This window comes from Carassius auratus, unplaced genomic scaffold (genome assembly GCF_003368295.1).
Source record: "Carassius auratus strain Wakin unplaced genomic scaffold, ASM336829v1 scaf_tig00001597, whole genome shotgun sequence".
NCBI classification, from domain to species: Eukaryota; Metazoa; Chordata; class Actinopteri; order Cypriniformes; family Cyprinidae; genus Carassius; species Carassius auratus.
Genome location: NW_020523373.1, coordinates 22,501 through 165,000, shown reverse-complemented (window position 1 = coordinate 165,000; position 142,500 = coordinate 22,501). Strand labels below are relative to the sequence as shown.

At 36.3% G+C, this 142,500-nt stretch overlaps 3 protein-coding genes, 2 long non-coding RNA genes and 2 pseudogenes across 8 annotated transcripts in view; 6 read left to right on the top strand and 1 right to left on the bottom strand.

Annotated features, from left to right (window-relative positions):
• The window catches only part of LOC113069453 (uncharacterized), an 8,950-nt gene extending 6,044 nt beyond the window's left edge, over positions 1-2,906 (top strand). Inside the window, exon 3 of the long non-coding RNA XR_003279727.1 lies at positions 2,602-2,906. This is a non-coding gene — a long non-coding RNA (uncharacterized LOC113069453). The remainder of the gene's footprint in view (positions 1-2,601) is intronic.
• A 5,002-nt stretch (positions 2,907-7,908) lies between these two features.
• Positions 7,909-25,578, top strand: LOC113069458 (transcription factor Sp4-like). Of its 2 annotated transcripts, none has more exons than XM_026242547.1 (6): positions 7,909-8,497; positions 8,769-8,854; positions 10,402-11,794; positions 20,427-20,631; positions 23,580-23,779; positions 24,760-25,578. In XM_026242547.1, the coding sequence occupies exons 1-6, from the start codon at positions 8,491-8,493 to the stop codon at positions 25,008-25,010; spliced, it is 2,142 nt and encodes a 713-aa protein (XP_026098332.1). In that variant the 5' UTR covers positions 7,909-8,490; the 3' UTR covers positions 25,011-25,578. The 2 variants fall into 2 exon arrangements, with proteins under 2 accessions (XP_026098332.1, XP_026098333.1); XM_026242548.1 differs by lacking the exon at positions 7,909-8,497 and adding an exon at positions 8,532-8,646.
• Positions 25,579-33,906: 8,328 nt separating this feature from the next.
• Positions 33,907-37,872, top strand: LOC113069452 (uncharacterized). 2 transcript variants are annotated; one of them, XM_026242542.1, is made up of 4 exons: positions 33,907-33,967; positions 34,997-35,069; positions 35,609-35,821; positions 37,236-37,872. In XM_026242542.1, the coding sequence occupies exons 1-4, from the start codon at positions 33,929-33,931 to the stop codon at positions 37,604-37,606; spliced, it is 696 nt and encodes a 231-aa protein (XP_026098327.1). In that variant the 5' UTR covers positions 33,907-33,928; the 3' UTR covers positions 37,607-37,872. The 2 variants fall into 2 exon arrangements, with proteins under 2 accessions (XP_026098327.1, XP_026098328.1); XM_026242543.1 differs by having other exon boundaries at positions 33,914-33,967; positions 35,612-35,821.
• Positions 37,873-65,562: 27,690 nt separating this feature from the next.
• On the top strand, positions 65,563-97,431 carry LOC113069457 (hyccin-like; annotated as a pseudogene).
• A 609-nt stretch (positions 97,432-98,040) lies between these two features.
• On the top strand, positions 98,041-103,156 carry LOC113069456 (uncharacterized). The gene is made up of 3 exons (XR_003279728.1): positions 98,041-98,301; positions 102,884-102,932; positions 103,018-103,156. It is a non-coding gene; the product is annotated as an uncharacterized LOC113069456 (long non-coding RNA).
• Positions 103,157-103,446: 290 nt separating this feature from the next.
• On the bottom strand, positions 103,447-108,614 carry LOC113069455 (uncharacterized). Of its 2 annotated transcripts, XM_026242546.1 has the most exons (5): positions 108,184-108,612; positions 107,879-108,087; positions 107,687-107,797; positions 106,333-106,476; positions 103,447-103,686 (listed from the first exon to the last, which is right to left on the bottom strand). In XM_026242546.1, exons 1-5 carry the CDS (start codon positions 108,197-108,199, stop codon positions 103,468-103,470), a joined length of 699 nt encoding a protein of 232 aa, XP_026098331.1. In that variant the 5' UTR covers positions 108,200-108,612; the 3' UTR covers positions 103,447-103,467. The 2 variants fall into 2 exon arrangements, with proteins under 2 accessions (XP_026098331.1, XP_026098330.1); XM_026242545.1 differs by having other exon boundaries at positions 107,879-108,614.
• Positions 108,615-124,040: 15,426 nt separating this feature from the next.
• LOC113069454 (rap guanine nucleotide exchange factor 5-like) overlaps positions 124,041-142,500 on the top strand; it is a 39,348-nt pseudogene continuing 20,888 nt past the window's right edge.

Genomic DNA, 142,500 nt, shown 5'->3' with positions numbered 1-142,500 from the left:
CCATTTATTCACTGACAGCTCGTCCATATTGCGAGAAGTTGGGAGTGAGAAGCTTATTAATTTCGCTTTTGGTGTGCAAGGGCCTTTACAGGTGCAAAACAAAACTTTTTTGTTATTAAAAATAAATAAGGTGACCAAAAGTAACATAATGCATTACTTTCCATACAAAAAAGTCATGCAATTAGATATTGTAATGCATTAATAACTTTCCCCAAAGCCTAGACTTATTTCTAAAACTTTAAAGCAGGTGTGTTTTCTTCAGGAAGTGTGAATGCAGTGAAATGTGCACCTGCATGCTCTCCTCCGCTCGTCCTGCTGAGGACACGGACCGTTCAGGTGTGTTTCGTTCCCGGAGCAATTGACCAATCATGTCTTCACCTGGGGCTAAAAGGAGTCCCGGGGTAAAGCTGTGGTAATGGGTGGGGGAAGCTTTTACCTCCTTGTTGGACTGCCTTACAGAGGTCTGTTGTTTGATCTTAAAATACCAGCGCTGATGAGGTGGCCATGGCGTAATTTGTGTGCTCAGATTGGCCTGGCGGGAGTAATGGATCAAGATTGAGGCCAGTTTTCCCGCGCGAGTGCTCTTTCACCCTCCAGACGTCAGGGTGTGATTATGAACTCATTTTGCTGATCAGATTGAATCCGGCTGTGGTTTATCAGCTTTGTTTCTTTGCATGAAGATGAACGCTGAAGTGGAAGAGTGAGTTTATTTTGCAGATATAGTATCAGGTATCTGAAAACAACATCCATGTGTCTTTAAATGTGTGTAAACTTAAAATGAATCGTTCCAACTCTAAAATCTGATTGGATGAGCCACATTCAAAACATCGACAATACCCTAAAAAGTGGTGAAATCATGTAAATAATTTGTAGTATTTTTAAATAATTTTTTTAAATATTGTTTTAAAAGGTTTATACACACACACACATATATATATATAATTAAATTGTCATTATACATTATGCATATTAGATTTTTATATTTTTTTATAATAACTAATTGCTCAAATGAAACAAGAAATACTAGCAATATACATACTTTAAACAAAATCCTTTTTTTTTTTTTTTATATATATATATTTATTTTAATGAAACAATTTAAAAAGTTTTTTTTTGTATTATGACATTCTTTTTATGACAAAATGTTATTAGACCTTATTTTCAATGGTGATTCTCATTATATGTGTGTGTGTGTGTGTGTGTCTATGAATATATATATGTGTGTGTGTGTGTGTGTGTGTGTGTGTGTGATATATGTTATAAAGGTCATTCTCAGTTGTTATATGTATTTCTTTTAGAAAAGTATTTCTCTTTCCAAACATGTTTTGTTCAGCATTCATCAGTGTTGCGGCTTTGAAGAGTGACGGTCAGTGCAAAAATGATTAATAATATCAAATATCATGGCACTAGTTGACAGTATTATCAAATATTCTTCACAATATTTTACAGTATAATTATCACTGTCATTGTTTTCCCATAAAGGGAAACTTCAGAAGTTTGGGGTCAGAAAGATTTCATATTATATTTTAAAATTATTAATTTTATTATTACATGTAAATATAAATAAAAACTAAAAAAGACTGAAAGAGAAACTTCATGTGCAGAATTTGCAGTTTAAAAATTAAACCATTAAAAATTTAAAAAATAAAGTTATGTAAAATATGTAATGTAATATATAAAAATAAAAAAAATGTTATTATAATAGGATGAAAATTATAAAATGTTCAAACAGGAAATTAAATGACAAAGACAAATTCTGAAAATTATTATTAAATAAAATTATTTAATTTAATTTAACTGCTTTAAAAACAAAATGTAAGCAGTTTAAAATAAGATTAAATATATAAAATACAGTTATAATAGAATTAAAATTATAGTGTTATAAAAACCAGCAAGTACAATGACGAAGACAAATCCTAGAAAAATATTAAATAAATTATTTAATTTCAGTAAAATGTAAACAGTTTAAAAACAATTAAAATTAAAAAAAATAAAATTAAAATAGGTTAGAACAGAAACTTTAGATTTGAACATAAAGTATGAAAAGGGCAAAAATATTCTGGAAAATTTTTAAAGTAAATATATAAATAAATAAAAACTGAAAAATAACTACAACTAAAAAATAAATATTCTTTAAAATGATTTAATTTCAGTAAATACTTAGGATGTAATGCAATTATAATATTATTTTAGGTGCCTAAGTGAGTCTTCCCAGCCGTGAGACAATATTCCTCTGAACTAAAAACAACATGCACACAAAAAAATAATAATAATAAAGACATGAAGCATCAGTAAACTGACAAGCGCACTCGTAACATAAAAACATTCCAGGCAATCATCCTGAACCACACCTGTTGGCCCAGAATCACAACTCCAGACAGACAGCACTAAACATTTATGTTCGGCTGTTTTTACGTCATTCAACAAGCAAACATTACTCAGCTCAGACAGATCGGAGACACACACACACACACACACACACACGCACGCTCTTCATGACTGTATACGCTGCAAATCCCAATAAATCAAGATGCTGTTTCGTGTGGTTCACGTCCAGAAGACTCGTCTTTTAACACCTGTATTCTCTCCATGTCTTTTCAGTTCTTCGTGTCAGATATGAGCTTTCTGGAGCCCTGAGGGTCATTACAGGCGTCTTACATCAACATTTACTGCTAGAGTGTGATGAAAACAGGACAGACGCTACAGAATCCATTCATGCACCTGTTGACAAGATCAGCTGCTCTTTCCAGCACATGAAGGGTTAAAAGATGCATGTTTTGGCCCGTCAACACCTTCCTGAGTGAGTAAACACTCACTTTAGGATCAAGAGTGTGGCGTGCCAAAAATCTCATTCACTAGAGAGGCAGTAAATCTGTCTTACCTTCAGCCGCGGGACACAGAGACAGCAAGACGCCTGTCACACACACACACACACACACACACACCTTACTGTGCTTGAAGAGCGTGTCAACACAATGGAGAACTTATGTGGAAATAGCTGAAACTGAAATCTTGATTGACTGGAATCCTTCCAGTGTTTCTCAGAGAGAGAGCAGTCCAATCAAATCAAACGGAGAGCACATTTGTTTTTTAGTTTTTCTGTTTTTCACACTTTGCTCTCAGATTTGCTGAAGATGTCAAAAGTCAAGACATCTCAATATAGAGAGTTCTTATCAAATTCCTCAAAAAAACAAACAAACACTAGTTTTGTTTACATCTGAGATACACTTGAGATGAGGCAGAATTCATAAGCTATGAAATTCATAAACGATATACATATATAAACTAACACAACATTAAATATACATTACAAATAATGGACCCACTGTGGAATAAATATGTGAAAAAGATGATAGTATTATTTTAACATATAATGTTTTATAATATAATATTGTCATAAATATTAACGATAATATACTTAAATATTATATTAAATATAATTTTTATAACACATTAGATACATTGTATAATATTATATATAATGGATAAATTATTTAAAAAAGTATTATCATATAATATTCTTTAATATATATATATATATATATATATATATATATATATATATATATATATATATATATATATATATATATATATATATATATATATATATATATCATAGATTGATAATATAAACATTTATAATATATAAAAATCAGATTATATTATATATTGTATACAATTAAATATTTACACAATGCAACACATCTCACAACACAAGTGACATTTCTCAAGTGTGTGTGTGTGTGTGTGTGTGTGTGCATTAATCATAAAAATGTAAAAAAAAATAATAGCATTTTTCAAAATGCAACACATCTCACAATTGTCATTTGTCAAGTGGTTCTGGTTGTTCTTGAGAATTTCTGGAGTTGCACAACTTCATCCTGAGAGACTGTAATGAAACTGTAAGACTGTTGTTGAACTGAAATCCATGTGAATGTAGTCACAGATCAACATTTCATTCATGAACACCTGGCGCTGTTTTTGCTTCAAGACACTGAAGAACTCAAAGTTGGTTAACAGTTTGCTGTTTAGTTCATCTACCGCCCCCTACTGGACATCACTGGAGATCTGCCATCGTATATTCATATGCAAGAAGTAAAATATAAGGATATTAGGTCATTTTTCCCTGATTGCATTTAGATTAAAACTTTGGGATAATTTCTGCACAAAATTTCAGAATTTAACTTTTATGTGCGCTGTTTTTTATATTTTACGTTGTCATTAATTTAGTCATTTTACAGACATGAAAAGTGCATAAAGTGTTTTAGCTTCTCATGAGACTGACATTAAGAACATTAACTGGTTCTTCCTTTACTAATGCAAACAATTACAAAATACTCCTAATGCAAGTGATCGTGTACAAATATAGTATAAAGCATATAAACTAATGAATGGAAGTAAAATAATGCCATATGTCTTGCAGGGGCGGATCTACCCCTGCTGCCACCCCAGTTGGTAGAAATTTGAAAATTTTAGAGCTCGAATCTTTCGTGATTCGTTATCCCGCTCCGAACTCCCGAACTGACTCAAATGATTCAGAACCCGGTACGAACTACCGAACTGATTCGCGATCCCGCTCCACTGACTCAAATGATTCGCGAACCCGCTCCGAACTCTCGAACTGACTCAAATGATTCGCGATCCCCATAACTGACTCAAATGATTCGCGATCCCGCTCCGAACTCTCGAATTGATTCAAATGATTCGCGAACGCGCTCCGAACTCCCGAACTGACTCAAATGATTTGCGATCCCCATAACTGACTCAAATGATTCACGATCCCGCTCCGAACTCCCGAACTGACTCAAATGATTCGCGATCCCCATAACTGACTCAAATGTTTCGCGATCCCGCTACGAACTCCCGAACTGATTCAAATGATTCGCGATCCCTAAACTGACTCAAATGATTCGCGATCCCGCTCCGAACTCCCGAACTGACACAATCTGGGGCACCAACTCCCAGAGGGGGCACCATCCCAGTTGCTCCAAAAAAAAAAAAAAAAACTTCCTCCATTCTCCCATCCGCGCTCGCGACCGCTCGCACCATGTTTGCGGCTGAATGTTCATACTTGATGGATCAATCCAATCCAGCAAAGAGAAAAGAAAACTAAAAGTAAAAAAAAAAAAAAAAAAACATGCTCTTAATGACATGTTGATGCATACTGTATGCATTAGTGAGTGTGGAGGTGCTTATGGGGTATGGTCACTTATTCCTTATATGAACTGTTTCAAATGAAAGACATGATTGCATGAGATTAAGTTTGTAAATGATAGCCTGTGTCCTTTTGTAGTGTGCACATATATTTATCATCAAACTGTGATAACTGTGACTAAATTCAGTATATATACGTCTGCCATATGTTGCCACCCCTCAAAAATTCCTGCCCCCTTCTCGCCACCCCATCAAGATTTTTCTAGATCCGCCCCTGCTTTGAAACAATCAAAAAAAGCATGCTGAAAAAATGATGCATTGCATTAACAAGGCTTGCATTTTAATGTTTTGTTTTCCGTGCATTTTTAGGTGCATTTAATTTTTTTTTAAGTAAATAAATCATATTCACCTTCCAGAATTCAGTGCCTCGCCCAATCTGCAGGAATAGAATTTGAAAGGGAATTCTGGAAAGTGAATGTGAATTATTAGAATTTTTTATTATGAAAATGTGTGCGAAATATTGTGCATTAAAATATTCACAGCTTAAATAAACAACTATGTTAGATTTCAAGACCTACAAATGCAAGCCCTGAAATAAGCACTGTTAATGTAATGCATTCTTTTTTCTGCATGCTTTTTTTTGTTTCAAAGAAAAATGGCGTATTTTACTTCAATACTAATGTAGATTTAGATTTTCTGGTTGTATGCATAGTGTTTTTTTTCAATTTAAATTTTTATTTCATGTCAATTCATTTTGCTAAAAAATAATACCACTTCAAAACACTTGACTTTGTCCAGAGTGTAACTTCCCACGGCCAGCAGAGGGCAGCAGTGACCAACACTGACCCTCAGAAAATCAGCTGCAGAAGAAGAAGAACAGAATTTGAATGCAGATTGTCAGTGTGAGTGTGTGAACCACACAAACACACACACATGAACAGAAATGGAGGTTTTCTCACTGCTGTGGGACATTAGGTCAGTTACTGAAATACTGAAATTTAAACTCAGCTGTACATTTAACAAATAGAGTTGTTAATGCCAGCCCAAATTAACTACAATAAAACAATGAGTCCTACAGTTGTTTTATCATGGTTAATGCATGTTTTTATTTTTATTTTATCTTAGTTAATGCATGCTGTTATGCAAAGTACAAAAATATGATAAAAGACACCAGTGTTCAATAAGTAATTAAACATATTAAACAAACTAAACAGAAGATGATCTAAAATAAGACCAAAAACAATTGTGAACTGTGTTAGATAATACTTTTAATCTTTTTCAGAACTGGAACAAAAATTTAATTAAAACTGATTTTGCACCAATATGTCCAGAAGTGTTATATATATATATATACATTTTTTTGCTGATGTTATTATTGTTGTGTAATGACACTGGCACTAAGCTGACATAATTATAAGAAAACATAATTATCTTTGTAAATATATAATTCTTATTTAGATTTAAGTGATTATGAGAGAAAAAAGAAAAAGAAAAAACATATGTGTGAAAAAAGAAAAACATGTGAATTTGTGCATTTTAATGTGAAGAAAAAAAGTCTTCTGAAGACATAACAAACCATGATTAAATGACCTACAGAGTGATATTTCAGATAAGTAGTAGTTTAATGTTGAAACACTTCTTAATCCTGAAATGATGTTTGTTAAATGCATTGATCAAATGCTGTCTAGACTGATTTCTGTGTGACTGTCCACAAACCTGGAAGACTTTCTGACTGTATATAAAAGCGCTAGACTATTTTCTAAAGGAAATAGGAAATGGGAATAAAAAATAATCAATATTTGTGTCCCTGGAGCACAAAAGCAGTATTACGTCTCTGGGGCATATTTGTAGCAATAGTCAAAAATACATTGTATGGCTAAAAATTATAGATTTTTCTTTTATGCATAAAAATCATTAGTATATTAAGTAAAGATCATGTTCCATGAAGATATTTAGTAAACGGTAAATATATAAAAACTTAATTTTTGATTAGTAATATGCATTGCTAAGAATTCATTTGGACAACTTTAAAGATGTTAATTTTGTTTATTTTTTTGTATTTTTTTTTGCACCCTCAGATTCAAATAGTTGTATCTCATCTAAATATTTTCCTCCAAACAAATCAATGGAAAGATTAGTTATTCAGCTTTCAGATGATGTATAAATTTTAATTTTGGAAAATTGACACGTTTGACTTGCCTTAAGTGCTCCAGGGTCACAAATTATTAATAATTTATTGCCACTTGTGTAATATGAAATCATATAATCAATAAAAAAAATCTAACTGTAGCCTGATTATGAGTATTGCACTTCAGTAATCCATAGGCTACATGTGCACCGTAAGTCAGTTTTCCTCAGGTTCACACAGGTGTTTGTTTTAATATTTTTTTGTTAAAGAATTTGCTTAAAAGGTGTTCTTGCTATATTTGTTTAAAATAAACGGCACATGGTTATGCAATGCAATGACATTCACACATTCTTAAGCGTCCGAGCGCTTTCAGCTGCTGCCATTGCAAAGAAGTGTGAAGCTTTGGCAGTTTTAGTCACAAAGCGTTTATTTATTTCATATTTTAGAGTCGTGATAACGTGCAGGGCGTGTGTTTCACAGAACCGGGCCGGTGGTTCGTGTTTCTCCACCCGTTTCCATTCGCCCAACCCCCACTTACCACAAAAGCCCGCCCTTCTTCGGCCGGAACACCCGAACGTGTTCACGGGACTTGTAGTCCGCGGCGTATTGAATCCCAACACACGCAGCGCGCTTTAAAACTACAAGCCCCAAACGTCACCACGCCCATCCAATCTGAATATGTGGGAGGGAATCGCGTCCGCCCACAAAAGCCACAGAATTTTTTTTACTGTGCCTCAAACGCAATTGTGCATCAAAAAAAGTGAATCCGGGAGTGAATTCCTCCGAATAATCTCACAAAAATACATCCGGGATAGAAAAAAAGCGGAGGGGAATACCAAGGGCGTGATGGTTCGGAATACATCGATATTTAAATAGAAGTGGGTGGGCCTTCGCGCAGACGGAGCTCTCTGACAGATCCGCGCAGGAATATTATTTAACAAGGCCCGTTTTGAGATCTCCGCCGTTCGAGCCGACCCGCTCGGACTCGCCTGACAGTTTGTGCTCCGTTATTGACGGGTGTTTTTGCATTGGCACCGCCCTTCCTGACGGGGTGGGTCCGCGCGTCAGAGCTGCGCCACGGTCTGCGGCCGCTGGAGAAAATAGGCCGTCCTTCTGCTGGGCTGCTGCCTGCCTTCCGCCTGCCTTCCACGGCGTCCGGCCTTTTTTCTCTTAAACAACTCCTCTCCGGGTTTCATTAATGCGGAATGAGTGGTACGTACCCTCCCCTCCTTATGCGTCTCCACCCCTTCATTCTCCATGCGTGCATCTGTGCCATCCATCCATCTCTGTCCCCTTACTTTCATAAGGGATCTGCTGTTTATCTGTGCCCATTGATCAGTTTGGGCTCTTGTGCAATGCTTGTAAGGCACTGGAGAGTTTGCTTTGATGTCTCTAGGAGGTTTTGCATGATAAACCCTGATCTTTTAATCATGCATTTGATTTCCAAACTCAAACTTTTGCTTTGGGTTTTGACTTTTTACAGATCAAAAGAAGGAAGCCATGGCCACAGATGGGGGGAAAGCCGGTGGAGCTGATGTTGGGACGAAAGGGAAAAGTTCTGGATCACAGGTAGCACAAATGTCACGTTTGACGTCCCTTAAGTGCCCACTTGTTTGTGCACCAAAAGCACTTCCTGATTATTTGCAGGGCGCTTCGGTGCACAGTTACACACACTCACACTGTTCCTGTCTTAACCTGTTGTGCTCTGTAATGCTTCGATTAAACATTTGTGGACTGTGTTAGGTAACACTTTTAATCTTTAGCATTTCAGAACTGGGACAAACTTTCATTATAATGATTTTGCACAAAAATGCAATTGTGTCCAAAAGTCTAAAACTGCATTTGAAATCTAGTTTTAACCTGAAAATAAACTGAAAGAAAGATAAAGGCATCAGATAAAAGATAAACATTTAAGAATCTGCTCTGTTTATTGTTTACCGATTTAAATATAACCAAATTTGTGACAACAGTAAATGATTATCATGCATTGTGTATGTCAGTTCCATTAAAGCAAAAATAAGTAAATTATTTTACATTTTTCACTAAAATATATTAATTTGTAAATATAAATAATATATAATTATAATATGTATAATAATATAATTGCAAAAAGAAACAAGAAATATTTGTTAATGTCAGATTTAGTTTAGCTGTCATTAAAGATTAAAAAAACAAGTAAAATTAAATACATAATAAATTAATTCTCCCCAAATTATTGTACATTTTTCACATAAAGGTATTTAATTTGTAAATATAAAAATGAATAATTAATTTTTGTGACAACAAAGATAACAATCATGTTTTGTTCATGTCAGCTCCAGTGCTGTTGTCATTTAAAAAACAACAGCATAATAATGAAAATAATATAAGGAGAAGATATCTGCATAATCTTGTATATGTTCACTCAGATATATTCATTATAATATAAAATGCATAAATAATTTTTATGTGAACAAAGAGGATATTAAGCCTCTTTTTCAAGTCAGCCTAAATGCTGCTGCTACTAAATAATAAAAATAATATGAGCAAAATATATTTTCAAATGCCTTATTTCACTTAAATATTTAATTTGTAAACGTGTATATATATATATATATATATATATATATATATATATATATATATATATATATATATATATATATAATTATTTATTTGTTTGTTTAAATTAAAAATAATTATAAATAATATAATATTTATATTGTACAAATAAGAATAAAGCATAAATTGTTATAAAAACAATCGTTTTAAAACAAATAATAGAATGCAAATTATAATGTAAATGTTAATATATTTGTAAAATTAATGTAAATATATATTTGTCATGAAAAACATTTTAGAATCAGTTTCACTAGTGATTTCAGACTTTTGCAACCCACTGTACTAGAAATGTTTGTGTGTATAGTATTTATGAGTTAGTTTTAACAGAAAAGCCTTTGAATTAGTTTATTTTTATTTATTTTTAATTTTTTTGTGTTAGTTTGACTCTGGAGGCCTCGTTTGTGAAATGGAGAGACTGTGTTTCACACGCCCACTTACTCTTCCTGTGAACCCGCCCACATCTGCTGACACTGACATCTCACTGTGTGTGTGTGTGTGTGTGTGTGTGTGTGTAGGATGCACAGCCGTCTCCTCTCGCAATGCTTGCAGCGACGTGCAGTAAAATAGGCGGTGTTGGCGGCGAGGGTCAAGCGGCCACGCAACAGCAGATAATAATCGACCCCAACCAAGGTCTGCTTCAGCTCCAGAACCCCACGCAGCAGCTCGAGCTGGTTCCTGCACAGCTTACAGGAAACGGCTGGCAGATCATAGCCACTTCCCCTGCCACTGCAACCAAAGACAGTGTTCAGCAGCAGGCGGCCAATGACGGCGTGGCAGGACGAAAGGTCAAGTTGATGAGTTCAAATAATGCACCTGGTTCACAGCAGCAGCAGCAGTTTCAGATCATCCAGGTGCAGAATCTGCCGAACTCGTCCGGCGGGATTCAGTATCAAGTCATCCCACACCTTCAGACCGCCGACGGACAGCAGATCCAAATAAGCCCTAGTAACCCCACGGCCTTAAGCGTCCAGCCCGAACAGATCCAGCTCATTTCCACCGGAAACAACCAAGCCATTCTGGCCACGCCCCAAAGGGCGGGATCAACCGGCATCGTCGCACAAAACCAGACGATTCCGCTTCAAATAAGACCGTCGTTTCCTTTGCAGCTGCAAACTATTCAGGGTACGCAAGGGCCTATGATGACCACGCTACCTATTAATCTCGGTGGCATGACTTTTGCGCTGCCGGTTATCAATAACGTAGCAGGGGGCGGAGCTTCGGTTCAACTCGTCCAATCAGGCGACGGATGCATTTCAAACGGAAACCAAGCAAGCACAGCAGAATCCACAAGCGTTTCGACGTTCACCACGACTAGCGATACGATCGTCGCGACGTCTACCAATCCTACAGCGTCCAGCGGAACCGAGAGCCAGAAAGAGGGTCAGTCGGGCGAGTCGGACGCCCAGAATCTCGCTCAATCCAACGGCCTGCAATCCGTGTCCGAGCAGGCCGGCCAAATCCAGCAGTTCCAAATCGTGGGTCACCCAGTTCTCCAGCAGATCCAGATCCAGTCGCCCCAACAGCAAGTGGTCCAGGGCTCCATACAGATCCAGCCCGGCCAGACTTTACAGCCGATGCAGCAGAACCTGCAGCTGCAGGCCTTCCAGAACCCCACGCAGGTTCTGATCCGGACGCCCACGCTCACCCCGTCGGGTCAGATCAGCTGGCAGACCGTCCAGGTCCAGAATGCGGGCGTTCCCCAGCAGCTGACACTCGCCCCCATGGGGTCGAACACAAGCGGGGGGACGTACACGCAGATCGCCCCGCTGACGCTCGGTGGGTCGCCCATCACGCTCAGCGCCGCCCAGTTGTCCTCTGGGACCGGGGTGCAGACGGTGAACATCGCAGGTTTAGGGACGGCTGGGGTCCAGATGCAGGGCGTCCCGCTCACCATCACCGGCGTGCAAGGTAAGCCCCTCCCACCAGTCACCTATGTGCATAAATAATTAAACCATTTATTTGGAATTAATGCACAGTGTTCCGCTGAAATCATTTAAACGTTTGGACTGAGTTTATGGTGAGTCTCATAAATAATCATGTTCATGTTCATCACAAAATCATTTTGTGCCAGCAAATTAAGCCTGTGTTTAAAAACGATGAAATTTTTGTTGCATTGTGACAATTAAGCACATTTTTTGACATTGCATTTTTGTGTATTAGTGTCAGTCTTTATGGTGATGTTTACTAGATCTTTTCATTCTTTAAATAATTTCACCTTTCTGTAATACAGTGATGAGTTTGTTTACATCTGTGTTTATACGAAAAAGCAGTACAGAAATGTGTATAAAACACATATTTTAATATTTTTAAAATTACAGTAGTGAGTATGAAGCAGGGTTATTAGTTAACTAAAACTAGTAAAAACTTAAAAACTTAAGTATTTAACTTACTTGAAATAAAATGAACTTTAAATGAAATGAAGTAAAATAAAAAAAATAAAAAATAAACATATCAGCTAGTATATTATACTAATATTTCAACATTTCTCAGTTTCTTTTAGTTTAACTTTGTGTACTAAAATAACTAATACTGAAACCACAATAAAATTTGTTAATCTAAATGTAACCAGGTGATGGTTGAGGTGATTTAAATACTTAAATTTGCGAAGTATATATTTGCGGAGAATGTAATGAGAGTTTCCTTTAAGAAATGTCAGGTGACGTCATTGCGCATCTGGATGAGCGTGTGAGCATGCGCGCAGTGAGGAAGTCACAGAGTTATGCTGTGCGTGTCTGCGATTGCTGTTCGTGTGTGATTTAAATAGCATCCAGGGAGTTGGGTGTTAACGCAGGATTGCGTGGATGTGTGAGGGTGGCTGAGCTACCGCACCGCATGTATAGACGAAGCCTGTTCACGTTGAAGAAGTGTAATATTACTGCGTAATATCAGAAACACAAGGAAAAGTGAGTAATATATGCACTTTGTCATTTCAGGTGTATTTAGTGAGTGTTATTGTAGTCTAAATGTCTGTGGAGTTTTAAGATGTTATGTTTTCTTTATAGAGTGCCACTACCGTATTATTGTTGCTGGTGTTTTATTTTGACATTGTTGTTTATTATTGCACCCAAGAAGAGATGACAAGTTGTTATATTATCTTTATTTTGGGGTGAACAATTTTATTTGTAATCCAAGGATATTTTTGACATTGTATTTTGATTTGTTCTGGGTTTTCTGTCCCAAATACTTAAGTGAAACTAAATAGAAACTCCTAACCAATTATAAGGAATAAAAATACGAACCTCACCCATATTTGTTGGTCCTGTGTATCATTTTCCTGTGGCCACAATTTTGGTACCAGGAGTGGGGTATTCCAAGAGAGTTGGGAGAGTAAAGTTTTTTTATTGGTGTGTGCAATATAAGGAAATGTTGTAAAATAATACGGTAGTGGTGAAGAGAAGACTGAAGATTCCTGCAGGCGAGGAGAGATTCTGGTGGTGAGGAGAGTGACGGATCGTCGTGGAGCATCGCAGGCCCAGCGCGATCTCATTGGCCAGGGGCTAAAAGATTATTTGACAGCTGTTGCATCAGATCAGAAGGACTTCAAGCACTTATCCTTTTCAGAGCTTTGCATAAAGACTTTTAAGGACTTGATATTTCACAATGTCAGATCCAGATGATGACCATAGCGGAGCAAATTTAGCAGAACAAATCAGAGATGATGATCATGGTAGACCTAATTTAACAGATCAAATTAGAGAGTTGCAAAGTAAACATGACCAAGCAATGGCTGCGATTTCCTCCCTTAATCAGCGGTCTTATGTGTATGTTCCTAGAGAAAGGCACATATTACCATATTGTGGTGATATGGAGAAAGACGGCAGGTCAGTTGATGATTTTATAGAGGAAGTCGAGCGGGTTCTGCGTGCTAGGCATCAGTCTGACCAAGATCAGTATGATTTTGTTATGTCTCTGTTAAGGGGCACGGCATTAGAAGAGGTGCGTCTTCGCAGTGTTACTGACGATGGGGTTGACGATTTGTTTGGGTACCTCAGGGAGGCGTTTAGGGACAGACGCAGTACACCTCAGCTCTTGCACAGTTTTTACAGTCGAAGACAGCTAGAGGGGGAAAACATAAGAGACTTCTCTCATGCACTGTCACAAGCCCTCAGCTTGGTTTTGAAATGTTCCCCCGATGCTATTGCGAACGAAAGGGTGACATTAAGAGATCAATTCGTTGAGGGGGTTCGCGACCCATCTCTGCAAAGAGAGCTTCGCAAATTTGTGAGAGACCATCCTCGGTGCACGATGATAGAGGTGCGAGATGAAGCACAGCTGTGGTTCGTGGAAGAGCCCCCTGCAAGTTCAAGAACTACTAAGTCTCGATGTAGTAGTAACCTGACCCAATGTTCAATTCTCAAGGTGCAAGAGAAAAAAAGTGTCACCTTAGAAGATGTTCTTGAAGTGGTTGCTGAACAGAGCAAAGCCATTAGTGAACTGACTCAAGCTGTAAAAAATCTGGCTGTAAGAGGTGGTATTACAAGGGTGGAAACCTTTAGGCCTAGGTCTCAGCCAAAATTCACTGAGGATGGACAACCAATATGTTTCAGATGCCAAGTCGCTGGACATGTGGCAAAGAATTGCCCACAGAAGCAGAGCTCTAGAGCTGTGAGACCTGCACCCTCTGGCCCGCAGGGAAACGAGAACCCCCAGTTGTTGTGAGTCGGGCAATTTGGGGGGGCCAGACAGACTCAAAAGATGCACCTCCAACCTGTGACCAGTTGTTGCAACGTGCTGTGGGTACATGTCCTGTGGTGGAGCTTTCAATTTGTGGTGTCACCACTAAAGGTTTATTGGACACAGGCAGTCAGGTGAGCACAATAACAGAGCAGTTCTTCAGAGACCATTTGTGTGGTAAAGATGTTGACATCCTCTCCATGGCAGGTTGGCTCAAGCTCACAGCGGCCAACGGGCTTGACATACCCTACCTGGGTTACTTAGAGCTTGAGGTGGAGGCCATGGGAATTAAGATGCCGGATTGTGGTTTCCTAGTAGTCAAAGGCATTTCTAGTCCTGAAAACACAGTGCCATGCATCCTAGGAATGAATATAATTAGCCGATGTAGACAGCTAGTCCAGGCAGAATTTGATACCACCTTAGGAGGAAAATTAGATTCTGATTGGAGGCATGTTTTCCAAAAAGTACAGACATGTACTGTGAACAAAAAATCCATGGTGCGTCTAGCTGGAAAATGGACAGAGCATATACCTGCGGAATCAGTTGTGACAATTACAGCGACAGGCTTCAATAGGGGTGTCGGGGAAGGAAGTCCTATGCTGTTAGAACCTCTTAGTACTCCGTTGCCAGGAGGTTTGGTAGTTATCCCCACCATCGTTGACTCCCATTGTCCCTGCATACCTGTTAAAATTCTAAATTTTTCTCAGGAGGATGTGTGGTTGTCACCCAGGACCCGGCTGGGTATCCTGTCAAAGGTGGAATGTGTGGACAGCTCACAGCAGTGTGAAGTAAGGTTTCAGCGGATTTCTGCAGACCTTGAACAGGTGACTTTAAATATGAAGGATGGGCAAAGCAGAGACAGTGTGCAGGAAATCTTGGATAAGATTGATGTAGGAGGAAGCGAGTATGAGCAAGCTCAGCTTAGGTCATTGTTGAAGAAGTACATTGATGTTTTTGCGCTAGAGGATGAGGACCTAGGCTACACAGACAAAATCACACATGAAATTCACTTAACTGATGATGAGCCTATCACACTGCCTTATCGTCGAGTTCCTCCTAACCAGTATAGAGAAGTGAAGGATCACATCTCACGATTGGTAAGGAAAGGAGTCATACAGGAAAGTAATAGTGCCTACGCATCCCCAATTGTGCTGGTACGTAAAGCAGATGGCAGTATCAGGCTATGTGTAGATTACCGCAAACTTAATCAGAAGACCAAAAAAGATGCCTTTCCCTTACCTCGAATAGATGAGAGCTTTGATGCTCTACAGGGTGCGTGTTACTTCTCGACAATTGATTTAGCAAGCGGCTATCATCAGGTGGCAATGGCGGAAGGAGACCGACATAAGACCGCTTTCTCGACCCCTTTTGGCCTCTATGAATTCTTGCGGATGCCGTTTGGGGTCTGCAATGGACCTGCAACCTTCCAAAGACTGATGCAGGCCACTATGAATGATCTTGTTTTCCAGATTTTGTTAGTATACCTGGATGATATCTTGGTGTATTCCTCGACATTCCAGGAACACTTAGTTAGGCTGGAAACAGTACTGAGGAGGCTGCAGGACACTGGTCTCAAGATAAAGTTAGAAAAATGCCACCTTCTTCAGTCAGAGGTTGTGTTTCTGGGACATCAGATATCAGCCGATGGTATTGGCACAGACCCTCAGAAAGTGGAAGTTATAAGACAGTGGCCAGTTCCGTCTACAGTAAAGGAATTGAGGTCCTTCCTTGGACTCTGTAGTTACTACAGACGGTTTATACAGGGATTCTCAAAGATAGCTGGCCCACTTCATGACCTGGTGAATTCATGCCTGACCCCTGAAAGCTCCAGCAGAACTAATGTCCTTTTAGGGAGTCTGTGGACTGAAAAATGTCAAACCGCTTTTGACACACTCAAAGATAAGCTTACTAGTGCGCCTGTCTTAGGGGTGGCAGACTATTCAAAACCCTTTATTGTGGAGACAGATGCAAGCAGTCAGGGACTGGGCGCTGTTTTATATCAGCAACAGGGAAATGTAAAACGTGCCATTGCCTTTGCAAGTAGACGGCTAAGAGATGCGGAGAGAAATGATAGAAACTACAGCAGCATGAAACTTGAGCTCCTTGCTCTAAAGTGGGCAGTTGTAGAGAAGTTTCGAGGGTATTTGTTGGGGTCCAAATTTACTGTGATAACTGACAATAATCCTCTGTGCCACTTGAAAACAGCAAAGTTTGGAGCAATTGAACAAAGGTGGCTTTCGCAGTTGTCCGTCTTTGATTTTGATGTGCAGTATCGTCCGGGGTATCGAAACACAGTAGCTGACACACTATCTAGACAGCCGTTCGCAGGGGAGCCTGAACTGGTTTCGGAGGATGCGGAGTATGATGGATGTGTGGCCGTCTGTGGTTGGATTCACCGTGGTACAGACCTTGACCCTGCACTTGTAGCTGCTGGGACATACAGCTGTAAAGTGAGGCATATGCGAGCTGTAGTGTCAAACTCCCTGGATGCTGGCAATGGATGGGGACAGGGAAATACTCCAACCTTTCCAGGCTATACAGCTGATGAATTAATTGGCTTCCAGCAGCAAGATTTTGTAATTAGTGGGTTCAAAAAGTTTTGGGATCAAAAGAGAAGGCCCCATGGGAAGGAGCTAAAAGCTCTGTCAAAACCTGTTCGGTCAATGTTGAAGCACTGGAACAGCATCAGGGAGCGCCAAGGTCTACTGTACCGTGTCTTTGAGGATGTCAGATATGGGGAATCTTATCAGCTATTGTTACCTCTCAGCTTGAAGAAGCCTGTCTTGGAGTATGTGCACAACTCTATGGGGCACCAAGGTGTCGAGCGTACCCTCCACTTGTTGAGGCGCAGGTGCTTTTGGATCGGGATGCACAATGATGTGGAAGAGTGGATAAAAGATTGTCAGCGATGTGTGATGGCTAAGCTGCCGCAGCCAAAGGTCCACCCTCCTATGAAATCATTCCTGGCTTCTAGACCTCTTGAGGTAATCGCTGTGGACTTCACTGTCCTGGAACCCGCATCTGACGGTCGGGAAAATGTTCTTGTAATCACCGATATCTTTACAAAGTTCACTCAGGCCTTCCCGACTCGAGATCAAAAAGCAGACACCACTGCCAAGGTGTTGCTTAGGGAGTGGTTCATGAAGTATGGTGTTCCAACACGTCTGCATTCCGATCAGGGTCGTAATTTCGAGAGTGAGGTGGTGGCTGAACTTTGTAAGCTTTATGGAGTGAAAAAGAGCCGCACAACGCCATACCACCCCACTGGCAATGCTCAGTGTGAGCGGTTCAACAGGACGCTACATGACCTGTTGAAAACGCTGCCACCTGAAAAGAAGCGCAGATGGCCCGAATACCTACCGGAGCTGGTTTACGCATATAATGCGACACCCCATGCGACTACTGGCTATTCTCCATATTATTTGTTGTTTGGAGTTGATCCTTATCTGCCAGTGGATTCCCTGCTTGGTCAAGAGCAAGTTGTAAACCATAAACACAACTGGCTGTTGGTCCACCAAAGGCGTCTGAATGATGCACATGCCAGGGCAAGGGAATATTCTGAACAAAAGGCTGCTGAGCGAATTTCATTAGACAAGGATCGAGTATATTGCCCGAAGATTGAGATCGGGGCACTGGTGTACCTGAGGAACAGACCAGTAGGTCGTCACAAAATACAGGATGCCTGGGGGCCAATCATATACAAGGTAGTAGGGATCTTGGACAACACATACACAGTGGAGCCGTTGGAAGGAGGGCCTGCAAAGAGAGTTAACAGAGTTGACATCAGGCCTTGTGTGAATCATCCTACTCCTGCCCCTAGGAGAGTGCGGAAAGCACAAGAGGAGAAGTCCGAGCCCCTTAGTGAAGAGGAGTCTGAGGATTCAGAAGAGGGTGTGGTTTTAAGGGAGGAGAGACCTCATGCACCCGTAGTAAAAGATCTTAGTACCCAGTCTTTTGGCCAACAGGGTGGAGAGCATGAACCCAAGGTAGTACTCAGCAGAGAATTGGTTGATTCTGCCCATGCCAATGTTTTAGCAGACCCTGCCGAAGCCTTGGAGACTGAGGAAAGGCTGGATGCAGCTACTAGTGTGTTTACTCATCCTGTTGCTGCACCACGCAGTCGTAGTAGGAGGCCAAATGCTGGACAGCATTCAAATTTGCACCATGAGCCAAGGTCGGTCCTGGACTTTGCCTCTACAAGTCCAGCAGCAGTTTCACAGATATTAGCTGACTTAAGTTCTGTTCTGTTTAGGGAAGCAGTGAAAATGAGTTGTAAATGAGTAATCGAGGACGCTTACCCTGACGCAGGGGAGAATGTAACCAGGTGATGGTTGAGGTGATTTAAATACTTAAATTTGCGAAGTATATATTTGCGGAGAATGTAATGAGAGTTTCCTTTAAGAAATGTCAGGTGACGTCATTGCGCATCTGGATGAGCGTGTGAGCATGCGCGCAGTGAGGAAGTCACAGAGTTATGCTGTGCGTGTCTGCGATTGCTGTTCGTGTGTGATTTAAATAGCATCCAGGGAGTTGGGTGTTAACGCAGGATTGCGTGGATGTGTGAGGGTGGCTGAGCTACCGCACCGCATGTATAGACGAAGCCTGTTCACGTTGAAGAAGTGTAATATTACTGCGTAATATCAGAAACACAAGGAAAAGTGAGTAATATATGCACTTTGTCATTTCAGGTGTATTTAGTGAGTGTTATTGTAGTCTAAATGTCTGTGGAGTTTTAAGATGTTATGTTTTCTTTATAGAGTGCCACTACCGTATTATTGTTGCTGGTGTTTTATTTTGACATTGTTGTTTATTATTGCACCCAAGAAGAGATGACAAGTTGTTATATTATCTTTATTTTGGGGTGAACAATTTTATTTGTAATCCAAGGATATTTTTGACATTGTATTTTGATTTGTTCTGGGTTTTCTGTCCCAAATACTTAAGTGAAACTAAATAGAAACTCCTAACCAATTATAAGGAATAAAAATACGAACCTCACCCATATTTGTTGGTCCTGTGTATCATTTTCCTGTGGCCACATAAATAAAAATAAATCTAAACAAATAAAAAACACATAAGCAAAATTACAAAAACTAAAAAATCTAAATAGGTATATTTAAAATAGAAATAATACAAATAATAAAACACAAGCAAAATATATATTTTTAAATATTTATTTATTCATTTATTTATTTATTTATTTTGAAGTATTTAGTTATTAACAAAAATAAAATATATAAAAAACACTCAACTTTATTTGAGTAACATTTCTAATTTTCATTTGCACTTAACTAAAATTACTAAAATATAAAAATAGAAAGTAATGCAAAATATTAATAAAAACTAACAGTACTGTATCTCAATGATACTAAAAGAAAACGTCTTTATTTATTTGTTTATGTATTTATTTATTACAATAATGAAATTTTTGCCAGGAAAATAATGGCTCTAAAATTAGGCATCATTTCAACTGGAAAATTATAACTGTAATTATATTATATTCTTTTGTAAAATATGTAACAGTAGAATAAAATGTAGTTGTGTGTGTTTCCATATACTCTTTATTACTCATGAATTAAAATGACAAATTAAGGCATTTATATTTTATGAGTCAGACTCTGAATGGTGTTTCCAAATGCTTTGCAAGGTGTCAGATTTCAGAAACTCTTTGTTATTGGCCTTTGTACGTCTGGATCCATTGTTGACTAGCTGTACTCTGTGTAAAAAGTTCAACTGGAACTACAGGGACTCACAAACATTTGTTCGGTTCAAAACATCTTGGACAATTGCTTTTTGGGGTCTAAATGATATTTTCCAAAATCCATTGACGTTTGAACTTAACTGTGCTGTTTGTAAATTCCCACAGGTCAGCAGCAGGGTCAAGAGGGGGTCAAAGTTCAGACAGCCCCGATGACGGTCACTGTTGGCAACATCAGCAGCACGACCCTAAACGCAGTGAGTCCAGACCAGATGGGGCAGGTCCAGAGCCCGTCGGATCAGGAGGGTCAGCCCGGCAAGAGGCTGCGCAGGGTGGCCTGTTCCTGCCCCAACTGCAGGGACGGAGAGGGGAGGTACGCCGAAAAATGTACTATGAGAGAAGCTGGGCTTAGAGAATAAACCGGGGGGATTCAAAGACATGCACACATTCTGTTTATGATGTTTTTTTTAGCAGTTAAGTATGGAAGCTTGTTTCTGCCAGAGGATAAAAAAACATTTTATTGAAACTTTTTATCTCACATTTCTGACTTGTTTTCTCACAGATGCATTTATATCTCATCTCTCTCGTTTATAAATCAGTGTTATGAGGGGAAAAAAAGACAAAATTGTGAGTTATAAAAAAAGTCAAAACTAAGAGATGTAAACTCAGAATTCATAGAAAAAGTCAAAATTGTGAGATATAAACTAAGGATTATGATGAAAAAGCCAGAATTGTGATATATATCCTCAGAAGTATGATATAAAAACTCTGAATTATCAGGAAAAGTCAAAATTGTGAGATATAAACTCGGAATTATGAGGAAAAAAGCCAGATTTGAGATATATAAACTCAGAATTATGTGATAGAACCTCAGTATTATGAGCAGTGTTGGGAGTAACGGCGTTTAAGTATAACGGCGTTACTAACAGAGTTACATTTTCAGTACATTTCACAAGACGGCGTCAGCGATAATGGCGTTCTCAAACTGGAAGTTCCGGGATTTAAAAGCAAGAATGTTTCTGTAACATGCACGGTATGCCCAGGAAAAAAGACTTTATCCAAGTCTGCCTCAAGCAACTCAAATCTTATGAACCACCTCACATCAGCACATGCTAACATGTTACTGTACTGAATATTTAATGCTGTATTCACACCAGACGCGACTTGCGCGAATAAATATAGTTTTGAAAGTATTTCATGCGAGAATGTAGTTGTTTTAAACTCAAATATGTGGTTTATTTATAAAGACAGCGTCTATTTAAAAATCTGTTTTGCCGATTTTTGGAGGTTGTCTATTAGCGTCTTTGCATTGACTTAACATTGAAATCACTCGCGACAGATGCTCTATTTGCGTCTGGTGTGAACGCACCATAAGAGTTGGATAGTGTTCTTGTGCAGTAACTTTAGGCTTAATATACAGTTACAGAGATATGCACTAATGGCCAGGTTACCCTTTGTTTCTTTTTACCCAAGTTTAAATTTGTTTGTCTTAATTTTGCACTTGAATTTAATTTTCAATATTTATTTTTTATGTTTTATTTCTATGCATTTCATATGGCAGGCTGCAATCTACTGAGTTCAAATAAATACAACATTTTCTAAAATACTAAAATACTTCTATTAAAGATGTTATAGAACGTAATAGCATTATAGAACATAAAAGTAACTAATTACTTTTACAATGTGGTAACTGAGTTACATTTTAGGAGTTTTTTAAAGTAAGATGACCAACACTGGAAATCCTTGTGATATACAATATTCAGTTTGTGCTGTTCTGACTTAATCAAAATAGTGTTTAAAAATTACTTTCGGTTTTACTTTGTGTTTGTATAGAATGCATAAAAGCGCATTAATGGGAACATTAAAGAAAGTTCTTTAAAAAAGTAACTAAAAAGTTACTTTTAACAGTAATGCATTACTTTTTGGTGTAAGTACTCAACAAAGTAATTGAGTTACTCTTTGAATAATGTAACTAGTAACTGTTAACTAGTTAAACTAGTACTATTTCCTAGTAACTAGAACAACACTGGTGTTGTCATAACGTTCACCTTGGAGATAGAAAATGTTTTATTTTTTATTTTTGAGACCCCAGGAGCCCAAATTCAGACCCAGAACAATAAAACCCACAGAAAAGGTGGGAGTTCAAAGGAGGAATCTTTATATTACCAAACTACATGGAAGAGGAAGAGTGTGAGCGTGATTCATTTGAGTCAGTTTGGGAGTTCGGAGCAGCTTCGCAGATCATTTAAATCAGTTTGGGGATCGCGAATCATTTGAGTCAGTTCGGGAGTTCGGAGTGGGTTCGTGAATCATTTGAGTCAGTTTGGGCATTGAGAATCATTTGAGTCAGTTCGGGAGTTCAGAGCGTGAATCATTTTAATCAGTTTGGGAGTTCGTAGTGGTTCGCGAATCATTTGAGTCAGTTTTGGAATCGTGAATCATTTGAGTCAGTTCGGGAGTTCAGAGCAGGTTCGCGAATTATTTGATTCAGTTCGGGAGTTCGTTGTGGGTTCGCGAAACATTTGAGTCAATTCGGGAGTTCGTAGCGGGTTCGCGAATCATTTTAATCAGTTTGGGAGTTCGGAGCAGGTTCGCGAATTATTTGATTCAGTTCGGGAGTTCGTTGTGGGTTCGTGAATCATTTGAGTCTGTTCGGGAGTTCGTAGCGGGCTCGCGGATCATTTGAATCAGTTCGAGAGTTCGAATCGAGTTCGCGAATCATTTGAGTCAGTTTGAAAGTTCGGAGTAGGTTCGCGAATCATTTGAGTCAGTTTGGGAGTTCAAAGCGGGTTCGCGAATCATTTGAGTCATTTCGGGAGTTCAGAGCTGGTAAGCGAATCATTTGAGTCAGTTTGCAAGTTTGAATTGCTAGATTTAACCTCAGAAATATGAGATATAAACTCAGAATTACACAATATAAACTTATAATATGATGTAAACTCATAATTATGAGATATAACTACAATTATGAGATATGAACTCTGAATTATGAGATATAACCTCACAATTGTGAGATATAATCCCAGAATTAGGAGATAAAAACCCTGAATTATGAGATATAATCTCAGAGTTGTGAGATATTAACTAAAAATTAAGAAAAAATTCAGAATTGTGAGAGAAAAAGTTGCAATTATTATTATTATTTTCTTATCCTGTCCCTAAAACTTATACAGTTAAGTACAACTCATAGCAAATGTAAAATATATTTTAAGTAAATCAGACTGTATATACACAGGTACTACAAATGTTAAAAACCTCTTTAGTGTGTTATAATTTGTGTTTTGAACAGCTAAAGCTAATAATTTCACTGTAATCTGACAGAAATAACAGCGACCCGTCAAAGAAGAAGCAGCACGTGTGTCACATGGAGGGCTGCGGGAAGGTTTACGGCAAAACGTCTCACCTGAGAGCTCACCTGCGCTGGCACACGGGAGAGAGACCGTTCGTCTGCAACTGGATCTTCTGCGGGAAACGCTTCACCAGGAGCGACGAGCTTCAGCGGCATCGCAGGACACATACAGGTGCGCAGACGATCACACAACAGGACGATAAACATGCACAGGAGGAAGAAAATCAGCTTGAGTGTGTTTATATCCACCAGGCTGATTAACCAATCAAACGTCCTGTTAGCTGTCAATATAGCATAGACAAATATAGGTTAAAAGTGCGGTTTTAACAAGACATAACTATTGTTTAATTTATATCATACATTTCAATTAGTAAGCATCATTCTTTAGCAAGTTTAAACTTTAGACCTCCTCAAGAGTTTTATAGGTAATTTCAAGGCATATTTCATACCATAAGGTGTATATAACGTCATATTTCAGGTAATTTTTCACACATTATATTCCACACCCCATAATTATTTATAATCATTATTATTAAATTATTGATTGCTACATTTCATTATGGTTTCAGCTACATTTCATTATGGTTTCGGTTATTTTGTGATGTATATTGATTTGTTATAAATTGTGTTTTATTTCAAGGTGTATTCGTTTTTTTTTTATGTTAAATACATTTTCACTCTCTAATTATAAAATTTTTATTTTAATTCTTTTGCATTTTTTATTTAATTTTATTAATTGCAATATTCTTTAATGTTTTTTTTATTATTTTAATTATATATATATATATATATATATATATATATATATATATATATATATATATATATATATGTATATGTATGTATATTTATACAGTATACAAAATTTCATACATTATAAAATGTATATTATATGTACTTACACAAATGTTAAAGTGCATTAAATTGGAAAATGTATTATAAATTTTATGAATAATAATTCACAATTTTACTGTTTGATCAAATTAATGCAGTCTTGAAAAAAAAAAAAAAACATGTCACTGATCCTAAACTTTTGGTGTATGTGAATATACAGTATACATATATTATATACAAATAAAATATACACAGAACAAGTGTCTTTTTCTTGTTCTGATCTGAATAAATGAATGATTTTCTCTTTTTCTCGATCAGGTGAGAAGAGGTTCGAGTGTCCAGAATGCTCCAAGAGGTTCATGCGGAGCGACCACCTGTCAAAGCACATCAAAACCCACCAGAACAAAAAAGGTGGAGCGTCACTCACCATCATCACCACAGATGAGATGGAGGAGGAGATGGAGGAAGCGCTGGGCTCGCCGAGGATCGTCACTGTGTCCACGATCTCGCAGGATTCGAACCCGGCCACGCCCACCACTTCAAACAATTTAGAGGAGGAGTTTGAGTAGTTTTCCCGCCAAAAACGATCGGCTGAAAGCACCACAATATTGTTTGTTTATAAGTTGATTTGTTTATGTTCTTCATTCTTTTTCTATCGACGATGGACAGCTGTTTGAGCGCACTTGATTTTTTTTCTTATGGAAATTTAATACTATCAAATATTATGACAGAATAATCTAATGGAAATAGTATGAGTTGTTAAGAGACGCGCATTTCTAAGAGATGGCATTTGTTTTGTTACGAGTAGCACAAGAAGTACTGAAGTTACTGAAGTATTGAAGTTCCCAGATGCTCCTGAAGATGTCGCTATGCACAAAAATAATATATATCAGTTTCGAAGTGGTTTGTGTGGAAACTTGTTTACGCCACAAGAAAAAAATAAATATGGATTATCTTTTTTTTTCATCTCACAATTCTGACTTTTTTCTCATAATTCTGAGTTTATATCTCGCAATTCTACCTTTTTCTTTGAATTTAGTTTATATTCCACAATTCAGCTTTTTCTCATAATTCGCATTTTATATCTCGCAATTGAGATATTTCACTGAATTCTGATTTTATATCTCGTAATTCTAACTTTTTTCGTAATTCTAGGTTTATATCTCGTAATTCTAGGTTATATCTTGTAATTCTAACTTTTTTCTCATAATTCTGAGTTTATATTTCGTAAATTTTCCTTTTCCTTTGAATTCTGAGTTTTATATCTTGCAATTCTTTGAATTAAGTTTATATTTCACAATTCCGATTTTTCTTTAATTATGGACTTTATACCTTGCAATTCCGATTTTTCTTTAAATTATGAGTTTTTATTTTTTGTAATTTTGACTTTTTAATCATAATTAATTATAAGTTTACATTTCGGTGTTCTGTTTTTTTTTTTTTTTTTTTTTTTTTTTTTTTTGGGGGTGCGGAGGGTTGTTTCTGCCATAAAATAAAAATAAATTAAAGGAATTTTCGACTTATCTCGCTTCTCACACATTTTTTTTCACAATTTTTATCTTTAAATTCTGATTTTTTTTTCACGTGGAAGAAAAAAGTCAGAATTATGAGATGAAATGTTAGAATTGGGAGAATTTTTTTTCGAATTGTGATATAAAATCAGAATTGCGGGAAAAATGTCAGAATTATGAGATACAAATGTAGAATTGCAAAAAAGTCTAAATTGTCATATAAACTTGAAATTGCGAAGAAAAGTAGTCCGAATAGTTATGATTAAAAAGTCGCAAATACCTTTTTTCCTTTATTTTTACCCTGTAGTGGAAACAAGCTTCCGTAGGTTTCAGATGGAAATTCAGATGGATTCTCGGGGGTTGAGAATCGCAAAATTTCACGCGACATCTGTGGGTTTCCATACGATCAGGCTAAAAAGATAAGTACCCTGAAGGATCTTTAGTGCACGATTAGAGCCGCAGCACAAGCTAGAAAGTGAGGCTGTCTGTGATTGGAGCATGTCGCGAAGCGTCAGCCAATCACGGCCTCAGGTTCAGAGCGCTTTAGAATTCAGGCATATATATATATATATATATATATATATATATATATATATATATATAAAACCGATGATTCAGTCAAACTTTTATGTAAGGAGAAACGAGATTATAGAAACGGGCTATTTAAAGAAAAGCACAGTAGATTTACAAATAATGCATTCCAGTTACGATTTCTTTAGAAAAATTTATAATAATAATAAACGAAAAAGAAAACAATCTAGCTTTCTGAGACATTCGATGTTAAACGAAAGCAATACTTTAAAGACAATCTTTACCATGTTTACATTACCGAGGGGTAGAATAGGTTTAAGAAGTTCTCTCTGATCTCAAGTCATATAAACTGTACTCTGATGCCTTAACAAACACTGCAGTACCACTACGTTACGGTTGGGCAGGGGGACTGTGTTTTCAGACATATTCGTGTGCAGGAGACCGCGTTTAGCTTTTTATACACGATGGCGAACACTGTGTCCACTTCAGCCCTTGTGAAGATCCCCGACCCGCGTGCATGTGTCCTCCTGTCGCCCATTGACTTTCTTGCGCTCTCCAAAGAGATTTGACCCTGTTATGTGCACCGAAGCCCTCAAAAACGTTCCCTCTGCCTCCACAGGTCACGAATGGGTGGGAAACGCACCCTGAAGCCACTTAGATGAGTTTGATAGTGAGAAATCTGTGGCTTGGCGTTCTTAACCATGAGTTTCGTTTCATTTCAAGCCCAGTTTGTGTTCCCACACAGCACGAGTAGGGTAACAAGCCGCCCGTGCGTTTGCGTGTGCGCGTCTAATTTATTATTTATCCTTCTATTATTAGTATATGCTAATGTGTATTGTGCGCTGTTAATGCAGAGATGACGTGCTGCATGGTTCATTTCCGCTAACAATTTCTACTTAGTACCGTTCAGTTATTTCTAAACGTGGTCCTTTTAGAAGTAAAACCATGGCTTTTCGTTTATTTGACGTTTCGCGACATGATGATGTGTTTCAAATGGAGAAAAAAAAAAGTTTAAAAAGAAGTGGTTGATACCAAACAATTATAAATAGATGTTTTTTTGGTAATATTTTCTGTGGCGAGCGATTTTCTTTAATATTTTCTAGTGACACCTCATTTGTAAATCATTTTTCTAAGATGTTCCTTAGTCCTCATGGCATTTGATAATGTTTTTTTTCCCAGGTTAGCCTGAAAGGCTGCAGTTTATTGATATTTTTAAAATAACTTTGTACAAACGTGTTATGTTAATGGGTAAAAAAAAAAAAAAGAGAAAAAACTTTGCCTGCATAACACTTGAAATTAAAGTGAGTAATTCTGTCTTAAATATTCCATGTCCATGTCTAATTATTTATTTCAGTCTGTGCTATTATTTGCAGCATGAGCTTTAATTTTTTCAACATTAGTCACCTACATTAGTAAACAATTACAAATACCTCTTAAAGGAGTTTTTCTCCCAAAAATGGTGAGAATTTACCCATCCTCAAGCCATTCAACATTAGGATGAGTTTGTTTCATCATCAGATTTGGAGAAATGTAGCATTGCATCACTTGCTCTGCAATGGATGCTCTGCAGTGAATGGGTGCCGTCAGAATGAGAGTCCAAATTGTTGATAAAAACATCACAGTAATCCACAGCACTCCAGTCCATCAGTTAATGTCTTGAGAAAAGAAAACCTAAGAAACAAATTATTAAGACGTTCCAGTTTGAAATGCCAATAAAATGTAAGAGCATTTTGCTAATGTTCCCATTAAGTAAAAAAAAAAAAAAAAACACACTTTCTAAACATTTAAGAAGAGTTTTTTTTTTCATTCTGTTCGGGGTCATTTTTCATAAATTCAACTATAATTTTTTCTTGTGGACTATATGTAAATGTACTTTATGTGAAATTATTCCGGTCGGTATGAAATAAAAAAAAATGACCTGCATTTTGTACGATCCCTCTTATTTAGGTAAAATAACAGTTTGCAGATTCTGCAAGTTATATGTAATCTTTTGACCTCAACTGTACATCATAAAAACATTAGATGCTTAAAAAGAGCAAGTTATAAGAGTCTGGTTAAAGAGATTTAAGAGTATACAGACTGTCACTTTTGCATATATTGTGATGGAGGGAGTTATTCCCATGGTGTTTAAGTGTATATGCAGCAACACAAGAAATAGAGAGTGATGATTTGGGAGTGTGTGAAGTAGTATAAAAGTTTGTGAAAGCTGTGAAATGCCTTAAATGTTAGAAGCAAATTTTTTTAGTCGATGCAATAGTTCACTGGGAGCCAGAGTAGACATTGGAGAACTGGAGAAATGTGCTGAATAGATTAAGTCTTAGAAAGAACACGGGCTGTGCATGTCCTGAGAGTGATGTTTTGGATTGGAAATTTGTAAATAAATAAATAATAATAATAATAATAATACAAAATAGTATATTTTTAAAAAATGCTTGACAGGTCATGTGACCAAACACTGCTGTCATTCCGATCACCGACTGCAGAAGTTGTTCCTCTCTGTGTGTGTGTGGAGTGTTGAGTTGGTGATGGAGGGCAGGAGTGAGGGATGACAGTGTGGAGGTGGAGATGGTTCAGGTGGGCGACTCTCTTTTGTTCTTTTCTCCATTTGATTGACAGCTCTGTACCTGCAGTGCGCCACCAAAGGTAAGCTTTATCCACTTTAACAGCTGCTCTGTGTGTGTGTGTGTGTGTGTGTGTGTGTGCGCGCGCCTAACACCCGCTCCATCTGCATGCAGACAGTAACGGAGCACCTGTCTTATTTGACACGTCTCAACAGTTTGCTGTTCATATTTAATAATGGAAGATAAACAGATTGTGAGATTCATAGTTCTATCTGTCTATCTGACTATCTATCTGTCTGTCTGTCTGTCTGTCTGTCTGTGTCTGTCTGTCTGTGTCTGTCTGTCTGTCTGTGTCTGTGTCTGTGTCTGTCTGTCTGTGTCTGTGTCTGTCTGTCTGTCTGTCTGTCTGTGTCTCTGTCTGTCTGTCTGTGTCTCTGTCTGTCTGTCTGTGTCTCTGTCTGTCTGTCTGTCTGTTTGTCTCTGTCTGTCTGTGTCTCTGTCTGTCTGTCTGTGTCTCTGTCTGTCTGTCTGTGTCTCTGTCTGTCTGTCTGTGTCTCTGTCTGTCTGTCTGTCTGTTTGTGTCTCTGTCTGTATGTCTGTATGTATGTCTTTATGTCTTTCTGTCTGTCTGTTTGTCTGTCTGTGTCTCTGTGTCTCTGTGTCTCTGTCTGTCTGTCTGTCTGTTTGTCTGTCTGTGTCTCTGTCTGTCTGTCTGTTTGTCTGTTTGTGTCTCTGTCTGTCTGTGTCTCTGTCTGTCTGTTTGTGTCTCTGTCTGTCTGTGTCTCTGTCTGTCTGTCTGTATGTCTTTCTGTCTATATGTATGTCTGTCTGTCTGTCTGTGACTGTCTGTCTGTCTGTCTGTCTGTCTGTCTATTTGTGTCTCTGTCTGTCTGTTTGTCTGTCTGTGTCTCTGTCTGTCTTTCTGTCTCTCTGTCTGTCTGTCTGTGTCTCTGTCTGTCTGTCTGCGTCTCTGTCTGTCTGTCTGTCTGCGTCTCTGTCTGTCTGTCGTCTGTCTGTCTGTCTGTCTGTTTGTGTCTCTGTCTGTCTGTGTCTCTGTCTGTCTGTCTGTATGTCTTTATGTCTTTCTGTCTGTCTGTTTGTCTGTCTGTGTCTCTGTCTGTCTGTTTGTGTCTCTGTCTGTCTGTCTGTGTCTCTGTCTGTCTGTGTCTCTGTCTGTGTCTCTGTCTGTCTGTCTGTATGTCTTTCTGTCTATATGTATGTCTGTCTGCCTGTGACTGTCTGTCTTTATGTCTTTCTGTCTGTCTGTTTGTCTGTCTGTGTCTCTGTCTGTCTTTCTGTCTCTCTGTCTCTCTGTCTGTCTGTCTGTCTGTCTGTGTCTCTGTCTGTCTGTCTGTCTGTGTCTCCCTCTGTCTGTCTGTCTGTCTTTCTGTCTGTCTGTTTGTATGTCTTTACGTCTGTCTGTCTGTCTGTCTGTATGTCTGTGTCTCTGTCTGTCTGTCTGTCTGTCTGTCTGTCTGTATGTATGTATGTATGTATGTATGTATGTATGTCTCTCTGTCTGTATTTCTGTCTGCCAAAGAATGACTTTGAAAATCTCTCTTCCCGGACAAAATAAGCAAAAATAAAAATAAAACAGTTTCAGTTTAATTAACTGATTTGTTTATTTATTTACTTGATAGTGCATCTGTAATATCTGTAATATGTTTTTTTTAATAATATTTAATAAAGAAAGAAAATAATTGTATTGTAAGATGTTCTGGATGCTGATGGTGTTTGAGGTTTTAACATCTATAATAGACTTCTCTCCATTCACATTCCCTCCAGAGTAACATCGAAGACAAAGAAAAACCATCTATAATTTGTGCTTGATTAATTAAATCTTTATCAGTACACATATGGTATGTAAAAAAAAAACTGTGCATGTAAAATGTGAAATAAAAGGACCTTTATTAAATCTACTTTCCAATAAAAAAAAATTGGAGAGAAAAACACAAATTGTGCAAATGAGAGAAAGCGCTCTGTAATCACAAACATCTGTTACAGGATCTCATGATGATATCTCTGCCTTTAATTAGCAAGAGAACAGTATGATTCATTGAAACAAATATAAAATCAGTACAAACACAGTGTAACATCATGAAGTAAGAAACAACTGATTTGCATATTAGTGCTGAACACTGCATGAATATATATGAAAAGCTTGCGAAAAGCTATAATTAATTATAGAAGAAATATAAAATGTATAAATATTTATTGTGAGGGTGGTTTGTGAGTTGATAAATATAATTAGTTATACCAGAATTTTTTTTTTAAATAATTAAATTAAAAATATCTACAAACGAATATATATAATAAAAAAGGTAGTTTTTAGGTTGATAATTCAAATAGTCATATTAGAAAATTTTTAAATATAGTTTTTTAAATGTAGTTACATTTGTTTCTGTGCATATTTGTAAATAAAATTGTTAGTAATAATCATAAAATAAAATTAACAAAAATATATATATTTTTCATTTTAAAATAATATTAGGACACAGACTGCAGTTACACACTCCTTGTCAGATGGGACACTCCCAGGCCTGCAGGAGCACAGCACAGACCTCACACACACCTCCAAAAACTACTCAACCACAGATCTGTATTCCACATGAACTGTCACTCAGAATATTAATTCCAAATATATGAAAAGTTCTAAAAAATATATATACATATTATTTTAAAACAAAATAAAACGTTAAATTACTATTATTATTATTTGTTATAATATATACCATAAATGCAGTTTTTATTTATATGTATTTTAAGTACAAATATTATTCAAACAAAATAAATGTTAAAATGTTGTATTTATTGTTTACAAATATATATGAAAAATGCTGTTTTGACTTCCATTTTCATAATAAAATTAAATAATTTTTTAAAAATTAAAGGAATTTTTTATATATATAAATATATATATATGACAAAATGCTGTTTTGAATTTCAATTTACAAAAATAGTACAAATATTATGTTAAAATGAAATATCCTTATTAATTTTTATTAAAAAATATATTCTTTACAAAAACACATGAAAAAACTAAACACACACACACACACATGAAAAGCATGTATAGGCAAAAACAATGTTTTATTTTTTCATTGCCAAACGTTGTACAAAGATGCTTCTCAACTATGATTAGTATAACAGAATGATACGATGTTCTCCTGTACTTTATGGAATATGCATACAATGTTCATAAATGGCATGGTATTCACTTTGTCTCTATACATTGCATCTAATTTGCATATCAATTTGTTCTTGGGGCAAACCATAATGCAGAAGGAAGTGCTATGATTGGAGTAATAACATTTTTAAACATTCTCATAAGAATAACTCATATTTCGTAGGGATATTGATCTATAATTTATTTCCCTATATTGATTTGTTGTGTCTCCTTAAAAATGCATGACGTTTGTCCAGTTCCCTAAAATAAAACCCCGCCCTCTGTTCAATATTCCGCTTCACTTGGAAATACATCACTATCCTGAAATAAAGTCAGAAGCAACTATATATATAGGCTACATAGCCTAATGATTTCTGTACATAATGCAATATTAAATCGCATTTCTAATCACTTCAGTAATGTGTAGGAGCGTGCAGAATGAGTTAAGTCATTGGAAGATAAGCCTCATCTGATCCTGAGTGCTATTGTTGTGTTTGACGCGTGATTGCACCGGTTGGATGCGCGTCTCTTCGCCCACAGACAAGTAATGCACGTCTCGATCCATGCCTTCTGCTCAATTAGTAGCTAGTGAAGCGCTTTTTCTCATTTGTCAGCACAAACACCTGCATCCGGAGACGTCCCCCATCAATTGGCTACTGCTTTATTCCGCAAACCTTCACTTATGCGCTCAACAAACAGCGCGCGGGTGACAGCGAAATGATACGGTGCCGACGCGCCCGCGCAGCGCGCCACCGCACAGCAGGTAGCCGCACATAAAGAGGACAAATTACCAACAGCTGCTTAAGCTTTGTTTAGCTGCCTGCTTTTGTGTTTTCAAGCACTTGGCACTCAAAGTCAAAGACAAACCAGTGGCTTTGTCACAATAGTTGCTGCGCATTTTTGGCAACATTAGACACCAAATGAGTTGCTTAATAGCCTACGCAGCATCTCTGACCATGTGTCTCAATCCAAACTGATGCCTACTTCGACATCATAACCAAATGAGCTTCCTGAAATGGTTACCTAAGGTGCTGTTAACTGTCAGCACTCAAATCAGCTGATTTCTCATTCGTGCAAACTTCACTTTCCATAGAATGACTTTTGTTTTCATGATTATACTTATTATCTACTTATACTATAATATATATATATATATATATATATATATATATATATATATGGCTGTGTATTAGGACCATGAAAATGTTTTCAAAAAGCATGCACAAAAATTTTATTCAATACAGACATAATAAAAATAAATCTATATAAAGAAAAAAAAATTATGGAAGTATGATGCAAAAGCTTAATAATATTAAAAGCAAAATAAAAAGGAAAACAGAGCGCATTAAACGTAAGTCAATGGTGACCTCTAGAGGCCATAATACAGAATTGCTATTTTCTTAATACCATAGATATATATGCTATGCTATCATTGGGAAGAATATTATCGTTGACGTATTATTATTTTTTATTATACTTTAATATAAATATAGCATAATGCTGTTATTTTATTGCACTTTTTATTTCCAACTTAAACTGATGCTTTAACTTAAAACGAAAGTAGTCTATCACATGCTCATATCACACATGAAATGAATGTAATGAATGTTTTACCTGTTTCACCTGTCCGTGACGTGCATCACATGACTGTACGTCATCGACACCCAACTTTCATTTCAAGTGTTGTATGGGAATGAAAACTCCGAAAACTCTGAAAAATGGGATGTTGTTGCTCCTCTCCCGATCGAGACGTTGAGGTAGAAGGCTATTTTATGGTTATTTGATTTTACAGGTGGATTAAAATTAAAAATATGAATTATTATGAAGTAGGACAGTTTATCAGGTGGATCTGTAGCAGACTAAAGTGTCGGCGTTCTTCCTTGTCACTGCTTTTAGACTTGGAAAAACACAGAAAATCTAGTAGGATATATGAAGTAGCCTAATTTTGTAGGCCAGTCTAGTAGTTTTATTGTTTTGAGCCTCAGTAGTTCAGGACACAAGTCTTTCTCTCACTGCATGTTTACATGCACACCTGTAAGCTGATAACTTACAAATAACCGCTTATTAAAATAACAAATTTCGCCATTTACACGCAAGTAAGCTGCGTTTACATGACTTTATTAATAAATCGGGTTATTTCCCTTTTGTGACGTCAAAGTATTGCTGTCTGATTCCGAGTAGCCTGTCCATACATTAGTTGTAGCCTAATGTTTAAGCTTGCAACATGTCATATATCATAAATGCAGCGTTTTGACTGAACCACTTCTTCTCCAGGAGATGAGAACACATTTTTTTAATTTTCTGAGACATGAAAGAGGTTGCTTTCGAGACATATTTCCTTCTTTCTTTACTGCAAAACGCTCTCTCCGTCTAGATGCGCTTAAATCTGCTCTGATGCGCTCCTGTCACGCTTCACGCATGCGCACTTCAATAGGAGGACAGAAAGAGGGATATTGTGTTAACATGCAGCTAAAAAATCGGAGTAAGATGCTAAAAACTGCCTGTGTCGACCGGTTTATGACTTTATACCCATAAAAGAAAACGTGCATGTAAACGCGCAGTAAAGCAGGTCATGTGTAGCTTGACAAGAAAGAAGAGTATCATTAAGCGAACGATAAGTGAGTGGAATTCTGTCTGAATGATTGAGAGATGATTCCTGTTTTGTCATTTGTGCGTGTGATTTGTTATTCTCTGTGCTGCAGTAGTTTATTCACTTAAAATGGCCTTTCTCTACTTTTAGCTGTGAATTTGTTCTTTAATATTATTTTGGTTTCCGTCATTTACAGAGAGAACCTTTGCTTCAGTCCAGCAATAGAACACAAACTGAATCTGCAAGACCACCACGACCAGCAGCTAAAGGTATCTGTCTGTCTACAATGGGCTTCAGGATCTCGTCATGGCATCTCTGTGCATTCAAAATGCCATCAATAAAATCCAGTGTTCGTTGTCAATAACATATGCTTGCCCATACCATAACCCCACCTCCATCCACTCTGGTGGATATTCCTGCAGTCAGCATACCAATTGCATGTTCTCTCAAAACTTGCAACATATTGTGCTGTGTGATAAAACTGCAGATTTTAGAGTGACCTTTTTTTGTGATCAGCCTAAGACACACCTGTGCAAGAATCATGCTGTCAGAATCTTGATATGCCACACCTGTGAGGTGGATGGATCATCTCAACGAAGGAGAAGTGCTCACGAACACAGATTTAGACAGATTTGTGAACAATATTTGAAAGAAATAGGCCTTTTGTGTACACAGAAAAAGTCTTAGATCTTTGAGTTCAGCTCCTGAAAAATGGGGGCAAAAACAAAAGGGTTGTGTTTATAGTTTTGTTCAGAGTATCTATCTATCTATCTATCTATCTATCTATCTATCTATGTTTATCCTCCAGCAGATGGAGTTCAGAAGAGCGGCAGATTTACAGCTCGTCATGTTGGCGTTCCGGGCCTCGATGAGCGTTTTACTGACGTTGCTGATACTTTCAACAAACAGCAGGACCATTATGAAACAATGAAGAACAATCTTCAGACTCTCGCAAGCCACTACCACTGCCAAAACGATGACAGTCTGTCTCAATGCCTGAAGAAAATCAAGGAGAAACATGGTAAGATCTTCACAGGGCCTGCAGGGGGCACAGCCTGCCAAAGCAAGGAGTGTACACAGCAAAACTCATTCATTTATAATGGACTAAGATAAATAGAATACACAATAGGGATAAAAGTTTTATGTTGTGCACAATGCATTTAATAATTCATTCAGAATCATGTTTTGGATGCATGCAGGTGCAGTGGTGATGTGTCCTGTGGTAATATTGTTTTGTACATATCTTCGTCTAGACATGCATCAAATTTGCTGAATGGAATCCTATACTGGTTTCTTACAAATTTTGGGTGCTGAATGCAAAAATAGCATCTTTTTTTTTTCTCCAGCAGAACACAGTACCTGACAAAATATTGCATTTCGTAGCTGTTATGCTTCTGACAACCGAAGGTGTAGAAGTCTTGTATAAGTCTCCTTTAATCAGCAAAGAAACTGACACAAACACATGATTCCTGCCAGAATCTGAGCCAGATTACTGCTGTTATTTCAATTCTCAGACCATTTTCATGACATTATTTTATGCATAATTATGATTTCAAGGTTAGAGTTATGGCCAGTGACAGAAGAAAATGAAAACATGAGCATGATGTTTTTCTTCATCCAAACAGCCACAGAAAATCACAGATTTTGTTAAAATAAAAAACCTTTTGACATTCAATGAAATATATTATAGGGTTATTATAGTTAACTAAAACCATTAATAAAACATTTTCATTAATTAAAATTAAATGAAATAAAATAAAAATCGAACTTTATTTTATTTCAGCTAGTTATAAAGGTAACATTTACCTTTTTTATTTAGTTTGTCTTGATGCACTAAAATAAAAACAAAATGGAAATAAAAATGAATCAATAAAAACAAATAAGTCAAAAACACACAAAATAAAAAAAAAATAAAACAGAAATTTACATAAAAGCAGAAAATATAAAAATAAAATAAAATTCAATATATGAACTTTAATAAAATGTACTAAAAAAACCACTGATTTGAAAATGGTCACTCCTTTATAGAATGTAAGTTAAATTTATACATTTAGAATACTTCTGTTTGTCATTAAAATAAAAAAATTTGAGTGCTTTTGTTATTTTGATTAATGCATTAAAACACACACACATATTATTTTTGTGGAGAAGAAAAAAAAAACAGTTTGTAAGGATCATCACGTTAGCTAATATTAGGTATTTTTTGCCCATCAGATTTTCTTTCTTCAAGATGCATGGCTGTGTAATTGTTTTGTTTGTTTGTGTTAGATGTTATTAGTACGATTATGCATTGAATTATTCATTGCAGTTAGTCATTCAGAAATGAATTCATCATCATACCGGATACTGAGTCTGTATACCCCTCATTTATAAGCCACATCCTGCACAATTATTTCATCTTTATTGAGAGCCCTCATCATTGTTTCCTCCATCAGAGCTGTGCCACATCAGTCTGGAGGTCAAAGGATACGACTTTATTCTGATGGTGAAATCAGACACTGAGATCCCCGGCGAACTGAAGCAGACGCAGGAGAACATCACCGAGATGAGCCGAGCCACCAAAGCCATCATCTCCGTCGGCACTAAACTCACCCAAATGATCGACTCTCTTCTGAGAGCCGAGGACGGCATGATCAGTCAGGTCGAAGCAGCTGAATCCAGACACCAGGAGCGAAGACGGCTGGTGGAAAACCTGCGGGAAAACCTCAGAGAGACTCGGAGAGTCAAAGAACTGAGTCCGAACTACAGGAAAGAGGCTGGGAATCTCCTCAATGAGGCCGCAAGGCTCTCTGGAATCACACCCTGAACTGACTATCAGCCAGTATAAAAGATTTGATAATGTTATACAGTGAAGAGAAGACTTTATCTCAAAAGTGAGAAGTTGCAAATGGAAATACAGTGGCAGTACAAATACAAAATATGCATATAACATAAAAACAGAACATGCATGTAATAAATAAAAGTGCATAGAAGTATCCTATAAATAATATGCCTCGGCTGATTTTAAACATCATTATAGATCTATACATTTGTTCAGTATCATCTTATTTAAAATATGCATGCATGGGCATAATACGAATTTTTTTTTTTTTTTACTCATTTTACTGTCTTGATCATTATTAAACTCCCCTGTTTGAGAACAAATAGTTTAATTTTGGAAAGCATAATCAAGGGATTTGTCATTTTCTATTATCTTGAGCACTTTTGTGTATTTACTTACATGTATTTTAGTTTCCGAAAGCACTTGTATTTCAGAATCAGTCCTCCTCATGTGAAAATGAGTTTATGCAAACACTGATCCTGAATCTTGAACACCTTGGCTTTGTAACATTTTCTACTTTTGTTTATTAATAATTGAATTAGGTTAGAATGATTGCACCTGTAAAGTAAACATCTGTTTAATTTTTTTATTATTTTTTTTCTAAATGTTCAAAGTTTATAGTTAAAAAAAAAATCAGCACATAATATATAAATAAAAGTTATATGTAAAAAGGTAAAAGTTGAAGTATATGATAGCCTATATATCGTATATCTGAATCAAAAGATTTGCGAAGATGCTCCTAATTTCCATTGTTAATTTCCTGATCTGATTCAAATGATTCGCTATATATTCGAATCGAAAGCATCGAATCATTTTGCGACGCACGACGTCAAACAGTTTCGTTATTATTATTTTTAATATTATTATTATTATTATTATTCGTTCCCTCGTTTAATTAAATGGTCCCGAACGTGGATACCCTCGTGGATACTTGGTTTCACAGTGATTTACTTTTTGTGTGCAATTTGTTTTTTGTTTTATATAAAAAAAATTAACCGTATTATAAATCTAATTTAGCAAACAAAACATGTCACGAATTACCCATGACATTATTGAACATTGTGTTTTTTTTTTTTCCTGCTGAACACTAAAGAAGATGTTTTTTTGAGAGCGAACAGTTGACGGCACCCATTGACTTCTATGCTACAGGAAGAAATACTATGGAAGTAAATGGGTTCCATCAACCGTTTGGTGTTTAAAGCATAATCTTTTTAGCATTCAGCAGAAAACAGAAACTCGTACAAAAGAATATATAATTTGTAGATTTTATTTAAAAAAATAAATATGTAAAAAAAGCACACACAGTTAAACTTTTATTCCTAACTAGTAATTCCCAAAAGCAACCAACTATGTGTCATTAACTAAGACTGAAACAGTTTTCTGTAATTGAAATAAAGCTAAAGTAAAATGATAAATCGTGTAAGCCACTACTAAATATTGTAGAAACTTAATTTTCTGTAAAGTTGTTTTGCAATGATTTGTAAAGTAAAAAGCACTATAAATTAAATGAAAACAGTACTAAAATTAAAGTAGTAACTTTTTACAAAAATGTTGGAATGCTAAAATTATTAGCTAAAACTGACATAAACATAAAGGCTAAAAAAATAAATAAATAAAAAACTAATTCCTAAACCTCAAACTGCAATGATGAGGCTAAAAGCTATGCTATGTGTCACTCTGAGTAAGTGCTGTAACAGTTTATAAAGACCTTGATGTTTTTTAGACACCAGAACCGTGTGCGTGTGTGTGTGTGTGTGTGTGTGTCGAAAGACCTGATCTCAAATGATTCTCGAAACGCGATTTGGAGTCCTGATCTGAATCAAATGTTTTGTGAACTCCGAAGCCCCGATCAAATGATTCGCGAAACGCGCTTCGGAGTCGGCAAAACGCGATTCGGAGTCCCGATCTGAATCAAATGTTTTGTGAACTCCGAAGCCCCGATCACATGATTCGCGAAACGTGCTTCGGAGTCCCGATCTGAATCAAATGATTCGCGAACTCCGAAGCCCCGATGATTCGCGAAACGCGCTTCGGAGTCCCGATCTGAATCAAATGATTCGCGAAAGGCGATTCGGAGTCCCGATCTGAACAAATGATTCGCGAAACGCGCTTCGGAGTCCCGATCTGAACAAATGATTCGCGAAAGGCGATTCGGAGTCCCGATCTGAACAAATGATTCGCGAAACGCGCTTCGGAGTCCCGATCTGAACAAATGATTCGCGAAAGGCGATTCGGAGTCCCGATCTGAACAAATGATTCGCGAAACGCGATTCGGAGTCCCGATCTGAATCAAATATTTTGCGAACTCCCTCCGAATCTCAAGTTATTGTCCAGTGAAAGCGCTATAGCCTTTGCTTGCCGAAAAATGGCGGAGACCAAAAGTAATCAAATGTGTTCAGTGTGCCTTTGATAAAAAAAAAAACAAACAAAAAAACAACCTTATTTATCATTTCATAGTTTTCCCACTGACGAAAATAAAAAAGCGTTGAAATTGGCCTATACAGCCTATACATATATTCACGGAGTGGTCCTTATCCAATCGGAGTTCGGTCGATCTCGCACCATGGGCTGTGCCTTCCAGGTTTGCGTGGAAAAGTTGCTGAGACGTTAAATCACGCGTCAAAACGGGATGTTTGTGGTGCAGAGCAGTAAATGTTGCGATGGTTTTACAACAGCCGTCCAGTCACAGGTGAGTGTAATATGCTAACTAAAACAATAACTTATATTAAAAGCTTATCGGCAACTATACAAATATAGTATGTTTTATTTGTATGTAACGTTATACATTTAATGTAGCACTTGGTAGCAGTTATGCTAACAGTCGAGCAGGTTAGTGAAGCGGTGTTTTAATTAGGGATGCACCGAATCCAGGATTCGAATTCGGCCGAATACTGGGCTTTTTGACGGGGTTCGGTTTCGGTCGAACCTTAGTTTTTTTTTTTTTTTTACCGAACCGAACCCTAGGCTTGCGTTACGCTGGTCGACGTCACGCGGCCGTTGATTGTGTGAAAGTGTTTATATGAAGAGGAACATGACCCGACAGTTCGCTATAAACTAAACCGTTCAGGAATCTTGAGCGGCTGGGGACGATTTGTAACGTAGCCAGCCAGTGTCATCGGGTGCTGGCGTGGAGATAAGCGTTTTTTTCGGTGAGCCTCTGATTCCTTTTAGAGAGGACCCTCTTCAGTGGTGGAAGACAAACCAGCAGCGATTTCCAATTCTGGCAAAAATCTACCTCTGTGCCCAGTGAAAGACTTTTCAGTACTGCTGGGGACACACCTGGATGTAAGGAAAGCAAAAAGGGACACATTTCTTGCTGCAGCGTAGTAAAATGATTCTCACACTCCCGTTTATGTTCTATTTTTTTATTCATATTTCAGTTGTTACTTTATTTTTGTCTTATGTTCGAGTTTTTGCAGTTTAATTTTTCCATTGCAGATTAGTGTAATCTGTCCATGCTGACGTCCAAACCCAGGGTATTATATTGCTGTTTCCATATAGAGCACCAGTACATTTGAACTAATATTTTATTTGATTAATCTGTTTACCTTCTTACTGATAACAGTGGAATATAGTTCCTCATATGTGTCCAACCTTTATGAGTAAATTCTAAATTACAAAATTCAAGGTGTTTATCCATTTGTCTTAAACAACAACAACAACAAAAAAGCAGAAATATTTCACCTGCAGATGTTCCTCCAGTTTCCAAGCTCATGGTAAGCAAAGTACTTTAAGTGATAATTTCTCTTCACTGACACGTTTAAAGTGAGGTATAGTGATACACCAAGTCTTGATAATAACAAAAAGTCAGTGCTTGTCAAGACACTATACTTAACTGACTTAAAGCAACTAGCACATTGACAATGACCTGTTTTCTAATTTCAGTTTAAATGGGTGTATTCCTTCAATTGGGCCTTTAGAACCTCATTGCAGGTTATTTGTTTAGATTTTAACAATAAAGCTATTTCAATGGATGGCAAACTTGATCACATCTCATCAGAAAACAATGTAAAGTTTAGAAGAAAAGTGGCTTTAGGACAAAAAGAGACCTGCCGATTTTTATTTTAGATTTAGAAAAAAAAGCAAGCTTGCCATTTCAGCTGGATTCTACTGTCCTGGAATGAAGGTGGACGTTGATAAATGGTTAAGGCTACTAAATATTTTCCTTTTCAACATTGCTGTGAGACATAATCTGATTATGTTAACAGCTAGGATGAATTTAGAGGGGAAAGACACAAGGACCAACAATGTAAATGAGTACTACATTTATTGACTATTACACAAAATGCTAATCTTACCAAATATGAAGCAGTTGTGTACTGCATTACTTTATTTCACAGGTTTGGGGCAACAAAGATCATTCTTTCAGACCAAGGCACAGAGTCTGTTATCCAGGTCTATATAGTTTATTGAATAAAGGGTAAAAAGATCACTATGAATTAAAATTTGCATGTGAGCATAGGGTTCTGATTTATACACAACATTTATAGTTCATTGTATACTTATTCTAATGTATGTTTTGCACACACAGAGATTTTTAAGTTTTCAGTGCATACATAAATACAACAACAGCATATGATTAAAAAAAGTAAACATAAATGAGCATAAATTAATAAGTATACGACAGTATAAAACAGAATAGCCAAAGCATCAAGCATCACATTGAAAGTTGAAAGACCTCTCGTCATAAAACTATTTTCAAGTTTAGTACTTAGGACGGTAATTTGAACTATTTGACTTGCCGTACATCCAGTCGCACTTCTTGCGCACGCTAGTTCTGATTGTACGTATAGTAACTCGGCAACTACGCAAGAATTGTAGTATGTTTGCGTAAAGTGGAACAGACATTCAGAGGGGAACAGAATTGACTGCTGCACCGGTCACCTTTTAATGCAGAGCGTTTTTTTTCTATTTAAACTCTCATTTCATGTGAAAGATTATTGGTTTTACGTTAATTTAATTATGATGCAGGAGATGTGTGTGATCTTTGGCCACTGTTCTAATCGTAGCCTATCCTACTGTTATAAACAAAAACTAAACAGCCTACTATCCTTGTTTATTGAGTTAATGTTCAATTACATTCATTTCAGTTAAGTCACCAAACATATTCTGATTTTAAAAAAGAAAAGAAAAACACTTTTCTTTGCATTGCTGCACTTTTATTGAAAGGTTTTGGTTGTTTACTTGGGTAAGCATAAGCTTGGTGATTGTCAAAAAAGTTTTTCTCACTTGTCACCCTGGCATAATGTTGCCTATTCTATTTTTTTTTCTTTTACATTTAAAATAAAATAAAATACATTGCTGTGGACGTTTTTTACTTCATCAATGTGTTTTACTGTGTTAATGGAATAAGGATGCGAGTAGGATTCGGATTCGGTCGAATCTTAAACAGTGGATTCGGTATTCGGCCGAACCCCAAAAATCTGGATTCGGTGCATCCCTAGTTTTTATACTTTTGCCATCACCCTTTAATACTGCTCTCTTTCTGGCTTAAGTCACACAAAATTAACAAAGACATTTAAAGTTATCAATAAAATCCACAACAATGTAGGAAGTACGAGCAGTTGATCAAACACCTGTTGTACCAGCAGAATTCAAATTATTTTATAATGGTTTGTAGGTTATTTAACTTTAAATTGATGTTCTAAGTAACTGGTATATTATTGCATAAATGTGGTAGTAACTTTCCAAATTAATGAGTTGTTTTTTTTAAAGTGTAATGTTTAACACAAAATAATACATGTATTGTTGTTTGCTTTGTTAATTAAGTGCTCTTGCTGAGGCATGGGAAAAATAAAGAAGCCGGAAAAAACACCTGCAAGTGACATCAGCATCATCTACTCACCTGCTAGTGACATCAGCATCATCTACACACCTGCTAGTGACATCATGCTCCTCCTCACCTGCTAGGTGACATCAGCATCATCTACACACCTGCTAGTGACATCATGCTCCTCCTCACCTGCTAGTGGCATCAGCATCATCTACTCACCTGCTAGTGACATCAGCATCATCTACACACCTGCTAGTGGCATCAGCATCATCTACTCACCTGCTAGTGACATCAGCATCATCTACACACCTGCTAGTGACATCAGCATCATCTACACACCTGCTAGTGGCATCAGCATCATCTACTCACCTGCTAGTGACATCAGCATCATCTACTCACCTGCTAGTGACATCAGCATCATCTACTCTCCTGCTAGTGAAATCAGCATCATCTACACACCTGCAAGTGACATCAGCATCATCTACACAGCTGCTAGTGACATCAGCATCATCTACTCACCTGCTAGTGGCATCAGCATCATCTACTCACCTGCTAGTGACATCATGCTCTTCCTCACCTGCTAGTGACATCAGCATCATCTACTCACCTGCTAGTGACATCATGCTCCTCCTCACCTGCTAGTGACATCAGCATCATCTACTCACCTGCTAGTGACATCATGCTCCTCCTCACCTGCTAGTGACATCAGCATCATCTACTCACCTGCTAGTGACATCATGCTCCTCCTCACCTGCTAGTGACATCAGCATCATCTACTCAGCTGCTAGTGACAACAGCATCATCTACACACCTGCTAGTGGCATCAGCATCATCTACTCACCTGCTAGTGACATCAGCATCATCTACTCACCTGCTAGTGACATCAGCATCATCTACACACCTGCTAGTGGCATCAGCATCATCTACACACCTGCTAGTGACATCAGCATCATCTACACACCTGCTAGTGGCATCAGCATCATCTACACACCTGCTAGTGACATCAGCATCATCTACTCACCTGCTAGTGACATCAGCATCATCTACACACCTGCTAGTGGCATCAGCATCATCTACACACCTGCTAGTGGCCTCAGCATCATCTACTCACCTGCTAGTGACATCAGCATCATCTACACACCTGCTAGTGGCATCAGCATCATCTACACACCTGCTAGTGGCATCAGCATCATCTACTCACCTGCTAGTGACATCAGCATCATCTACTCACCTGCTAGTGACATCAGCATCATCTACACACCTGCTAGTGGCATCAGCATCATCTACACACCTGCTAGTGGCATCAGCATCATCTACACACCTGCTAGTGACATCAGCATCATCTACACACCTGCTAGTGACATCAGCATCATCTACTCACTTGCTAGTGACATCATGCTCCTCCTCACCTGCTAGTGACATCAGCATCATCTACAGTGACATCAGCATCATCTACACACATGCTAGTGACATCAGCATCATCTACTCACTTTCTAGTGACATCATGCTCCTCCTCACCTGCTAGTGACATCAGCATCATCTACAGTGACATCAGCATCATCTACAGTGACATCAGCATCATCTACACACATGCTAGTGACATCAGCATCATCTACACACATGCTAGTGACATCAGCATCATCTACACACCTGCTAGTGACATCATGCTCCTCCTCACCTGCTAGTGACATCAGCATCATCTACAGTGACATCAGCATCATCTACACACATGCTAGTGACGTCAGCATCATCTACACACATGCTAGTGGCATCAGCATCATCTACTCACCTGCTAGTGACATCACGCTCCTCCTCACCTGCTAGTGGCATCAGCATCATCTACACACCTGCTAGTGACATCAGCATCATCTACACACCTGCTAGTGACATCAGCATCATCTACACACCTGCTAGTGACATCATGCTCCTCCTCACCTGCTAGTGACATCAGCATCATCTACACACCTGCTAGTGACATCAGCATCATCTACACACCTGCTAGTGACATCATGCTCCTCCTCACCTGCTAGTGGCATCAGCATCATCTACACACCTGCTAGTGACATCATGCTCCTCCTCACCTGCTAGTGGCATCAGCATCATCTACTCACCTGCTAGTGACATCAGCATCATCTACACACCTGCTAGTGACATCATGCTCCTCCTCACCTGCTAGTGACATCAGCATCATCTACACACATGCTAGTGACATCAGCATCATCTACACACCTGCTAGTGACATCATGCTCTTCCTCACCTGCTAGTGGCATCAGCATCATCTACACACCTGCTAGTGACATCATGCTCCTCCTCACCTGCTAGTGGCATCAGCATCATCTACACACCTGTTAGTGACATCATGCTCCTCCTCACCTGCTAGTGGCATCAGCATCATCTACACACCTGCTAGTGACATCATGCTCCTCCTCACCTGCTAGTGACATCAGCATCATCTACTCACTTGCTAGTGACATCATGCTCCTCCTCACCTGCTAGTGACGTCAGCATCATCTACACACATGCTAGTGACATCATGCTCCTCCACACCTGCTAGTGACATCAGCATCATCTACTCACTTGCTAGTGACATCATGCTCCTCCTCACCTGCTAGTGACATCAGCATCATCTACTCACTTGCTAGTGACATCATGCTCCTTCTCACCTGCTAGTGACATCATGCTCCTCCACACACCTGCTAGTGACATCATGCTCCTCCTCACCTGCTAGTGACATCAGCATCATCTACACACCTGCTAGTGACATCATGCTCCTCCTCACCTGCTAGTGACATCAGCATCATCTACACACCTGCTAGTGACATCATGCTCCTCCTCACCTGCTAGTGACATCAGCATCATCTACACACCTGCTAGTGACATCATGCTCCTCCTCACCTGCTAGTGACGTCAGCATCATCTACTCACCTGCTAGTGACATCAGCATCATCTACACACCTGCTAGTGACATCACCATCATCTACTCACTTGCTAGTGACATCATGCTCCTCCTCACCTGCTAGTGACGTCAGCATCATCTACTCACTTGCTAGTGACATCATGCTCCTCCTCACCTGCTAGTGACGTCAGCATCATCTACACACATGCTAGTGACATCATGCTCCTCCTCACCTGCTAGTGACATCAGCATCATCTACACACCTGCTAGTGACGTCAGCATCATCTACACACCTGCTAGTGATATCATGCTCCTCCTCACCTGCTAGTGACATCAGCATCATCTACTCACCTGCTAGTGGCATCAGCATCATCTACACACCTGCTAGTGACATCAGCATCATCTACTCACCTGCTAGTGGCATCAGCATCATCTACACACCTGCTAGTGACATCAGCATCATCTACACACCTGCTAGTGACATCAGCATCATCTACACACCTGCTAGTGACGTCAGCATCATCTACACACCTGCTAGTGATATCATGCTCCTCCTCACCTGCTAGTGACATCAGCATCATCTACACACCTGCTAGTGACATCAGCATCATCTACACACCTGCTAGTGACATCAGCATCATCTACTCACCTGCTAGTGACAACATGCTCCTCCTCACCTGCTAGTGGCATCAGCATCATCTACTCACCTGCTAGTGACATCAGCATCATCTACACACATGCTAGTGACATCAGCATCATCTACACACCTGCTAGTGACGTCAGCATCATCTACTCACCTGCTAGTGACGTCAGCATCATCTACTCACCTGCTAGTGACATCAGCATCATCTACTCACTTGCTAGTGACATCATGCTCCTCCTCACTTGCTAGTGACGTCAGCATCATCTACACACCTGCTAGTGACATCAGCATCATCTACACACCTGCTAGTGACATCAGCATCGTCTACACACATGCTAGTGGCATCAGCATCGTCTACACACATGCTAGTGGCATCAGCATCGTCTACACACCTGCTAGTGACATCAGCATCATCTACTCACTTGCTAGTGACATCATGCTCCTCCTCACTTGCTAGTGACGTCAGCATCATCTACACACCTGCTAGTGACATCAGCATCATCTACACACCTGCTAGTGACATCAGCATCATCTACACACCTGCTAGTGACATCAGCATCATCTACACACCTGCTAGTGACATCAGCATCGTCTACACACATGCTAGTGACATCAGCATCATCTACACAGCTGCTAGTGGCATCAGCATCATCTACTCACTGGCTAGTGACATCACGCTCCTCCTCACCTGCTAGTGACATCAACATCATCTACACACCTGCTAGTGACATCAGCATCATCTACTCACTGGCTAGTGACATCATGCTCCTCCTCACCTGCTAGTGACGTCAGCATCATCTACACACCTGCTAGTGGCATCATTATCATCTACACACATGCTAGTGGCATCAGCATAGTCTACACACCTGCTAGTGACATCAGCATCGTCTACACACATGCTAGTGACATCAGTATCATCTACTCAAGTGCTAGTGACATCAGCATCATCTACACACATGCTAGTGACACCATGCTTCTCTTCACCTGCTAGTAACTTGTCTGCTTTGTGATGAGCAAATTTTGCTATCTTCCAGTAAGTTTAAGCTTTTGTCACCTTCTCAGCCAGGGTTTTAACCAACATTTTCTCTTTTCTCTTTATTAAAACTTGATCTAGTAGCCTACATTATAGAATCAAATGTTTTGCGAACTCGCTCCGAAGCCCCGATCAAATGATTCGCGAAACGCGCTTCGGAGTCCCGATCTGAATCAAATGTTTTGCAAACACGCTCCGATGCCTCAGATTGTGGTTAATATTGCAGATCATGACTTATATCTACTCTTCCTCTCCCTGCAGTTTGGTAATATAAAGATTCCTCTTTTGAACTTCCACCTCTTATCTGGGTCTGAATTTGGGCTCCTGGGGTCTTAAAAAAGAAACATTTTCAATCTCCATAGTGAACGTTATGACAACACCAGTGTTGTGCTAGTTACTAAGAAATAATAACTAGTTACAGTTACTAGTTACTTAATTTAAAAAGTAACTCAATTACTTTGTTGATCACTTACACCAAAAAGTAATGCATTAGTGTTAAAAGTAACTTTTTAGTTACTTTTTTTAAATAACTTTCTTTAATGTTCCCATTTATGCGCTTTTATGCGTTATGGTCTATACAAACACATTACAAACATTATTTTGATTGAGGCAAACCAGCACAAACTGAATATTGTATAATCTAAATATTGGAAATTGGAAAAGTTGCTGCTAAAGTTTTATAATAGCAATTTGCATATATTCCAGAATGTTATGAAGAGTGATCAGATGAATTGCATAGTAAAATTAACTTAATCCCGGAAAAACCTTTCCACTGCATTTCATTGCTGTCATTAAAGGACCTGCTGAGATCATTTCAGTAATCGTCTTGTTAACTCAGGTGAGAATGTTGATGAGCACAAGGCTGGAGATCATTATGTCAGACTGACTGGACTATGCAATTCATCTGATCACATGTTAAAAGGAGGGTGATGCTTGTTGAAATCATTGTTCTTCCATTGTTAATTATGGTGACCTGCAAAGACATGCGTTTATGCGTTGCATAAAAAATGGCTTCACAGGCAAGGACATTGTGGCTACTAAGATTGCACCTAAATCAACAATTTATAGGATCATAAATAACTTCAAGGAAAGATGTTCAATTCTTGTAAAGAAGGCTTCAGGGCGTCCAAGAAAGTCCAGCAAGTGCCAGGATCGCTTCTCATCCAAGGGAGTGGGCTCACTCACAATTCTGCCCCAAAATACAGCCATGAATAAAGAATGGTAACAAAACACCCTCCAACAGCAACTTCTTCCAACAATCCAACAACAGTTTGGTGAAGAACAATGCATTTTCCAGCACGATGGAGCACCATCATTATGGCACATAAGGCAAAAGTGAAAACTAAGTGGCTTGGGGACCAGAATGTTGAAATTTTGGGTCCATGGCCTGGAAACACCCCAGACCTTAATCCCATTGAGAACTTGTGGTCAATCCTCAAGAGGCAGGTGGACAAACAAAAACCCACTATTTTTGACAAACTCCAAGAAGTGATTATAAATGAATGGGTTGCTATCAGTCAGGATTTGGCCCATAAGTTGATTGAGAGCATGCCCAGTCGAATTGCAGAGGTCCTGAAAAAGAAGGTTCAACACTGCAAATACTGACTCTTTGGATAAATGTCATGTAATTGTTGATAAAAGCCTTTGAAACGTATGAAGTGCTTGTAATTATATTTCAGTACCTCACAGAAACAACTGAAAGATCTAAAAGCAGTTTAGCTGCAAACTAAACTAATATTTATGTAATTCTCAAAACTTTTTGCCACGACTGTATATCACAAGGATTTCTGAAATAAATAACAAAACACCTGAATAATATATTCAGAATCAAAAACTAAAGTGGCTTCTGCATCATAAGAGCTGTTGTGTTGAGCCCTTAAAAAGTTCCTTTCACAGCTTAAGTATGAAAACTATCAACAATGGACAACATAACACAAAACATTTTGAAATAAATAAATGAAAGCAATCTGAATTATTCAGAATCAATTTCGAGAAACATACATATACATACATATACATATGTATATGTATGTATAAAGATGCTGTCTAAAAATATAATCTATGCTATCATGCTAAGGGGCTGACTGAAAGCCGGCGACTCCACAGTACAGAAAGGCTGCATGTTTTCAACAATATTTCACCTGTATGAGAAAAACATACAGAGAATCACTTAAGACACTTTGCTGTAGAACCATTCCACATAATAATATTCATTAAAACTGTATGTTAACACGTAGGAGCTTGCTGCATGAATACTTGAGGCTACAGTTTACAAATCCATGGGAACGGATTGCGAAAGTGTGCGCGCATAATATAAATTTGTGGGTACAGATTCAAAAACCGAGATTACAGATTACAAAATTTGAGTGCACAGATTGGAAATTTGTGGGCTAGGATAGGACATTCGAACCAGAAAGACACAGCTTACATTACATTAAACATAAAATGTTTTTGTCTTTATGCTCAACTAAAGTGAAATAATGAGCATATTTCCACTTTGAGAAACTCGTGTTGCTCTCGCCTTGACTCGCCATGACTGCCGCACCCACTTGAATAAACAGAAACACACCCACAGTGCGTCTTCGTGTTTACAGTGGTTGGCATCCACCAATCCTACAATGTGTCACTACTGCATACAGGTTAGGCTGCACTTCAGTCAAAATTAATTAAATTTTTTTTAAAGTAACAGAAAATGCACCATATGGTAACGGTAACAGAGTTAATTTATTTAAAAAGTAATGCGTTACAGTATTAGTTACTGTCAACAAGTTGTTACAGTAATAACGCATTACTGCCCAACACTGGACAACACTCTTAGAAAAAAGGAGTTGGAGTTCTATATAGAACCATAGGGTTCGCGAACCCGCTTTGAACTCCCGAACTGACTCAAATGATTCGCGAACCCACTATGAACTCCTGAACTCTTTCAAATGATTCGCGATCCAGCTCAAACTCCCGAACTGACTCAAATGATTCGCGAACCAGCTACGAACTGTCGAACTGATTCAAATGATTCGCGAACCCACTACGAACTCCCGAACTGATTCAAATGATTTGCGATCCCGCTCCAAACTCCCGAACTGATTCAAATGATTTGCGATCCCGCTTCGAACTCTCGAACTGATTCAAATGATTTGCGATCCCGCTTCGAACTCTCGAACTGATTCAAATGATTTGCGATCCCGCTTCGAACTCTCAAACTGATTCAAATGATTTGCGATCCCGCTCCAAACTCCTGAACTGATTCAAATGATCTGTGAAGCCGCTCCGAACTCCCAAATTGACTCAAATGATTCGCGATCCAAACTGACTCAAATGATTCACGAACCCCAAACTGACTTATGTTATGGTATTATTCATATTATACATATAATTTTATGCTATTATAACTCTATTATACCGGTATATCATTGTACCATTGTTCTCGCTTTTCATATTATTCACTTTAAATAAATCGCTATAGTAAAAGAGAAATAATAACAGGAGTGAAGTTTCCTACTGTTCTGCTGTGTTTGGTCCTCACGCGCGTCTGACGCTCCGCTGCGCGTCTCCGCCCCTCACACGTACGCACATTTACAGTGCTAAATTAATCATCTGTGCTAATTATTATACATTTACTTCATTGTCAGCTTCAGGTACTTCATTTATTATCAGTGGCGGTTCTACACGGAGGCCTAGGGAGGCCCATGCCTCTGTAGACATGTCCCTGGCCACCCCCGTGCTGAAAAAAAAAGTAATATGATTTTACACGCGAGCGCCAAAAGCGGAACTAATGTGACGCAATGTTCTACACGGGTAATTTAGTGCAGCGCACCCAAACACTTAGGAACCAGGGGGCAAGGAACTCGACCGGAAGTTGAAGTTGGGCGGGGGCTGCCATCTTTTAGCACAGTGGTTCCCAAACCTGTCCTGGCGTACCCCCAACACTGCACATTTTCTTTGTCTCCCTAATTAAACACATCTGATTCAACTCATCAGCTCATTAACCCATGTGATAATGAGCTGATGAGTTGAATCAGATGTGTTTAATTAGGGAGACAAAGAAAACGTGCAGTGTTGGGGGTACGCCAGGACAGGTTTGGGAACCACTGTTTTAGCAGAACTTCACTTGCGTTAGCATTCCCATTGACTCCCATTCATTTTGGCGTCACTTTGACAGCGAATAACTTTACATCTGAGGCGTTTAAAGACTCCGTTTGTCCATTATTTATTTCTAAAGATACACGACAATGTATAAAGGGCTCCATTACCTTCTATGTTACATTATGGCCCCATATAAACAGTTTTTGTAAAAAATAGGCTAAAGATTGCGTCATAACCACTCGGCTCTCTGTCGCATTACCGTACAGACAGGAGGAGAAGCTCGCAGGCAATTAACTTATTAATATATGCGTTACATTTTAAAATACTATACAAAATAATTAATCAGAATACTTACTCCTGCTCACTCACGACAAAGAACTCCCCGCTCAAGCTCGCCGTCTCTGCAAGATTAACGATGGCAGTTTGCACGCACAGCTACTAGAAGATTTACATCTGGCAGACAGGTTGCTGACGTTGTCAAGCTTCGTTTGAGTCTGCGTGTCAGAAACGGAAGTGCTAAAAAACGCTAAAACTGGGCTTCATTTGTTTCAATTGAGTTCCAATGGGGTCGCTGTGTCCATTTCTTTTACTGTCTATGTTAGGGACATTAATCATATTCAGGGAGGCAAACATCGCGCTTTTCGGCGCCTCCCGTTTTTTTCACATCAGTTTGGGTGACTTGGTCATCTGAAGCAATTCCATAGCTTAATGTTATGGACAGGAGACTATTTACATCATTAAAATAAAGTTTACGGAAACCTTATTTTCCCTCCTCTGCGGCTGTCAATCATTCTCCATTCAGTATTCAAATAGCGCGCACCTCGTCCATTTTCAGCAGGATGCATGGTAAAACTCTCTCCAATATTATATATTCATATTATAATGCTTGATCTGTAAATAAAAAGGCTGTGGAAATAAAATGACTTTCATTTTGTGTATTTGTATTAATGTTTGTTGCTGTTTTTAATAGACTCTCTTGTGCCTGTTAGATCACACAGACGTTTTGAATTACATTTATTCAATTAGCAGACGCTTTTATCCAAAGCGACTTACAAATCACTTTGTGAGCTCAGTTTTGAAGCGTTTCATATTATCATTGTTTTGCGCACTGAAATACTATTAAAAGCTTATTATATTTTTAGCCTGCACAATACATTTAAAATAAGCATAATTTAATTATATATTATTTCTGTGTAGTGTAGTGTAAGCATTATATATATATATATATACACTTCTGAATTTTTGACATTCATATATAAATATTAAATTGTGAAATGTATGATGGCCTTATTGAATTTTATAAGAGTACTAATAGTAATTTGTTTTTATTAACATGTTTAGATTGTGTAAAATTACTGTGTAGATTTTTTCAAGAATTAATTTTGTATTTATTTGCAATACATTTAAATAAAATATGTTGCATTTTTAAAGTGCCCCTCTGGTTAAATAGTGCCCCCTCCTTTGCCCCCCTAGTAACATTTGTCTATTGCCGCCACTGTTTATTATTGTTCAATGATCTGTTTGAAACAAAAAAGGTTGTATTTCAGTGTCTCTGCAGGGGATTATAGATCAACAGCGCCACCTGCTGTCGACACGCGGCTCTTGGTAGTGATGCTACAGTCAAAAATCAGTAATAATTCAAACTTATCAAAATAAAATAATGGTTTCTATTTTAATCATTCTGATCTCAAACTCTGTCTGGTGTGTGTGTGTGTGTGTGTGTAGCACTTACAAACTAATGCCCCACAATAATAAACATGTTAAATAGTCATCTGAGGAGGAATATAATTTATATAGGAGGATATAATTTTATATGCGATATTACCTTTTCTTTTCATCATCATCTTGAGTTCATGATCATTTCTGTACAACTTTATTTCTCAGTTGATAAATCCATCCACAATTCATAAAACACAATACCTGTATTCCTGTAATTGAAATCATTTAAAAATCAAATCGACAGGTTAGAAAAAAAAGCCTCAGGTCCAAATATTCAGTTATCTCTAATGAACTTTTTGACAAACACTTCCTGCTAAGATGTCCAGATCTGAATTTTAAAAAATCACAAACAGTCTCCGAAGTGCCGATCTGAATCAACCGAGTCGCGAACATGCTCCGAAGTGCCGATCTGAATCAACCGAGTCGCAAACAGGCTCCGAAGCGCCGATCTGAATCAACCGAGTCCCGAACAGGCTCCGAAGTGCCGATCTGAAAACTTCGACCAAAGAATGTAAAAAATAAATGCATTTTAAAATAGTAAAAAGAATTAAGAATGGTCTTTCTCTATATTATATTAACAGCCTAACTTTTAAGGAGCAATGCATCATAAGATCACCTTTAAACTATAAAAAAACACTATATTTCAGCCTATGTTAATAACCTCTATGTAAGGACAAATCGAATACAGTAGGCTACTTACCAAATTCATTAAACACGTTATTAAATCATAATAACTTCTCCGCATCCCTCACACGCGGGTATACAGCACTAAATTTATCATCTTTACTAATTATTATACATTTACTTCATTGTCAGCTTCAGGTACTTCATTTATTATTGTTCAAAGAACTATAATTCATGCCATCTTTTAACATATTTTTTATTATATTTCCCCAAAAATAGGCTGTTCAAATGGTATCTTACATCTAGTGCAATACTATTAAAAGTTATCTGAAGACCAGCTGACCACGTCGCTACAACGTCCCCAATGGGACCAACTAGCGACGTCTTTTGAGGACGTGCCCAAGACGTTTCTGGGAAGTTAGCAGTTAACGAAATGGCAACGTCCTCACAACGTTCCGTGTTTGCTGGGCGATCTGAAAACTGCGTTTATAAAACAACTCTATGAAAGACTCAGAAGTTGTACATATACTTTTTAATATAGAATATCACTTTACTATATTTCTACTGGGCACTGTATCAGTGCATATTTTCATTTTCACTGGATCCATAGCCTCATCAGTTACATGTTATTATTTGTTGTGGAGTTCATCTGTAGGCTATAGGGCAATCAAAATGAAAAGCAGACTACAAGTGTGTCACTTTTTGATTTATATTTACTTGTTTTATAAAATTTTCTAAACGATTTTTAGAAATTTAAAATTATTAGTGTTTAAAGATGTATTATTTCGATTTTATCCCAGTATTTCAAAGGGAATGAGTTCTGACCTGAGACACAAGAAAGAGAGAAACAAAATGAAAGAAAAATGTTGGGATTGAACACAGAGAAAGCAATAAAACAACAACATATCATGTAATGTACATTCAAATTACATTACGTATCGCGGCAACGTCTCAAAGCGGCCAATGAGGCGTCTAGGTATTTATATGGTTGTATATTATTTCTGTGTAGTGTAGAGTAAGCATTATAAATATATACACTTCTGAATTCTTGACATTCATATATAAATATTAAATTGTGAAATGTATGATTGCCTGATTGAATTTTATAAGAGTACTAATAGTAATTTGTTTTTATTAACATTTTTAGATTGTGTAAAATTACTGTGTAGATTTTTTCAAGAATTAATTTTTGTATTTATTTGCGTTACATTTAAATAAAATATGTTGCCATTTTTAATGTGCCCCTCTGGTTAAATAGTGGCCCCTCCTTTGCCCCCCTAGTAACATTTGTCTATTGCCGCCACTGTTTATTATTGTTCAATGATCTGTTTGAAACAAAAAAGGTTGTATTTCAGTGTCTCTGCAGGGGATTATAGATCAACAGCGCCACCTGCTGTCGACACGCGGCTATTGGTAGTGATGCTACAGTCAAAAATCAGTAATAATTCAAACTTATCAAAATAAAATAATGGTTTCTATTTTCATTTTCCTTTAAAATGTCATTTATTAATGTGGTAAAAAATCATTCTGATCTCAAACTCTGTCTGGTGTGTGTGTGTGTGTGTGTGTAGCACTTACACACTAATGCCCCACAATAATAAACATGTTAAATACTCATCTGAGGAGGAATATAATTTATATAGGAGGATATAATTTTATATGCGATATTAGCTTTTTTCTTTTCATCATCATCTTGAAGAGTTCATGATAATTTCTGTACAACTTTATTTCTCAGTTGATTAATCCATCCACAATTCATAAAACACAACACATGCTACTGAGGTACAAGAAGTATTGACATCCAAAAGTCATTGAAAAATCACATCGACAGGTTAAAAAAAAGCCTCAGGTCAAATATTCATTTATCACAAATTAACTGTTTGACAAACACTTCCTGCTCCGAAGTGCCGATCTGAATCAACCGAGTCGCAAACAGGCTCCGAAGTGCCGATCTGAATCAACCGAGTCGCAAACAGGCTCCGAAGTGCCGATCTTAATCAACCGAGTCGCAAACAGGCTCCGAAGTGCCGATCTGAATCAACCGAGTCGCAAACAGGCTCCGAAGTGCCGATCGGAATCAACCGAGTCGCAAACAGGCTCCGAAGTGCCTATCTGAATCAACCGAGTCGCAAACAGGCTCCGAAGTGCCGATCGGAATCAACAGATTCGCGAACATGCTCCGAAGTGCCTATCTGAATCAACCGAGTCGCAAACAGGCTCCGAAGTGCCGATCTGAATCAACCGAGTCGCAAACAGGCTCCGAAGTGCCGATCTGAATCAACCGAGTCGCAAACAGGCTCCGAAGTGCCGATCTGAATCAACCGAGTCGCAAACAGGCTCCGAAGCGCCGACCTTAATCAACCGAGTCGCAAACAGGCTCCGAAGCGCCGATCTGAATCAACCGAGTCGCGAACAGGCTCCGAAGTGCCGATCTTAATCAACCGAGTCGCGAACAGGCTCCGAAGTGCCGATCTGAATCAACCGAGTCGCAAACAGGCTCCGAAGTGCCGATCTGAATCAACCGAGTCGCAAACAGGCTCCGAAGCGCCGATCTTAATCAACCGAGTCGCAAACAGGCTCCGAAGTGCCGATCTGAATCAACCGAGTCGCGAACAGGCTCCGAAGCGCCGATCTTAATCAACCGAGTCGCAAACAGGCTCCGAAGTGCCGATCTTAATCAACCGAGTCGCGAACATGCTCCGAAGTGCCGATCTGAATCAACCGAGTCGCGAACAGGCTCCGAAGTCCCCGATCTGAATCAACCGAGTCGCAAACAGGCTCCGAAGTGCCGATCTGAATCAACCGAGTCCCGAACAGGCTCCGAAGTGCCGATCTGAATCAACCGAGTCGCGAACAGGCTCCGAAGTCCCCGATCTGAATCAACCGAGTCCCGAACAGGCTCCGAAGTGCCGATCTGAATCAACCGAGTCCCGAACAGGCTCCGAAGTGCCGATCTGAAAACTTCGACCAAAGAATGTAAAAAATAAATGCATTTTAAAATAGTAAAAAGAATTAAGAATGGTCTTTCTCTATATTATATTAACAGCCTAACTTTTAAGGAGCAATGCATCATAAGATCACCTTTAAACTATAAAAAAACACTATATTTCAGCCTATATTAATAACCTCTATGTAAGGACACATTAAATACCGTAGGCTACTTACCAAATTCATTAAACACGTTATTAAATCATAATTAGTTTTTAAACACTGACAGGAACTTTCAGGTTACTGCGTTTATAAAACAACTCTATGAAAGACTCAAAAATAAATCGCTATAGTAAAAGAGAAATAATAAGAGGAGTGAAGTTTCCTACCTTTCTGCTGTGTTTGGTCCTCACGCGCGTCTGACGCTCCGCGGTGCGTCTCCGCATCCCTCACACGCGGGTATACAGCACTAAATTTATCATCTTTACTAATTATTATACATTTACTTCATTGTCAGCTTCAGGTACTTCATTTATTATTGTTCAATGAACTATAATTCATGCCATCTTTTAACATATTTTTTATTATATTTCCCCAAAAATAGGCTGTTCAAATGGTATCTTACATCTAGTGCAATACTATTAAAAGTTATCTGAAGACCAGCTGACCACGTCGCTACAACGTCCCCAATGGGACCAACTAGCGACGTCTTTTGAGGACGTGCCCAAGACGTTTCTGGGAAGTTAGCAGTTAACGAAATGGCAACGTCCTCACAACGTTCTGTGTTTGCTGGGCGATCTGAAAACTGCGTTTATAAAACAACTCTATGAAAGACTCAGAAGTTGTACATATACTTTTTAATATAGAATATCACTTTACTATATTTCTACTGGGCACTGTATCAGTGCATATTTTCATTTTCACTGGATCCATAGCCTCATCAGTTACATGTTATTATTTGTTGTGGAGTTCATCTGTAGGCTATAGGGCAATCAAAATGAAAAGCAGACTACAAGTGTGTCACTTTTTGATTTATATTTACTTGTTTTATAAAATTTTCTAAACGATAGTAAATTATTAGTGTTTAAAGATGTATTATTTCGATTTTATCCCAGTATTTCAAAGGGAATGAGCTGTGTTCTGACCTGAGACACAAGAAAGAAAGAAAAATGTTGGGATTGAACACAGAGAAAGCAATAAAACAACAACATATCATGTAATGTACATTCAAATTACATTACGTATCGCGGCAACGTCTCAAAGCGGCCAATGAGGCGTCTAGGTATTTATATGGTTGTATATTATTTCTGTGTAGTGTAGAGTAAGCATTATAAATATATACACTTCTGAATTCTTGACATTCATGTATAAATATTAAATTGTGAAATGTATGATTGCCTGATTGAATTTTATAAGAGTACTAATAGTAATTTGTTTTTATTAACATGTTTAGATTGTGTAAAATTACTGTGTAGATTTTTTCAAGAATTAATTTTTGTATTTATTTGCGTTACATTTAAATAAAATATGTTGCCATTTTTAATGTGCCCCTCTGGTTAAATAGTGGCCCCTCCTTTGCCCCCCTAGTAACATTTGTCTATTGCCGCCACTGTTTATTATTGTTCAATGATCTGTTTGAAACAAAAAAGGTTGTATTTCAGTGTCTCTGCAGGGGATTATAGATCAACAGCGCCACCTGCTGTCGACACGCGGCTATTGGTAGTGATGCTACAGTCAAAAATCAGTAATAATTCAAACTTATCAAAATAAAATAATGGTTTCTATTTTCATTTTCCTTTAAAATGTCATTTATTAATGTGGTAAAAAATCATTCTGATCTCAAACTCTGTCTGGTGTGTGTGTGTGTGTGTGTGTAGCACTTACACACTAATGCCCCACAATAATAAACATGTTAAATACTCATCTGAGGAGGAATATAATTTATATAGGAGGATATAATTTTATATGAAATATTACCTTTTTTCTTTTCATCATCATCTTGAAGAGTTCATGATCATTTCTGTATAACTTTATTTCTCAGTTGATAAATCCATTCACAATTCATAAAACACAACACATGCAACTTCCTGTCATTGAAATCATTTAAAAATCAAATCGACAGGTTAGAAAAAAAAAAAAGCCTCAGGTCCAAATATTCAGTTATCTCTAATGAACTGTTTGACAAACACTTCCTGCTTCGATGTCCAGATCTGAATTTTTAAAAATCACAAACAGTCTCCGGAGTTTCGATCTGGATCAACCGAGTCGCGAACAGGCTCCGAAGTCCCGATCTGAATCAACCGAGTCGCGAACAGGCTCCGAAGTGCCGATCTGAATCAACCGAGTCGCGAACAGGCTCCGAAGTGCCGATCTGAATCAACCGAGTCCCGAACAGGCTCCGAAGTCCCGATCTGAATCAACCGAGTCCCGAACAGGCTCCGAAGTGCCGATCTGAAAACTTCTACCAAAGAATGTAAAAAATAAATGCATTTTAAAATAGTAAAAATAATTAAGAATGGTCTTTCTCTATATTATATTAACACCCTAACTTTTAAGGAGCAATGTATCATAAGATCACCTTTAAACTATAAAAATACAACCAGGGGCGATTCTAAGATTTTGATTTTAGGGGGGCTCAGCCCCCAATAAGGGTATGATTAAAAAATATTATTTGACTATTAGGGTAGGGTTGTATACTACTAACCTTATTGCAATCCACTATTCCATTGTATTCCCTGTATTTCATATATGGGAGTAGGAGTACTGACTGAGCCATATATAACACTGTAAAAAAAAAACTAATACAGTTTTTTAGATGTGACCAGTCACTGGAAAATTTTAATTGGGAATGTAGATTTTTTTTTTTTTTTTTTTTTTTTTTTACAATAAAGACTTCCTGATTCAGTATTAGGACATTCATGTTTATCCTTTGATGATACCACTGCTTTTTTTTATGAAATGTACGTGGAAATTGGCAGAATATTAAAACAACATAAGGGTTCAATGACTGCAATGAATCTTGGGAACACAGTGGTATTGTGTGTGTGTGTGTGTGTGTGTGAGGCTGTCTGTTCTATTCTCACCCGACTGTTGCTCATTTGCAGACCTATTCCCGCACAACAAAAAAAAATGTTGTATATCCATCTACAATGAAATATAAATTATTATTATATTATTATTATTATTATTATTATTATTATTATTATTATTATTATTATTATTATTATTATTATTATTAATTTTTAGCTTTTTAGCCTTTATAATCAACAATACGGTTGGTTATACATCAAGTCAGCCCCTGAACATTTATTTCATTTCAAATCATTTAACTAACCAGCTAATATTCATTAAGAATATAGACAAAACATGTATTAATGTAATTGTCTATTGGCAATATGTTTAATCTGTTCTATATTTATTTATATTTATTAAAAATAACATCATTATCAATTTGCCACTTCTATAAATCAATTACTTAAAAAAAAAAAAAAAATCACAGATCCCTTTACTCTTACTTTAATATATGTATCATGATACACTAATGATTAATTATTACTTAATACAAAATTATGTTTAATAATAGAAAACAAAATAACTCCACATGATGTTTCTCTCTCTGTGCCATTTTGTACTTTCAGACAATGATGTGTGTCGTTAATAATTTATTTTGCATGGCTGCATAATGTAATGCCGAAATACACTATAATATGTTTTCAATTTCAAAAAGTAAATTAAAATAAATCATGATCGTTTTCTAAAGTATGTTTTCATGGGTGTTAATCGCTTCATTTTTGTTGGAAGAAAAAACATCTGTCACACTGTGATAAAGGCTGAAAGTGAAAGCAGCGAAGACGTACTGGTATTGGATGCGAGAACACACACACCACACGCACACACACACGCGCACACGCACACACACACACACCTTCTACTCTCTGATGTTCGCTCTGCTCGGCGCCCCTGGGGATTGAAAAACGCGCTGAATCCATGCAGACTCAGATCAGGGGAGGAGCCGGAACTTGATGCAGCTTGCCACCGTCTCAAATGAGATTTTAAAGGGGACTGAAGCGATCACTAATTAATTAATCAAATAATTTTTAGGGGGGCTGGGCATAAGTTTAGGGGGGCTGAAGCCCCCCTAAAAAGGGCCTAGCGACGCCCCTGAATACAACACTATATTTCAGCCTATATTAATAACCTCTATGTAAGGACAAATTGAATACAGTAGGCTACTTACCAAATTCATTAAACACGTTATTAAATCATAATAACTTCTCCGCATCCCTCACACGCGGGTATACAGCACTAAATTTATCATCTTTACTAATTATTATACATTTACTTCATTTTCAGCTTCAGGTACTTCATTTATTATTGTTCAATGAACTATAATTCATGCCATCTTTTAACATATTTGATTATTTTTTTTTATTATTATATTTCCCCAAATAGGCTGTTCAAATGGTATCTTAATAATAATAATACATCTAGTGCAATACTATTAAAAGTTATCTGAAGACCAGCTGACCACGTCGCTACAACGTCCCCAATGGGACCAACTAGCGACGTCTTTTGAGGACGTGCCCACGACGTTTCTGGGAAGTTAGCAGTTAACGAAATGGCAACGTCCTCACAACGTTCTGTGTTTGCTGGGCGATCTGAAAACTGCGTTTATAAAACAACTCTATGAAAGACTCAGACGTTGTACATATACTTTTTAATATAAAATATCACTTTACTATATTTCTACTGGGCACTGTATCAGTGCATATTTTCATTTTCACTGGATCCATAGCCTCATCAGTTACATGTTATTATTTGTTGTGGAGTTCATCTGTAGGCTATAGGGCAATCAAAATGAAAAGCAGACTAGTGTGTCACTTTTTGATTTGTATTTACTTGTTTTATAAAATTTTCTAAACGATAGTAAATCATTAGTGTTTAAAGATGTATTATTTCGATTTTATCCCAGTATTTCAAAGGGAATGAGCTGTGTTCTGACCTGAGACACAAGAAAGAGAGAAACAAAATGAAAGAAAAATGTTGGGATTGAACACAGAGAAAGCAATAAAAAAACAACATATCATGTAATGTACATTCAAATTACATTACGTATCGCGGCAACGTCTCAAAGCGGCCAATGAGGCGTCTAGGTATTTATATGGTTGTATATTATTTCTGTGTAGTGTAGAGTAAGCATTATAAATATATACACTTCTGAATTCTTGACATTCATGTATAAATATTAAATTGTGAAATGTATGATTGCCTGATTGAATTTTATAAGAGTACTAATAGTAATTTGTTTTTATTAACATGTTTAGATTGTGTAAAATTACTGTGTAGATTTTTTCAAGAATTAATTTTTGTATTTATTTGCGTTACATTTAAATAAAATATGTTGCCATTTTTAATGTGCCCCTCTGGTTAAATAGTGGCCCCTCCTTTGCCCCCCTAGTAACATTTGTCTATTGCCGCCACTGTTTATTATTGTTCAATGATCTGTTTGAAACAAAAAAGGTTGTATTTCAGTGTCTCTGCAGGGGATTATAGATCAACAGCGCCACCTGCTGTCGACACGCGGCTCTTGGTAGTGATGCTACAGTCAAAAATCAGTAATAATTCAAACTTATCAAAATAAAATAATGGTTTCTATTTTCATTTTCCTTTAAAATGTCATTTATTAATGTGGTAAAAAATCATTCTGATCTCAAACTCTGTCTGGTGTGTGTGTGTGTGTGTAGCACTTACACACTAATGCCCCACAATAATAAACATGTTAAATACTCATCTGAGGAGGAATATAATTTATATAGGAGGATATAATTTTATATGCGATATTAGCTTTTTTCTTTTCATCATCATCTTGAAGAGTTCATGATAATTTCTGTACAACTTTATTTCTCAGTTGATAAATCCATTCACAATTCATAAAACACAACACATGCAACTTCCTGTCATTGAAATCATTTAAAAATCAAATCAAGCCTCAGGTCCAAATATTCAGTTATCTCTAATGAACTGTTTGACAAACACTTCCTGCTTTGATGTCCAGATCTGAATTTTAAAAAATCACAAACAGTCTCCGGAGTTTCGATCTGGATCAACGGAGTCGCGAACAGGCTCCGAAGTGCCGATCTGAATCAACCGAGTCGCGAACATGCTCCGAAGTGCCGATCTGAAAACTTCGACCTAAAAAGTAAATGCATTTTAATAGTAAAAATGATTTAGAATGATATTTCTCTATATTAACAGTCTAACTTTTAACGAGCAATGCACCATAAGATCACCTTTAAACTATTAAAAAACACTATATTTCAGCCTACATTAATAACCTCTATGCAGGGGCGTAGATTGCGCGGGGGACATGTCCCCCCACTTTTATCATCAGGGAACTATCGTCCCCCGAACTTTTTTCGGGCAAGTGTGTTCGTATAGAGGTTTTCAAGAGCTGGTGTGAATAAATATAGATTTAAACTCATAGAGACAGTCATAGTCTGCGCATGGCCTGATGTTTTTTTCGGACCGAGAAGGCGAAATGAACATCACGGAGCGCTAAACTTTAATGCAGTGTGTTTCATTTATACTCGAAGCCGGAGGGTGCTCTCGCGCAGAAAGTAATACCAGGAATCTCCTAATATGGGCAACAGCGTCCAGCTATCGCTGTATGAAAACAGTTGTTTTCGGGTTTGTTTTTTTCAGGTCCAAAACAAATCTCCAACAGGTGATAAATAAAGTATGTGAACAATACAGTGCTAATTGACACAGCATTTATTACAGTATAGAAACTATTCTGCCTTATTTTGTTTAAAAAATTGTTTGTAGTATATAAGTAAATCATTATTACGTGTTATTGTCCAGCAGTTATAGATTTCTAAGCCAATTAAAAGCTAGAAATTAGAGAAAAATTAAATTTGCCTATAGTATCCACTACCAGTCAAAAGTTTTTGAACAGTTAGCTTGTTAATGTTTTTTTTTAAAGAAGTCTCTTCTGTTCACCATGCAATCCTGCATTTATTTGATCCAAGTGCTGCAAACTATACTGATTAGCTGCTAAAAAAAGAAAAAAAACTCTTATCATGATAATGTTGAAAACAGCTGAGTATAATTTTTTCAGGTTTCTTTGATGAATAGAGAGTTCAGAAGAGCAGCATTTATCTGAAATAGAAATCTCTTGTAAAAGGATGTCTTTATCATCACCTTTGATCAATTTAAAGAATCCTTGCTAAATAAATTATGAATTTCTATAATTTATTTAACAACACACAGGTACAGCTTCAGGTACTTCATTTATTATTGTTCAATGAACTATAATTGATGCCATCTTTTAATATTTTTGATGATTTTTTTTATTTTATATTTCCCCCAAAATAGGCTGTTCAAATGGTATCTTAATAATAATAATACATCTAGTGCAATAATATTAAAAGTTATCTGAAGACCAGCTGACCACGTCGCTACAACGTCCCCAATGGGACCAACTAGCGACGTCTTTTGAGGACGTGCCCACGACGTTTCTGGGAAGTTAGCAGTTAACGAAATGGCAACGTCCTCACAACGTTCTGTGTTTGCTGGGCGATCTGAAAACTGCGTTTATAAAACAACTCTATGAAAGACTCAGAAGTTGTACTACATATATTTTTTAATATAAAATATCACTTTACTATATTTCTACTGTGCACTGTATCAGTGCATATTTTCATTTTCACTGGATCCATAGCCTCATCAGTTACATGTTATTATTTGTTGTGGAGTTCATCTGTAGGCTATAGGGCAATCAAAATGAAAAGCAGACTACAAGTGTGTCACTTTTTGATTTGTATTTACTTGTTTTATAACATTTTCTAAACGATAGTAAATTATTAGTGTTTAAAGATGTATTATTTCGATTTTATCCCAGTATTTCAAAGGGAATGAGCTGTGTTCTGACCTGAGACACAAGAAAGAGAGAAACAAAAAGAAAGAAAAATTTTGGGATTGAACATAGAGAAAGCAATAAAACAACAACATATCATGTAATGTACATTCAAATTACATTACGTATCGCGGCAACGTCTCAAAGCGGCCAATGAGGCGTCTAGGTATTTATATATGTCTATGGTTACAACAGATACAATCTACCTCGCTAGCGGAAATCGTGAGGCCCCGCCTCCGAGGTCATTTGATTGGCTGCTATTTGTGGATGCGACTTTGAGTTTATATCCTCCTCCGTCACTGGCCCGTACCGATGTCAATCAGAAATTCTAACTCGCTTCATGTTAGACTGAAGTGTGTGAAAGTACTGTTGAAGGACTTGCGTGTGTTGAGTTATTTCAGCGCATTAATGGACTAAACGAGACATATACGAGACGAGCGGGGGAAAGCCGTGCATACAGCATGATTAGTGAGTATATATATATATAAAAACAGTCTTAATGTGAGCTCTAAATGAGTCTCGTGTACATTCGCCGATGGCGTTGCGGTTCTCATGTGTCTGATTAAACTGAGCTTATAAAGCATCAATGATGATTAAACCTATTCATGTGTGTCTTTGCAAACTTCGTATGAGCAGGAACAGATGTGGATATGTTCGATGATTAGGGATGATGAAAGACATACTGTGCTTTTGCTGTTTTAAGCAGTTCAACACAGTTGTGTACGAGCTGTCAATGCTTAAGTGTTTAACGTTACGCGCGCGCGTAGATGCACGTACAAATGTGTGCTTCTGAGTGTATGTACGCATGGGTTTGTGTTAGTGTGTGTGTTTAAATGCTTGCTGGTGTGTAGTAATGCATGCTTTTATGTGTTTATGCATGAGCATTAGTGTTTGTCTGCTTGAGTACATGTTCATAAGTGTATGGGATTTGAGTGCTTGATGGTGTGTGCATGCATGGTTTTCTTTGTTTGAGTATAAATTTGCATGCATGCATCCATCCATGTAGCTTTATTTGTATTTACAGTATGTGTGTGCATGCATGCGGTATTTAAGTGCTTATTTGTATTCACACCGTGTGCATGCATGGATGTATGTCACCCTTATGAGTTTGAGTATTTGTACATGCATTCTATAAGTATCTCAAATTGTGCAATGCAAGTTACAAGTGTACACACACACACACACACACAGAGTTCACCTTCCTCCCAGTTAGTGCATAACAGATGAGCAGCCTGTTTTTAAAGGAGTGAGATTATAAAATAAAATGAGAGAATCCATTCATCAAGCGATAAGAGTCATGCACTGAGCAGAAATCACAGTCGTGTCCGCTCATTATCTGACAGTCGATTAGATGCGTGCAGATGTGGCTGGTGTCTTTCTGGCATGTGAAGAACACAGCTGTTCAGATGTTATTATGGCATGTGGAGTAGATATGAGCAGATCAACGTCAGTCATAGGTTTCAGAGACAGTTTTTTGTCTCGGCTTCAGATTGCATGACTATGGTTTGGTTATTGACAGTCTGATGCATATTGTGCACAAAAATAGGCTGGTTGGAATCACCGGATTTGGTCAGATTTGCAAGGTTTGTGTTGTTAAAGATGCTGAAAGGCATAGTAGCAAATAAGATAAGATATTTACAATGGGAATTGCTTATTCTTATTTCTTTTCACATTTCTGTCAATGAAAAAGAGTTTATGTTTTTATCGCATCCCATCAGTAGTGAATATGAGGTTTTGTAAAATGAGCTGAAGTGATTAATTTCCATGAATCATTTCAAAAGAGGATCGATTCGAAACTCACAGATTTGTGTGCTTCATCACTCCAACATTTTCAAGATCGTCTCTGTGTGACATTTTTTGTGTATTAAAATGATTTAATGAGTGTAAACAATGTCATAAAGGCTGGGTTGACCGAATCGATTTCTTGGTCGTAATCTGTATTCATGTTGATGAACTGATATTGATCCTTAAATCCCAAGATCAGTCTTTTACTCTATGCTGTTGTTTCGAAACTTCACTAAACATTTGTAATGCACCTGCCGTCCAATAATCATAAACCGCATTGTGCTTCACTTTTGAAATCAAGCAATGTCTGAGCTTTTAAAATCTGTCAATTTTATCACCAAATTCAAACCATAAATGTTGTTTTGAGAAACTGTATAACTTACTGAAGTCTATCACGTCTCTTGTAATTAGGGATGCACGATATTGGATTTTGGCCGATATTCGATATGCCGATATTTTCAAAATAATTTTGGCCGATGCCGATACCGATATCGATATATATACAAATATATACTGATATATTTAAACTTTAATTTTACTCAAGAGAAATCCATGTATCTCTTCTGTACTGATTCTACCATAAATTTATTATTTTACAAATGTAGACAGACATTCACATCTGAAAAACAGGTCAATTATTTCACTTGGAGAATATCGGTTTGGCAGAAATATTCATATCGGCCGATACCGATAATGGTCATTTTAAGCTTTTATCGGCCGATACCGATATTGTGCCGATATTATCGTGCATCCCTACTTGTAATCGCTTAAGCAGTGTTTCAACTGTGCAAAGATGACAATAAATGTCATGCAATGTTCAATTTACCTAAAAAATCAAGATATTTTAATTGCTTATAACCGATACCGATATCAAAATATATTTCCTTTTTCAAACCAAGTCTCTCCTGTTAAAAATAACAGAAACACAAGTATCTTAATGTTATTTGTGTATTTTACTTATCAGTTTATTACCAGTTGGCCAACAGCGCCCCCTAAGTCAATAAAACCTTTTACCTTACGGGGAATACCCTTTTTAAGCCATTACAAGCCTTTATCGGTTCCGATAATATAATCTATTCCTTATAAATATAATATTAAATGCATTAGTCACCTAGAAAACACTAACTCTAGAGAGCAGCATTTGCTAAATAATCACACTAGGCTATATCACATGTTAATTTATTTTTCTTTAACCTGTTAGTGATGTCTTGTTTTTTTTTAATAAGAGATTTATTCAATTATACATTACGTTTGATTACAGCCACTGTTTAAATGTATATATTTCAACAACAAATTAGAGTAGAAACGTAGTTCTGTATTAAAAACACTTATACGTGCAATTGTAATGTTTGGATACATCTCAGTTTTTATTTGCAAGCTGATAATATATCCAATAATCATAGAAATTGAATTGAATCATTTAGACTCCGTTGTTAATTTTAGACTTTATTATGACTGATTTTATAAAATTATCACCAGCTGACATATTGTAGTTTATAGCATTAGTTGAGAGATGTGCATGTAATGTGGGGCTAATATATGTCTGAATGAATCCAAATCAAATCAAAATCTTGTGAATCAGAATTGAATCGATTGGTGAAATCTGTGTCAATGGCAAGTGCAGTGTGGGAAATTCCTTTTACTTTTATATTTTGAGCTGGATGGCCCAGCCATAGTGTGAAATTATCTGCATGTATTACTCTGGATGGGTAGAAATTCTTCTATTCGTTTGGTGTTGTTGAATTTTAATGTAAATTTTTCCATTGCCAGTGTATTTTTGTAAGATAAATTTTCAGATTAACCAATCCAAAGCTGTTTCCGAGATGAAATTAACTCTTTAACACGTCTGACCTTTAAGTGGCACCTTATTCACGACGCTTATTAACGTGTGAACGATGTGCGGTTTGCGCTGTGATGTTTTATTACTGTAGGATGTCCACTCTCTGCTCTACATGCATAACCCACTGGAAGTACACTAATTTAAATCATTATGATACACTCTGAAGAGACAGGAAGTAGAGGCATGTAGACGTGATTGTAATTGTCACCGACAGCGTCTCCAGCGTCCTCGGGGTCCAGCGCTTTAGAGCCCGAACGCAGAGCTGTCATTAAGAATAAGAGCTTTATAAGTCATTGCAGATTTGACAGCGTGCCCACGGCTCTGAGAAAAAGTGAGATCTGTGCTGGCCTTTTATCTGCAGCTTTATTAAAACTGAGATTTTTTTTTTCCTTCAAGTGCCACCAACAGCTCATGCACGCTTTAGTTAATAACTTTTCAGCTAAGTGGCTTAGAAATAATTGTTTTTCCTCTTCTAATTAAATGCACCCTGGGATTACAATTTCCATCTTACATTTTATATTTTTACACTTTCCTCTGATCATGCTCAAACTTGGGTCGGTTAGACTTAAGAAAACGCTAGTCAAATATTGTTATAATGAAAAGCTTTTTGATATACTAAACTGTTTGTGTTTTATATGAATATTAATGTGCCAAATAGAAAGTGGACCTGTGTTTTCACAAGAGTTTTGCATATTTAAATGACACTTGTCATGAGTGTTGACACAATATCAGAATTTTGACTTCGATTTGATACCCGAGTAAAATATATACTGAACTAATACCAGGACAAAACATAACAACAGGAAAAGCAATTGAAAAATAGATGACCCACATGGAACTTAGTTTATCTATTAATGAAAAACAAATCTCTCACTTGACCAGTGTATGTATGCATGCCCTGCTTTTTAAACATTTCTCCCCCTTTAATAATTAAAAAGAACAATTAAATAATAATAATAATCACATCACAAAGGCCCATTGGCAAATTAGCTAAAATGATAATAACTTAGGAAATGGAAAGGAAATGACTTTATTTCATGATAGCTTTTTACATCACACTATAGTCACTTTTGTTTTTTAAACAGGAAGTGAGTTTGTATTTTGGTAACACTCTGCAAATTGACTTAACAGTTTATCTTTGCGACAATTGCTTGTGAATATCATGTCAATTTGATAAGAGCAGCTCCTACTGGTCAAAAATGATCAATGTTTTGTTTTTTTACTTTGCTTGCTTTTCCTAAATACATCACAAGGGTTAATTGTGCCATTGTGTTTGGCAACATTCAGCGATTACCTTAACTGTACCACAGCAATAAACATCCTTGTCCAATCTTTATCAAAATTGGTGCAGATCATCTTCAGACCCTTCCGCACTAAAATCACAAATTGGGTTTTTGGTGTTTGACACCATTCTCCAGAAACATAGCAAACATTCAGGCAAAGATGCCACACAAGAAGTGAGTTTGTGTTTGGGCAACACTTTTGCATATTGGCAAAATTTGTGTCTCTGCTACAATTTCTTGAGAATATCATGGAAACTCAATGACCCATTGGTCAGAGTTTTATTTTTTAATTTTCTTACTTTTCCTAGAATCACCCCCGGGGGGGAATAATTGCATTATTCTTGGAAATATACAGCAATTACCAGAAAGCTTGGGCAATCCCTTTTTCAGACAATTATGTTTGCTTCCAAAGTTTAGTTTTGTGTATTATTGCTTGATACAGTATTCATAAGTTTACTAACAGCAACAAAACCTATCCTAAACACATGACGAAGAACATTACAGAGTCGTTCTCTTGAACTGGAACCACTCACTGTGGGAAACAAAGGCCTATATGATGGTGTTTCCCAGTTTTAGAGGATGTCTTGTGTATTAGTTTCTGCTTTTAAGCTAAATGAGCAAAAACTGGAAGTGAAACATTGTTTGCATTCCTGTGGCTCAGTGGTAGAGCATTGCGTAAGCAGTGCAAAGGTTGTGGGCATTACAAGGGAATGCACATACTGATAAGAAAAATATATAGCCTGAATCCATTTTAAGTCACTTTGGATGTAAGTGTCTGCCAAATGCTTGAATGTAAAATGTAAATGCGTTGCAGGATTGCTCACGTCATGACGTAGCCCATGCCTTTACTCACATGCATTAGGAGTGGTGTTTTATGTGTTGATATGGCTTCTGTTGGGGATCTCATGATGTTCCTGACAGGACACATTTGTTCTGATGTTACTCAGACGGCTGCGTCGTGTGCAGGTTGCATAATTCTCTAAATAGCATTTGGAGTCCAGTAGCATTAGCGTTTATAAAATGTGTGATTATATTTTTCTGCTCAAGGTGGATATTGTGCATCTGCCAGACTGAGTCTCTAACCATTCAGTTTCGAGTGAACTGTTTCTTTAAGGTGATCTGGGTTCGTTCAGGTTAGATGAACTTGTTCTGCATTGGCACGACTGCTGCTCGTGCCCGGAGTAACCCCGTTTCTCTCTTTGTCGGCTGTCCATTAGTGTGCTACTTTGTGTAAGTGGAATAAAAAGCTTTTCTGAATGGCAGTGAAGACAATCAATAACATTTTATCCTCCTGCTGATGTTTAAGATGAAGCAGCCTCACATGAACGACCATCACGACACATCTACACAAAAAACATTGCAGAGAGAGAGAGAGTAGACGACAGATGCATGAATCGATGAAAGCAGTCCAATCGCATGCATTTGAGCTTAAAACAGAAATAGTCCAGGTGATGGCTCGCATGCATCACAGAAAGTTAGTTGCATCAATGCTGTAGCTTGATGCTCCATAGTGTATGATGCATTTGAGAAAGCCAGTCATTTGGACTGCATTACAAAAATATGCTTTTTTTTTTTCTTTTTTTTTGGTCTTGGTTTATTCCAGAAGTCAGGGTGCATGTAAGTGTCAGTTTGGAGGATCATTTAATCCAATTTTTGAAGGACAGATTTGTCTGTGTTTTGAGTTGTTTGAATTACGAAGTCATGATGCCTAAATTCATTTCTTTGTGTGTTTTAATTAATTTATACATAATAGTATAGTTTTATTTATTTATTTTTTTGTATTGTCCATCTATTTGGTACTGGACATAACATGAAAATAATTATTAACCATTATATATATATATATATATATATATATATATATATATATATATATGTTTTTTTTAATTCAAATTGTTATATATTTTATTATTGTAATATACTATAATTCAAATTTTGTGTCATGTAAGATTTGTTATTATTTTTTAATTGTAAGTGTCTTCTGCTCACCAAGTCTGCATTCATTTGATCAAAAATGCTGTAAAATAGGGAAATATTATTGCAATTTAAAAAGGCTGTCTTCTATGTGAATATCTGTTAAACTGTAATTTATTCCTGTGATGCTGCGCTGTATTTTCAGCATCATTACCTTACTAATTCAACCATGCAGCACCAAACTAGTCCTGTGTCATGTGAAAGTCATGTATCTTCTGCAGCTCAAAGTGCGCTGATAGAAGCCGAGTTTCCTGCTATTAATGTGTAGGCGTGAAAGTGTTTATTGGGCTCTTCTGCGTCTGTGGATGTATTAAAAGCGTGTCCTCTGGGTTGTTTCGGGTCACGTCTCGTGTCAGATCCTGCTGGTTTCCCTCTCTGCGGTGGTGAAGTGTGTGTGTTTGTGTTAATCGTGTGTCATCAGTCACAGCAGATGGGGCAGTTTCCCTCACACCCCTCTTGAAAACCAACCTCCTGGGCTCTGATTGGTCCTTGTGCGGACTGGCACGCGCTCTGATTGGCTGCCGGGTCTGTGAGGGTGGGCGGGGCTACCAAGGTTTGAAACAGGAAATGAAGAAGGGCTTGTGCCGCTCTGTGGGATACTCCTCTGTCATTCGGACTCTACACGGTAAGCACACTCAAAATACAACAGGAATAGTCAGGAATGTGAGTGTGTTAAGGTTTGAGTCGGTGTATGTGTGGAGGGGGGAGTCACACACACTCAACGGCAGACTGAAGTGTGTGTGCTGACTCGAGGGAGTGTGTGTGTGAGCTGTCTGGACGTCATTAAATAGTTGTGAAATAGTGCACTCCGATATAAGAGGTTTGAACCATATTAAACTATATTTGTTTGAAACTCACGAGGGGACGTGTTTAAGTTTGAAATGGCGGTCTGATGGCTTTTTAGATTTTCATAGTACAGCTGATTTTGTGGTACTGTTGTGGTAAAATGTGTTAAAAGGAGCTCATAGTACTGCGCTTAAGCTAATTCTCATCAGATCTTGTTTTGTGGGGTGGTTCTTGTCAGCCTTGAATCTGGACTCAAACTTAAGAGGTTTAAACCACATAAAAAAAGTGTATTTGTTTGATACTGTACCATAAATGTGTGGATGGAAACTGTTTGTGTCTGATAATCGTATTAGATCTTATTTACTGATTCTGTGGTAAAATACTGGAAAAAAGTGTTAAATTGAATTGTTAAAACTGCGTTTCTATCACTGAAGCAATGTATACTATTATGCAATTTAGTTTTATCACAAAATATAATTAGATTTTCTTCTGCCTCTTTAATTAAAGTCGTGTATGTAAATACAAGTATGCCCAACTTTATCCGAAGTTTACAAAACACTCAAATAAAGTAGTAGATATAGCAAATCTCAACCGTTTGATTGCTTGTATCTTCGCAAAATCGAACTATATTATCATCCGCCTCTAATCTGCTAAATGCAAGTACAAGGCATACAGATATTAAGACATTATAAACATCATAAGCATCATGCTTTTCTGTAAAGCTGCTTTGAAAACTGCTGTACATTTACATTTGGTTGATTAAATCATAGTCGGATTATTCTAATTATGTAATAAGTGAATAAAGGCTTGTGGATAACTTTGAATGCTGGGTGTTTTGTTCTGTGTTTGGGTTTGACTTGATCACGTGATTCTAAAGAAACCGGCTTTGCAAAAGTTAGTGCATGAGGCAATAATTCCTCCTTTTGATTGCTAAACTGTGGTTGCAGGTTTTTTTCCTTTCCTGAGAATGCTAAAGTGTTGCGAGTTCAAGTGATTGAATCATCCTCTGTCAACATCTCGGCTGTCTCAGCGGACCGTTTCTGTTTTCTCGTTGTCTGCCTGAAGCGATTTGATCCAGACTGATTTGATTTGAGGTGTTCTGTGGTTTGTGTTTCTCTGAAAAGGAAGATCCGCAGCTGGTCTGTTCAGAAATCTGGGTTGTGGCCGGCAGCTGATGGTGTTTTTAGATCTGGACATTTCAGACAGCAACACTCATACATGCCAACAGAGCATCTAATTTTTCTGGATACTTTTCTCCATTCCTTAGTTAATAGTTAAATTTAAAGTTTGTTGATCAAAAAGAAAGTCTTGTGAATTAAAACCATGAAACTTACACATCAACTTAATAAAAGTTTAACATGTTTAGGGCCCTATGAAATTTCACTTTTTTTATTGTTACCAAATTCTGTGTTTTAGCATGATTAATTATTTGAATGCATAAAACAATTTATAAAAATTTTCTTAAAGAAGCCTTGTTTTCTTTTCCCCTCAAAATTTGTTGTGTATAAAAAAAATTCTGCTTATCAAATCAAGGCATGAAACATTAATTTAATTTATCTTTTAATTACTGAAAATTAAGCAAACTTTTATTTTTTACTATTAAATTTAAACATGGAAGAAATGTTGTGTGATTGATTATTCTATTATTAAATAATGTTTGTTTCATTTTAGTATTAGCCTAGTAGGCTATGTACATTCTACTGAAAAATAGACTTCAAATCAAACCGGACTTTTATTTTGACGTGTTGCCGTGAATACCTTTACAGTTCTGTGTATGTCATATGACCTAGTTTTACTCAAATCAAATTGTCAGATGCTCATGAAGGCTATTTCAGAGCATTTCTGGAGATGTTGTTTACGTTCTCATTTAGTGAGATGACAGATGCTGAAATCACCGCGAGCGTCATGCGTGCTTCAGTTTATTTGTAAATGAATAAATGAAACTTCGTGTCTGCACCATTCATTAACAGAGTCACGAAGAACTCATATTTAAATTGCACCTTAATAGTTACACATACTAGTCCATATCGTGATTTTATTTAGGTGTAATGACGCACTTTTGATTTGATTCATTCAGAAATTTTGAAATTCTGTGAACCAAGTTTTACAACTTGATGGATAATTTTGCAGTATAAAGATCATTACAGTGGTCTAGTTAATTATATTATTGGTGTAACAATAAACTAATTTCACAATTTGATTTAATAAATGATACTAATGTCATGATACAATGCTTTAAACAAAGCCAAAAGTTAGAGTTATAATGTGATTTTTAAAAAAACAATTACATGGTTCTTATCGTAAACTAAAACCATAAAACAACATTGTTGTTTCTTGAAATAAATGTTAACTTAAATTAGAATAAAATAAAATATGAAAAACTTTATTTCCAAGGCAACATTTCTCATTCTAATTTAGTGTAGTTTAAAGTGCTAAAAAAATAAATAAATTAAAATATATTTTTAGTAAAAGCCTGAATTAAATATGTCTGAACTTTCATTTTCGGGTAAAACACAGAATTAAAATCGTCACTATCAGTGATGTGCTATATATATAAAATTTAATATTTTTTTGTATTATTATTATTAACATTAAAATTTATTAATAATAAATCATGTAGTTTATATTAATACTTTTGTGTTATTTCTTCCTTCAATTTTCAACATGAAAGTCTTCTTACTGTTTACTTTAATATACTTTCATGGTCTCAACTATTATTATTTATTTTTTTTAATGCATTTTTCCATCAAAAGAAAATCTCTTCGTTCATCTCTGAAACGACTTTCCTCTGCTGCTGATGTGATGTGGAAGTGTTCAGGGATATTACAGCATGTGCTTTCTTTCTCAACCCTCGAGTTTAGTTTGGTGCGATATGAGGCTGTTTTAGCTGGAGAAATAAACAAATGCATGTTTTTAGTGTTGATATTCAAGGTTTTTTAGTCGTTAACGCCAATAAACCATTTAAAAAGTAATTTCCTTCCTGTTACAGCTTAAAGTAGTCCATAGTACTTGTGCAATGTATTTTAACCAGGGCAGAACTATTAATCAAAATACAATCTGAATCTACTTTGGCTTTAAATGAAATGTTGTGCTGCAGTTTAATTAATCAAATAGATGCATTGCATGTTTTGAAGTGAAGTGGGGCACTGTGTTCATTTACACATTTACATGTAGTTGTACTTTTTATTTTAATAGAAAAATAGCATTATGACAATAGTTTTATGTTTAGTTTAAGGAATAATAATTATAATAATAATAATAGCTTAAAATATTGTTATTTTATTATTCATATAAAATTCAAAATAATGTTTTAATAAACTGTTGTTGTTATGAGATCACGAAAAAAGCCCAAGATTTGATTTATTCATCTAAACTGAATTATAAGTTAAACTTTAAAATTATTATCTAATAAAAAAAAATACTTGCCTTATGAAAATAGTAATATTTTAGTTTTTATTTAATAATTATAATAATTTATTATTATTATTATTATTATTATTTTATCATTTATTAGTATTGATACATTTCTACATCTTCTGCAAATTTATCAACCCTACATCCAAGCACAGCAAACTTTATCAGAAATCTGAATCACATTTCGTTCTTGTATCTGTGGTTGTGTTTTTAGGGTTATAAAGTGTTGTGATCAGATCTCCGAGGGTTTATTTTGGCTCTGGAGTCTGATGTTTGGTGGTTTTCTGGACTGAACCTGAGATGCATGTTTAATGTTTGCACACAGGGGCGTGTGGTTTGATGGATGCTGCTTCCTGTTTCCTGTTGCGTGGTTAATTCAGCCGGTGGCATCTAGTTGACTTACTTAAAAGTTGCTGTCGAGTTGTTCACTTATCTTGCCACATAGATGCAGCTGTTTAGTAGGTTTTTCATTGATCATTTTATGTAAATAATCTTCAATTAGGCAGTCTGATTCAATAATGAGCCGAGAAAGACATCGGTCCTCTTAGTATTGTTCAGTCTGCCTTTATTGACTCTTTTCATCCATTCATCCCTTCTTTTCATCCATTCATCCCTTCTTAAAATTCAATCATTCATCCATCACCTCTTTTTTGCCTCTTCACATTAGGGTTGGTCCGACAGACGATGCCATCATCATCAGCGATGTTTGATTGTAGACATCGCCCAACCCTACTTCAAATCCATCCATCCCTTTTGAACCATCCATCCATCCATCCTTCTTTGCCTCTTTTTGTCCGTCCATTCATCTCTTTTTTTGGCTCTTTTCATCAATATATTCATCTCTTTTTGTCTCTTTCCACCTATCGTCCATCCATCCTTTTTTGCCCCCTTTTATCCATCAATTCATCTCTTTTTTTGTCTCTCTTCATCCATCCATCCATCCATCCTTCTTTGCCTCTTTTTGTCCGTCCATTCATCTCTTTTTTTGGCTCTTTTCATCCATACATTCATCTCTTTTTGTCTCTTTCCATCTATCGTCCATCCATCCTTTTTTGCCTCCTTTTATCCATCAATTCATCTCTTTTTTGTCTCTCTTCATCCATCCATCCATCCCTTTTGCCTCTTTTTATCCATTCATCTATTCATCATCTCATTTTTTTGCTTCTCTCCATCTATCCATCATTCCACCCCTTTTTTGGCTCTTTTATCCATCCATTCATCTCTTTTTTTGCCTCTCTCCATCTATCCATCCATCCATCCTTTTTTGCCTTTACATCCTCCATTCACCTCTTTTTTTGCCTCTTGTGAACCATCCAGCCTTTTTTATCCATCCATTAATGTATCTATCCATCCATCTCATTTTTGCTTCTTTCCATCTATCCATCAATCCCTTTTGTGCCTTTCCATCATCCATTCACCTCTTTTTTGAGTCTTTACATCCATCCATCCATCCATCCATCTTTTCTGTCTTTTTGTCCATCCATCCATCCATCCTTCTTCCCCTTTTTTGCCTCTTTATGTCCATCCATCTAACTATCCTTCCATCCTTTTTTGCCTTTTTTCGTCCATGCATTCATCCTTTTTGTTTCTCTCCATCTATCCATCCATCCATCCTTTTTTTGCCTTTGCATCCTCCATTCACCTTTTTTTGCCTCTTGTGTACCATCCATCCTTTTTGCCTTTTTTATCCATCCATTAATTTTTCTATCCATCCATCTTGTTTTTGCTTCTTTTCATCTATCCATCAATCCCTTTTGTGCCTTTCCATCATCCATTCACCTCTTTTTTGAGTCTTTACATCCATCCATCCATCTTTCTGTCTTTTTGTCCATCCATCCATCCTTCTTCCCCTTTTTTGCCTCTTTATGTCCATCCATCTAACCATCCTTCCATCCTTTTTTGCCTTTTTTCGTCCTTGCATTCATCCTTTTTGCCTCTTTCCATCTACCATCCATCCATCCATCACTGGCAAGACTTATAATTATGCAAATGATAAACTTTAGTGATGATGCAACACTGCTTTGGTGTCAGCTGTGCAGACCCGATGTGCTGATTTGAAGCCATTTGCACATTTGAGAGGGAAAGAGAGATAGCGCATACTATTTACGACTCACATATAGTTTTCTGAATACTTTAAGTTATTTAATGAAGAAATATGAACTGTACCTCATCATCAGCATTATAATTATTTTACTCGTGCCAGACAGAGATTGAGTTGGTGTTGCTGCAAGTCGTGACAAACCTCTCACAGCTTGAGATCGCTTTGAGATCGGCCTTTTATAGAGACCTCTGATCAAACATCCCAAAGCCATTATTTGCTGATATTGATTGGTTACCGATCAGTCAGAGCACTCCTACTTTTATAACTCTTTCCATTCATGCATCCCTTTCACTCTCTGTTTCTTTCTTTCTCTCTCTCTCTCTCTCTCTCTCTCTCTCTCTCTCTCTCTCTCTCTCTTACACACACACATACACACACACACACACAAACACACACACACACACACTCTCTCTCTCTCTCCTCTTCGTTTCCCATCTGCCAGCTTCTAGTCTGCATTAATCCTTTTGAATGTGGATTACAGTTCTGGGATCAGTCCTGTAACAGATATCGTCTTTCCAGCTCTACCAGGTCAAAGGTCACCCATATTTAAATTTCTCAAATGACTCGTCAGGTGATTAACGAGGGCTGTTGAATCCGCAGCGTCAGCTGATTCTCCATCCAGAGCCGATTGTTTAAAATAGCTCTGAATCCGGCCATTCGACCACCATAGAAGGAAACCAGGGCAAAATCCCTTTCCTGAAGCGGAAAGCCGTCCCTGGCACTGGAATCTCTTAATCCAATCGCTCGTGTTCGGGATGAGACTCACGCAAGCTGTGCAACAGTTTATTAATCCATGAGTGAAAGTAGCGTTTCAGGCTAATCAATGCAGCCGTGAATGAAGGAGTGTTTACAGAGCCTCTCTCTTTCTTTCTCTCCGCTGTCGATTGCTTTCTGTGCTAATTGAATGGCTTTTGAGAGGCGCAGACTAATGGCAGTCAAGACGCTTTAGAGGTTTTAAAGAGACCCGAGTGACTCACGGTTAATAAATTTTAATGCATCCCTGATGAGTAAACGTATTAACTTTTTTCCACTGACCCCAAAAGCTTGAACAATAGTGTGTTTTGGAGTGTCGTCTTTCCAGTGACATTGAATCTTTTGCAACACACCACAAGAAAAATATGAGTTTTAGTCGGATTCACAAATAAATGAATCATTTGTGTTTGATTCTTTTAATGAGTCATTACTCCTGTGTTCTGGAGCTTCTGGTTTGAATCATTCTGATGAATCTTTTAGAAATATCCATTTAGATATTAAGCAAGTTTTGCTACTTAAAGTTGAATGTAATTAATTATAAGTGGCATTAAAAATGATGGGCAACAGTTATAGAAAAAAAACTGTTTATTTATTTAAATAATTTTCATTTTTTTATTGTAATTATTGTTTTTAAATAATTTAAATAATCGTTTATTTTTAATAATTTGTAATTTTAATTTAAATAATTTGTATTGTTTTTTATTTGAATTATTTAATGTATTTGTAACTTAAATTGAAATGTTTGTAACTGTTAAAATAAAAAATCGAAATAAAATGAAATAAAAATGTTTATTTTTAAAATTTTCAACATTTTAAAATGTTGTGATGTATAAAACAATATATATATTGATATTGTACATTTTTACGATATTCGATATATATCTCTGTGTTTGCATTTAAATAACAAAAAAACGTGATTTTCTTTTGCTCATTAAAAAACAACAACAAAAACTATTTAGATTAAACGGCTAATTTAAGCAGTTAAAAAAAAATCTAGACCAAGTGATACCTTACCTTACTTTTTATTAAATGAACACATTTAGGCTTCTATGTAATTAATATACCTTTTTTTCATTTATCATATTTCCATAAGTTGTTTATCCTCGTTTAATTAACTAGTTAAAGTCTGTGTCTTTTTCAGAAGCTGGTTAACCAGTACAGTTATCTCCCGATTTAATTTGCGGGAAACCCTGGAGTAAAAACAGCATCTCTGTGTTTAATTTTGGCTTTACGCTATGTTTGTTAATCTGATTTTTGCTCACCACATGCCAGAAGCTCTCACATCCTCATTTAGAGCAAGAGGTCAAAGGTTAAGCCATGTTTTCACTCACTCTGAATCTCTTAAGGCAGTTTCTGCTGCTGTGCCTTTAAGATATGTTAATGAGCTCTGTTACGATTGGCCAACGTTAGAGAGTTTCAGAATTCTAAATGTAGGCGGGGCATATGTTAATGAGCTCATAGTTGGTGGCTGTTTACACACTTTAGTTTTGATATCTTATGTTCCTAGTGCAACTGGTCAGTGTTGTTTTAGTATTATTTATGTACTATTATAGTACAATTTGTAAGATATTTGCAGTAAAATATCCAAAAACCACTATGTTAATGTTATATATTTTGTCCAGCTGATTACTAACAATATCTCTAACTACTTATAAATCATGAGAAAATTCCCATTCTAAACATGGGGGCAGTGCCGTCGCCTGTCAATGATGTTAGTTATTGACTTTATATGTAATATACTTGCGCAAATCATTGAACTCGCGTTAAATCCATGATTTATCTTTCCGTTTCATTGATGACCGTCAGCGGTTGGGTAGAAGACAACAAATCCCATCATTCCACACTCCTCCTTAGCGTCATCAAACCACGCGATTGTTATTTTTTTGGTAGTGCGCCCTCTGGTGGCAGGTCCTACAACCTGTACCTCTAACGGTTGAGTTTTTTTTTTTTTAGTTTACATAACATTGTAATTTTTTATTTATAGAACTATTATACATCTATCTACATTATATTATAGTATTTATTCATATTTTTGTAAGCTTTTTTTATATTTTCACTTTTTAACATTTAGTAATTTTGTAGTGTGCTAAATATTTTTCAATTTATTTATATACTGTTATAATATTTATTGATATTTTGAGTTGGCTTTTATTTTCGTATTTTAAATTTCAATTTGTATTAATTTTGTGACGTGCAAAATGTTTTTTATTTATTTATTGTAATTTGATTTATTTATTTACTACTGTAGTATTTATATAATATAACTACTTATTAATATTTTATATACAGATTATCTTTTTTACAATATTAATTTATTTAAAAAAATTTAAAAATGTAAATTCCTCATTTTTTATGTACTATTGTAATATTTATTCATTTTCATTTGACATTAATTTTTATATTTCCAGTTTTCATTTAAACTTTTTTGTTTTGTAATATGCAGCATATTTGTTTTTCATTTATTTATGTACTATTATAATATTACATTTTTTTTAATTCTATTTTCATTTTAATGTGATTTTTATTTCATTTTTATGCAATAACTGGTTTTTATTTATTTATTGCATATTTTATTTTAATTTTAGGTTTAGTAATTTTACTACTTCAACCATAACTTATTTATTTCTATTAGTTGCTCAGGCTTTTTTTTTTCAGTTTTAGAATATTATCACTATAGTTTGAAGACACGTTTACATACTGTACTACAAGTGCGGTTCTTTTATTTCTAAAAGCAATACAAATCTAGTTTCTGACTGACAGAGCCCTTGGAGAGTGTTTTATGTAATTGTATTTTGATGTTTCAGGCTGAGGTCTTCTGCAGCAGATGAGGGCAGATGTCGGCCATGGATCACGGCGTGGTGGAGGAGTGGCTGTCTGAGTTTAAGGTGTGTTCTCTTTCTTTTTGTCTCTCTCTCGTGATCATCTTCATGCTTCTCTGAGACTGTGTTTTCTTCTGTTTTTCAGACTCTTCCAGAGACGGCCGTCTCCAGCTACGCCGCCTCTCTGAAGGACAAGGGCTCTCTGGTTCCTGCGCTTTATAAAGTCATACGAGAGAATTACAGTGACGTAAGATGATCTCTGAAAAAAAATAAAATAAATAAAATAAAATATATATATATATATATATATATATATATATATATATATATATATATATATATATATATATATATATATATATATATATATATATATATATAAAATGTATTTCTAAAGGTCCTAAGCATGCTTCTCCAGTGTTTCATGTTTTTCTAAGATGCGAGCAACATCATCTTAAGACCTGTTTTCTCTTCTATTGAACTTAAAAGCTGATTTTGACAAAAAAAGCACCTAGAAGTCCTGAAATCAAAATATGGTTTCTTTCTCGACACGGACTTGAAAACAGCATGAGATCTTATTGTGCAGCAGCAGAAGACTGTTTGTTTGTCATCTTTCATCAGAATCTAATTACCTTCAGCACCTGAAATTAGTTTTTCTGCTGATGCAATCAAGGCTGTTGTGATACGATATGAAATATTAACCAGTAATATCATAAACCAGTCAAATCCCGGTCTATATCAAGTTAAATGCTAGTATCATATTGAATTAAACCTGTCAGCTACCTGGCTGGACATTGGCTGGAAGACCTGCCAAGAGGGCATTGCAATAGTCCAGGCTGGACAGAACAAGAGCTTGAACAAGGAGTTGTGCAGCATGTTCTGAAAGAAAGGGCTTGAACTTCTTGAAGTTAAATAAAGCAAATCAGCAGGACCGGACAGTTTTAGCAATGTGGTCTGAGAAAGTCAGCTGATCATCAATCATAACTCCAAGGTTTCTGGCTGATTTTTATGGAGTTATGGTTGATGTGCCTAACTTAATGGTGAAATTGTGATGAAATGGTGGGTTTGCTGGAACCACAAGCAGTTCTGTCTTGGCAAGGTTGAGTTGAAGGTGATGGTCCATCATCCAGTAAGAAATGTCTTTTAGACAAGCTGAGATGCGAGCAGCTACCGTAGGAACAAAAGGATGGAATGAGAGGTAGAGTTGAGTGTCATCAGCATAGCAGTGGTATAAAAAGCCATGTTTCTGAATGACAGAACCTAATGATGCCATGTAGACCGAGAAGAGAAGTGGTCCAAGAACTGAGCCCTGAGGCACCCCATTAGTTAGATGTTGCGACTTGGACACCTCACCTCTCCAAGATACTTTGAAGGACCTATCTGATAGGTAAGACTCAAACCACTGAAGTGTGGTTCCTGAGATGCCCTTTGCCAGTAGGGTTGACAGGAGGATCTGGTGGTTAACCGTGTCAAAAGCAGCGGACCGATCAAGCAAGGTAAGTATTGAAGATTTGAATTCCGGTCTTGCCAGTCTTGGGGCTTGGACAACTCAGAGCAAGGCAGTCTCAGTTGAATGTCCACTTCTGAAGCCAGATTGATTGCTGTAAAGGAGGTTGTTCTGTGTGAGAAAGACAGAAACTTGGTTGAACATGGCTTGTTCAAGTGTTTTTGCAATGAAAGGAAGAAGGGAAACTGGTCTGTAGTTCCCTAAAAGAGATGAGTTCAAGATCAAGTCTGCTTTATTGTCAATTTCCACATTTACAGTATATACATATAGAGAATCGAAACTGCGTTACTCTCAGACCCCGGTGCATACAGATAAAATTAACATTAAAGCCTTAAAATCTAGATCAAATATAAAATGTAGATACAACTACACAATAAGGGAATGTAAAAAAAAAAAAAAATGTTTGTGTTTATTTAAAAATAGATATATATAATGTATTATATTGAATAATCATATAAAATTAAATACTTTTTGGGCATTCATTTTGTTATTGTAAGATTCAGCTTTAGTCACTTTGTATTCTACTTGAGTAGATTTGTGTTTAGTTTAGTAAACCGCAGCTGTGTTTGTTTTTTCTCAGCTGCTGGAGCCGGTGTGTCATCAGTTGTTTGAGTTTTACCGCAGCGGCGAGCCACGTTTACAACGCTTTACTCTGCAGTTTCTGCCGGAGCTGGTGTGGAGTTACCTGTCAGTGACGGCGGCACGAGATCCTCACTGCAGCGGCTGCATCGAGGCGCTCCTGCTGGGCATCTACAACCTGGTGAGAGCCCTGTGGAACTACACACTTCACACGCTACACACTGAAATCAGGGATTTGACGATTAACAGCGAGCCGGTTAAAAATGACATTTAAAATTGGTTGAGATGCTAAACGAATCCCAATTTCATTTAGGGGTAGGAGTTTACAGGTGCTGGTCATATATATTAGAATATCATCAAAAAGTTGATTTATTGCACTAATTCCATTAAAAAAGTGAAACTTGTATATTATATTCATTCATTACACACAGACTGATATATTTCAAATGTTTATTGCTTTTAATTTTGATTATTATATCTGAGAACTAAGGAAAATACCAAATTCAGTATTTTAGAAAATTAGAATATTGTGAAAAGGTTCAGTATTTAAGACACCTGGTGCAACACCTGGTCAGATTTTTTAACTCAAAACACCTGCAAAGGCCTTTAAATGGTCTCTCAGTCTAGTTCTGTAGGTTACACAATCATGGGGAAGACTGCTGACTTGACAGTTGTCCAAAAGATGACCACTGACACCTTGCACAAGGAGGGCAAGATACAAAAGGTCATTGCAAAAGAGGCTGGCAGTTCAAACACATTAATAGAGAGACGAAGTGAAGGAAAAGATGTGGTCGAAAAAAGTGTACAAGCAGTAGGGATAACCGCACCCTGGAGAGGATTGTGAAACAAAACCCATTCAAAAATGTGGGGGAGATTCACAAAGAGTGGACTGCAGCTGGAGTCAGTGCTTCAAGAACCCAGCTGAACATGCTCATAATTTAATTTGGCCAAGATTTCTAAAAATCCTTTCTTTGTATTGGTCTTAAGTTATATTCTAATTTTCTGAGATACTGAATTTGGGATTTTCCTTAGTTGTCAGTTATAATCATCAAAATTTAAATAAATAAACATTTGAAATATATCAGTCTATGTCTAACAAACGAATATAATATACAAGTTTCCCTTTTTAAACGGAATTAATGAAATAAATAAACTTTTTGATGATATTTATTAACCTTCAGAAATCGGGTCAAAAATGGGTGTCAATGAAGGTCAGAAAGCAGCTTCCTCCGGCTCTTCCTGTGTACATCAGCCCTGGATTTTGCCTCGAGCAGGAAGTAATGTTTCTCAGCCGGCTGTGAGAAGGGAAGCTTTAGTGCTTAGCGATGTTGGTGGTCTTTCATGGGTTTACGCCCCGTGAAGTCGCCCTGAATAAGAGAGTAGGTCATCTGTCAGTCATCCTGACACCATCGGCTCTGAAACAGCGGGCGGCTCGTTTGTACAGAGTCATGTGACCCAGATCAGCTCTGTGGATTCAGCATGACTGTGGTGAAACGCGTTTCGACATCTCATCACAAACTTGTGACACTGTCATCATCGTTGCTGAGGAGAAGCGGAGCGCTGAACTTACACTGACTGAACTGCATTTCTGAGTAGCTCTGTTGTTTTTAAAGCCGCTTTTCCAGTAACAAGCACTTTTCCCATGTGAGTGAATGCTTCATCCTGGGTTTTTGTCATATTATACACAAGCACAGCTTTAAAGCTCAGTGTCAAAATCCTTTATCCCTGGAACATGTTTTTTTTTAGAGTGTGCAGGGTTTAACCCTTTGAGTAACTGTTTTGAATGCAAAGCGATTTTTTGTTGTTGTTGTTGCAAAATTTTTTTTTTTTAATATCTGTTGTGATTTACATTAAATGTTTTTTGGCTTGAAAATGGCCATAGAAGATGGCATGGTGGTGATAAACAGCAAGGTATATTACTATTTAAATTTGCAAACATGCATAAATAAATAAATATATGTATAAATATTTTAGTGGGAAATGTTTTCGGGGGAAAGAAATTCTATAAATAAGTATATTAAATTTCATAAATAATGTTTGAGGGTAAGTGTTTTTGATTCAATAATTTATAATATAATTTTTTTTTTCTTTACCAAAACCTTCAGACAGTTTTGTTGTTGTTTTTGTGTGTTTGTTTTTTTAGTGATCAAATATTTTTCATAATATCTTTTAAAATAATCATTACATATTATTAATATATGTTACATATATATATAGTATTTTTAGTAATATATTTATTTTGAAAATAATTCAAAAGATATTTATGCTTTTAGAAATGTAGATAATCATGGATTTTTCTGTGTGTGTGTGTGTATAAATTATATAATAGTGGAAATTCTTTCTATAAATAAGTATAAAATTATATAAACATACATAAAAATAAATTATATAGTTTTTGTAATATTGATATATTTAAAGTTTTATATTTATTTACATTTATTATTATTTTATTTAAATTATATAGAAATAATATTTATATTAAATTTGTTATAAATATTTTAAATGATGACATTTTGGGGAGAGGCTGACATACAGTTTTTTTTTTTTTTTTTTTTTTTTTTAATCTCTGCATTATTTTACAAGATTACATTTAATTTAAACTAAATGAACACTTTGGGCAACAACATGTTTGTTTCTCCAGTCTCACTTCCGGACAAAGCTTTTGTTTTCTCTGTGAATGGCACAAAATGAAATCGAGTGCAAAGGAAACCCATTAGATGTGTAACTGATGCTGTATCTGGTTGCTTTCATCATTCTGCCAAAGCGAGTGATGGGAAATTATTATTTCTTTAGTTCATTTTAATGCAATCCTGTGGATTATTGTTTCCGGGCAAGCTTTATTGCTGTTCTTCATCAACAGCACACACACAAAAAAAAAAAACGTAAATGCCTGTTCCTCTCTCTCTCAGGAAATCGTCGATAAAGATGGCCAGAGTAAAGTCCTGTCCTTCACCATCCCTTCCTTATCGAAGCCATCGATTTATCACGAGGTGAGCGCGTTTATCACGAGGTGTGTTTGTCTTTCTGCATCTGTCCTGACTGTCTTCTCTCTGTCCCGCCTCCAGCCGTCTTCCATTGGCTCTCTGGCCTTGACAGAAGGAGCCTTAGCCAATCACGGTCTGAGTCGTGTGGTGTACAGCGGCCCCCACCTGCAGCGCGAGACCTTCACCGCGCAGAACAGGTGCACATCAAATATTCATGCCTTTATTTTAGCCATCAATATTTAATCAGCAAACGAGTGCTGAGTGGGGATTGATGCTGTGTTTTCGGCTCTAATCTGATGATGCTGATGGTGTGTGTGTTGCAGGTTTGAAGTGCTGACGTTTCTGCTGCTGTGTTATAATGCGGCTCTGAGCTACGTGAGCATCTCGTCTCTGCAGTCTCTGTGTCAGCTCAGCTCCAGGTTCGACATGCGACACTCTGACATACACTTTCTGTTCCCTAAAACCTTGTGCAATCAGGATCGAGAGCCAGAAGTGTTCAAATGTTTGAGCATCAACGTTTTGTATGATCAAGATTATGTGATACACTGCTTTAATTGCTTGTTCTTTCTAAGAAGCATATAATCTTGCGCTCGTCTCCTGTCTCTTGTAGTGTGTCGATGTCTAGTTTCAGTCCAAACCTACTCACTTAGACTGATGTATATCAGCCAGGGCAATAATTTGGCTGATATTTGGCTTTTTTGAGATGATCAGCTCAGGCCAGTCCCCATTTAGCTGATTAAAAGAAGTGAATCCCTTTTGTATTAGTTCTCAAATTAATATATATATATATATATATATATATATATATATATATATATACTATTTGTTTATTATTCATTCTTAGATATTTTTTAAATAAATTTATTTAAATGCAGTTGTATTTATCTATGTTTTAATGTATTTAAATACATTTTCATTTTTAAATAAATGTAAATACTTTTATTAAGCTATTTATTTAAATGTATTAAAAAAAATTGTTCATATCAATTTATTTAAATGCATTTTATTTATCTACATATTCATTTATAAAAGAAATTATTTAAATAAATTTATTTACTAATTAATTTCTTGTTTATCAGTTTACTTAAATCTGTTTCTAAACTAAATTTAAAATGATTAATTTTATATTTTTCAAAAAAATTAATTTAAGTACATTTTTATTTATTTATGCATTCATTTATTTTTATTTTATTTTTGTGTTTATTTAAAACTATTTATTTATTTTTTATTATCCATCACCGAGGCTGTTGGTTGGTAAATGTATAAATAAATAAATAATATTAATTAGTTTATTATAATGCATTATTTTGTAAATAATTTTTTTCTTTCTGTAAAATTATTATTTATTATAAATTTTCAGTTTGTGAATAAATGTAAAGTAAAATAGTTTAATTTCACCGAGTTTGTGTACAGTTCATGTACAATTATGCACATTAATATATCATCAGCACGATTTCGACAACCCTCTCCATACTCCTAGATCTTGCTCTTTTGGTTGGTCACATGACTGATTACTCAACCAATCAGCTGAGTGAGCAAAGATCATTCCCTCGACTGCAGGTCAAAGGTCAAAGCTACACATAGTGATGAATTTAAACCAGTGGACGACCATCGTGGACTGTGATTGATCATAACGGAGTTAGTGTTGACAGTGGTTTCGTTCTGTTTTCAGAGTGTGTATCTGTGGTTATCCTCGGCAGCAGGTGCGCCGCTATAAAAGGCATCAGCTCGAGGCTCATGGTCACCTCAGAGTTCCTCGTTCAGCTCATCACCGGCATTCATTTCGCTCTGTGAGTCTTTCGAATCAAACACTGCCAGTCCAAACAAACCAGTTATCAGATGGGGGCGTGGCCTGGAGTCTAAACATGCCCCGCCCACATCATTACATCACTCACACGGTTCTTTCATACTTCTGTAGCGTGACTATTCTGGTCAAAGTGAAACTAGGTACATAGCTGTTTACAAAAGCAATAGATGATTATAAATTAATTTTTATGCTCAATCATTTTGTTTCAAGCTTGTATGCCTTGTTTTTTAATCTATTATTAATATGATTATTATTATAATTATTATTAATTATTTAACATACACAAAAGTATCTTTTTTTGAAGGATCTTGTCGGATAAAAATATAATGTAAGAATTTTTTTATTATTTATAATTTTTTTGTCATTCTGAGATGATCTGGCAATAATCATCTCCATTTTGCTGATTAAAAATAATCAGATAAATAATAATTTTGTGTTCCGTGAATAACACCATATGAGTTTGGATTGACAGGAGGCGGAGTCAATTATGACTGAAATGATATTAACAGGCAAACTGTCTCTTCACTCTGTGTGTGTGTGTGTGGTGTGTGTGTGTGCTCTGTCTCTGTGACTGTGTGTGTGTGCTCTGTCTCTCTCTCTCTCTCTCTCTCTCTCTGTGTGTGTGTGTGTGTGTGTGTGTGTGTGTGCTCTGTCTCTGTGACTGTGTGTGTGTGCTCTGTCTCTCTCTCTCTCTCTCTGTGTGTGTGTGTGTGTGTGTGTGTGTGTGTGTGTGTGTGCTCTGTCTCTGTGACTGTGTGTGTGTGCTCTGTCTCTCTCTCTCTCTCTCTGTGTGTGTGTGTGTGTGTGTGTGTGTGTGCTCTGTCTCTGTGACTGTGTGTGTGTGCTCTGTCTCTCTCTCTCTCTCTCTGTGTGTGTGTGTGTGTGTGTGTGTGTGTGTTTGTGTGTCTGTCTCTGTGTGTGTGTGTGTGTGTGTGTCTGTATCTCTGTTTCTATGTCTGTGTGTGTGTGTGTGTGTGTGTGTGTGTCTCTCTGTGTCTATGTCTCTGTGTCTCTCTGTTTGTGTGTGTGTGTGTGTGTGTGTGTGTCTCTGTGTGTCTCTGTGTGTGTGTGTGTGTGTGTGTGTGTGTGTCTCTGTCTCTGTGTCGCTCTCTCTCTCTCTGTGTGTGTGTGTGTGTGTGTGTCTATGTCTCTGTGTGTGTCTCTCTCTCTCTCTCTTTCTGTGTGTGTGTGTGTGTCTCTCTATGTCTCTGTGTCTCCCTCTCTCTCTCTGTGTGTTTGTCTCTCTGTGTATGTGTGTGTGTGTGTGTGTGTGTGTGTGTGTGTGTGCAGGTGTAACGGTGAGCTGGAGCTGGGTTCGAGGGCTCTGGATGATGTGTTGTACCGAGCGCAGCTGGAGCTCTTCCCCGAGGCGCTGCTGGTGTGTGTTCATGCTCAGGCTTCAGCACAGATTACACTGATCCAGAGAAAGCCTCGTGATTACCAGCGTTTCTCAGATTCACTGACACTGATCCTGTCAGAATGAGCGACTGTGGCACTGTGACACAAACACAAGCACAAGCCACAGAGCCACAATCAGTTGTGCTCAGAGTAACACAGTTATAACATATAATGTAACAGTTGTAACATATGTGTGTGTGTAAGAAATGACCACGTGACACAGTTTATATGTAATCTAGAAAGATGCATTGAATGCTTCTAGCACTGTAAAAACCAAGCAGAAGATTTCTCAGCTCCGTCTTAAAGTCTGACTCTCGCTCAGGTTGGAAACGCCATCAAGTCGTCTCTCCACGGCGCGTCTCTGAAGGCCAATAAAGAGGGAGCCCGCTCCATCCAGGTGGAGATCACCCCCACGGCCCCCCGAATCTCCCGCAACGCCGTCACCAGCCTCTCCATCCGCGGACACCGCTGGAAACGCCACGGTGAGGAGACGCTTGCACGGTGAAGCACAGGATTCCTGCTCTGTGTGCTGCGGAGCCTTCACCCTCGGACTAATTAGCGCTCACTCGTTTCAGATGTAATGAAGGGTTTCTATTCGTCAGCCGTAATTAAGCAGCAAACGCACTCATTAGCGGGGATCTCTGAGGCTCATCTCACTCCGGTGTGAAGCATTTGTGTTAGACGCCTCAAAACATGCGGCTTCTTTCGTGAGAAAGTAGATCAGAGCTAACCGTTTTAGGATATTAGATTTAATTTTGTTTGTGTTTCATAATATAAAGTGGATGTTAATTTTGATATAGTATAATATTTTAATATTTCTAATAATAATTTATATATTTATTATTATTATTTTTATTATTATTATTATTATTATTATTATTATTATTATTATTATTATTATTAATGTAATTGTATTATAATATTTTTTAGTAATAGCTGTATGATTAAACATTATTAAAACAGTTCTAGCTATGATACAATAACCTAACATTAATATATAATAAGTATATTTTATAATATAATTTCAGTTTAATAATTATAATGTTTTATCAATTTACTATGTTAATAAGGAAATTTAAAATAAGTATTTAATTAAATAACTAGTTTTTTTTATATTTATGTAATTATTCTAAAATATAAAATTATTACAATTTCTAATATTATCATATTTTATAATACAATCTAATGTTAATTTTAATGTTTTATAATAACTACATTTTGCAGTGAAATATAAATGTTTTATTAAATCACTTCAGGTTTATTATAATATGCTATGGTTATTGTTATAAAATAATTATAATTTATCTTATAATTATGATAAAATAATTGTATTTTTTTATAATCTGTAATATTAACTTTATTGTTGTAATATTAATGTAATTATGTATGCATTATATATAAATGTATTATATATACATGTATTACAATATATGTTTATTATAAAATATTATAATATTATAATGATATCATTAATAAAGTATTATAGCAAAATAAATGTATATTGTTATATTTATAATTATATATTACACTGAAATATAAAATTATTATATTTTATTAAACCACTATAGGTTTATAATATGATATATAGTTATTATAAAATGTTTTATTATATATTTAAAAAAATATTTAATTATTTTTATAGTAGAATTATGGTACAATATTTGATATTAAAATTTAATATTAATGCATTTAATAATATAAACTATATTAAAATAATTAAAAATAATAAATTTAATATTTATTTGGTCTATATGATTTAAATATAATTTTTCTAGTATTTTAGTATAATACTATAATTCAAAGTAGCAACACTTTTTGATGGGAAGGAGTTGTTTTCATTTCATTGTCATCTGTGTCCATTTCATTTTATAATTTTTGAAGTGTCTACGTTTGTCAGATTTGGTTTCCATGTGTGTCTCATCATCGTCATGCATGTGTGTGTGTCTGTGTGTGTGTGTGTCTCAGAGTCTCAGGAGGACAGTGTAGAGTCCCCTGACCCCTGCGTGACGGGGCCCATCCCTGAGATTAGTGTAACGGGGGCCATCGGCGAGCGGCTGCTCAACGGAGAGGCTCTGCGCAGCAGGACGGAGGGGGAGGCGCTAGGGGGCGCCACAGAGCTGGGGGTCGACCCTAGAGGTCAAGAGGTCAGGAGGCAGAAGTCTGTGCGGAGGCACCTAGAGGACGGGACGCCCTCCGCGGGGCGGGTTCACTTCTAGAGCCACACCCACCCCTCGTCTCGCACACCCCTCCCCTCTCCCTCGGCCCCAGAGGTACTTGGTGTGGGCGGAGCTTCTCGATAAGCTTGTTAATTATTAATGAGATGTAAACGCTTCTGAATCTCACAGAAACGGCGTTTAGGAGATTTCTTTTTATTTTGTATGTACTTTAATATACATAATATGCTAATATTTACATTTCTCTTGATAATTTGAATATACAAAAAGGTTACTATTAATATTAGTATTAGTATTATAAATGACAATTATTATTTTTATTATAATTATTGATCAGTATATACTTTATATTAATATACAGTGTATTGTTATTCATATTTTTATTGTTACACTGAATTATTTTATATAGTTATATATTATCTTCAATTATTATATATTGTAATTAGATTGTATAGTACTTTTCTAATAATATATTCTAATAAAATAAAAAAAATGTAAACCTAGTATTTATTTATAATAATAATAATAACAACATTACTATATAAGCACTGTATATAAACTATATATAAATATACAGTGTATTGTTATTTATATAATTATTGTAATACTAAATTATTTGATATAATTATATATTATTTTATTAAATTATAATATTTTGTAATTACATATTATAAATATTTACATATGTTGTTACATAAATTACTGTATTTCATCATTTTTAATAATTATACATTACATATATCATTCTTATAAATTATTATATATTGTAATTAGATATAATTTGTATTTTAAAAAAAATAACTTAAGTATAGTACTTTTATAATAATAATTGATTCTAGTAAAATTGTCATTTTTTTATTTTTTTATAATAATAATAATAATTATTATTGTTATATTATTATATAAGCACTGTATATAAACTATATAAATATACAGTGTATTGTTATTTATATTTTTATTGTAATAATACCTTATTTGATATATATTAAATAATAATATATTGTAATTACAAATAATAATAAATATTTGCATATGTTGTTGCATATTACTGTATTATATATTATGTATACTATTGTGTTAAATTATTATATATTATAATTGGATATAATTGTTATTATTTTTAAAAAGAACTTAAGTATAGTACTTTTATAATAATAACATATTCTTATAAAATTATTATTATTCAAATATATATAATTATATTTATCATTATTTATAATTTATTTTACTTGGGGACCAATCAAAATATTTAATTATACTGTCCTTTTATTGTAAAATATATAATTTAATAATAATAATAATAATAAAAATACTTGTTTTTATTAATAGTATACGTTGTAATTAGAACATAATTAAAAAAAAAAAAATTCACTGTTGAACAAATCTAAATGTTTTATCGTGGTGATAGACATTAAATCACTAATGCAGTGGACAGAGCTGATTTATTGTTATTAACCGTGTCCTGAAACCATCAGCTCAACTCGTCTGTTTCTGTCGCATTCGTCCACTCTCTCCATCCTTCTGTTCTCTTCCATTTCATCCGTCAAACCTGCTGAACTCACAGCGAGCCGATTATAAAGATGAGCTGACACTTCTCCGCTGGGCTGCCAAGGGAAACAACCTCCCTTTAGACCACACAGACTGACAGGAAGTGATGCGTCCCATACAAATCAGAGCAGATATCCAATAAGAAGTGTGCATGCATGGATTATATAAATTCTGCAACTTCCTGTCAGTCTGTATTTCTCTTCTGGTTTGTTGCATAACTCCTTCCTCTTCCCTTCGAGCATCCCAACAGCTTCCTCTTCCAGCGCTTTATTTCCCTGAAACGCTCTTACAGTAGAGTGTCTTCTGTTTGTGTGTTTCTTCTGTCAGAGCTGATGTTGCATTGGTGAAGAAGCATTTTCGTGTACATTTCTGCGTCCCTGATTCTGGGATCTGCTGCTTGTTAACTAAACAAAGATCAATGCAATTAAAAATGAATGCAAAATTAATCTGGTTCATTAGGTGGATCTCACAAAAACTTCATTAAGTGCATAATTAAGCAAATTTCACTCAAAATCATGTTACTTTTATAAGTGGAGAAAGCCAATGAAACTGTAGTAGTATTTGTTAAAATAGTTTTAATATGTTTTTTGACTTATTCATTATTGTATTACAGATTTATAATTTGTATTGCATTAAGATTACTTTAACATTTAAAAAAAAAACAATTATTTAAATTAAATTCCCAGTTAAGGAAGCCCGGCATTACAGTAATGTGAATTTGAAGAGAAATGTACTTAATTGTGTACTTAATTATAATTTTTCCTTCTGATATGTATGGTGAAATAGTGTATGGCCTAGAGATTTATTCATAAGATTCAGGTTGTAATATAATAATAATAATATAAAATAGATCACATAAAAAAATACCTTAAATTTCAGTGTGTTAATTATCTAGCAAGATTTATTTTTTGATTACTAAACCAGGGTGTTGATACCAACAAGGTTAGTACTTTCACTTTTTATTAATGAATTCATCTTTTTTGTGTGTGTGTGTGTGTGTGTGGTAAAATATGACCTGGATATTTCTTTGTGATATTAAACCTATAATAATAATAAGAAGAAGAAGAAGAAGAATACATGCACTTTTTTTTTATGTTTTCATAAAAAGTTTTTTCTGCTCACCAAGGTTGCATTTATTTAATCAAAAAATACAGTAAAATTGTGAAATATTATTGCAGTATAAAATAACTGTTTTTTTATGTGAATATCTGTTGAACTGTAATTTATTTCTGTGATGCTCCACTGTATTTACAGCATCATTCTTCCAGTCTTCAGTCACATGATCTTCAGAAATCATTCTGATATGCTGATTTTACTGCTCAAAACACATTTATGATTATTATCAGTGTTGAAAACTGTCTTGCCAGACAATATTTTCATAGAAACTGATATACATTTGATTTTTCCGGATTCACAGATGAATAGAAAGTTCAAAAGAACAACCTTTATTTGAAATAGAATCTTTTGTAACACCATAAATGTGACACTGAAGACCGGAGTAATGATGCTGAAAATTCAGCTGCGCATCACAGAAATAAATGACAGTTTAACAGATAATCACATAGAAAACACTTTTTTTAAATAGTAAAAATATTTCATAATTTTACAGATTTTACTGTATTTTACAACATATTAATGCAGCCTCAGTGAGCAGAAGAGACTTCAATCAAAAACAGTAAAATCGCCAGCGCTCTGATCCGTTCTCTCTGTCTCTCTCTCTCTGTCTCTCTCTCTCTCTGTCTCTCTCTCTCTCTCTCTCTGTCTCTCTCTCTCTCTCCACCTCAGATGCAGTGGATCTGGGTTCCCCGGATGAGCTGACGGAGATCTCGGAGGTGGACGAGGGCATCTGCACACAAGCGTCCGCCGCTCCGAGCAGCCCTCCGACCATCGTCATCAGCAGCAGCGGCGGGAAACTGAGCGGGAAGGGTCTGCGCCGCCTGACGGGCCGCTCCAGCAGAGACAAGGACAAGGACAAGGAGGCGGCCTCCGGCTCGGATCAGCTGACACGCAAACAGGCCGCGGTCCGCGCCATGAGCGAGAACCTGGAGCTGCTGTCACTCAAGCGGCTGACGCTGACCGCCAGCCAATCAGTGCCCAAGAGCGGCTCTCTGAGTCTGTCACGCACCGCCAGCGCAGTCTTCTCACGCTCCTTCGAACAGGTCAGCAACGTCCTCGCTGTGGCCAGCCCCTCGTCCAATCACGTCGCAGAAGCAGACCACGGGGGCGTGGCTTATCTGGAACACCTAAGCCCCGCCCACCCGCACCGGCAGCGCTCGCCCACCATCAGTGTCCATGTGACCTCTGACCTGTGACCCGAGACGCTCACTGCTGCCACCTGGTGGCAATGAAACTGCAGCACCTTACAGGACGTTGATTTAGTTTTTTCCTAAAAAAATTTTTTGGTCAGTCGTGATTGATAACCAAAGTCATGTATTTTTAAAGTGTTTTTAAAAGGTCCTCGTGAAGTCAGATATTGTGTATTTATAAAGACGATACAAACTATTTTTTTTGTGTGTGTATGTAGTTTCTCTTCTCTGCGTATCCCAGCATGCACTGGGCTTGAACCGAAGCCATCCCTTCACAGTAAAAAACGGCTGCTTGAATACAAACCCGAGAGGAAGATCCTGTTGAAATCAGACCAAAACAAGATTCTTCTTCAGTGACAGTCGTGGTGTTTCAAAAGCAATATGGTTATTAATTGAGTTGCTGTTTGCGAAGCCATAAGAGATGCCTGGACACTCGGACGGCTGGTTTAGGATTGGTTTTAGTTAACCAGCTGCTAACCAGAGCCCCATGAAACCGTGTGATTATAAGCCACAAATCATTTCTTGATTTAAAACGGAATCGGTGAATCTAATTACAGCATTGATTTTTCATCTTTTATTGTTTTGTTTTGTAGGATGGTGTTTTTCTGCTCTCAGTGGTTTGTGTTTTTCTAGTGGATCCTTCATAATGTGTCCGTGCTCAGATTATTTGGAGAATGTGAATATTTGGTTGTGAATTGTAAATATTATTATTTTGCCTTTTGTTTATCACCGTTACAGTTTCTGAAAATAAAGACGTCTATTTCAAAGTGAATGGATTTTTAAATAGCAAGTTAAAAATATTTTGCTGAATATCTTTTAATTACAGATACTCAATGCAGATTTTTCTTTCGTTGTATTTAAAGAGTTTGGAGATGAAAGGATTACATTTTTCATCTTTAAACAACAGTGAACTCTGAATTTATTTTCTGTCTAGGGTTTTATCTTAATTCACTTTCGTTATTCACTAATTCAAGGAAACTGTCAGAATGCATTGGCAGTGACACATAATATTTATTTTTGTATTAATGACACGTTTTTCACTGATAACGAAGTAAAATAAAATAATAGTATAGTATAATTAAAACGTATTATTTTATTTGCCATTATGAAGCATTTTGAGGTAATTGTTAAAATGCATGCATTTACATGTAACATTTGATATGAATGAGTTTTTTTATAAATAAAGCAACATGAAATAAAGTGGAATTCAATTACCCTGTTAACTGTCACTCAGTTTTTGAACATAGATTTGAAAGTGCATGACCCAAACCTACATTTTTATAATTCATGACTAAAAACATTTTGTAACATGATTTTGATGTAAAATTTTCATGATAATGCAATGTTTGATTTTAAAATGGGTATCAAAGGATGAATTTTGAGATTTTATGTTTTCAAGTGACATATATTATTTGTTGATTTCTAAAGTGTCATAGAGAAAAAGACAAGAAAGCAGACTTTTTTTGTCTCCTGTTATGATGTAGGTTTTTGAGGTGCACTCTTGCCATAAATTAATCTTACTTTTCCTAAATTATTTTTAACAAAAAAGATTTTTTTTTAAATATCTATTTAGGAGTCTTAGACCTTTCCAAATAAATATAGTTTGTCATGATTAGATTAGGATTTAACTGTAATATAGTGAAGTAATCGATGGGGGCCCACCGAGGGGCCAGGTGGCAGTTAACAGGTTAAATGAAAAATAAAATATGTTCCCCGTGTGGCCACTAGATGTCAGTGTGGCGCTTTTTTCGCGACTGTCGCAGGACGCCTCCGCCGCGCACTTTACGGCACACACGTGCTTTCTGCGCTCTTATGTGCCCTTCACTGCTCCACATCGCATCCAGAGACGATCTTTGATTAAATCTGAATGAAATGTTGTCCAAACTGAGTAATGAGAGTGAAATGATGTCCAAACTGAGTAAAGAGAGCAAGCAGCGGCTGCAGCAGGTGTTCCAGTGCGGCCAGTTCATCATCCGCTGGGGTTTCATCCCCACCGTGTTGTACCTGGGTCAGTGAAGCGTGATTACAACATTTACACTCATTATCTGGCTTCATATGAGCTCTTTTGAAACATATATAGCGGCAGCACAACTGTTTACAACACTGATAATAATCAGAAATTTTTCTTGAGCAGCGAATCAGAATATTATTACGATTTCTGAATATCAAATGACATTGAAGACTGGAGGAGTGATGCTGAAAATACAGGTTTGATCAAATAAATAAATTACATCTTAACAGATATCCGCATAAAAATGAGTTATATAAATAGTAAAAATAATTCACTATTTTACTGTATTTTTTAACAAATAAATGCAGACTTGGTGAGCAGGAGAGACTCATTTAAAAAAAAACTTTCTAAAAATGGACCCTTATGACTAGTTTTGTGTTAAAGGGTCACATATTAGGGACAGAAACTATGGAACCCTGTTTCTGCCACTGAATAAAAAAATAAAAACAGATATTTTTGACTTATCTTGCAATTCTGACTTTTTTTTCGTAATTGTGAGATATGAACTCAGCATTGTGGGATTTAAAGTCACAATTGTGAGACACTTTTCATGCAGTTGATGACTTTATTTCTCAGAAATGCGAGTTTATGTCTTACAGTTGCATAAATGAATAAATTGCAAAGTCTTATTCATATTTTTTTTTTATTCTGAGAAAAAAAGACTAGAGTATTTTTTTTTTTAAATAGACACTTTTTTTCTCAAAATTGCAAGTTTAAATCTAGCATTTCTGACTTTATATCACATGCAATTCCGAGGAAAAAAGTCATAAAATTTTTTTATTCCCTGACAGAATCAGGCTTTCATAAGAAAGCGTGTGCATGCATGTCTAAATTAGTCGTCAGTCCGTTTGATTTCTGGATAAGTGTTGATTTGAATTCATCTCTGATGTTCTTATTTTAATTCATCCTCATTAAAAGCCTCTGTGTTTGAGATTCTGCATCATTTCTGATCATGATGTGGAGTTTAATGGTGTGTGCGGTCGTTAAGTGTCTGAAGCGCATCACTTCCTGCTGTTGCTACGCCCCGATAATTGGGGATGACAGAGGTCAAACATTTTCTGTAAGTCTTCACAAGGTTTTCACACACTGTTGCTGGTATTTTGGCCCATTCCTCCATTCAGATCATTCTCCTCCAAACAAGACAGTTGAGTTTTTACCAAAAAGTTCTCTTTTGTTTTCATCTGACCATACGACATTGTCCCAATCCTCTTCTGGATCATCCAAATGCTCTCTAGCAAACTTCAGACATGTACTGACTCAAGCAGGGGGACACGTCTGGCACTGCAGGATTTGAGTCCCTGGCGCCGTACTTTTGTCCCAGCTCTCTGCGGGTCATTCACTAGCTCCCCCTGTGTGGTTCTGGGATTTCTGCTCACCCTTCTTGTGGTCATTTTGACCCCACGGGGTGAGATCTTGTGTGGAGCCCCAGATCGAGGGAGATTATCATTGGTCTTGTATGTGTACACAAGTATATAGATAAAACTTCAAAATTTGGTTGAAATAATGTAACATTGTCATTCAGTGTAACACAATATTTATGCAAAGATTCAAACAACAAGCGTATTCTGACGTGTACATATTAAAATATCTAAAAGAATAATGGAGCATATTAAATTTTATTGTGTTTTAAATTAGTAAAAAATTCTTACTGACAAGTGGGCAAAACCTAGGATAGTGGCAAATGTTAAAAATGTAAAATTACTAGAGCTGCAACTAACGATTATTTTTTTCGATTAGTCGACTAATCTAACGATTATTTTTATTACAATAAATAATTAATCTAATGTTCTTTTTTATTAGCTCATGAATCTTTTGGATAACTTTACAAAAAAAATATGAGTACAACTTCTAATATAATATTTCAACCTTTATTAATTTTCAACCAATGTGGTTGAAGTTTTTACAGTATAAAATAATAGAGGCAAAGAAAATTATTTTACTATGGTAAATATGAGCTTATGATAACTTTTATAATTAAACTACAGTAGCCATAAATTTACAGTTGTCTGAGACGTCATGAAATGTTCTCTAGCATCAAAAACCATAAAATGTAGTCAGGGTTCTGCTATGGTTTAGCATGGTTTCCAGAGATCTAGAGCTGATTCGGGGTAGCTCGGTGGTTTGTGACTGTTGTCTCGCGGCGTGCTGTCTTTTAAGGAGCCGTTCACATGTCGCGTCTGTTGCGCGCTCAAGTTCGTTATTTCCAATGTAGGCACGCGATAAGCGCGCTCATAATGGAAGCGTCACGGTCGCGACGCACACGCGGTTCGACACGCTCGTTTTTTTCCAGGCGCATCGTGTTAAAAACATCTCAACTTTTCAGAATGCCGTGGTACACCATATCGGTTTTGCAAAGGGCCATTTTATTTGTCCTGTGTTTAAAGTATTCCCATACTTTTGATAACAGTGGTCTCTGTTTTTGTGATAGAATGCAACTTTCTCCATTACCAGTTTGCCGTTACGCGAGATGTAAACAAACAGTGTGACGCGTCCACGCATTTCACGCACGTCGACGTATTTTTGTAGTCGACGTAATCGATGACGTCGACGCGTCGTAGCAGCACTAAAAATTACAACTCATTAGTATTTGGGGTGAAAGTAATTAGTCTTTTAATATGTCATATATTGATTTTTGTTGTAAATATGCCTGACAAGATTGTTACACTGAATGACATTTTACTGGGTGTCTTCTGTAAATCAGGGGAAAATGTATGATGTTTATTTTTTGCTCAGAAAAACAAAAACAAAATTGCAATAAAATAAAACAGAAAACTTTTAGCATTTTTTGGGGGAAAAAACTAGAACAGTTTAAAGCAGTATTACACTTTTTTTATGCTTAAACACTTTTTCGTCTTTGACCCATATATATATATAGAACTTTTATTTTAAATATTAAATGTAAATCTGTTTGTGTGTGTGTACACATTCATATTTATAATTAGAATATATTATAAATAGATGTTGTATTTGTTTTATATATATATAAATCAATTTATAATAAGTTATAATTAGAAACATGAATGTATATGATCATATATATGTACATATGAAACTTTCATAAATTATTTATAAAAAGTATTTAATAGACAAAATATAATATAAAGATTCTATAATGTATAGCTATTGTAAAGTTATGTAAAATATAAATATATGATATGACTGTTTAAAAATAATAAATAAACTAAAATAAAATAAACAAGTAAATTGGAGCACACAATCCAACAATTAAACCAGCATGAGCTCACTTGTTTTCCGCATAATATCTGTCTCAACTAAAATAAATATTTACAGTCCACATATGGCATTTATTTAGCAGAAAAGGAGTTGTTTATGTGGTTGGAGCTCAGAGATATCCAGCGTGAGAGTAATACTAGAATATGAGAAGCAGAAGAGAGCGCTCTGTTATTCCTCACAGCTCTTCTGAACGCTGTTGCTCAAGAAGTCAGGATTCATCTGGATTCTTGGAGATCTCGCACAAATGACGCTCTCGTTCTGTTATTCAGAACAACACTGGATGAAAACAGGAAGGATTGCATGTGCTCGGACTGTTTTTGTGCTCTGGATTTGAGGCGGTCTCATGATGCTAGTCAAATCCAGCCACTCAAGGCTTTCTCTGTCAAGAAGAGAGAGCGAGAGTGATGCAATAAATACATGGACAGTACATGATGTGACCCTGGAGCACAAAAACAGTCACAAGTGTCACTTTTTCAATTTTACATAAGCTTTCCATTGATGTGTGGTTTGTTAGAATCAGGCAATATTTATCTGAGATGCAACTATTTGAAAATCTGGAATCTGACGGTGCAAAAAAATCAAGAAAATCAGATTTAAAGTTGTCAGAATGAATTCTTAGCAATGCATATTACTAATCAAAAATTACGTTTTGATATTTACAATAGGAAATTGACTAAATATCTTAATGGAACATGATCTTTACTTAATATACTAATGATTTTTGGCGTGAAAGAAAAATCTATAATTTTGACCCATACAATGTATTGTTAGCTATTGTTACAAATATACCCTAGATACTCAAGACTGTTTTTGTGCTCCAGGATCAAATATATTACTCTGCATTTGGTCATTTTGTAATATTACATAAAACCTCAGATGAGTTTATGAACGGTTGTAGATCAGTGAAACTCACAAAAGAAAAAAAATTGCGTTAAGAAAAGGAATACTTTTTTTTTTTTTTGCATTGACTTTATTAGTGACAATTAAACAGACTTTCTCCCAAAATCTCAATTGCATTGTTTTTGCTGTGTTGCAAAAAATAGAATTAAAAATAAAAAATGACATTGAATTGTAATAGATTCAGGGAAACAAGGGAAAACACAAAAGTGATAGGGAGAAATTGCTTTACATTTCTATGTATATATAATTTCGATTTAATAAATAAATCATATTTAAACTAGTGCTGTCAAACGATCGCGATTAATCGCATCCAACATAAACATTTTTGTTTACATAATGTGTGTGTACTGTGTATATGTATTATGTATATATAAATACACACACATACAGTATATATTTTGAAAATATTTACGTGTTTATACATTTATATATTTAAATTCTTCAGGATTCAAGCGTGGAGCTGATCCAGGGATGCCTGAACCCTCGGTGTTCAGGTGAGTTCAGTGAGTCGCTCGTGTGAAGATCTCTGTGTTTCAGCACATAGAGCTGCTGAAGACTGACGTTATCTTGTGTTTCCAGTTTGCTTTGGGGATGAAGACGCTCCTGACAGAAACTCCAGACCTATTCACAAACCTCATGAAGACATCCATCGTCTCACGAGACGCTGTGCTCGGATGTAAATACTCCAGTAACGTTTGTGTTATTTCAAGACTTCTGCTTCCTCTTTCTAAAACACTGCAATTGAGAAACGCACAAAATGTAACCGAGCTTTCTTTGTTTTTTTTGTTGTTTTTTTTTTATTATTGACTCAAATTAGATGCATGGTCTCAGTTTTTCAGTTTCAAATAAACTAAACCAGTTCATCAGCACTGATTTCCAGCGTTGTACTAAGGCCATGCACAGGCGATAAAAATAAATTCCACAAATAGTGCATTTATAAATATCAGTGTTGTTCATAAATTAACAGACTCATAAATATTAAATTATCATGCCCTGGATTAAATAAATAAATAGGATAGTCAGGATAAATCAGTTCTTGTCAGAGCTCCAGTTTGCGGGTCTCTTGGTGTCTTTAGCTCGGTGCGCTGCTTTGCGTTTGCTGATGTAATGAAGGGCTCTGTACGAGTCGATCATCACGCTGCTGAAGTTGAACAGGATCGAGTGGACCGTGGTCTTGTGTGTCCATGTGGATCTGACCGATAGAGGAGCGCTGGAGATCTGATCCTCCTGTCCGTCCGCTATCTGCAGCTGCAAAGACACACCAGACCTGTTCATATAAGTTCAGAAGACTGCTGAGCTCACATGAAAACATTTTTTTATTTAGTTTATACGTGAAATATTGTGAAAATCATCTTTAAAGTTGTCCAGATGAATTTTTAGCAATGCATATTACTTATCAAAAATTAAGTTTTGAATTTTGATATATTTACGTTAGAAAATTTAACTTCAATGTTTGACTTTGACCTGGACCTGTTATATATTTGTGTCCCTGGAGCACAAATGCAGTCTTAAGTCTCTGGGGTATATATGTAGCAACAGCCAACAATACATTGTATTGTTCAAAATTACAAATTTTTATTTTATGCCAAACATCATTAGGATATTGAGTAAAGATCATGTTCCATGAAGATATTTAGTAAATGTCCTACTGTAAATATATCAAAACTTAATTTTTGATTAGTAATATGTATGGCTAAGAATTCATTTAAACAACTTTAAAGATGATTTTCTCAATATTTAGATTTTTCTGCACCCTCAGATTCCAAATTTTCAAATAGTTGTATCTCCTCCAAATATTGTCCAAATGTTACGAGAATAAAGTCGAAATGTTACGAGAATAAAGTCGAAATGTTATGAGAATAAAGTCGAAATGTTATGAGAATAAAGTCGAAATGTTATGAGAATAAAGTCGAAATGTTACGAGAATAAAGTCGAAATGTTACGAGAATAAAGTCGAAATGTTATGAGAATAAAGTCGAAATGTTACGAGTATAAAGTCGAAATGTTACGAGAATAAAATCGTAATACTACGAGAATAAAGTCAAAATATTACGAGAATAAAGTCAAAATGTTACGAGTATAAAGTTGAAATGTTACGAGAATAAAGTCGAAATGTTTAGTGAATAAAATCATAATACTACGAGAATAAAGTCAAAATATTACGAGAATAAAATCAAAATGTTTAGTGAATAAAGTCTAACTGTTACGAGAATAAAGTATTGTCAAAATGTTACGAGAATAAAGTCGAAATGTTATGAGAATAAAGTCGAAATGTTACGAGAATAAGGTCGAAATGTTACGAGAATAAAGTCGAAATGTTTAGTGAATAAAATCGTAATACCACGAGAATAAAGTCGAAATGTTACGAAAATAAAGTCGAAATGTTACGAGAATAAAGTTGAAATGTTACGAGAATAAAGTCGAAATGTTACGAGAATAAAGTCAAAATGTTACGAGAATAAAGTTGAAATGTTACGAGAATAAGGTCGAAATGTTACGAGAATAAAGTCAAAATGTTACGAGAATAAAGTCAAAATGTTACGAGAATAAAGTCGAAATGTTTAATGAATAAAATCATAATACTACGAGAATAAAGTCGAAATATTACGAGAATAATATCAAAATGTTTAGTGAATAAAGTGTAACTGTTACGAGAATAAAGTATTGTCGAAATGTTACGAGAATAAAGTCGAAATGTTATGAGAATAAAGTCGAAATGTTACGAGAATAAGGTCGAAATGTTACGAGAATAAAGTCAAAATGTTACGAGAATAAAGTCAAAATGTTACGAGAATAAAGTCGAAATGTTTAATGAATAAAATCATAATACTACGAGAATAAAGTCGAAATATTACGAGAATAAAATCAAAATGTTTAGTGAATAAAGTGTAACTGTTACGAGAATAAAGTATTGTCTAAATGTTACGAGAATAAAGTCGAAATGTTACGAGAATAAAGTCGAAATGTTACGAGAATAAGGTCGAAATGTTACGAGAATAAAGTCGAAATGTTTAGTGAATAAAATCGTAATACCACGAGAATAAAGTCGAAATGTTACGAAAATAAAGTCGAAATGTTACGAGAATAAAGTTGAAATGTTACGAGAATAAAGTCGAAATGTTACGAGAATAAAGTCAAAATGTTACGAGAATAAAGTTGAAATGTTACGAGAATAAGGTCGAAATGTTACGAGAATAAAGTCAAAATGTTACGAGAATAAAGTCAAATGTTGCAAGAATAAAGTCAAAATGTTTCAAGAATGTAAATAGTGGAAATTAAAGTTATATTATTTAGAGAGTAAGCCTTTATTGCGCATGGATACTTGAATTGAACGAAGTGGGAGAAGTTGAAGGCCACCGGGATTGATTTGAAATCAGATCGCTGTATTTATGTGAAACAATTCATTCGAAAATTCCAAATATATGAAAATGTATTATTATAATATTTGGACTTTATTCTCAAAACATTTAGACTTTATTCTCATAGTATAAAAATTTTATTCACTAAACATTTCGACTTTATTCTCATAACATTTCGACTTTTCTTCTAATATATCTTCTTTATTCTCATAGTAGGCCAGTTTCGACTTTATTCCCATAATATATATTTTTTTTTTTTGTTGCAATGTGCCACTAAAATGCCATCGTACTATAGTATATATACACACACATATATATACAGTATATATATATATATAAGAATAAATCAAACTCCTAATAAATAAAATAGGCAGGTGTGTATAAATAAAGAAAAGCAATAATCTGACAACAAAATAAATAAATAAAGATTAATAACGCACAATGCAAATAGCATTTTAATGCAACATTTCAGTCATGTGACCTTTCCGTCAATAAATCTGCATTTATCCGTGGTTTTAGCCAGAGGTGTGTGTACCTGTCTGTGAATGGCCTCCAGCAGCCGTTTGCTCCCGTGTTTGACGTCCTTCACAAGGCTAGAGGTCAGGTTTTCCTTCTCAATGATGCTCCAGTTCTCTCTGTACCAGGACAGGACAATGTATATACGGCTCAGACACCTCTCCTGAAACATTGGTGGGCGGGTGATTGATTTTAAAGTAATAAAACATTTGAAAAACAGTCAGACATTTGGACACATCTACTCAATTATTTTAACAGTTATTATAATACATTTATTATGTGTAGTAGTGAAGTAGCTTTTGTGTATTGCTATTATTATTACAGTTACTTATCAAAACAATGAAATAACACAGAAGTATGGAAATTATATAGTGACTTAAAAAAGACACCAACTTGAAAATGTGATTAAATATTCACTTTAAAATGAAGTATCATTTGTTAATCCTTTTTTTTTTAAATGAACTAGCAATTTTCTAAATATAATACATATATATAAATATATATATATATATATATATATATATATATATATATATATATATATATATATATATATATATATATATATATATATATACAAATCTAATATTAAATATTTAAATAAATTTAATGTATAATGTATTATAATGAATCATTAAACTTTGTTAATGTTTATAAAATGTTTACAAAAAAAATGTTTTTTCATGTCAGCTCATAATACATTACAAAATGTTAAGTATTTTCACAATTTTTTCACAATTTAAATATGTTATTGTTTTGAAATGTGAAATTGAAAACTAACAATTCTTTAAATATAAATATTAAATATAAAAAATGCATGTTAATATAGTTATATAAATATAAATGAAAATATATAGCAAAATATAAAAAACTAATAATGTGATTTAAATATTATTTAAAATATGAAATATATAAATAGAAGATTAAATATATAATGCATTTTAAAATAATTTAACTTTGTTAATATTTATAAAATGTTTTTAAAAAAGTTTTGTTCATATCATTTCATAATACACTACAAAATGTTAAGTGTTTAGAGACAATATTTTCTTTTCACAATTTTAATGTTATTGTTTTGAAATGAGAGATTTAAAACTAACAATTTTCTAAATATAATGATAAAATGACCTGTTAATATAGTTAAATAATAAAAAATATAACGTATTAATAACCTAATAACAATGTGGTTTAAAAATTACAACAAATATAAAATATATAAATACAAATAAACAACAATAAAAAAAAAGTTTAAAAATGTGAATGTTTAATGTTTTTCAATTTAAAACCAGCTTAGGACTCAGAAGCGTGCTCCTGATTAAACCGAGAGCTGCAAATAAAGCATTTGAGTCCTTCGAGAGGAAGAGTGTTCTTACCGTGCTGAAGTTTCTGGACAGACAGCCGTCTGAGGGTCTGAGGAGAGGGGTTTTGATCCTCACGCCTTCACACGCCGTCATGTTCACCATCTCTCTGAAGTCCCTCTCAAACTGAGATACAGGGGGAGCTCAGAGTTAGATTGAGTATCACTGAGCATCATTGCAGTGATGTTGATGTGAGTTGAGATGCACCTGCTGGTCTCGCAGCGTCTTGACGTCTCTGTGCAGATCTCGGGCCGTCAGATACCACTTCTGCCGCTCGCTCAGAGGACTCTTTCCCTCCACGTCCTGAACCTCGTCCCTAGATGTTTCGGATAGTTCGGCCAGACCGCTGTAGGCAGGCACTGCATCCACCAGACTGATGAACACTGCCAGTACGACAGACAGGAAGAGCGCTGCGTCTGCAGAGGAAGTGAGAGAGAGAGAGAGAGAGAGAACATGAAGAGCTGTGTCAGTCTGTCCGTCCGTCTGCTCTCCGTCTCCAGCACTGAACTTACTCTGAGCTGACGACATCCTGATTACGCAAGCTTGTGTGCGATGTCTTCAAGAAAACTCGGGAGACTTCTGAGCCGTGCGTCTCTAGTGGTTTTTATACACACACTTGGGGTTTCACGTCTCTCAACCCGCCTTTCAAAACCTTTTCATCATTTAGGAAGAGGGAAAAACTACCCTGCTTCATTTTTCATAAATGAATACTTTGTTTCTGTTATTTTTCCCCCCGTCTAAACATAGGATTTCACAACTTGATTTCAGTTTTGAGACCGTTATTGATCGATTGATTTAAGTGCATTTATTTTTATGAATGTTTCTGTATGAGGATAGAGGCCTTTACAGTGGGGCATGTTGTCACAAAATTAGCTATTCAGTGACACTGCAAGAAGTTTTTAAATGCATATTTAAAAAAAATGTTTTTTTTTTATAAATGTATAAAAGTTTTTATAAAGGCCATATATACACATAAATACACACACACAAATATATATATATATATATATATATATATATATATATATATATATATAGACCATCTTGCAAATTATATGTTCATTTAATATAAGTTATTAAAATATGCATTATAGGCTACTTAATTTTTTTTTTTTTTTTTTTTTTTTTTCAAATATTTGGCAAGCCACAAAGTGACATACAAAATATTTTTTGGACTTATAGTTTGTATATATCATTTTATAGTTTGAACTTCATAATCTTTTATAGTTTAAAATGGTTTTGTCATTTAGGAAGATAGAAAACGGCCCTGATTTTGATTTGAGTTCATGCATTTTATCTTTAATTATTTTCTTTTTTTCTCTCTATTTAATATATATGTGGCTATTGATTTTTATATACAGTTGTAATATATAGTAAAATTTTGTTTAATAACACTGACATTTTTCAAAATATAATTGTTTAATTATTACTATATTATCAATTTTTATATTATGCATTATAGGGTGATAAAATCTGACAAAAACAGTGTTTGGATGATAGAAATCACAGAAATTATTAAACGAATATACTGTTAGAGAGAAAATATTAGTGTGAATTAATTTGATTTCAAACCTCGAGATATTGACCTTGTGACAACTTGCCCCAGTCTTTGAACTGAAAGAGAAAGTGACTTTTCTAAACCCACATACAGTGTAAAGTTGCAGCTCAGTGCATGATATACTATATTACACTGAATATTACATGCAAATACAGTTTCAGACTCTTGTAGTTTATTTTATTGTAATTATAAGAAAAGATGCATCTATTAAACATAAATGAGCTTTACAAATATAAGAAATAAAAGCAATGTTTTTCCTTCTTTTTGAATTCTGCTTGAAGTGATTTCATTCATTCATACATCAGCTTTGAGTCGTTCAGGATCTCGGTGGTTTATACGTGTGTTGATGGTGGTTAGTAAAACCGAGGACTTCCCTTGTTTGAATGATGTGTGGGGTATTATTTTAAACAATGGAGAAAATTTTCAGGGTTTGCTTTGGCAAAAAGGGATAAAAACCATGCCCTAGTTTCATTAAATGAACTTATTACTGGGTCAGTGGGGTTTTGTTGAGTCATGAATATTTGTATATTTTGTTTATATGTATATGTGTGTGTGTGTGTATGTGTGTATGAACACAGTTTTAGTAATTTTATGTACTTTTGTCAGTCTTAGGTGCCCCATTATGGGACATTTTTTGCATTTCAGATTTCTGTGACGTATTGCGATGTGCAGACAAAACATTAAATCCAGACCCAATACCATTTCAAAAACCCAAGGGTGTGTCCTAAATAAATCAAAAGAGAAAATACAGATAACACATTCGTAAAAGAAATTATAGACCTATTAGTGCTCTTAGTGCAAGTCGTCTGAGGAAATATGCCGCTTCCTAATGTGGGACACTGATAAGTCTGTGATAAAAGGCCAAAATCACCTTTCATGTAGAACAGTCGAATCTTAAAACTTAGGATTTCTCTTGGTTGTGGATGGATGAAATAATCAAATATGATCGGACAAATAATACAATATGATAGTTTTGATGCATTTATTAAGACACTAAGCAACTTTTATCATAGACCTGTGTTGTGTTGTGTAGATAGAATTCCTGAGTGTTCTCTAGTTCAACAAACACATATTACCACAGCAGGCATAACCTAGGCCTGTGATGTCATTTTGATCATATGACACCACAGCTTTGGTAACCCAGAGTTTCACTGGAATTCATGTATTTATGGGGGAGCTACAAACAAGAAACCTTGAAGGGTTAGTTCACCGAAAAATGAAAATTATGTCATTAATGACTTACCCTCATGTCGTTCCAAACCCGTAAGACCTCCGTTTATCTTCGAACTGTCCGAAAGAACCAGTTCGCGGGAAAAGAACCGAACTTCCCATCAGAAGAAACAGTCGAGCAACAGATAAGGACAGCAGTTTTTAAGTGTTTTGCTTTGTTTTCTTATTAGACTACTGCGTGATCATCGTTGGTAGGAAAGTTTGGTTAAATTAAAGTGTGTCTTACCCTGGTAAATACATGCTCAAGTGGCGCTTGGTCACCTTTCGATGGAACCTACGCTCACTCTCTCCATCTCGCCTATCTTCTGTGGTTTCATCCTCACTTCCTTCACTCTCTCAGTTTTCAGCTCTGGACACGAACAGTGCTACGGACACTCTTTGTTCCACTCTAACCTCTTGCTTGGACAACTTTGAACATCGCTCTAAACTCAGGGCTGCAGAGAGAAAATGGCATAAATCAAGAAACTCAACCAACCTCAGTGTGTATCAGTTTCTCCTCTCTTCCTTCTCTGCAAATGTCTTCACGGCTAAAACATTCTGCTACCACAACAAAATTAACAACTGTTGTGACACTTGGACACTCTTCAAAACTCTCTCTTCTCTTCTTAATCCGCCTCCTCCTCCATCAACTCTTACAGCTGACGACTTTGCAGCTTTCTTCACAAATAAGACAAGAACCATCAGTGACCAATTCTCCACACTGCAGACTGAGGACAACTTCACAATGACCGATGCACACTCTCTCTCCTCCTCCTCCCCACTCTCAGAGATGGACATTTCCAAACTTAGCCTGTCCAGTCATCCTACTACTTGTCCACTTGATCCGATCCCCACTCACCTCCTTCAAGCAATCCCTTCTTATCAACATTATCAACTCCTCTCTTCACTCTGGAACATTTTCCACAGCATTCAAGCAGGCTCCGGTAAGCCCACTGCTCAAGAAACCATCTCTAAATCCAGTGCTTCTTGAAAACTACAGACTGTTATCCCTTATACCATTCATTGCAAAGACACTTGAGTGAGCTGTGTTCAACCAGCTTTCTATGTTCCTTGTACAGAACAACCTCCTGGACAGCAACCAATCTGGCTTCAAAAGTGGCCACTCAACTGAGACTGCCCTGCTCTCGGTTACTAAAGCCCCGCGACTAGCAAGAGCAGCTTCAAAATCCTCAGTACTCATCTTACTGGATCTGTCTGCTGCTTTTGACACCATTAATCACCAGATTCTGCTGTCCACCCTCAGAAAGATGGGCATCTCTGGAACTGCTCTCCTGTGGGTTAAGTCCTACCTCTCAGACAGATCCTTCAGTGTGTCTTGGAGGGGTGAGGTTTTGAAGTCACAACAACTTGCTACTCGGGTTCCTCAAGGCTCAGTACTTGGACCACTTCTCTTCTCCATCTACATGACGTCATTAGGATCTGTCATTCAGAAGCATGGCTTTTCTTATCACTACTACGCTGATGACACTCAACTCTAATTCTTATTCCAACCAAATGACCCAACGGTAGCTGCTCGCATTTCAGCCTGTCTGAGTGACATTTCTAGCTGGATGAATGACCATCACCTTCAGCTTAACCTTACCAAGACAGAACTCCTGGTGGTCCCAGCTAACCCATTGTTTCATCACAACTTCTCTATACAGCTGGATTCGTCCACCATTACTCCTTCGAGGACAGCCAGAAACCTAGGAGTTGTGATGGATCATCAATTAAGCTTCACTGACCACATTGCTACAACGACCTGGTACTGCAGATTTGCCTAATACAACATTAGGAAGATTAGACCCTTCCTGTCAGAGCAAGCAACCCAACTTCTTGTCCAAGCTCTTGTTCTCTCCAAACTGGACTATTGTAATGTTCTCCTGGCAAGTCTTTGTGCATGTACTGTCAAGCCTCTGCAAATGATCCAGAATGCAGCAGTGAGGGTTGTCTTCAATGAGCCAAAAAAAACTCACGTTACTCCTCTCCTCATCAAGTTACACCGGCTACCAGTAACCGCTCGCATAAAAATTAAAGGTACTGATGCTTGCCTACAAGACGACCACTGGCACGGCAGCAACATACTAGACTGAGACGTGTCATGGCACTTGTATACTGTTGTTGTTCTCTTGTTGATCTGATTGCTTCTGTTGTTCTCATTTGTAAGTCACTTTGGATAAAAGCGTCTGCTAAATGATTAAATGTAAATGTTATCTGGCTCGGCTCGGTGTTCATCTTCTGTTCTCTTTTCACAGCAGTTCAGTCAGTGTACTGTTTGAGGAAATTAATTACTCCGGGATATTGGTTTATTTTAACTCAGAGGGAGTATCAGTCACATTAAAAAAGTTAACAGCTTAAGTCATTTGTGGATTAATGCGTATTGAAGACTTTTTAAACGATTTTAAACGATTCAGTTCGATTTGATGAACTGGTTCAAGAAGATCCGGTTACATCGAGTGCTGTGCTGTGAACGCGCTCACAACAGACCCGGAAGAGAAGACAATGCTGAATAAAGTCGTAGTTTTTGTTGTTTTTGGACCAAAATGTATTTTCGATGCTTCAAAAAATTCTAACTGACCCTCTAATGTCACATGGACTACTTTTGATGATGTTTTTATTACTTTTCTGGACATGGACAGTATACCGTACACACAGCTTCAATGGAGGGACTGAGACTGTGTCCCGAAGATGAACGGAGGTCTCACGGGTTTGGAACGACATGAGGGTGAGTCATTAATGACATCATTTTCATTTTTCGGTGAACTAACCCTTTAAGTGTCCAACATTAGGGCAATTCACCCTATCTTTATTTTTAATTCAGTTTTGTTACTAAATTTAATTTTAGTAGTTTCGGTTTAGTTGTGAAGGCAAAACTTTAGTTTTCACTTATAGATATTCTTCTTTTTATAATAATTATTATTATGATTTAAAATAGTACGCTAACTATTGTAAAAAGCATTAGCTAAGAATAACAATGCTGCTGTATATACCTTTTTTATTATTTTATTTTTTTTTATTTTATGGACTCATGGAATTTTATTGGACATGAAGTTTAACTTTTGTAGATCAAAACAATTTTTGATTTTAAATAACTGATTTAAATTTTTCATGATTGGATTTTTATCTTTTTACTTTTCCCCCTCTTAAAACTCGTTGAAAATGACTAATGCAAGCCTTGGGTTTTGATACTATATATATATAAATTTCCCAGTTTCATTATAACAGGGTTGCATTCTAACAAACATTTCTTTGGCATTCTGCTGCATTTATTTACGTCATTGGCACAAGCAGCAGTGGGTGGTGATAGACGAGAAACATTTCTTCTGTTATTTCGTTCATTTCTCCAGCATGAAGCCCTGCTCTGAAAGCGGTCTACAACCGAAACCACGTTGAGGTGTGATTCTGAAGAGATAACAGGCGTTACTTTGCCCTAATTCCAAGAAAATGGGTCATTAGCGGGTAAACTAATGAAAGTGTTTCCTTTTTCTGAGCAGTCATATCAGTTTATCTTAATTCTTTCTCACATCCTTGCATTTTGCACCGTTACCAGAGTACTAGATCTTTATGAGAGGTTATGTAATGACAGGAAAACACCCTTAGATGCTAGGAAGATCTTACACTATGTTTTAAGGCTTGTTAAACATCCCAGCTTAGTATGAACTTCTATCTTAGTGCTGGTTTTTAGCCCTACACCAATAAACCGAGTTGGTTGACCGAGTTGGTCTTTGTGGTTAAGCTAACAGAGCAGCAGGTTTAGATAAAGTCTTGATGGTTTGTCTGAAGTTTCACATACTAAAACACAATATGCACTGGTCTTTTCAGGTGGGGAATGAGTAAACGTGTTAATTGGGTTTCACTTACTCTTTACTCACTCTTTTCAGAGTCAGCACATTTTGTAAGATTGATCTTAAAAGAGAAGTTATTTCACAGAAATATGTTGTGAAACTACAGATACAGATATTTCACATTTATAACAAGGCCCTTTTTTTCCACAGAAATGAAGTGTGATTGTAATGGGTGTTTTTTTTTTTTTTTTGGTTTCCGAAACTGAAAACATCAAATGTAACTGAAGAAAAGTGCAATGCACTAGTCACAAACAGCACTGCTGAAAAAAAAAAAATAGAAAAGAAAAGTGAATCATACCCAAGTGCTCCAAATATAGTTATGCTTTTAAACTGAGCAACTTTAGGTTTTCCAGTTTGAGCAAACTAGGCACCATCGTGCAACGAGTCACAGAGATCAGGTTTTTGCCAAAGAGACCTTGGTACATGTATGTATACTGGCCCAAGCTTAAGCCACAATGTGTGAGTTTTGCTGAGCTAAGTATTTTCTCCATTGATTTCCACAGTAAAATCTCTTGCATCACTCTCTGACTGTGCACACATGATGACATGCAGATGTGAACTGCAGCATACATCTTTAATAAAACAGGATTAGAGGGAATAATTGGTATAAATGTGTATACTTTGTTATAAAAAAAAAAGTGAAAGTTTATTTTCCTTCTTGTACTTATAATAACGAAACTATGGAAGCCTGTTTCTGCCACTGAATATTATAATTTTTTTTATTGTGATCGCAATTCTTTTTTAGTTTTTTCTCAGAATTTGGACATATAAATTCACAATAGTGAGTTATAAAGCAGAATCGTAAGTTAAAATCTCACAATTAAACTTAATTTCATGTAATTCTGAGAAATAAAGCTGTGAGATAAATAGTCGCAATAACCTCTTTTAGTCAGAATTGTGAGATTTTAACTTGCAATTTCATGTAGTTCTGAGAAATAAAGCCGGTATTGTGAGATAAATAGTCACAATAACCTCTCATTATTTATTTTTTTTATTCTGAAAATAGTTGAGCGAATATATTTAAGTCTGGCCTATAAATTGACCTCATTCTCTATTAAAACTTACACAAATGTATTAAAACGTTTAATTTGACCTCAACATTCAATCAAACATTTAAAATAACGAGTAACTACTAAAGAATGACAAAAAGAGCGCGTTCCCTCTAGAGGTGGTAACTCAACATTACGTCAGCTAAGACGTATATGGGAACTCTTCCCTTCTCCACTTTCACTGAAATCTTATTGGCTAATGCCAGCTGGGGACAGCTGGCCAATTGACGCGAAGCATGCAAATACTGACAGGTCAGCGGGCAGTATAAAATGCATGGGCGCGAAAATTACATCAGAATCTCTTTCTTCACGCTAGAAGTCTTATCTAAGTCATCGTGGAAGTTGCAATAGAGGACTACTCACCCTGTTTTTCCTCTCCGCATCCGATGGCTGCTAATGCTAGACTCGGACCTTCACCAGTTCTGTGTGACCTCCCTGGGATTCTCACACGGACCGCACGTGCGCCCACTGTGCCGAGCTGCCAGTGCGCGCCCTCAGAGTCAGAGTGGCTCAGAAAACAACGGGAATGAGGCCCACTGCCTCCAGCGAGTCGCTGGTGGGCCCTCCCCCGCCCGAAGACGAGTTTGACGTCAGCGTGGTGGACGATAGCTTCCGCCCCGCGAACTTCGTCCTTTTCGGAGCTGGCGAGGAAAACGACTGCATGTCGTTTTCGACGTCGGAAAAGGTTTGGGCCTCTCAGTGGGACCGCCCCAACCAAGAGGGCCCTGCAGACCTCCAGGAGGAGCTCGTCAGGGTCTTCGGAAAGGCTGTCACGGAGCTGGGTCTCGCTTGCAATGCACCTGACTATTCCTGTGAAAGGTAACTGGACTCGTGGCTCCTCCAGTCGAGCTGCCAGCAGATGGCATTGAGGCATATAAGAGCTCGTGGTGAAGTCGTGGGCTGCTCCCCAATTGGCGCGCACCCACACTGCTACACAGGCCATGTTCACGCACGTGGACGGGGCGGAAACCCTCCCCCCGTCGAGGAGACTGTTACCGCACACCTGTGCCCGTCTCCCTCTGCATTTGGTTCGGACCACAGCCTGCCTTCCAAGCCGTGCAGTTCACGGCCCTTAGACGGACAAAGCTTATACTTTCATGCCAGGGCAATACTCAAGGTGTTTCAGGCAGACGGCGGCACAGTAGTGCTGACGTCATCAGGGACTCGCCACGCGGCAACTGATCTCGCACTGATGGCTACTAGGCTCTGCTCAGCCATTTCATGGGGCTCATGGTCGTCCTTACAGGCACCTATGGCTTACCCCAGCTTTCCTGGAAGACTCGGACCGTAGGGCGCTCCTAAACGTTTCAGTTGCTCCCTCCGGCCTCTTTGGTGGTGTCATGGAGCTTTTCTCAGAGACGCAGAAGCGGTGTCCTTATCCCTCAAGCCTTTCGGTCGAAATTGGAGCGGCAACATGTACTGATTCAAACCGACAACACGTCTGTGGTCTCGTACATAAATCGCCAGGGTGGCGTGTGCTCCAGAGCTCTATAAAAACAGGCAGCGAGTCTCCTGTTGTGGGCGGACCGACACTTAATCTCCATAAGAGCGTCGCACATCCCCGGTACTTTGAACCTTGGATTGAGCATGCTTTCGAGGAACGGGATTCCTCAAGGAGTTTGGAGGCTTCACCCAGGATCAGATCTAATGATTTGGGAGGGAGGAAGTGGATTTGTTTGCCACGAGCAAGAACACACACTGTAAGACGTTCTTCTCGCTAACTCACTCCCCCCTGCCGGGAGATGCTCTGACATTGCGTTGGCCGGAAGCCAGGCTTACACGTTCCCTCCGGTGAAGATTCTGCCTGTGTTGTGCAAAATCAGGGAGGAGAGAGCATCAGTTATACTCGTGGCCCCGAACTGGCCGAATCAGCCCTGGTTCACAGAACTGAGAGAGTTAGTGATGGCTCCCCCATGGCGAATCCCCCTCAGGCAGGACCTGCTGTCTCAGGCAAAAGGCACAATATAGCACCCAAGCCCCGAGCTGTGGAACCTTCATGTGTGGCCGCTGCGGGGACCCTAATGAGCGGGACGCTTACAGAGACGCCAGCACCATCAAATAGTCGCTGCTACTCGCAGAAGTGGGGAGTTTTCACAAAATTGTGCGAGGACATTTATATTGACCCGGGCATCTGTTCCGTGTCGGATGTTTTGCGCTTTCTACAGCACAGTATGGATGGTGTATGACGCTGAAGGTGTATGTGACCACTATTGCCACTTTCGTTCCCCGGTTGACGGGCAAACGATCGGTAAGCACGCTCTGGTAATCAGTTTTCTCAGGGGAGCAAGGAGATTTTATACTTCATGGCCGCCCTCCGTGCCACCGTGGGATTTAGCTCTAGTTTTGAGGGCTCTATCTCTACTCTTCAAGCCATTAGCTTCGATTGCAGTTAAGGAGCCGGGACCCTGTTAGGGTTTTACGGATGTATATGAATCGCTCGGCCGCCTTTCGTCAGTCAGACCAGCTGTTCGTGTGCTTGGTGGATGTAATAAGGGACGTGCTGTTTCTAAACAGAGACTTTGTCACTGGATCGTGGACGCTATCGAATGCCAGGGGAAGGATTATCCCCTCAACATCAGAGCTCATTCTGCGAGGACAATATAAATGCTTCCCGATGGGCCTGGTCTAGAGGTATGTCTGTCCAGTATTTATGTTTTGCTGTTGGCTGGTCTTCCCAGAACACAATCGCCAGGTTTTACAAGCTGGATGTACCCTCTGTAGCGTCACATGTACTTTCGGTGAGTTAAGTTTTATTCATTCTGTTATAACCAGCTATACAGTAGTTACCATGGCAGCTAACTCTGTGTTATGGATTATATGGTTTATGCAGTAGTCACCGCAAACGCCGTCGACTCTGTTTAACTCTCATGCTTGAGTGCCTATTGCGTTGTGTCTGCCCTGGTTAGTGCAGATTTCGATTTATTGCTTGAAGTTATGCAAATTTTGTTAGGGTCAGAGCAGATGTCTCATTGGTCTAGTTCCGTCTATCAGATGCAAGCACTCTTAGCGACACGGCCATTGGCTAGAACTGTCCTGCTTATGTGTGGGGGTGATTGACTCTGTTCAGGGCTTATCTTCACTGCTCTCACGGCGGGATTTTATACAGTTCCCATATACGTCTTAGCTGACGTAATGTTGAGTTACCGCCTCGAGAGGGAACGTCTCCGGTTACTATCGTAACCTCGGTTCCCTGAGAGGCGGGAACGAGACATTACGTTAGCCGCCGTGGTCTCTGTTTGTTCAGCTGTGCTAGCGTTCAGTCTTGATTCTGACGTAATTTTCGCACCCATGCATTTTATACTGCCCGCTGACCTGTCAGTATTTGCATGCTTCGCGTCAATTGGCCAGCTGCCCTCAGTTGGCATTAGCCAATAAGATTTCGGTGAAAGTGGAAAAGGGAAGAGTTCCCATATACGTCTTAGCTGACGTAATGTCTCGTTCCCGCCTCTCTGGGAACCGAGGTTACGATAGTAACCGGAGACGTTTTCAGACAAGAATTCGCGGGCAGGTGGTGGTAACCATAGCAACAGCAGATCAACCGCATCTGGTTGCCGTTGGGACCAGTCTCTGACAAAACAAATACTAGCATTATTAGTAATTTTAACAGGTTTCTCGTCACAGAAAACGTGCAAGTATGTGTAAAACTTATTTAAGATGACTAAGAATTACAATTTGGGCTATTGATGCCGCGAAAAATGTCACTGCAGATTAGCAAGACACATCGCTAATCGTGAAGGGATGGACAACACCGGTGTTGGAAATATACACAATTTCTCCAAATTTTTGCCAAACATTTAACGTTTGGCAAAGTTTAGGGAGATTTTCTGTTTTAGGCTTCTTCCCCTCAAACCTGGTCGACAGAGAAAGATTTGGAGAACTCTCTCTTCCTAAAAAAGATGCCGGTAACGTTAATTGACTTGCAAATTAAATTGACCAGTCATTTATCCATTACGAAAATTGTACCATAGTCAAAGTTTAGTAACTATATATATATAGTTATATATATATATATATATATATATATATATATATATATATATATATAACTATATATATATATATATATATATATATATATATATATATATATATATATATATATATATATATATATATATATATATATAACTATATATATATATATATATATATATATATATATATATATATATATAATTTTTTTTTTTTTTGTAGTAAAACCATGGTTTATGTATGTAAGGGTTTCTTTCTTTCTTTCTTTCTTCCCCTCCCACGTCACTACAGAATTATATGTATAACGTGTATTATGTAAGACTTATGGAAAGTTTCGGTGTGTCGTTGTAGATTTCATACAGTCAGAATGGGATCCTATGTTTATTTGAACTGGACACAACAAAAGTTCTGTAAAGCTATCACAAGATGGCAGTACAACACTTCTACCCATCAATATCCTGTTCAGTTTACATGTTGTGTTATACTTATTATAATAAGCACTTAAAATCCAGTCATAATTTACTCTTCCTCATCTTGTTTCAAACCTGTAGTTTCTTTCTTCTGAAGACAAAAGCAGATCTTCAGACGGACGCCATTGTTTGGTTACCAGCATTCTTCAAAATATCCTTGTGTTCAAATTAAAGGAACTCATACAGGTTTGGAATTTGGAACAGGATGCTAAGTCTTGGGTGAATTGTCACTATTAAACCATTACCAATTTGAAGCCAAACCTTAACATCTGACTTGTTTATAGCAAAGTTCAGGATGTTGTTCATTCATTTTTCATAAAGACGTCAGTCTAGTAAGCTCTAGTGTGATCAGCTGACTTTATGCAGCTTACAAGAGTAAAAGTACACAGGGTTTTCTACAGTGTAAAGAAAAAGTTGTGTTAACTGCAGATGAAGTCCTTCAAGGATGAAATCATCACTGGATTTACCAAAGTTTGCAAGGTTAGTGACAGCAAATCTTGGAAAGATGTTTAGTTTTGTTAGATATACATGATCAGAACTGTATGTATCATATTAGAATAATGTGTGTGTGTGTGTGTGTGTGTGTGTGTGTGTGTATGTATGTGTGATTCAAATGTGATACATATTTATAATTTACTTAGACAGTTAAAAATGTTGTTAAATGTCTTTAATATAAATATGATTTATTTAAAATAAGTTACATTTTAACTGTAAAAGTAGCCTACATGTAATATTAGAGTGTGTATATATATATATAGATATATATATATATATAGATATAGATATATACATGATAAATATAGTAAAACATTTTAATTATAAATTAAACATAATTTTTTTTTGTTAAAATATTTTTGTCATGTTAAATATGTTCCAATTATTCAGCATAAATAGGCAGTTAATATAATACTTTTTTTTAAAAAAATAAGTACAATTTCCTAAAAAACAATAATGCAATTCAGCATGCAATTTCAACTGAAATATACAAATATACAAATAAAGGATAAGCGTTTTCTTAAGTTAATAATTGAAAAACAGTTTTCTTAAATTATTATTTTGTTATTATCCAATAAAATAAATTCTGGAATATCATAGATGAAGACAAAATGATGATAGATCAAATATATTCTGCACGTAAAAATATAATATAATTAAAAATAATAAATAATTTTAATATAAATATGTATTTCTTATGTATGTATATGTATCTATATATATATACTGACTCCAAGCTTCTGAATGATGAAGTGTATAATGTTAAAAAACTTTTTTATTTCATTTCAGATAAACTCTGATCTTTTGATCTTTTTATTAATCAAATAATCCTAATTAAGAAAAAACTGTTTTAAATATTAATAATAATGTTAATCAGAAATGTTTCTTGAGCAGCAAATGAGCATGATCAAATGATTTCTGAAGATCATGTGACACTGAAGACTGGAGGAATGATGCTGAAAATACAGCGGAGCATCACAGAAATAAATTATATTTTAAAATATATTAAACTAGAAAGCAGTTATTTTAAATAGTAAAACTATTTCACAATATTACTGCTTTTTCTGTACTTTGGATCAAATAAATGCAGATTTGGTGAGCAGAAGATAATTCTTAAAAAATATATATAATAAATAAATCTTATCGTTCAACATTTTTTTAACTGGAAGTGTATCATTGTTTTGGAGAAGAAAATGTCAAGTCCGACAATATAGTGTCTTTTTTTAAATTTTTTATTAAGTCTAGATTTATTCACATATGCCCCTGGAAACCTCTATGAACACATTTCACTTGACTTGGCCAAACAAAAAAATAATGGGGGACGAATTTATGTTTTATTAAAAAGTGTTTTCGTGTTCTACACTCATTGAACGCACGCATTAGTTTAGGTTAGATGCCTGCCTGTCTCTATCAAGCACTTGATTCATACCGATTCATCTACTCTCTTTCAGAGCAAGCCTGTTCTTGATGAAGCTGCTGTGGAAACTTGGGAAAAGCAGACGAGGAAGAAGTTAAGCTGAAATGATCTTTATGTAGGCGGAGCATTGCTCGATCTATAGCACATTGTGATTGGATGTTTACACTGTCAATACAGGAGACCAACCAATGGGCCACTGGCTGCTCGCTGTCCGTGTGTGATGGTCCTTGCCTTAAAAAAAAAAAAAAAACATTCTGTCGGTCCCTTAAGCGCATCTATCCACCGGGAAAACGCCCTGTTTGCCCGATATTTTATTTAATATATATATATATATATATATATATATATATATATATATATATAATTTCATTATAAAGTTTTATTGATTTTTTTCAATTTTAATGATAAAGTTTTATTAATTTTGTTAATTATTATTATAGATTTTATTTTTAGATTTTTGGATTTTAGTGATATAGTTTTAATATTTTTTGTGTGTTTTGTCTTTATTATAGTGTTTTTATATTTACAGTTTTCATGTTAATAACGTTTTACTAATTATTTTGTTTTATTTTTAGTACAGTTTTAATTTTTTATATAGGCTTTTTTCATTTTATTTGAATAATTAGGCTTGTATCATTTTTTTCATTTTTTTTTCATTTTCTATTGTCATTTATTTTTAATTTAATTTTAATTATTTGAATGACAACGTTTTTTTTTTTTTTTCATTTTTATTAGTTTCTTTTTGTTATTATTAATTATAGTATGTTAGTATTTTATATATTTTTATTTCATTTTTAGTGCAGGTTTTAATGCTTGTAGTTAACTACAGCCGTGGTCACTTCTGAATGCAAGCTTGCAGTGGATTGTGGGGGAAAACTTTAACCTCCAGAGCGTCTCCATGAATCCCAATGGTAATACTTCTTTTCCCAATTTTTTCCATTATTCCTTTTTTTGATTCTCAGATGATTTTATTTCCCCATCATGATCCTTTATGCATCAAATGATCACAGAGCGTCCAGTTGAATCCAGTTAATCGTGTCTTCCTCTCTTGCAGATCCTGGAGACTGAACACCTGCTTTCCTCTGTGTTCTTCATGTGATCCAACACCTCGGTGTTACACTTGAAATTAGAGCACACACACCCACAACACACACACCAGCCCCCATGCAGTCAACTCCTCTGGGACGAGCTGCACACACACACACACACACACACTGTGTCCTCCAGGCATATGCTCCATTCAGCCGTGTAGAGGTGATCTTTCATTTTGACAGATCATCAGCTTTTCTTTCATGTGAGATGTGGAGATACTGGTTTTCCGAGCGCGACCGTTTGCTTTTAACGTGTTCATACCTTGAGAAGCAGCCCTTGGCTTTAGATTCGCTGGCTGATCGTTTGCTTATTCCAAAAGCGTCCTGAAGGTTTTATCTCTACGGCTGAAGGGGGCGGCACTGTTTCTGTCCCATCATGCATTTGTGTGCAGCGTGGACTCCTGCCAACCTGTTAATGGATAACAACCCCAGGCTCCATCCGTCCTCAAACACATGCCTGAGCACCCAAACAATCTGTGTAAAGCTGGAAACCTGTTTCTGACCCTGTGAATAACTCCATTACACGATGCTGGAAAACACTAGCTGTGTTTCGGATGGGGACGATGAGCAGAGACCGATCAGTGCTTTAACACAGCGACCCAAGAAACACCACAGAGTCACCACTACTGATGTGAACCTCTGAACACTGACATCGATTTCACACCGAAAGTGGGTCATAGTACGTAGATACGTCCTTTAGATGCTGAGGACAGATCTGTGTCTCTTTCAGTCTGCAAGAATACAGTTTTGGATGATGTGACTGGATTTTTATTTAAATAATTCAAATAATGGAAATTATTTCTTCATGAGACTGGCTTTTATATATGCAATATATATATATATATATATATATATATATATATGTGTGTGTGTGTGTGTGTGTGTGTGGAATTTTTCATAAAAAATATTTATAAAATATAACATAAAATATGCAATTACTTTCCATATAAAACAATATTTTCTGCTGAAATAGTTTTACTCCTTTTCTTTTTTTTCCTCAGTAACGTTTATAAAAAATAAACGAAAATTAAAGCATATTATTTTCCATATACAATTATATTTTCTGTTGAAATTGTTTTGGTTTCTTTTATATATTAACACATTTAATTGAAATGTTATACTTGCATTCATAACTTAAATTTCGAAATAAAAAGTTATAGAAGTGCAATAAAATTCTTCCTAATTGTTATCATGGGTGTAGAAAACGCCGGTCAGTAAGGGGTTAAATGATTCTGAGCGCCTCAATGATTAACTTCAGAAGCGATTATCCTCAAAAGTTAGTCGACAGGTGAGTTTTCTTTCAGATGCAGGTTTCATGTAAAAGCAGAGGTCTGTATGTCCTCATGCAGGCAGCGAGGTGTGTGTGTGTGTGTGTGTGTGTGTGTGTGTGTGTGTGTGTGTGTGTGTGAGCGCTGGGTGGAGCAGCAGTGTAAGGCAGGTCTCGTCTCTCATTGCGGCGGCTGGAGATCCATCGAGCGGCGGAGGAGGAACGTCGCTCCGGCGTCCGTGTGCGTGAAGAGCAGGTGGAGGAGGAGGAAGAGGATGATGATGATGATGGAGGAATCCGACAGCATCCCCTGCACCGCGGAGGACGGGCTCGTGTCGAGCTGGAGATGGAACAGAACCGCCAGGGACCAGGTCCAGATCAAGCAGAAGATCCGAGACCTGCCCGGTTTGTTAAAGCACGGACTGAACCTGCGCAAAAAGAGCGTGAGTTACTAATACAAGCCGTGCGTGATGAAGAATGCGTGTTTCGTGATCGATACACCACCCACATCCTCCATCAATGCTATTATAACGCTGTGGATGTGCACGAGCCAGCACGGTGCGATGCATGCGTGTTGTCAATGCGTTAATGCGTTATTAAATATAACTACATTATGAAGGAGAGGCTGTCATGTTTTTTTTCAGGCAACAGAGATCCACACACACACAGTCAGGTACACAAACACACACAAACTCGCACACCTGCTGTGTGAAACTTCCCAATTTAAAAACATATTACATTATATTTGCTGAATCTGATGCAGCCAAAGTACCAAAGCATTAGTTTTGTGACTTGCTGTTAAAAGATGAATTAATATGAGATGCTTTTGGAATATTCTTGTCGTAGTGTAATAATACAATAACAGACAGAAACTTCTTAACACAGTACGTTTTGTAAGGGCAGAATGATGCTTTTAAAGCCTAATACTGTATATCAATGAGAGTGTTATGGTTTCCAGACATTCACTGTCTTGCTTTTTGTAAACGTCTTAAATTTTGGTATTTGGAGACTTTATTTGTGTACCATGTGAATGCAATTATCTGTTGTGTGAAACTAGTTTTGTGGTTGTATAGAATATTCTTGGAATATTGCATAATGTGGTTGTAGTTATTTAAAATATGCTTGATTCTCAATATTCCACTTTACAAAGATTCTATTATGACATCAGAGTGCTTTTGGTTCTAATTAGAACCTTTATTTTTTAAGTGGCCGTGTAAATATATGCTCTTCTAAAGCAGTGATGGTTAGACAACCTGATGCCATAGTTTAACCACGACACTATTACAGTAGGTTTCTTGTGGACTGTATGGAAAGAGCTGATATATATTCTGTTTATACACTGCTGGAGCGACAGAGGGGCTATTCAGTGCCTCAGAGGCTTGAAGACGGGAATTGTTTCGCTGATTAATTCTGAGAGCGAGAGGAAATCCACAAGCGATCAATGAGGACGTTTGTAACTCTGACTCTTGAGTTTTGTTCAGTAACTTCTGTTGAGCGTGAACATAGTTCTTCAGGGTTTCGTCTCTTTGTCTCGGAGGTGTTGCTCGAGTTGTTTTAGGATTCGTGCGGCTTCAAACAGAATGTTTGGTTCAGGCTCATTTGACTCAATTCATCCGCCCCGGGGCGATTACAGAATTAAAAAACGAAAGCCTCATTAGTATTAAATGAGAAACAAGTATTACATTTGTTTCCTTGTGTGCTGCGATGACAGCAACTACTGGAGCATCTGTTTATCAGGCTCTGCTGTGGTAAAATACAACTGCAAGCAAAAAATAAAGGCTTTAACAGCTGGTGCTATAGGAGAAACTTTTAGAAGAAGAAGAATAATGCCACGGAAGCAATCAAGATATCATTACTTCACTAGTACATTTATTAAATAGTACACTCAAAGTTGACAATTCCCTCAGGCCTAACAAAATGCATGTACAGTAGATGAGTTTGTTTCTTCATCAGATTTGGAGAAATGTAGCATTGCTTCAGTGTCTCATCAATGGATGCTCTGCAGTGAATGGGTGCCGTCAGAATGAGAGTCTGATAAAAACATCACAATAATCCACAGCACTCCAGTCCATCAGTTAATGACTGATGATCTGAACAGATCACAATTACAAGCCAAAACACTTCTTTACAAATATGTGGGTGGATTTTGATGTGAGAGACAACAGGAGATGGACTTTTTCACTGGAGGAAGAGTTATAATGGATTGTGGAATATTTTGGTGTAAAGTTAAGACATCATCTTGATGGATTCGTTTGAAACATGCAGCTTTTGTTTTCTCCAGATGTTAACTCATGGACTGGAGTGCTGTGGATTATTGTGAAGTGTTTTTATCAGCTGTTTGGACTCTCATTCTGACGGCACCCATTCACTGCAGAGCAAATGATGCCATGCTACATTTCTCCAAATCTGAAGAAGAATCAAACTCATCTATAATTTCTTAAACTGTTCTTTTAAGTGCACTCAAATTATTAGTGTTTACAGTCTTTTAGAATTTTTGTAGGTTCCTTTGATGAGTGTTTTTTGGTCATATGATGCTATAAGACAAAAAATGTTGCTCTAGATAATAACATGGTTTTCTGGTGATCCAAAGTTTCATGCAAAGAACCTTTATTTTTAAGAGCATGTCCAATACTCTCTGTCCATGCAGTGAGAACCGTTTGCTCAAAGGAAGCTTTTGTGCCGTTTAGGACAAATTATCATGCTATTGATGCTAGAAAAATCATACTAGATCTCAGTTGTTTCTCTTTGAGAGCAATACATGAAGAACCTCTCAGATGTTTCTCTGGAGAAAGATGTGAATATAAAAATTTCCAATCAGATTCTTTTCATTGTTACATTCATTTTATAGCCCTTTATTCTTGAAGTTTGTCAACTATGGTTTCATGTCTTATAAGAAACAACAATGTTTCCTAAATGAGTCTTGTTTGCACGCTATGACAGATCTACCATCCAGTTTTCCTCTGAGTCTGCTGGGATTGTTCTTAGATGAGGCGACAGATGCTCGTCTCTGAACTGAGGAAGAGTGCTTCAAAACCATCCGCGTGCTAAAGTGACGTCTCACATGGAGTTCTCTGCAATTCTCTGATGGAGAAGCTGCACTTAATGACACAGTCCTGTGTGTGTGTGTGTGTGTGTGTGTGTGTGTGAGTGAGTGTGTGTGTGTGAGTGAGTGCCTGTGGATGTAATGAAATCTTAACGAGAAAGACAAGGCTTGTTTGATGTCTCCATCTTGCAGTGCACTCATCCAGAGCGACAGATTTTTTCACAAGCCATGCAAGAGAGGTGTGTGTGTGTGTGTGCGCGCGTGTGCTCTCTAATCTGAGAGTAATCAGTTTCTGACACATAATGAAACACAGACACTCACTGCACTCTGGAACAGTGTGCACTACATAGTGAACCGGGATGCTTTCTGTGCATCCTTTACTCTTCTTCTGTACCGTTTGTCCTCTCTCGTCCTCTTCTCTCCCTCTCCTTCATGCATTTGTAAATCCTTTCCCTCATCTCTCTCTCTCCTTCTCTCTCGCTTGAAGGAGATTGAAATGTTGCTTCTCGGTGCAGGTGAATAAAACTGTTTGTGTGTTGTTGTTTTTTAGGATATGCCCGGCAGAACTAAACTACAATTTTACATTTCCTGAAGAAAATGTAGACAGTGTTCACCCATGCATAGTTTACCAATATAATCCTAGCAATGTAATCGATGCTAACAAGAGAAGTTTATTTGTATAGCACGTTCTTTATATGTCTTTAGCACAAATAGCGTGGGACGAGTTATACACAGTACTTTAATGCTTAAGGTTAAGGGTTTTGTTCAAATGACATTGGGAAAATAGGATCGTTTTGTGATTTATGAGCCACGAAGGATGAGAAATGTGATTTCATCGAAAGATTTTAGCAATGCATGAAGGACAAGAATGTCTTTTTATCTAAAAAAGCTTTTTCTGCTTCATGCGTTTGCTTATCTGTGGCCTGTGCGCTCTATTTCCCATCCGACCCAAACAGAGTTCAGCTCCCAGATCTCCAGCAGCAGCCCACAGCAAATCAATAGAGTAAATCTGATACACACGGCGTCTTCAGAGCCCAGTCAAAACAAAGCCGTGACCCCTGGGGAGGTTTGTCTACTCTCTGATTCCTGCAGGTCGGCCCACATCACGCCGGCTCACAGAAAGCACAGATACTATCATCACAGGTGCTCTCAGGAAGTTCAGACAGTATTCAAGCCGAAAGCCTGATGAATCCATTGCTATTGTTTTCAGTTCTCTGATGAAGACATGCAAACAGAATGATAATGTTGGTTAGTCATTTATATCTTCTTGGTTTGAGTGTTTGTGAAACCCAAAATATTAATGTGTAGTTGCTTGGTACAAGAAACTGCTGATTTGCACAAACCTCGAGCGCTAAGTATTAAATATATCAATAGTTTACCCAAAACCTGTTCATTTACTCACCCTCAGGGCATCGAAGATGTAGTAAGGTTTTTTCTTCAGTAGAACAGTAAAGTGATTTTTAACTGAAACCATGATACTTCATAATCTGTGATTCATAAAATACAAGAAGTCAATGGTTACCGGTGTTCTGTCGATTTGTCCTACGCTGTCAGATTTTCCTACCTCCCACTAAAACAGTGGATAGTACAATTCCACAACGAAAAATTATACTGTAAAGTTATGGTTTATTAACGTCTACACCTACCACAACCCAAATCATACCCTTACAGTACTGCAAATACAGTAATTATGTGTTATATTCGTGGTTGTAGCTAGAAGGGATACAGTTACAGGAAACCAACAATAAATATTATTTTCTACCAATTAGATTGCGTTTTTATTAAAGTCTACACCTACCCCAACCCTAAACCTACCCTTACAGTAATGCAGATACATTAAATATCGTTGTTTAGCATGAGTCAAAGGACGCGATATTGATGTGCGCGTGCGCAGTAAACCCGGGTAGGAAAATCTGACAGGGTAGGATAAAATGTCTGGACACCGGCACTTTGAGAGTCAAAAAAAGCATGTTGTGGAGCACAAAATGAATACCCGTGGTTCCTGACGATATACTGAAGTCTTATGAAGTGAAAATATCAGTCTGTGCAAGAAACTGAACATTATTTACAACATTATTACCTGTGATCCAGAGCCTCAGGCAAACGGGGAAATCTGATTCGTTTCCCCAAACTGATTCTTTCAGAAAGTTCATTTCAATGAACTGGTTCAATTCACTCGTTTGCTTAATCAAGCAGTTACCGTATTTTTCGGACTATAAGTCGCAACTGAGTATAAGTCGCATCAGTCCAAAAATACGTCATGATGAGGAAAAAACATCTATAAGTCGCATTTATTTAGAACCAAGAACCAAGAGAAAACATTACCGTCTCCAGCCGCGAGAGGGCGCTCTATGTCTTCGGTGTAGACTACAGGAGAACTGAGCAGCATAGAGCGCCCTCTGGCGGCTGGAGACGGTAATGTTTTCTCTTGGTTCATTTCTCTCGGTTCATATCAAATTAATTTTGATAAATAAGTCGCACCTGACTATAAGTCGCAGGACCAGCCAAACTATGAAAAAAGGTGCGACTTATAGTCCGAAAAATACGGTATGTAGCGTATACGCAATTATATATATATATTTATTTTTAGTAATTGTGTCATGTGCTTTTGTCATTTTAATTAGTTTGTCTTAACCATAAAGAAAGTGGTTTAGATACTTTTTTTTTTTTTTTTGTGCAAATGTACTGTTTTGCTGTTGTATTCTTTCAAGTACCTTGGCATAAGTGTTGTGGTATATGGATTTGGAAGTCATTTAGTACCATAGTATATATCAACATACTCAATACAAGTTTGACCCCATTGACCTTTCAAAGCACACTCTGTGTTTGCCACGATTTGCATGCTATACCAGAGAAAAAAACAAACATGAGTTTTTCTCATCCAGATGCATCCAGAAGTTTGACACAGTGACACAGACACATCATGACATCCAGAAACATGTCACTGTCAGGGTGGGATTAGCTCGTAAAATTGCATTTCTGCATTTCTCTAGCTCTTTTCATGTGAAGGTCCTTTCATAGTTGCCTGGTGTCCTGACATTTGAAATGCCCTTAAGGGTCCCTCCAGAACATTTCAGACACTTTCAGCTGTATATGAAGGATGTGAACGTGTTTTTATAATGTGACTCAGCATGTTCATGTGTCTTTTCTGTCTTTGTGATTGTGCAGCAGTCACCTGACACCATCCCAGGACCCAGCACAGGCGTCACACCCAAACCCAAGGTAAGAAAGTGCAACCTAACACTGATACAGTTCGGCCCGCCCTGAATATAATTGACTTCATCCTATAAGAAAGACAAATAACTCATCCCAAGTGTTTCTCCTAAGACAACAAGTGGAGACTTTTTGCTTAAATTTCCCACTTCTCCTCTAGTTTCAGACGATGGGTTTCAAACTGTGCTCAGCATGCCAAGGTAACAAAAGTCAGAGATCTCGATATGAGCTCAAATGGTTCTCATCAAATAATTCAAGACATTGTGTTTAAACAATTGTCTTGTATGAGTTTTGACTCATTTGAAAAAGCCTCATTGTTTCAGATGTAGTTAGCTCTAATTTTAGGTGACAAATATTAAATGCATACTCACAGCAAATCAGTCTTATTTTCATATATACTTTTTATATTTTAAATACTGTTAAAGCATATATTCAGATTTTTAAATAAAAACCTCAGCTTCACGTTGCACCCAATAAACGCCCCTTAGCTGTTATAAGTTCACCATAAACCATGGCTTTTTGGGGCTTATTGCTTTTATAAAACTGCTATTCTATATATGTAGTAAGAGTTCACAGAATACAACAGAGCAAATAAAGTGTTATGATATTAATAAAAGCAGTATTCTTCCACCAAACAATGTAGTTCCTCAGAAACAGCTGTGGTTCCAACAAAGTGGTTGCCGAGCAACACACAGAAGTAAACAAAGGTGTATGTTTGTAGAGTAATCTACAACAGCTTCGAATGTGGCTCAGCCAATCAGAATCAAGGACCGGAACATTCCGTTTTATAATTTAGCATTTCTTTTTTTTTTTTTTTTTTTTTTTATCTATCTATCTTCTGTGGCATTTAAGTTTTTTTTTTTTTTTTATTTATTCATATTTTGCATTAGCTTTTATTTTCTATATTTTCAGTTTTCATTTTAATTTCAGGTTGTTTTAGTAATTTAAAAAACTCTAATTAGCATTTAATTTATTTTTTATTTGAGTAATTTTAGAACTAGCTAGCTTACTAGCTAGCCATTCTTTATGTTTTCATATATATTTATTTTTTTATTTATACTCATCTTTAGAATTTTGTGTTGTGTGCTTTTGCCTTTTTTATTAGTTTTTCTATTTTCTATTATTTTTTTATTTTTTTTATTTATTCTTTATTTTTATTTTTATATAAATTTGAGTTTTATTAATTTTAGTACGTACATTTATTATATTTTAGTTTTCAGTAAATTGTAATTTTTTTGGTTTAATGTGCTAGAATGCATTGATATAATATTTTGTATTATTCTCTGATGTCCCCAGAGTGTGTATGAAAAGTTTTATCTAAAAATACCCCACAGATAATGTCTTACCTTGTTGAAATTGCCACTTTTATGTATGAGCCAAAGCGTGCCTTTTTTGTGTTTGTCCCCTTTAAATGAAAATGAGCTCCCACATCCCTTTTTTAGAAGAGTGCAGAGCTTCAATTGCTGACCTCACATTGCTTCCAAACGCGAAAACAGGAAGATTCAATGGTAGCTTTAGTAACATTAGCCTTTCAGAGAGCCAAGAAGCTCTTTTGGAAAACAAAATATGATGCATGATGCTTATTGATCCCTTAACTCCAGCGTTGAACTGACCCTGGCTTGTGAGGCAGTCCAGCATAAAATTTTAGCAGGAACATATAAGAATTATTTTTTTTGTTTGTTTGTTTGTTTTTTCTGGACATTTCCTTCAAAAGTGAAGTTAACCACCGTGTCCTCAGTGGTCTATGGAGACCTGTTCATTGGTGCATCCCAACACACAACACACAACACTTTTAATAGATCTTTGGTGCTGACCATGTACCTCCAGCAGCTAAAGCAAGAAAACAGTAATGGCGGACTGCTGCTTCTCACTCAGGGAAGTGTATTTGTTAAAAGGGCAGAGAGCTTCACAAATGGGCGGGACTTTCCAGAGTATGATGTCACAGAAGTGAGAAATCTGGAACTGCTCATGTGGGGAGACTGTTTATGATTTATTGGGATTATAAAACAATGAGTAAGTGGATTTTTATCATTATAGGCTGGTTGTTTTCACACTCTACGGCCACACAAAGTGCATTATTTTTTTACATTATTTTTCTTATTTATAGTTTTAGTTGACAAATAACAAATAATCGAGAACTCCATGAGGAACATCTGATCAGTACATCTCTTTGAAACCATCTCTTTCTCACACACATGTGACTTCAGTAGTGTTAATCTGTGGATCTGATGAATATCTTCTCTTGTGATTCATCTCATCTCATTAGAATCTCTGAAGCTCCTTTAATCCGCGCATTAACTCTGCTAAACGCTCACGCTAACAGCTAATCACCCTTGAGTGCAGAAGTACATACATTAGATATGGGATCAAACACAATGTCAGGATCCCCAGAAACCCCTCTAAAGGCTCTGCTGCTTTCTGTTTCATAGATCATCACATAACAATGAACAAAATGATGATTATCGCTGACTAGAGATTATAATCTTTATTCTTTCACTGACCCCAGAATTTATTACAGCAATAAGCCACGAGAGAAGGAGCATTACGCCGTGATCGATCCAGCCACGATTTAATCTCAAGGCAAATATCCAATCAGATGTTTAATGTAGAGTTTTGACCAATGAGATTTCACTGTGGGCGGGGCTTAAGCAAAGCCAGATCCCGTTATAGGGATTATAGAGATAAAATGAATGCAGTGCACTGCTTTGTGCTTTAATAAATCAAATGTAATGACCTCTGTCCTCATACAGGGCGCCTTCTTGCTGAAGGTTTTGCTATGGATGCTAACGCTCTTATTAAAGCTGCTCAATAATGCTGAAGGGGCTTTGAGTGGATCAGAGAGGCCAGTGTGCCATTGATTAAAATGAGAAAGAGAGCTTCAGGAGGAAACGCGATAATATAAGTAAAGAGATATGCATTCTGTGTTTGACAGCAGAAATACACACACATATAAAAAGACAAAGAAGGCACACAAAAGAGTGTGCTGTACAAGTATAGAGATATAAAACATTAAGACATTTTTGAAGCTCGAAGCTCAGTCTGAGACATCATTTGCATCTCTAGAGGAGACAAATGTAAGTTCATTAGGGTATTTTCTCTAGAAAAACATCAGGAAACTTGAGCAAAAGTGTTCATTTGCCTATTTATTTGCTATCTGGAGAAAGAGTTAAAGACATTTTATTGTGGATCTCTTTATATTTATGATTATTTTATAGCGTCAAGCATTCATATTACACAGCATCAACTTTTAATTCCATCCTGAGATGATCTTTCTGTCTGACAGACGTGTTCTCAGAGTTTTCCCTGCGCTGGACGTGCTTTGAGAAATGCTTTTCTGTCTCATGGACCGTATCCAGCAAAAGACAAGATCCACCTCGCCAGGATTATCAGGTCAGAGATTTACTTTCCTGCATTTGTTAGCCGCTTCATTCAAAGCTTATTCAAGCTACGGCTTTCTTTTAAGAAATTGATACTTTTAGTCAACAAGGATGGCAGTAAAGACATTTATAAGGTTACAAAAGATTATATTTCAAATAAATCCTGCACTTTTGAACTTAATCATCAAAGAATCCTGAATGTAAATATGTCATGTTTTCCAAAGAAATATTGTGCAGCACAACTGTTTTCAACATTGATAATACTTATAAATATTTCTTGAGCAGCAAATCAGTGATTCAGCGAATCATTTGAGTCAGTTTGGGAGTTCATAGCGGGATCGCCAATCATTTGAGTCAGTTTGGGAGTTCATAGCGGGATCGCGAGTCATTTGAGTCAGTTTTGGGAGTTCATAGCAGGATCGCGAATCATTTGAGTCAGTTTGGGAGTTCATAGCCGGATCGCGAATCATTTGAGTCAGTTCGGGAGTTCACAGCGGTTTCGCGAATCATTTGAGTCAGTTCGGGAGTTCGGAGCGGGTTCGCGAATCATTTGAGTCCGTTTGGGGATCGCGAATCATTTGAATCAGTTCGGGAGTTAGTAGCGGAATCGCGAATCATTTGAATCAGTTCGGGAGTTCGGAGCGGGTTATTTGAGTCAGTTCGGGAGTTCACAGCGGGTTCGCGAATCATTTGAGTCCGTTTGGGGTTCGCGAATCATTTGAATCAGTTCGGGAGTTAGTAGCGGAATCGCGAATCATTTGAATCAGTTCGGGAGTTCGGAGCGGGTTCGCGAATCATTTGAGTCGATCAGTTTGGGGATCGCGAATCATTTGTACCAGAAATTCAGTGATTTTTGAAGATCATGTGACACTGAAGACTGGAGTAACGATGCTGAAAATACAGCTGCACATCACAGAAATAAATTACAGTTTAACAGATAATCACAGACAAAAAACAGTTATTTGAAATAGTAATAATATTTCATAATTTTACTGTTTTTACTATATTTTTAATAGAATAAATGCAGCCTTGAAGAGCAGAAGAGACAGCTTTCAGAAATGTGTGTGTTCTCTGGCAATTGAATCCATGACCTTGGCATTTCTAGCATCAGGCTGTCATGTTCTACTGTGGTTGTGATATAACTCATACATTCACAGGATCAGTGTAAGAGAGGTTAAAGCCTGTGTGTGTGTGTGTGTGGTCGGTTGCTGACTCTTCAGCTGTCTGTTATCGCTGTGACTGATGGCCGCCATCCAAACTTCACTCTGATTGGATAAAAACGTCCTGTCAGATGGTGGAGTGTGAACGTGTGACAGCAAACACAGAATCAGAGAGCTTTGCATGTTTTAACGAATGCACACATGCACTAGATGAAAATGAGCAGCTTAATGACTTCAAAATGCAAATCAGTAACAGCATGATAATGTTGCAAATGCAATGAGAGTGTTACAGCCATTTCAACACTTTTACATCTTTTTAATTGCATTCCTGGTCTTATTGTGAATTATTCATTAGTGCATGTTATTCTAAATTAATTGCATTTAGTATATATTGTTTTTATTGAAATATAGAGATCATAATCTAATCAATTCCTGCCTTTCATTTGGAAATACTGTGCATCACAAATTACAGAAGCATAATGGATTGCAAACAGTGTTTAACATTGATTTTAATGGACGTATGAAGCAGAATGAAAAATAGCAACAACTGCAATATTATAAAAACACAAATAGTCAATCATTTATTACATTTCTTAAATGACAATAACAACATTTATTTTCTTCCTTTAGCAGAACTGTAGACTGTGCATGTCAAGTAACGTTGCAAACATATTTTATTGGTTGTTAATATTTCTACTCCTCTTAAAAAACGGAGTTATTCTGTTTCTACCCGTGAAAAGGTTTTTAATCGAGTTAATCCAAATGCAGTTTTAGAATATTTAGGCAAAATGCATTTTAAATATGTTATTTAGTGTCTATTTTATATTTGAATAATTCAAGTATGGTTTTCACCAAAAGCTGACATTCAATTGAAGAACATTTATCAGAACTGTTTCATAATAATGCTTTGTGTTTTGTTCATGGGCAGCTAATAAAGTTACACTAACGTTCAAAGCTTTAGGGACGTTAAGATATTTTAATATTTTTAAAAGAAGTCTCCTCTGCTCACCAACACTGCATTTCTTTGATAAAAAAAATAATAATAATTACAATTGTGAAATATTATTACAACTTAGAATAACTGTTTTCTCTGTGATTATCTGTTAAACTGTAATTTATTTCTGTGATCAAAGCTGTATTTTCAGCATCGTTCCTCCAGTCTTCAGAGTCACATGATCTTCAGAAATCATTCTGATATGATGATTTACTGCTCGAGAAACATTTCTGATTATTATGAATGTTGAAAACAGTTGTGCTGCTAAATATTTTTGTGTAAACCGTGATTGATTTTTTCTTTCAGTATTCACAGATGAATATAAAATTCAAAAGTATAGCATATAATATGCAATATAAGCAAAATAAATGACTTTACTGTCACTTTTGATCAATTTAATGCATCCTTGCTGAATAATGCAATAATTTCTTTTGAATAAAAATAAAAATAATGACAGACCCCAAATATTTCAATAATCGTGCATGTAATATACAAGCTTGCAGTAACGTGTGTGTCTCTGTGTGTGTGTCTCTGTGTGTGTGTGTGTGTGTCTCTGTGTGTGTGTGTGTGTGTGTGTGTCTCTGTGTGTGTGTGTGTGTCTGTGTGTGTGTGTGTGTGTCTGTGTGTGTGTGTGTGTGTGTGTGTGTGTGTGTCTCTGTGTGTGTGTGTGTGTGTGTGTGTGTGTGTGTGCACGTGTGTGTGTGTGTGTGTGTGTGTGTGTGTGTGTGTGTGTGCACGTGTGTGTGTGTGTGTGTGTGTGCAGGAGGAGTTACGTGGGTGTGGAGCTGGTCCAGTGGCTGCTGGAGCAGTGTGTGTCGGTTCAGTGCAGGTTGATGGCGTCTGGTGTCTGGCAGGTTCTTCTGGAGCTGGGGATCCTGCACTCGGGTTAATAAACACTCTTATTTTACTATCAGTGACACACTGTTAGAATCTATGTCCATAGTGATTTTAAATGTTGTAGTATTTTTCTTTTTGTGTGTGTGTGTTTATCCTTTTTTTACTTTAGTTGTTTGTGACCCTGGACCACAAAAGTGTAAATCTTTCAAGAAGTAGATTCATATATCATCTGAACGCTGAATAAATCATCTCTCCATTGATGCGTTGTTGTTAGGAGGACAACATTTGTCTGAGATGCAACTATTTGAAAATCTGGAATCTGAGGGAGCAAAAAAATCTAAATATTGAGAAAATCATCTTTAAAGTGTCCAGATGAATTGTTAGCAATGCATATCACTAATCAAAAATTAAGTTTTGATATATTTACAGTAGGAAATTTACTAAATATCTTGATGGAACATGATCTTAACTTAATATCCTAATGATTTTAGGCGTAAAAGAAAAATCAATAATTTTGACCAACACAATTGTATTGTTTGCTTTTTCTACAAATATAACCCAGAGACTCCAGAGTGTATTTGTGCTCCAGGGTCACATTTTAGTACTTTAATGTTAATTTAATTTCAAATGAAAATGTTTTATTGTTTTAGTTGTAGGTAAACACACACACGCAGTGTGTTTGGAATGTAACACTAGGTACTGCTACATTTTTAGAATTTAGAATTTCCCGTACACAGTCTTGAATATAAGAACGGAATACTGCATGGAATACTGTACAGTGTGAGGAATCAGCTGTGTGTATATAATAGAGCTGTTCAGTCATGATGTGTGTTTGTAGGCCAACCCGGGAGGCAGATTCACTCTGGGATCCCTCTGGAATCTCTAATGGGTTTTTGGGAAAGCATTCCAGTGGGAAAATGCCAGCTCTATATCACATCATATGTGTGCCATATTAAAAATCCCTCTCTGTGCTCCCTCAGTCGACCAGCGGCTGGTGTTTGAAGACTCCAACACATATTATCAGTTCTCGTTCGAGGAGTGCGACGCTCAGGGCTGTGAATTTCGCAGTGAGGAGGAATGGCAGAACGGCGTCCGTCTTCTGCTTCAGCTCGTCCCTTACGTCCAGTTCAGAGTCGTCAGCCCGTGAGTATAAACAGCATATAAACATGCACACACATGGGATTGAAAAGAATCACCCCCTTTAAAATAACCCTGAAGCACAAAACCAGTCTTAAGTGAATTGAGATTTATACATCATCTGAAAGCTGAATAAATCATCTTTCCATAAATAGATGCAACTATTTGAAAATCTGGAATCTGAGCGTGCAAAAAAAATCTAAATATTGAGAAAATCATCTTTAAAGTTGTCCAGATGAATTCTTAGCAATGCATAATGTTTTGGCTATTGCTACAAATATACCCCAGAGACTTGTGCTCCAGGGACACGTAGTGTTAAAAGATGTTATATAGAGTAAATGCAGATGGATAAAACAAAAACTGTGTGCATCTTCATTTCAGGCTGCACAGCTACAAAAAGTGATTATTAATATACATATAGCATAGTATCAGTGTTTCACATTATTTAAAGGACTAGTATGCAGTGTGTAGTATAGTATACTGTTTCCATCGCTGTCTTTCATGCGTCCGTCTGATTTGGATTCAGATTGTTCTCGTGACCTTTCGCTTCGGTTTTCCCCGTTAATCCTGTTTAACACAAATCATCCTCATGGAAGAAGGAGATGAATTATGTGTGTTTGTTTTGTGTATGAGTCTATATGATCATGTATGTTATACTATTGTTACATATTGATCCGTTTTACACTATTGTTCAAAAGTTTTGTTTTGAAAGAAATTAATGCTTTTTTTTAAATCAAGGATGCATTCAACTAATCAGAAGTTAATAATGTTGTGAAAGATTTGCTGTTCTTTTGAACTTTCCATTCATCAAAGAATCCCGGAAAATAACATTTATCACAGTTTCCACACAAATATGAAGCAGCACGGCTGTGTTCAACACTAATAATAATCAGAAATGTTTCTTGAGCAGCAAATCATCATGTTAGAATGATTTCTGAAGATCATGTGACACTGAAGACTGGAGAAATTATGCAGAAAATCATAGGAATAAATTATATTTGAACAGATATTCATATAAAAAAACTGTTATTTTAAATTGTAATAATATTTCACAATTTTTACAGTGTTTTTGATTAAAAAATGCATCTTGGATTGGAAGAGTCTCATAAACATTACAAACTCTAACCGACCCCAAACAATAGGGTTGTCACATACTTTAATTATGGTTAATATTTTATTAAAGTGGTTTAAGTGAGTGGTTACTATTCCCAAACCCCTTAAAAATCCCCCAAAATATCTCCTAAAAATATCCATTTGAAATTGGCTGAATTCGATTGAACTGAGCTAAGTCTAGATGAACGGATTTGATTGGCTTAAAGGTGTCTTTGAGATTGGATTCAGAGACGAGCCGTGAAGGACGAGGATGATAACACACTGAGATTAGATCTGAAGTGACAGCTGATGTCAGTTTCAGGAAGGTGAACATGGGACGGCGAGCGTGAGCTGAATGTGATGAGATAGAAACACTGGGTCATTCTAAGAAAATATCGCTTTTTATAGCGCTGCATGCAAACAACAAACAGATTACACGCTTGAGTCATCACCAAAAAGATGATTGTCTATGATTGTGGAGGTTGCATTTATTATTTACAAATCCTGGACTATGACATCATATCCTGTTGCTCATATACTGGATGCAGCATGGGAAGAACAGTTCTGGAGAAACTATTTGACACAGAGTGAATATAACCACATGTAATAGATGCTAAAATGAGCCTGGATTTTGTTACGGATGCCTTTTTTTGTGGTTTTATAAAGGACCAAACCTGCAAAAATTTAGATTTAATTTTTTTAATATATTTTATTATTTATTTTAACTGTATTTTTTAGTTTTTATTTATGGTTTTATTTTTTATGATTGTTTTTCTATATATTTATTTATTCTCATAAATATTTATTTCAATATTACAAAGAAATATACAAAGAAATAAAAAAATAATTAAAGAAAGATTAAAATATAAAGTTTAAAAGAATAAACAAACAAAGTTAAAAATAAATGCTGAAAATAATTAACAAAGGACAACGAAATATTAAAAAAATGATTTAGGACTACATTCTTTTAACAAATCATTTATTACTTTATTTATTTTACTGATAATATATGTATTTATTTAATTTTATTATAATTTTTTTATAGTTTTTATATTCATGCATTATTTAATATAATATATTGTATATGCATATGTATTCCCACATGTATTTATTTCCGTATTACAAATAAACTATAACCTATTTAGTTATAATTATAAAGAAAAAAAATACAGAAAATAATTAATTAAGGAAAACAAGTAATGCAAAAACAAATTTAATTAATTAAAAACAAAAATTAAATTAATTGCATTTATTTATTTCAGCAAGTCATTTATTTCCCTATTATTACATTTATGTATTTTTTATCTGTATATTTATGTTTTATTATTTTTATATTCTTGCATTCATTTATATTTATATTTATTTATTTCTGCATGTATTTATTTCTTACTACAGGTAAATATACAAAATAAAAACTCAATAAATGATGAAAAAGGTAGAAAGAATACATATAATGAAATACATTATACAGGATTTAAATTAAAATTAAATCATTTTTTTTTATTTTTAAGTACAATTAAAATGAATCTAAATAAAGAAAATAAAGGAAAACGTAAAACAAAAATGTATTTGGAACGAAATTTAATTCAAATGAATTGCATTTGTTTGATCAAGTCTTTATTTTATTATGTATTTCTGCAGGTTTGCTCATGTGTGTGTGTGTGTGACTGTGGTTTCTGTTGGTTTGTATTGCTCCAGTCGTGACTGTCTCTTCAGTAGAATTGAAACCCCTGGAGCTACACCAGTGATGCTTTTAGCCAGGATTGTTTGGAGACACACACACACACACACACACACACACACTCCTCGTGCTGCACTTCTCATTTGCATGTTATTTGAATATTATCTTCAGCTCTGTGAAACCAGTAATGCTTCTGTGTGCTGAATGAGCGTGCATTTGCGTATGTGTGTGTGTTGCTTGTGTGCATCTGTGAGCCTGTGTGTGTTGTTCAGTCTTGTTCAGTCGTGCCTGATTCGTTTAGAGGTCTTCTCCGTTGTGAATCACTTCATGTGCTGTGTCTGCGTGAGGAAGAGACAGACGAGGAGGAGAGATGCATGGTGTGATGAGAGCCTGTCAGTCGCAGGAGAAAGAGGGAAACTTTGGCCCAGTTTGAGCTGTGTGTGATACCGTGTGGAGTCTCACGCTTCACAAGAGCTTTGTCCCGTTTTAAAGACATTATCAGGCTTTTATTTCTGCTCGTGGTGTGGTTTATACCTGCACATGCTTTCCTTTTTACACCTTCAAATAATAAGATAAGGTAAATCCCCAAGGAATCATACAGCCCATGCAAAAAACCTATTTGGAGGAAAACATAATTTTTATTTTATTTTGTGTATGTACAGTATGTATGCATGTATGTATGTTTATTAATATTATTATTATATATTAATGTTATTTAAGAAAATATTCTGATGCTGTAAAAAAACCAAACACATAAATAAATAAATAAATAAATAAATGTTGAAAAAATTGAAAAAATACGATTTTTTAAATTGTATTTTATATTTATGAAGTTGTTCGAATTCAAAAATTTCAAATTGTATATGAAAAATTTCAAATAATTTAACAGTATAAAATAATACATCTAAAATGTTATTTTTTTGTCAATAATATATATATGTTTTAATATTAAATGTATTTTTTTAATTTTTCTCTTTGTACAGATTAAGTTATAAGCAATGTAATATAATAATGCACTGTATAATAACTTTTTAAATTTTTTTATATTTTTTTATAGGGAAATGTTCTGGTGCTTTAATGAACCCAGAACACTGAGCTGATGAAATATAATGAAGAACTTTTCTTTAATTATTAAACAAACTAACAAACATCATGTGTGTTTAATACAGCAGGAGGCAGTAGAGAGCAGAGCGCGCTAGATTGAAAAAAAAATGTATTGCTTAATTTATTTAATTTCAGTTTTAGTTTCAATTTAGTTTTTTATTTATTTTATTTCCAGATAGTAATTTCAATGCTTTGGAGACTAACTGAAATGGTTTTTATTAATATTATATTATTTATATTTTTTATTCACTCGAATGAGTATTTATTAATTACTTTTTTATGCTTACATTAAAATTTTTATTTTTAATTTTTATCATTTTTAAAAATCTTACTTTTTAGCTTTATTCATTTATTTATTTCAAGATTTTTAATTTTAGTTCAGTTTTAGTTTTTTTTTTTTTCTAGTTCAACTTAAACTAAAATTGTAAATATTATTTTGTTTATTCTAGTATAAACTATTATGGTTTTTAATAACATTTTGAATGAGTATTTATTAATATTGTTTACTATATTATATGTTTAGACCTTCAGTTTTCATTTTAATTGTAGTAATTATTTTGTTAATTATGTTATGTTCTTTTGTTATTTTATTTCTTTTTTAAATTACTGTTTAGGTTTCATTTATTTGTATTTTTATTTCATTTTAAGTTTTAATTATTAAGAAATGTTAGTTCTTCAGCTTAAGCTAAACAGCAAAAAATAAATGTTGCCTTGGCAAGATTAAGTTTTCCATCTTTTAATTTATTTTTTTATTTTATTTTATTTTATTTTATTTTATTTTTTATTTTATTTTATTTTATTTTATTTTATTTTATTTT

Coding starts and splice junctions, on each gene's coding strand:
- LOC113069458 (XM_026242547.1), top strand. Junction 8,855..10,401: donor GGAAAAGTTCTGGATCACAG/GTAGCACAAATG, acceptor GTGTGTGTGTAG/GATGCACAGCCGTCTCCTCT. Junction 23,780..24,759: donor GCATCGCAGGACACATACAG/GTGCGCAGACGA, acceptor TTTCTCGATCAG/GTGAGAAGAGGTTCGAGTGT.
- LOC113069452 (XM_026242542.1), top strand. CDS start 33,929: ATGGGATGTTGTTGCTCCTCTCCCGATCGAGACGTTGAG. Junction 33,968..34,996: donor CTCCCGATCGAGACGTTGAG/GTAGAAGGCTAT, acceptor CGTCATTTACAG/AGAGAACCTTTGCTTCAGTC. Junction 35,070..35,608: donor ACCACGACCAGCAGCTAAAG/GTATCTGTCTGT, acceptor TTTATCCTCCAG/CAGATGGAGTTCAGAAGAGC.
- LOC113069455 (XM_026242545.1), bottom strand. CDS start 108,199: ATGTCGTCAGCTCAGAGTAAGTTCAGTGCTGGAGACGGAGAGCAGACG. Junction 106,477..107,686: donor TGTCCAGAAACTTCAGCACG/GTAAGAACACTC, acceptor CCAATGTTTCAG/GAGAGGTGTCTGAGCCGTAT. Junction 103,687..106,332: donor TGGAGGCCATTCACAGACAG/GTACACACACCT, acceptor GTGTCTTTGCAG/CTGCAGATAGCGGACGGACA.